The sequence below is a fragment of the Pleuronectes platessa genome, chromosome 16 (genome assembly GCF_947347685.1).
Source record: "Pleuronectes platessa chromosome 16, fPlePla1.1, whole genome shotgun sequence".
NCBI classification, from domain to species: Eukaryota; Metazoa; Chordata; class Actinopteri; order Pleuronectiformes; family Pleuronectidae; genus Pleuronectes; species Pleuronectes platessa.
The window spans coordinates 13,810,601-13,932,113 of NC_070641.1; the positions used below are offsets into that span (position 1 = coordinate 13,810,601).

Below are 121,513 nucleotides of genomic sequence, written 5' to 3' on the forward strand. Positions count from 1 at the left end.
ACTGGTCCCAGCTGCACTTAAACAGAAACCCAGAGCTGCGGACGTAGACACATTCACACACTCCCACTCCCTCACCGATTCCCTCTGAGGCACATAGGGTTAGAGTAATATCCAAAGTGCAGGTGGGACCTTCCTTTTTTTAGTGCGGCTCAACAAAGCAGGGCGAGAGCCTGAGCCAAGTAATGGAGTGATGATCACTGCAGAGATTGAACAATCACAATGGGGAGGCCTGTGGTGGGGGCATTCATGGACTTAGGGAACCTGCACACTAATTGTATCTTATGACTAATTGGTAAATTAGCGAAACCTATTTCAAGGCACCAGGCTTAGCTTTGGGGGACACCCACAGCTCATTATAGACTCATATTCTGGGCAGAGGAGGAGAAAAATAAAGGAAATTATACAATTGCTCAGGTGAGAATGGCAATTAAGCAAGTGCTTAAGAAGAGGAGGAAATGAAGCCTCATACACGCATAATTTACTATACTCTCCTGTGTCTGGCTTTAAATCACAGCCCATCCAAAGCATGTATTTATGGTGGCACGTAGAGGGAACATGCACTTTTTTGTTTGTGTATTTATTTGCATGTATATGTGCGCGTGTGTGTGCATATGAATTACAAATGATGTATGGTTGGAAATGTGTATAATTATGCATAATAACTCGGGTTGATGTGGGTGCACTGCAAGTTTTAATCAATTACTTAAATGCAAATTACAGAAATCTTTAATAATGTCACTGGAAGGTCCATAAACAAGTCGGCTCACCCAGCGCAACCATTACAGACATTCCCTAAGCTTCATTTTTACATAGTAATGTTGCGGTTGTGAACGGATTAGGCCCGATTCTGTGAAGGCGCATTTCTTCTCAGTGGGTAAGTAGATGGCATGAAAGCCCAATGAAGTCCTGGTGGATTTAAGAAAAGGAGGCAAACTTTGCAGAGAGAGAGATACGCTATCTAATGTAATTCATCCGAGAATACTTTTAGTTTGAGGCAAGTAAGCTTCAGAGGAAACAAAGCTTATTTAGACATTAAATCTCAACCAGTCCGCGAAGATAGATCGCTTCATAGATGAGAACAACGGTTCTCTGGTTTCCCATCTTTGAGGGCGAGCGGTTCGTTCTCTCAGATATTGATTTACCTGTCGAAGATCACACAAATTACACTGAACATTTTGTTTCAGGGTAGATTTATTTGTGACGCTCCAGAGTGTACTGCTCCTGAGAAAACTGTGAGCAAAGGTAGTGTCCAAAAATACGCGCAGAAGTATGAGGCTCTCACAGTAAAGCTGTCAGGGAAGTCAAAGTTAGACCTGTTAAGCAGATGGAGTCATCTACATGTATATATATGCTGTTTTCAATCTAAATCGGTGCCTTTAAAACACAAGAAAACACTTGTAAGTGAGGATTCTGGATCATGTCTCAACCTTTTGTCCCGCTCCTATTATTCTTTCACATCCACAGCGAAAGCTCAACACACTATCACTGCATGTTGAGAATTTCTCCACCTGACCCTGTCTCCTCTCGTGCTTTTGATCCATGTCTTCATCACCAGTTGGAGGACGCTCAGGATATTTCCACAAGGACACCATCGATCCCTCCAAAACTCACTCACCCACCCTCCCTAACCAATTTGCCAGCAGTAAAACTAATATTGTCTTTAATCAGATGCAATTAGATCTGCAAGTTAAGATCTCTTCCCAATTAAAACTCATTAGGCCCTTAATGACATTATGGGAGTCTTGAGTAACTGCTGCTTGCATAGGCAGCCATTTTGTCCCAAACAACATTACGAGTCAGTAGCGGCTCACGTGTTCGGCCTGTCAAACTACATAAAACCAAAAGCTCAACACCATATCTGTGAGAATACCTTAAGAGGGAAATGTTTAGGACAGCAGCAGCCAGGATAACTCAGGACACAATGTTAAAAAAGACAAAAGAAATATGAGCAAATCTGTAAATATTAAAATGTTGGGGTGGTTATGATAAACCTAACCCACATATATTTATGGCGTAATTATTTGTGTATGTATAGCATTACTCAGGGAACGTGTTCATTCCGTAACACATCTGTACACAGCAGCAGGAGCAAGGCCAATTTTTTTTATTTTCATTTCTGACCACACAATACAGAACTAAACGGATTAGTGCGTACAAAACTTAATAAAACATAAAATATCCACAGCTGCACCAAATGAAAATACACAAAATAGCTGAATTTCTATTTTATCCAAAATACCCGACATTAAGCGACTGAAAACATTTTTGTTTTTGAATGAACTCAGACGGCGAAAGTGCTGAAGGTATATTGAATTTGTGGGTCTCTTTGTCTGGCTCAAAAGCAGTTAATCATTGATTCATGTGCCTGCTGCTGAAGAGTTTCTCTGAAGCCTTGAGACAGCATTACCTTGAAGTTAATGTGCTAAAGGCACAGACACAGTGAGATAGAAACTCATACTATCTCAATATTGCCTTTGAATGGTCTCTCAGTACGCTGTTTTCCTACGGCACATACAGAAATCTTAATGCATATCATTATGTAATCCTGCCAACTTGAAACTATGCGAGCAGGACTCCACTCTAAATGTACAGTATGTTGGTGATAATACAAGAGTGGCTGCGTGGTGAAAGGGACATTTAGCAGTACAAGGGTTTCAGTCCTGCGGGGCAGGGCCTGCAAAATCCCTGTGTGACACCAATCAGCTGTAATTACCATCGGGGTTTTAGTTTTCCTCCCGCCTCTAATTGGCCTTTGCTGTCAATCAACAAGTGATTTCTGCTCACAATTAAACTAAGGGGAATGATAGAAGCCGTGATGGCGGGATAATTGAAAATAATTGAGCAAATTGCGGATTTGAGAAGTTGGCTTCATCAGCACTGCAGGGGCGGCTTACGAGCATGCGGAGGGAGCAGAGGTGAACGGAGGAAAAAGGCGGATCTTAATGATAATGAACAAAACACCCGCCTCCATTTTGCCTCCTCTCCCTCGAGGATAGATCTGCTTCTCTGAATAATCAGCCCGTGCATGTCTCAATGTCACATGCAAGGGAGAAGATGAGCACTTTTGATCTCTGCACCCTGAGTTTCGGCAGCTATTCAGCAGCCGGAGGGCTTACATCCTGGCCCCCGATCAGGCAAAGTCCCGGCTGCACAGAGGAAGTGTACCTCTGTGCTGCAACTGTGTTTTTAGTCTCTGCATATAATTACCGTAAGTGTGTGAATTTGGCAGCGGGCATGTGTGAACCTGGGACTGAGAGGAGAGGGCGGGCACGCGCCTTCACATTTACGGAGCATTTTTACACGTCAGTCTGATTTAACGACTCTGAAAGTGTCAGGTATAAATATGTAATATCATGGCTAATGCACTTTACACACAAACTTTATTTGAGCTCCAAAGTGCGACTGTGTGCAGCGGCATAAATCAACCTCGGTCGACTAAAATTTCTTCCGTGGGTGGATTTGTGTATCTGATGGAGTAGCAATACTGACGAGCCATTGGGACTAAAGGCAGCCCCTCAGTTTCAGTTGTTTGTCATCTCTTCCTTTTCTTCCTCCTACTCTCCCCATCCTCAAGAGCTGCTTACCTTCCACAGCTTTGGAAAAGAAAAAAAAAAAAAACATCTCGCCTGCAATTTACATTTCCATATGCTGCCAGTGGCGCCAGGGAGAGTGGATAATTGGGTTGAAAGTGGTGACGGTGAGAGCAGGATAGAAAGGGATACAGAGAAGGCCAACTGAAAAAAATGAAAAATACAAGCCATTACAGGATGGTTTTCTCTTTTTTTCCCTTCCCTCGTCATTTTGCTTTGCTGCTCTTAACCACTTGTGTAGCTGAAAAGATTTACCTTGGCCTCCCGTTCTCTCTCACTCGCTCCCTCAGAATCACTCTGTACTTGCCTCCCCCAGAGCCGCGCTCCCGCCCTGCCTCTGCCTCATCCATATTCATCCTGCATCTCTCTCTCTCTCTCTCTCTCTCTCTCTCTCTCTCTCTCTCTCTCTCTCTCTCCCCATCTCTCCCTCTTTCTCTCTCTCACTGTGTCACCCACAGCATGGCGTTAATACACCAATTAGTACTAAGAGCAGATAATGGACTATGTCATAATGCAAAAGGGAAAGAGAGACACGGAGACACCAAAAATCGGAAAAAAGAGCGAGATTGGGAGCCAGCGAGGGAAAGAGAGATGGCAAAAAAAGAGAGAGAGAGAGAGAGAGAGGCCGTCTTTATGGATGTGGTCTCTGAACACGTTGAAATGCAGCGTTTGCTCTGAACATCCATCCAATGGAGAGAACATGATGGGTAGAGCGCTCCGTCGGTCACAGGGTTGCTATATAAAAGCTGAGGTGTTACACCAACGCTTTGCTGGCTCCAAATACAGAAGTCTGTTTGGCTTTGTTGCCCTTTTTAAATCCTTTTCATTGGTTTCTTCCCCTTTCACCAGTGGAAATGCTGCAGAGTTTCCTCTCGGTTCATATCTGTGCCTACAGGCCTTCTACTATGCAGTGGGCATGCATGGAACACCACAAATACTTAATACACCACCAGCGATGGTGCTTCTGTAGTAGTCTGTTTTTATTTTCACATTTTACAACACGTGTCACAAATATGTCTATTATATATAATATCACATAATTATACTGTTAATCTATATCAGTGTTTAAAGGACCAACAACTTTTGAAAAGAGATGCAGGTGTTTGTTTGATTCATTTGGCACATTATACACAAACAAATACACAATGATGATTTCTATGAAACCTGCATTGTTTTAATATTTGACAAATATCAGTCCTTAATTCATCACAATAACTAACTTATTATCAATACTCATTTTAAGCTATTGCACAGATAATCTCATGGAGCTCATTGGAAAATGTGTTCCAGTTTCATTACACGTCTTGCACCCCCCCCAGAGAAACGCGCGATTTTGTGTTAAAGGGAAATCATTTGTCAATCACTGCAAACCAGGAAGGTGCCTCACTGTGAAAACGGGAGCTATTTGCAAATAGGGCAAGGTGTTATGTAAATAGCGGTGCCGCATAAACATGAGCTCTGACTAGGAAAAATTGGCATTAATCAAACATGAGCTAGAACAAATTAAAATGTGCCAGCTGCAAGAGACCGTTCTCTACAGGAAAACAAGAAATGTTCAGGAGCACTGATGCTCTGTTGATAAAATACATCTTATCGTTCAAGGCATCGCTGTGCCGGGAATATAAATGCAACATGGAACACTAGTGAACAAAAAGAATTGTTATTAACAATGACAAGAGTTTTCACAGTCATGGTCGGACCTGAATGAATTTATTCAGTGCGAGATCTTCCCCACACACCAGTACAGAGCCACCACAATGCGACACAGTGGCAGGATCTTATCTGGGTTTGTCTTTTGTATTTTTCCCCATCTCCTGTCTATTTTAACCACTGCATTTATCAACACTTATCTGGATCACTGTATTTGGATGGAAGCGAGTGGAAAAAAAGAAAATATGGTGTGCTGTCTAAAAATTGAGGTCTAATATAGCAATCCCCTGTTTGTTTCTGAGCATGTTTTTACTTGAGAGCCTCAGACAAAACGACCAAACTGAATACTGACGTGAAGCGCTACACGATGTCATCATCAACATTCAAGAAGTTTGAATGTTTAATATGCTCTAATGTCTCTTTTGACCTCCGCACAAAAGGCAGTCAGAAGAACAGAAAACACAAATTGGATGATAATGATGTATGCGAGCGGTGAACCACAATGATATTTATGATAAATATGATATGTTGTTTTTTTTATATCATGCTTATAGATATAATTTATACTGTGTGTGCGTGTATGAATGTGAAAAGGTTTACAGTTAAGCTCTTCTTACGACCTAGGTACAACGGAAACACAAAGGTTTAGCCTGTATTGAGATCCAGCTTTGTTTTGCCAAGTATAGACCATTTATAGATATTTTATTAGCTTTTAGATATTTGGACTTTCGGAGCTATTTCAATTCCTGAAATAGCTCCAGAGGGCCAGTCAAGATCAGTCAAGTTGTCCTATTTTGTAGAGATGTCTACGACGGGTACATGTTGCCGCAGACTCCAACCTGAAATGAGACGGAGGCAGCTGTTTGGTCAGACTCCAATAAAAACCTCCCACTTACAATAAATTAATTTACAGCTTAATACATTGTAGTCTCCAGCTTTTGTTCTAGTGTCATCACACATTTCCTATCTGTCGTTAGCGTTGTTAGCCTTAATCTGGCAACCTGGACGTCTTTATGAAAAGGAAGTAAGGAAAATAATTGTCTCTTATTTGTACCTAACAGCCTAAATACAGTTATATGTATGCGACACACACACACACACATACACACACATACACCCGTGTTTTCAAACATTTTACTTTCCAACATGATATTATTTGTGATGAATAAAACAATCAAGCTGCCGTGTTTGTATAACAAGAGCCCACTGCTTTCTCTTAGTAGGGCAATCAGCACTTAATCATTGGTAGTCACTATTGTTGTTGCTAAGAGACCGGGGTGTGATGAACAACTGCTGAGACTGTGCCGAGTTTGACTTGATGCTGTGAATCTCTCCACATTTGGTTCCTAGTGATCCATTCAGTACAAGAGGGGGATGAAGCTTTTTTGCCTACAGCCCCTCGTGATCACACACAGCTCTGTGACTTTGCCTAAAACACATCTGATCGTGGAGACATAAAGAAAATCCTGATAAAGTGTGTGACTGCCACGGAGCACAAACCACATTATGCTTCGCTGTTTAGTGGCACAATGAGTCATGCGGCCCATGAAGGTCAATTGACTGGACTGGAGAGCAGTATAACAGAGTAGGTACTGTGTGACAGAAGGCTAAGTGGCGAAGGCATGTATATAGCCCATTCAATACTGGCCAATATTAGCTATCATAATACAAACTGACAAAGGGCTTCTTTTCTTTTTTTTTTTAGACGGGAGAGGAAATTTGCAAGCTGCACTCTGGACCCATGCCGTTATTCCATGTGATATGGATAACAGATAATGAAATTGTTTCCCCTGAAAACACACACGAAGGTGCATGGACGTTGATGTCCACTATGTGACAACTGGAGGTTAATGGCAGATTCGATTTCCCTCCCCCCCCCTCCCCCCCGCAAACAGAGGAGTCTAAAAAGCAGTGGATATCATGGTAATGTGAGATACACAGCAGTGTCCACCTTAAGTTGTTATAACATTAGATGTGAGGAGCTACTGGTAATACCAGATCAGGTAAGACTATAGCAGCCCAAAAATATTTGTATTTAATATAGATTGTATATAAAGATTGGTGACATGTGTCCACTTCCTCTCACTGTCCAGGAACAAAGTTAAAATAGCCCAGATACGAATGCTGCCATCTTGCAGTATTGATGTCATTTGGAGGCTGTGTTGTAGCAATTGAGCGATGGAGCAGCAGTAGTGACGTCCTTCTGATACACGTGCTCGACCAATCGCGAGTCAGTTACAGCTGTGAATCATGAAGCTTCACCCCATCAAATGAGTGCATAAAGCCATAAATACATAATTATGATAAGAAGTACCCAAAATGACCGAAACTATCATTCATTTGACATATTTATTTTAAACTCTTTTTTTGGTTCATGTCCCTCCCACTAACATGGAGGTTTGTGACCTATACTGCAGCTAGCCACCGGGGGGCGATCAAGATACTTTGGCTTCACTTTTGGTTAGACGTCATGTTGTCCATCTTTATAATACATTATTTATGAACTCAACTTTTCAATTGTAGGCAAAATTATACATGATCTTTTCTTTCAAAGGTAACGTAGTGATGCTTTAAAGGAAAACAATATCTGCCTGTTATAGATCAAACGTGAATATACGTTAATATACATGAATATGTGCGCATGTAATGTGTGAATGTATCCACTCCATTTACTAAACCTACTTATATGTGTGTATGTGTTGTACTACAAAATATTATCATAATAATGCTGCACAGCGATTCCTTCCGGTGCTGCACGTTCTTATTGTGCAGTGATGGTGACAGGGTAGAAGTATTAAACTGTCCTGTAAATAACATATGATGGAGTGGAATTGCAGGAAATCCAGTTTGTAGCCTCTATGTATTTTCCAATATATATATAATATGATATAATAAACGGCATGTAGATATTCTTGAAGTTCTTATGCAAACCCTCGTGATTCGCCTTACAACTCGATAAAGTAAAGAAAAAGCAATTGACTTGTATATGCGGTGAGAAAGTGAATAATATATTTATCAGGCACAGAATGATATACCATCATCAACCCGCACTGCTACTTTTAACGTATAGTAACACAACTTAAGTGGCTTCAGGTCAGGCTTCTATTTATATCTCCAGCAGAAAACTGCGAGTGAGGAACCTGGCTGCTCACGGTGCATGTGGGCTGTTCGGCAGGCTGAGGAGTAACGTGCACTTTGAATGCCTAAAGTTCCGACTCCAGCTCAAAACTGTTGCCATGTGCCATCCCCTGACTCGCGCTCTCCTCCCGTGGTGCATCGTGTAGCAGCTCCATCATGTTCCACTAAAGGGTTTTAACTTCTTCACAGCCTCGTATCCCTCAGCTTATTTCCCCCTTTTTTATTTTGCTCACCTGTGAATATCCTGGAGAGCCCCTGAACTGCCAATTTACGATTCTCCCCCTGCCCAGTGCAGCACTCAATCTTAGTTTTCAGCAACGTGTCTGTCAGTGGAAGAACCAGAAAAATAATCTTTAGAAAAATCCATCAGTGCCTGCACACATCGGGCGGCAGAGTGTTATCTTATCTGGGTCCTCCTGAGAATCCCTGCTTTGACATTAGACACACATGTTGACTCCAGCACTGTAAAACTAATGAAAAAAAATAATATTAAAACCCCATCGAGATGCATTTAAACTCTGGCCGGTGCACTTAAGTGAGGAATCCACCAGTCTCATAATACACAAGAGTTGTTGTTGTTGGAAGCTTGCATGCAAATGATTCCCACACACTGTTATTACGACTGTGTTCATTAATCCACCGAGCAAACTGCATGAAAGTAGTTGGCTCTTTTTTCGATATTAAATCTTTACTGCTCACTTAAACACACTGTCTGACTCCGAGGTCAGAATGAGGCTAGGATAAGAAATGTGGATATTTAGCAAAAAAAAACGTCTTCCTCTGCGTTTGGGCCTCTCACGCAAACATGAATTTTAAGTCGCTATTATGAGTTTTACAAACGATTTCTTAAAGAGCCGATTTTTGAAAACTCCCATGTGATCATCTAAAGTGGAGCGTTTTTTAAACAATGGCGTCACATCTCACTTCGCGCACACCCCACTGTTGTTTCGTGTTATGAACATGCACCAGAATCAACAACCACAAGCTCACGCAAAACGCTCAGTGAGCATGATTACAACGCTGGTATTTGACTGATGCAGACTTTATCGCCACCTCCTGGCCCGGCATGCTGCTTTGAGTGTTTGTTTTGGGGTTCTCGTCTGGTCAGAGATATCTTTTATTAAAAAGACATGTATTTTGTTTTAAAATCAGATGGAGAAGTATTAGTAAAAAACATATATATATGGATCTATATCTACATATATATCTGCAGTTGTGTACACAACACATGCTACATGGAAAATAACCAAATCTCTTATGACTTATTTTTACTTTTCAACTTCTTAGCGCAGTGAAGTCACAGGAAATTAATGTGGCAGAAGAGCTCCGCTGTGTCTGAATAAAAAAACATGTCTCTAAACAAAGTGACAGAAGTTGAGCTGCTTGAAAACACCCGATACAGACTGGATGGAGTAATGTGTCGCAGTATTGGTGAGATGACAGTCAGTGTGTTAACATGTACAATTTCGATTTTTCCTTCATCCAGGTGCTTCTGGAGAATTGAACCAGATCTCTAAGCTTTGATTTAGCGAGGTGACAACCGATGGTTCCTGAACCCACCTTTTAAAAACCACTTGGGTTTGGCAACTGGAGAAAAGAAACTGCCATGAAGGAGCAATTTAAGTAGTGGGCGGGCAGAAGTAGTGCGTTTTTTTTCTGCGTTAAATCAGCGTTGGTCATAAAAAGTGCCTTGGCCCCGTCTTTAGGACACCGCACTGTATGCGAGAGGCACTGATGGATGCGCCAGGTTGTAGGTATATAGGCCTGATGCAGAACTGCAGTGGCAGAGAACACAGTGAGACTGGTGCTGATGAGAGTGCGCGCTGCCTGCAGACGAGGAGGGAAACTACAGAGCACTGATCCGCTCCGTGCGCCAGGACGCACCGGATCCCCGCAGATGGCCCTGTGCAGACTGGCCTAATTCCGACGGGTTATTTCAAACCGTACAGCTTTTGTTTTTCGCGACAGCATGAGGGACGAGTGGTGCGCAGTTTGAGAAAAAAAAAGAGAGAAAAAAGTGGCGATCCGTTCCTGCGAACAGACAGACAGACATCACCCACCCGAGGAGTCTGATTCGCTTCGCACGTTTTGCGGCGGTGGCTCATTTGCTCACTTGCTCTGCATCGAGCCAGGGACGGACGGACGGACAAGTTGGTTTCCTACTCGTGCTCCGGCACAGTTTCACGTCTCCACTTCGACGCCGCTGCAACTCGCATGTTGTGCTTGTTTCCGAGCAGGACGATGGTTTCGTCGCTGTTATTTATTTTGATGCCCACACGGGCGCATTTTCGTGAGAATCTGCTCTGTCCGTGAGGATTTCCCCTCCACACTCTTATCATATATTTTTTTTAACCCCAGTGGATCTTTTCCCCTCCACCGTTTTTCCCCCCTCCACCACCGTTGGTTTGTCTTTACGATAGCAGGCTATTAATTTTTAATTTCTTATGCCTCCGCACGAAGACGGGACCAGAGAGGAGCAAACGAGTGAGAGCCAGAGGAGGAGAGGAGAAGGAGGCAAGTGAGGAGGGAAGCGAGAATGAATGAGACGCACTGAGCAATCAAGGAGAAGGAGATTGGAGGGATCAAGGTAGGAGCCAAGCAGTTCTCGTGTCATGTGTCCTTAATAAATCTGATTCCAGTGCGAGCTTAATAACATGTAAACACGCACCAGGCACGCAGGCAGCTCCAGTATCCGCCTGCAGCCCGAGGTGCAGCCGCGTAAGCCGATTTATGTATTTACTGATGTTTTATGCTTTGACAGACACGGAGTTGGTGCGTCAACAGCAGCCGCCTCATATTCAGAATGCGTCCTGGATGCGCTAAATCAGTCGTTCTCTCTTTCTTTTTGAAGGGGACTCCTTGTCTTTGGGGCCTATGCATTGCACCGTGGCCTGCACAATAATAGATTTGGACAATTTTAATTACTACCCAGGGAGAGAAATGACTGCAAGTCCTGTAAATGATGGAGGCAAATGCAGGCAGGTGACATTGGAATATACTGAGGCTGATAAAATATCCCCAAATATAAATAAATTCACTCCTGGATTAATAATGTGGTATCAGAAAATCAAATATCCTGCGATGTGGGCTCCATGTGGGATTTTTGGCAAACGCATCCCTCTCACTTTTTCCATCTTCCCCCTCTTGCTCTTAATCTGAAGTTCCCTCCACGAGAGAAATACATTAAGAAGCTCATTGACTATCAGGATAATAAGAGCAAGGTGTAGCAGCTTCAAAGTGAACTACTCAATCCAATTCCCTGTGTGTCAGACTACACTAATACTCTGCCAGTTCGAGTCATTACCTGTAGGCCAGCTGTTCTCAGAGGATTCTGGGGAGACCCTGGAGTTCTTCAGGAATTTGTTTGAGGACGTCCCAAACAAAATGAGATGAAGTTTATTCCCCCTCTTATTAAATCACAATTAAAGAATAGTCCACGAATGTCCATTTTGAGGAGCTCAGATAATAAATTCATAACTTCACTACAAAATATAAAACCTGAAAAAAAATTCCCCTCAATATATTAGATTTAATCTAATGTGACCCTGTAATGTTTCGGGTTTCACAACCTGACAACCGAGGCGCTCTTATTTTATTACATGCTTGACTAATTCCCAATTTAATAATAAGATATCTAATAAAAAAGCACAGACAACCTACGTTGTAGTTATGATAGAGGAAATTAAACCTTTTGTCTTTTTGCGTATTATTATAATAAAATTGAACCTTAGGACGCAGACCAGAAAGACCCTGAAAACAGTTATTTTCGGCCGGTAAGCCTTTTTCCCTCACTCCACCGGGGTGCATTGTGTTTGTCCTGCCAATTCTCGGGGAAAAATTGGCACGTCTACTATTCTGAAGGGGCTGAATGAAATTCAAATTCTTCAGGTGGTAAAACAGCAATATTGCAACTGTCTGATTGCGTTATCTGGGCATTCAAGAAGCCAGACTTGGAATTGGTTTACTGCCAAACCCTCTCCCCGGGAAGACAGAAGGATTTATTTCCCCCTTGTCTGTGTGTCACATCACCATCCGAAAAATTATTCTCGGCTTTCAATTGGTGAATAATAATCATACATTAGCATGGCATGATCGTCGGACTTTTAATAAGTCATTTATCATAATTAGATTCATTTTGGTGTGACTTCGGCATTTTGGGAGGCTCTGTGTAAAACTGTGGTCAGGACTCGGCGGCCATACTATTCTGCTGAAGGTAGTTGTGAAAGAAATGCACAACACAGAACCTGACTGACGCTCCTTTGAAACAGCAGCACGATCATTCACAATATAGAAAACACACATGTGCAACCAACACACGTACAGAAGCACAACAACATACACACATACTATTTTTACGAACAATAGTGCCGTGTTCCCAAAGTGACTATCCTTGTGTTTCCTTTGCCTTTGTGTCCCTCTCTCCTTTGTGTGATATGTATGCAACCCCTGCAGCTCTCTGACAAGGCCGAGCAAATGAATATGTGAACAGAAAAACAAGCAGAAAGAGCACTGATATGAATTTCATGAAATGACCTATGGTGCCTCACGCCCACAGGACAGTTCAATGTATTGCATCTATGCCGGGTGAAAGGATAATGGGGAGAACAACATTCACCAGATGTTTTCGAATGTGCTGAAAGATTTTGGAATCGTGGTAATCTTTCAAAGCTTTTCTCTCAGCGTGGCCATTAGCTGCAGCAGGAGCTACATGTCAGTATTGAAAGCTACATGTCAGTAAAGGATTGTTTAATTTTGACACTCAAAGTATTTTTTGTTCTTAACCTGTGGAGGACACTGACAAATTTAAGCATTGCTTTTAGTAGCAGCGCATTATTCCACAGTTACAATGGGCTTTGGGGTAACAAACAACATCCTTCCAAAGGCAAGAGGAGAAGAAGCTACAGGAATTCACCAAATCCACGATTCAGTCTTGCGGATACATTTTCCTCCAATTTTCTACCTTGTTCTTCAACTCAACAGACGTGTAAAACTATGGTTACTATTGTTAACTTATCAGTTCTGATTTCTAAATGTTTAAAAAAAAAGAAAGAAACAGAAAACCCATTATAGATAACAGAAAAGAGGAGCCATATTTAAGCTGCCTGTCAGTCAAGTCAAGTGGAGGATTTTATGCATTTTTTATGCACAGTGCAATGCAAAATGTCTCTGCAGGGAAAGAGGTGCTCCAGTTAGGTTTTAGAACACGAAACATGCGGGACGATGAATACATGTAGACTTGAACCACACAGCAGATTCTAGAGCACCATTTGATATTCTTCATCTTGTTCTAGGACTTAATATCAAGTAATTTTGCATTTTTTTTAATTGCTACACAACAACATATTCTGCTTATCCAGATGTTTGCTGATTTATTCTTAAAACACAAACACACACACACACACACACACACACACACACACACACACACACACAGCAGGGAATAAGCATCTTTAGTACCATCAGGACAGAACAAAGAAATCTGGCATTGCAATATATTCTGATGATAAACTTAATCTCATGTTTGCCTTTTGATGATGAAATTATCTGATTAGAACTGCAGGCCCTCACCAGCCAGTCTGCCGACCCCTCGCTTGTCATGGTCCACTGAGCAGGGGAATTTATTTTCGAATAATCATCTTCAAAGTCCATATTGATTTATTCAATTTTTTTTGCTGTTTTAATCCGGGCAAAACAAGCTCATTTTCATTTTTTAAAGAAGATTGAATTGTGTCTGGTGGTCTACATTATATATATATATATATATATATTTATTTTAATTTCTTTTTGCTACAGAGCTCAAAATGATTTGTTTTCCAATACTAGTTGCAGCTTTTACAACAACAATTTTGGAGCAGTATTAGAGAGTAATTGCTGACATTTTCGACAGAATCCGATATGCATTGGCAGATTCTATTATCCCAATGGTTGATAGATTTAAACAATCATTCGCATCGAGTGGGTGGCTCTGCATCTTGTATACAGGAAGATAGGTAATCTTTTATGCCCTTTTCAGTTGTGTCAAAATGCTGTGTCTCTGTCTGTGTTATTTATTTATTTTTACCAGTGAGCTGACCTAGAAACAGTTTATTGTCTATTCCCACGTCACTTTTACTCCTTGCCTTCGCAGGCAGGGCTGTTTACCTGGCAGTGGCAGCCCTGTGGTTGTCACCACCCTGATAAGACTTGTCCTGACAGGAAAGCCATTATGATTATAATAACAGTAATTGTGGTTCAGAGTTTAACCACTGTCGACAAAACACACTGGAAATGGTTTTAAACTGCTATTGTTGGACTAATTATTACAATCAAAAATACACTTCCATGTTTTCTAAGGCCGTCCTGTAATGCGTTGGCTGTTTCCTCTCAAACGCGAGATGACATGTTGGGAGCATGACCATGCAATAATGGATCAGGAGCGATAAGTAGGAGAAAAGGAAATGGAACGGAGTGCAATAACAAAGGGGGAGAGGAACACAATGGGCAACGAGCAGGAACGGTCTTTGCTGTCGGATGAAGGTGTGAAAGCAAGCGGCTGTGTGCGTCCATTTTGAAGCTCGTGGCCTCTGTGCCGTGCAGGTCTCTGTGAATGTAGCCGTGCACGCAGCGGGCTGTAACTGCAGGCCCCCGGTCTCCGCTCCATCTGGAGAGAGGCTGGAGGTGTGGGCTCCGAGAAGCCAATCGTGCAATCCTAACCTACCGAACACTAATTCAATTCAATCGCTGCCAGCCTTGAGCATGTGTAGGCGCCAGCATGGAGAGAATGAACGGGAGCAACAAGAGCGCATGAACAGAAAAAAAAATCGATGAGGACTCTTTTTCATAAATGGAGTGGGTGTTAAATTAGCTGGATGGGCCCCGTGTAGCAACACACTGGATTGAGTGCCTGGTGTATTTGGGTTGTGTCTATCGAGTGAGAGACGACTTGGGTGTACAGCAGTGAAAAGGCTCAGCGATGCTCAATCAATGTGACCAATCAGCCTCACCAGCTATTCATTCAATTTTACACAGATTTGTCAGGGGGATGGCGACTCTGAAGTTGGTTGTCGAAGCTGCAGGTCCGCACTTTCAAACGCCGATTCAAACCGCAATTTGTAATGACCTGCTTGGAGTGCCCTTTTGATCCGCACTGATTTTCCTATTCATGCTGTTAAAAGCAACTTCAAATACCCGTTATCGGCCCACTGTGTTTGTCAGTTTTTATTTCTTAACATGTACATAATGGGTTCTCTAGGACCTGTGCCAATACACAATTTGGAAAGCACTTGAGAATAATGATCACAAATCAATATAATCTCACCCTGCTGATTGTCACTTTAAGAAATCAGATGTGGCAGCTCCAGCCAAAGGTGTGTAATGGCAGCGGTGCTCTTAACACTCCGACACCTATTATGAGCCTTGGCACCTACAGCTAACCACACGGTGGGCTGTATGCCGATATATGCCCAATCAGGCATTTTATTCCTGCGGGATAATGCTAAATTGCTTAATTAATATTAAAAAAAAGAGAGGGAAGGGAGGCACAGGAAGAAAAGCCCCAGGCACATTGTTAGAGAGAGAGAAAATGTCCATCATGTCATCTGAGGCTGTTTTCACCAAATGTTCAGACCAAGGCTCCTGATTTTTTTTACATTCTTTACATCTGATCTGGTTAGTTTTTTAGATTCGCATTGTGATTTTGAGAGGGCACCAAAGAACTTCACATGACGTATACCTATATCAAGTCCCAATACGTGAGCCTCGTCTCCGTATACTGGAATTTAATTGCTCTTTAGTTAAACGTGCGTTTGACATCTGCGTGTTGCAGAAAATATTTTCATCTGAATGGAGAAAAAAATAGGAACAGGTTACTTTCATTACCAGTATAATATTATTATGGGTTTGGATTTCGCCGTCAGTACAAATTATGATGAAATATTTTGTCCTCACCTTGTGTGCTACCACGGCTTCACTGGCCGATTTCTTTTTTAAATTATTGAACGGTTAATGAGTCTTCGTACGCTCCCTGCAATTGATCCCTCGAAGTCCGAACCATCCGATACCAAACCAACGTGTGGCTCAATTTGATCCAGACTAAGACCAGCTCCTTTGGTCTGAACCAAAATGCAAAGTCTGAAGGGCCGAGCCAAACCGAAAAGGTGCAAAAGTGGAAATGTTAAACCTTTTTCCTCAGGTAATTGGAAAAGCTTTCCACATCCAATCTGTCAATCTGAAAAAAGGAGTAGCGCTCAGATGAAAAGAAACAGGGATCAACCGACCTAATAGCTTGTCCAATCTAACCTTATGTTTTTCTGATATCTTGACTGAGGGTGCGGATGGGAGCGTTGAATGAGCCCCTCTAATTGGCCTGGCTGGAACACGCAGAGCACGAGGCAGAGCGGTAACGGAAAGAGGAGCCGTCGCTACTCCTCACACCTGGTGCCCTCATTCTGCCGACGTCAATAGTGACACCTTCCTCCTCATTACCTTCAGCTTAGTGTCATTTTCAGACCCTTCATCTGACTCAAGGGTTCCTTTATCAGACCATGATCCACTTTGTGTCACTGACCCCTCACACTCAAGCATCCAATAAAGGAGTTATTATTCAGTATGATGGAAGCTATCAACATGTTTGGCTAGGCGGCAGAATGAGGAGAGACATGTATATAAACAGGAACTCCATATGTGTGCATACGTGTCTGGCCCTGACACGCAGTGATGGTCACCGGAGACTCACCTGAGTCGGCCCACAGAGGACGCCTCTGGTGGGTTTGTATTTGTGTCGGCAGCGCTCCCCTTGGATTACATGGCGTTGGACTTGTGTGAGCATGTTTGTGTGTGTGTGTGTGTGTCCGTGCATTAGCTAGAAAAAGAGGCAACACCAAGAAACAACCCGGGACCGAAAAGAAGCTGTTTGTTTGTTTGTCTGCCAAGATGGGAGTCGGAGGGAAGCAGGTAGCGAGGGAGGAGAGAGAGGGAAGACGGAGGGGATCTGCAGCTCCTTGAGAGAGGAGGTGTGAAAGGGCACGTATATTCATAAACAGCTGCAAAAGCACCCAGAGCAATATACATACTGAAGGTAGATTCCAGATGAGAGGGAAACGGGGGGAGGTGCACCGTGATGGAAAAAGCCCATAAACATGGGGAAGGAAAGAGAGAAAGAGATGGAGAGAGAGAGCATCCGGAGTGGATTAATTAAGGATTATAATTATGTTGGGACTATGCATGTCTCACCTGAGACTGCCCTGTGCCGCTCCTCTCCAATCCTCATGCCCTCTGCTCCTCTGCACACATGGACACACAAACCACAGGAAAATACTACCCACACTCGCGGTATCATGGATTCACCTCGCTGACACTGTGCACAGAAAACCAACGAGCGCTGCAGCACATGAACCTTTCTTGCTGCTGTTTTTTTAGAGACTAAAGTTGATTGAAAAAGATGATTGATTCAACGTTGTTTGGGGTCATTAAAGAGCAGTTTGCCATTTTTTAATTAAAGAGTATCATCGTATAATGTGGATAATAAGACGGCGAATGTGTTACATGATTTTATAGATACGTTTTCCCATTCCCTTTAGCTGTATTTCCTTCTCAACCAACTCCTGAGGGAACTATCCTGCTCTTTAGATGCCATATGTTCCACTATGTTGATCAGCTGATTACTAGCTTCTACTGCTTGTTGTTTCGTGCTGGGTTGGTATATAACAGCAGGTACATGTTTTTTTCACAGTAACAGGCTCTTGCTGTGGCTGGATATGATGGAAGGGGCAGGAAGAGTGAACCAAAACTGTAAAGTTGAAGGATATAAAACCAAAACACTGAGAGAAATGACATTAACATGCTGCTTAGAGCCGAGCGGGAACTGCAGAGTCAGGTGATAATTTTCTATGTGACTGATTTTTAGAATACACAGTCCTCTGTTAATAAAATAATTTATTATAGCAGCATTAAAAAAGCAGAGGTGAATCCTTTATCAGGAGATTTAAGGCAGCGTCCACACTAATGTGTTTTTTTCCCCATATTTAAACAGTTTTATAACAAAACAATTGTTCAGAGTGCATATGACATGACTGTTCATCTACACTAGTGATACACATAAACCTGAAGCAGATTTATTAACCCGCAGTTGCTTAGTTGCAGAAAATACTATGAATGAGGAGGTTCAGCCATGGTGAAAAAGAAGAAAGTTTCCTTTCTTGGACTTCCCAGGAAGTTCAACTGGAACTGAAGTCTGAAGTTAGAAATCAGTTGCATTGAAGATATTGCAACTTGGGCTGCAATTTTCCGCCTGAGAGAAAAACTGACACAGTCTGACCCTAAACCCGACAGGCCTTCTGTTTTTGCTGTCCCAACACGACCTGATCAAGTACATAGCCCAGCCAACACGACTGAACCCGACACAAACCTGTATATCATTTCAAAATATTTTCCCCAATGTCCGACGGGTCCAGACGGGTTACGGCCGGGTATCCATTCCCTATTGCATTCATGGCTGGTTGTCGATTCGTGACAAATAAGTATAATGAGCAAATTTAGCTGACTGCATCGTTGTTTCTCAAAGTCTCATTGTTTCTTGTTCTGGCCGTCCTCACTAGAACACAACGCTTGAGCAGTGTTTTCAATTGTCTCTGTTTTTAGAGTCTAAAAAACTCCAGGTTAGTGTGGACGCCCGACGTAAAAGCAGCACAAGTGTATAAAAATCTCAAGCACATCTTAGTGGACTTACCCTAAATATCCCTGTCGTTTTCAAGACACTTGACAACCGACGACTGTTTTTACCGTACTCAACAAGGGTACATTTGTCCATATGCTCTGGAATAATTCTTTCAGGCACATTGTCTATGGCCTATTTTATCTTTCAATACCAGTGAGACAACAAGATGGCAGAATGATTTCTCGCCTGTCTGGTTTTGGGGACATCTTAGACCTCCCTCAGAGCTGGGACTAATAAATATGAGGCAAGTAAAGCCTGTGGTTCAGGAAAGACCTCAGCAGTAAACTCAGGAGACATTTTTCTTTCCTCTTATGTTACAAAAACAGGATTATGGTTGTTAAGTCCCATTCCATTAAAGCCTCGTGTTTTTACAGTGAAGCTGGTCAACAGCTAGCATCCAGGTGTAGAACAATGTGAAGTAAGGTGCTGCTAAAAATGACAATGCGTGCTCAGCAAACCTTCGGGGGGTATGTGAAGGTTTTTTTTAAACTACAGTGCAGCGCAGCAATTTTTAGCAACTGAGTGTTTTGCTACTTTCAACTGAAACGGGGACAAAGAAGGAAACATTTTGTACAAAGAACTAAATAAAGGACGGGCACCAGGAAGGGCGTTTTCCTGATATAATAAAACACAGTCTGCTGGTCTGTCTGGATATGAATGCACTTATAATTCAATAATGATGACTATCACACCACTTGTGCCGCCATCATGGTATGAACATAAACCACATGTCATACGTCATCTGACCACAGGAGACATTTCCCAGACCACAGCTTAACCTCTGATAGCTCACAGCTCCACCACACACACACACACACACACACACACGACCACACACACACACACACACACACACACACACAGACACACACACACACAATTGCGCACGCACAAACACACACACACACACAATTACGCACACTCATACACGCACCCACACCCACTGTATTTGTTGTGCAGTTAGAGACATGAGGCATTTAGGGAACAGAATGGAAAAGGATTTAATTGAGTCTTTGATCATTATAGAATTACCATGTGCCTGCTTGGCACCCTGGTTATTGTTTCATGGATTAATCATTTTCATTCCACAAATTGTGGAATCCACACAGCAAACCAGCGTGCCGCCTGCCTGACATAGATATGCAGTATTGGAGTATGGGAGTTTTAATGCGTCCGAGGCCTCCAATTGGCTGTAGCCGTCCATGCGACTAGATTTATTTGAAAGATTGGTTTTATTGATTTACTGTATTAATGTGGTGCCAGTTTAATCAGTGTGCTGTAGAACTATGCAGAATTTGACATCTCTGTGAACTCAAAGGAATTGAGTGTGCAATATTGATCTGGTTTTCCACAGTATTTATTCAGCTATTTGTCTAAGAGCTGATTAATTCAGTGTGTACGAAATAATGTAGGTATGTGTTTATGAGGCAGTGTGACTGTTTGTGTGTGTGTTTCTCTCTCTCTCTCTCTGTGTATTTGTGTAACGGGTAATTGCATCTATTATAGACCGAAGGTTTCAACCTTTTATTGTACTAGCAGCATTTACTGTTTATATATTTTCTTAACTGCCCAAGCAAAAGCACACTGCAACTGTATTTTATAAAACGACACATCTGCTGCAGGATCAGCACATGTGTGGACGTTATTGGTGGAGAGAACGAATGCACATGTGAACATGCATGCACATCCAAATGCACACTGCACATGTTAGCACATTATATGCATGCAGTAGCACCATGCTGGCGTGTGTGCAGTGTGTAACCGCAGGAATCGCAGACTATAGTAGGACCGGACTTATGTTCTGCATCGGCATGAGGATTGAGCAGTATCTGTCATCGAGAGCCAGAGGAAGTAGAGTAGTTATCTAATTAGAGCTCACTCAGGATGGATATGAATGCTTTCTGACAGCTGTCTCATCTGATTCTGCTGCCTGTTGAGGAGCATTTGTTTGGAGATGTTTGTTTAGGCTCATTATGGATAAGAGCAGAGGCTTCACACTTCTCTCTCCTCCTATTCACTGCGTAAAGGAGGACCACCGATATTGATATTACACAGAGGAGAATCTCGGCTGTCAGTCGGTTTGCCCCCGTTCACCGAAGAGGTTCTGTTCACAAGACATAGTGTTGTCTGAGCTGTAATCCTACAAGGAGATTTGAGTACACAAGGGTAAAAACAATTGAGTGGATTGACGAGATCATGAGCACAGACAATGATGAGTTTCTTAGGCTTGGCATGTAACTCTAGAGCAGCATACTCCTGAAAGCGATTGTAGATTCAGGGAGTATCTCCAGTGAGAGCAGGGGCAGCACAGTGCTAGAGGGGAACCTCAGTTATTTAATGTAATACAGCAGAAATTATACCTCCTATTCTATGTGTTTATTTAATCATGGAACATGGACCACGGCTCAGGTCATAATTACCATACCAGTTCAAAGAGATGCAAAGGGCACTGATCTGTATTCCACTGACATTTCTGCTGTGCATTATAATACACTGTATATACTGTAGTGAATATGATGAATAGCTAAAGACACTGTTGGGATGATCTTTAGGCTACTTCCATTTGTAGGAAATATGAAAAAAAAAGGAATTTATTATATCATCTCTGCCAAGGACATCATATAAAAAAAGAATTGTCTGCCTACAATTAGCAGGATTACAGAGAAATAACTTGAGGGACTACCATGAAACTTGGCATAAAGATGAGGTATGAGTCAGGAAAGAACACATCAAATTTTAATGTAGAATCGAAGTACGCAGATCCAGAAATGTTTTTTTCAGTTTCTGTACTACGTTCATTACACACACCTCCCCCCACACACACGCATACGCACACAATTGCTCTCATGTGCAATGGAGTCCGAGTGACAGGTACGCAGACCAAGGAACAAAAGACAAGCTGAAACTATGTGGTCTGACTGGAAGGTAACAACTTTATGGACGATGGCGCAAACAAGCAGTAAATGCAGCAAAACACTACGTGAAGGATCTTTTATATTTTTATGAGTGTAAACAAACAGATAAGATATGATTAGCGTTTATTGATGCACACACTGGAGGAATTCAGTTGTTACAGCAGGATGAGGTAGACAAGATAGTACATGGAAATATAATAAATATAAAAAACTAAATAAAAAATGCTGAGGATGTATATTATATACTGTAGATCTTTTGCTGTAGTGGTTTGTATAGAAATGTTATAAAGTACGTGGCACAGGATGATTGTACGAGCAGAGAGAAAAACAGGGGTCATACTGAAACTGCTGCAGGCCCTAATGCAATATGGAGGCCCGCTGAAGTCTAGATAATTAATAGGAAACACCACTTTGACATGACGAGATAGGACATTAGCCTTGACCCTTCGCGGATTGTTGTATGTTTTTAGGATGAGCTGTGCAACATTGTGTTGTTCTACATGTGCGGATGTCTGAAATCTCTTTATGTTCGGAGAACTCGCATGGAAACCCTAACCTTCAGCATTACAGCCCCACTGTACTTTACACTAATGTAATTATGACCAGATTAAGGCAGTACTCAAATTATTGCAGCTGTCATGTAATCATGCTAAATGGATTATCATAGATGAATTAAAGGGAGAATTGAAGAAAGGTTAACCCAATTGTCTGCCCCCATAATCAATGTTTTGCCCGTAGTCTGCCATGTACCTCCATACTGATTACGTTTTGTGATTCTCTGCAAAGCCGCGTTTCTACACAAGAGGCAGCAAGACCAAAACAAAAGCGATGAAACACGTCTTTCTTAGGGCCACCGCAGAGTGGCCTTCATGTTACAACCGACTCGGCAAGTGACAGGCTCTGTGTCACGGGGCTCTGCAAATTCATCATCACAACAAAACATAGACACAAAGTCCCTGCGTTTCTCCTGGTGGCGCTCAAAAGACGCTCCGCTCGGCTACCCGGCATCAAACACGTCTCGTGAACACTGGCTACCGGGCAAATCGACATCCGGCAAAACCGAGATCATGCACTCGCCTTGAGGTGGCGCGGGATTCATTCACATTGTAGAGATTTGAATGTGTCCTCGTGCAAACCGTTTCACACAGATCTACAACTTTTAGGCGCGAGGCTGCGTGTTTGCCTTCACCTTTCCATCAACCTGCTTGTTTCCTTTTCTCTGAACGAATCTGCATTGACCTTTTTCTGTGTCTGCCGCTGTCCCCCTCTAAACATTTCCCCATGCCCTCACGCACTCTATTTGTTCGCTCAACTACCATCTGCAGTTTAGAGACGTGTGCTCAGTGGTTCTGCTAATACACTATGTACCTGTTTACACTCGCCTGCCCCTGCACCCTGCACTGACACGCGTCTGTGTCGTCCTCTGCAAGTGTACTGACGTTTGCCCTACACTCACCTTCTCTCGCCCCCCCCCTATCACTCACCTTATGATGCGAGCAGATATGGATGGAAATACAAACGACCCCCGATGAACCCAGATATTGAGCGGTTTTAAAGCTGGAGGCTTTAGACAATATCCCTTCCTTGCTCTAACACGCCGGAGAAGGAGGGGCTGGGGCTTCTCACTACATCGGGGGTTTTATGGGATTTATGACCCCCGTCCCCGGCAGCTATCTCTCCCTCCACTGGCACGTCTCCCACTGGCTAGAATTAGCAGGCGAGGAAAAACAAACAAATTACAAGGAAACAAACACAACGGCTAATAAGCATGAAGTGAAATGAAGAGAACGTTTTCAGCAGCATGCGGGCGCAGTGAGCGAGTGGGAAGGAAGGGCAGGGTATAATCTTCTCTCCCTTTCCCCTGTCTTCTGTTTTTTTTTGCATTTCCCTCTAATTTCCTCCTGTCCCGCTGTCCCCTCTGCCCCCCTGTGACTCGCCAGTGGGCCTCTCCGAGTAGATCATTCCTGAGCATGGGCAGTGCGAGACAGATGGGCGGATGATGGATCTGACGTGATAGACAGCAGGGTGATGGATGGCTTGCTGGCTGATAAGGGATTAATGCAGTGCTGAGGCCGCTGCAGCACAGCGGATGGCTTAGTGATAGAAAGATAACACTGACGAGCAGATAAACAAGAGAGCGCTAATCCACGCCCCCTTGATGGACAGAAAATCAAAGCGAGGTAAAAGCACCACAGTTGGAGAGTTGGACCTTTATACTCCCAAGGTTTACAGCTTTCATAGGAGGGGGTATAAGTGGGCAGGGGGTGAAATGAGGCTGAGTCTCTCAAGCTGGACTTGGTGTTGGATATATGGGACAAGGGCGGGAGTTTTGGTGATAAGGTGTGGTGGGTGAGGGCTGGTGATATGCTATTTTGAGTAATGGCGAATAGTCCGACTGCGGAGGAGAGATTGGGCTTATTGGAAAATTGGCCGTAGTGGGATGTGATTGGACGATTGGACAGCGGAGAGTGTGCTGTCTGGGGAGTGGAGATAGGAGTGTGTGTCTGTTGGTATTTTTAATGCACTTCCCAGAGCGCAGCAGCCCAACCTTCTGTGTAATGCACGGAAATAAAGGTTCTCGGCCTGTTTGTGATTCGGCCAACTGGCGAGTTGAAAAGGCCTGTCGTGATGAGGGGAAGAGGGGGGAAAAAGAGCAAAGGGAGTGGAGGACGAGCCCAGGGAGAGCTCCTCTGAAAATAGGGAGCAAGTTGGCCATCCCTGCGTTATTATTGAACGCTAAGCTTTGTCTCTGTTCACCGTTTCAGGGGACCCCAGGGGTGCTGGCATTGATCCGGTGTGCTCAGAATGCACTCTGGTGTCACCTATTTAAACACGGAGAGCCGCTAGCCAACAGAGACAAGCCTTTATTTATCAAGCCTCTGATTTCGGCCCTCACGGATGACAACCTGATTAGCACTTAAAGGAGCTCTTAAATCTTTTATTGGAATTGGATGCAATCAATGCAGAGAAAGAGATTGGCATTCTGAGCCTGAGAGAATCATGGAGGAGGAGCAGAGAGGTGAGGTGAGGGACGGTGTCATCCGGGGGGGTTAATGACTGGGAGGGACGGACTGGATGCAAAGTGTTCGACGGAGACAGTGAGGCTGGAAGAGAGAGACAGTGTGTGACCGGGGAACAATGGTTGAGAAGTAGAAGTTGCGAGTGGGAGAGGGCATGTGACCGAGGAGCGGTGGCAGACACTGGAGGACCAGATGAGAGCACTAGTGGCCGGGGACAATGAGCGCATGTGGAATAAGTGGGTGAGAATATTGTGGACAAGTGAAGGCCCGAGCAAATGAACAAATTGCTAAATAAACAAGTGGGCGCCGACCGTGTGTTTGCGCAGACTGCGGGGACGCTGGTGCACATTGTGCGTGTGGGGGCAAATGAATGAGCGAGGCATGATGGAAAAGCCTAAGTGAGTGAGTAATGGGGGTTAGCGATGGGTGTGTTGACAGAAAGTGTCAGCTTTAACCACACTGACCCACGAGTACAGGCTGCATGCACAAGTGACTGAATCGGAGTGCCAGCTTAGACGTGAAGTGACTGTAAAATTGAATGTGAATTTCCCGTTGGATGTGAAATGAATGCAAATGGGAAAAGTAGGTGGATGGCGTTTGCGCATCTATCTCCATGTGTCGGTCTCCTGCCGTTTTTACATCATTTGAGATGAGACCAGGAGATCAGCATCTCTCTCAGTCTCTTTTCGGTCCATAAATGTAGCTACGTTTCATCTTCTGTGGGTTCTATTCTTCAGGGGGTGTCCTCTCTTCTTCCCTCTTGGCATCACCCACATTAAAGTTTGTGTTTTCTTAGAACAGATTAAACAGTTTTAAATAAAAATCTGAACTTTCTTGGCATGCTGTAACTGGGAACAATTTAGTTTCATGTAATAGATGAGTATATTTGTTCTCAAAGAGAGAGGGACCCTAATCGATGCCTGTGCTCGATAAGTGAGGAGCTGATACTAAAGAGCAGCGAGATAATTACCTTCGCCAAGGAGGTTCTGTTTTTGTCTGCAGCGCCTTGTTTGTGTGTCTGTATTACACAAAACCTACTGGGCAGATTTACCACAAAAACTTGGGGGAAGGATGTGGTATGGGTCAGGGGAGAACCCATTAAAGCTAGTAGTTTATTTTTTGCCTCGTTTCCGTTGGGATTCCAGTGGCCGATTATTTCCCAACGCCAAGACGTATGTGTTTGCAAGTGTGTATGTTTCATTGTGTTTATGACGCTGTCCAACACTGGACGTCTTGGAAAAGACCATTGTCCTGCCCTGCAGCCTGTGCTCCCCTCGGATCCTTCTCCCCTCATCTCTGTCAATGACGGCCGCTGCAAAACAATACTGCCGCTGAATTGTCAGGAGAATTATCATGGTGTAAATACACACACATTGTTAACTGCCCTCCCCGTCTCCTCTCCCTTTTGCTGCTCACCTGTCTCTCTCACCCTCTTGTCTGGCATGACTCTATCTCCTGCCCTCTCCACCACCCATGGCTGCAGCATGCTTGTCTGACCCTGTCATAGTCTCCTTCAGGGCCTGTCTCTTGGTGATCAAACTCCATTATTTATGCTGTATCGTGTTGCACCATCAATTCCTGCAACGGAACAATTCGAGACAGATTTCCTTTACTGTCACAAAAGCAGTGAGACTCGGCAGAGGATGGAAATGGGATTAGCCGTAAGTGGAATTTAATTTTCACCGTTGCTGTCTCCGAAGCCTGTCTACCACCCAGACACCATGACGCGCTTTGGTAGTGCTTTCACCATTGTGCGTTTTGTGTGTGTGTGTGTGTGTGTTGGAGAGAGAGAGAGCGAGAGAGAGCGCGAGAGATTATAGCTTCGCTGCACAATGGCGACTCAAGCATTTGTAATGTGATGCACATTTGCAACTGCACTGCTATTCAATTGTGCTGCCACTTTCTCCGGTTTATTTAAGCGTTACATTTAAACTCTAAAGGCTCGCTTATGCTCAACGTTAGATATTTATACAGAAACAGACGGAGCCCTCTGTCCGTACTCCATTTTCATTTCCTCCATATTTTTGCATGTCTTCTGAAAGCTTAACGATAATAATGAAACTTACAAAACATTGCAATACCACTAAATGTCATGGGGAGGCAGTATAGCCACTAGTTTAAGACATTTTTTACGAAACACTTTGCAAATTAGTGAGTAACTAAAATCTATATGATGTTTATGAAGCCCAGACACGGGACAAAAGGTTGCCTTGGCCATTATATTATAGCTACCTCGTCCAATGTCGCCATATTTGTTAGTGTTTGCTCTTGACTCTGCACTGCCCTCTAGTGGATGTTATGGTTTGAAGCCTTGACAGCTGAACTGGACACATGGAAGAATATGGGCAGTGAAGGTTACATCATCTACTTTGATATGTAAAGGCATCACAAATGAGCCAAAAGAAATCAGTCCATTAGTGATTTTTATTTTGTTATGATGACAAAACGTTTGCTCTTATTTCTTTGCCGAACTAGTTAAAAATACATCACATGAATTAATAAATAACAACATCAGCTTGGAATTCTTTGATCTGATATAAATGAGTAAATAGATGATGAATAAATCCTATTGAAATGTGAATCAGTGTGTAAGTATCGGCATCCAAAGACATTCTGTGCTCCAGATGAAACCAGAACCACCTCGGTGAGCACACATTTCCCCCAAAGCCCATCAGTCTAATCAAGTTCCTTAAATTTAAGAGATATCTTTTTTTTTCTTCCCCAATCAAGATCCATGAATTATTCTCTGGGAAAGCTGTGGAAATGGTAACGAAAGCGAAAAGACAAAGTAATGGGTTCTTCCCTGACCCATAACCACATCCTGCCACCAAGTTTTGTCGTAATCCAGTAAGTAGTTTGTCCTGCTCACAAACAAACAAAGCAGCAAACAAGGGTACAGGGGTGAAAACACAACCTCCTCGGTGGAGGTAATGGATGTGGTTTGTTGGTTTCGGCTGCAGCGTCTCCCTGAAACTGTCCTCAGCTATGTACAGTCGGTGTGTCGGTGTGTGTATGATGTGTTGGGACCTTGAGAGTTCATGGTGTGTGTGAGTGTCTCCTGAGTGGTGACCCTTGTTTCTGAGGAACACGCACTCTTTGGTGTTTTTTCCTGATGTCCCGCTCTCTTCTTACTCTCGCTCACTACGAACGTGATCAATTCTCGAATTTATATTTTAAAGGAAATAAGCAATGGATGTTGCACAGGCTGCTGGCCCCGCCCCCACCCTGACAGCCGTAGCCTCCAAGCCAGCCTTTGACTGAAGTCACGACCGGAGTGAAGAGAAAGAAAGAGCAGCGGAGCATGTGGAGGAGAGGAAATAAGTGTTCATTTATCCTGAACACATTATGGGGGTAAATTAGAATACATTCAGCTTTTAGACTCTGCCTTTTTTTATGCAGAATTAATTTCACTAATTATTACTTGAGAGGTAATTATGTCTTGCTGCATGGGTGATCTAGTCTCTTGTCAAGGAAGGCGGCAGTTTGTTGAATGACACGTACGAGTGTTGGGGTGAATGTAATGTGAGGTATAAAGAGCAGCAACCACCGAATGGCTAGACAGGCCACAGGTGTAGGTATCGGCTCAGGGGCAGGTGTGTGTGTGTGTGTGTGTCAGGTGTGTGTGTGTGTATATGTTTGAGTTGCAATTCATGTGCTGTGTTTGCATGCAAGTGGTGGTGTGAAAGGCTCGAGAGATGGAGGTGATTTGTGGGTATTGTATTCCTGTAATCTGCTCAGATCAGATCAACCAGAGCCAATAATGCAAGGCTGAGCCAAATACCACATTGCTCTTTCTTCATCTTTCACTTCTCGTTCTCTCGCTTGGTCTCTCTGTGCCCCCCCCCCCCCCACCACCCTCTCTTTGCCTTTTTTCTTTTCACTGCAGTGGGAGCCAGCTTTGCTGCAGAGGGAAAGATGGAGTAAAGATGGAGCAAGAGCGAGAGAAAGACAGACTAGAAAGAGTCAGGAAGATGGATGGCGAGAAACGGAGATAGGACCGAGAAAGAGATTCGGAGAACAGAGGAGGAGATGCAAGGTGGATGCGACTGAGCAGTAAACGATTACTGCTCTGCCTGTGCGTGCTCCTGGTGGAGCCTGATACCAAATCAAACAGTGCTCTTTCTCTCTATTGACACACAGACGCAGACACACACACAGGCCACAAGCATTTGAGTTTGTTTTTGGCCAGTGCTGGGTGGTGCTTGGCAGAAGAAATTAAGCCTAACAACCGTGGCATCTGTCTCAGCAGCAGGAGAGTCCCGCCTCCCCACCCACACATGACCTGCCCTGCTTTCATTCACTGAGCCGCCTGCTGCCAGCCTCAGGATGGGCCGCTGCCTCTGCCTCTGCCCGCAACCCCCCCCCCCCCCCCCCCCCCCCCCCCTTACCGGGCCTGGCTGCACTGCCAACCGCTCTGTGCCCGCGCCCATGTTTCCCCCCTCGAGCAACAACCAGGAGTCTAGCGATATGGGTGCTTCAAATATTCATAACAGCCACACTGCAACGCGGAGCTCTCTCGTCCCCTCCATTTTGAGAGGCAATAGTCTTGCCGTAGCTGCTGTTAGCCTGAACACTGTTTCTGTGCTGCTCTGAGTCCAACTGCTCCGTGGCCTGTGTGTATTAACAGATTGTGCTATTAGAATTTAGCAGCACTTCGATCTTCAGTGTGGCCTCCCAAATGGTGCACGCAGCTAAATATATACACTCATCTCTTCTCTTTGCTGACATTCCTCCACGCACTTCAAACCCTCCCCCTCACCCAGGGCTGACCACAACCACCAGCGTGCTGAAGGGGCTGTGCAGCTTTACACTATATATGCTGAAGCCCAATCAGAAGAACTGCATGGTGAAGGGTAAACTAGTGCATTGAGAATGGTACTCATTAGAGTGCCAAGGCCCTGCAGTCCACATGAAATCACATTTTATTCACTACATCAGGGTTTTTATCAGGATCTGCACCAAATTGCAGACACTCATAAATATCAGTCCCCGAACCAGTTCCATGAATTATTCTCTGAAAGAATCGATGAAAGTTTTGGAAAGCGCACTGTATCTGCCCCAAGGACCGCCGCAAATTGTAATGGGTTCATACCTGACCCGTACCTCACCCCTCCCCCAAGTTTCATAGTCATATTTAATTTTGTGTAAACCTACTAACAAAGAGACAAACATATACCGATGAACCTCCTTGGCAGGGGGTAAAAAAAGCCCAATGCTGGATAATCCCCCATGTAATGGGCCAGTGCATAATACATACTAAGACTAGGCTCACAGACTGATGTGAGAGGTGGATTCTGGGGAGAGAAGTTCCACTGTGTGTCTCTCAGGAAGCCACAGGCTGGATAAACATTCATGTGGAGCAGCAGCAGATGCCTCCGTCTCCCTCTAATGCCCACTCCTCCTTCCCTCTCCACTCGCATCCTACCACCTCCTCACACCCTACATCTCACACCGCTCACTCCTCTCTGCCTCCTCCAATGAAGACTATACCCCCCGCTTGCTCGACCCTTCCTTTTCAATCTCCCTTTCATTCAACCACCTCCCCTTCCTTAATACACTCCCTATGTTTTCTCTCCTTCTCCGTCCCTATTCCTTTCTTTCCCCCCTTCTCTTCTCCTCATGCGGGCCACCTGCTGGCCCTGGGCCCTTCTGCTTATCCTCCATATTCACTCGTTGTATCTGAAGATTATTTCTCTGGGGGGCATCCAGTGTGTTCTCTCCACCATACCGTGTTATCTAGCTCATCAAGTGTGTTGGAGTGGATCAGGGATGGGTGGGGGTTGAGGCTTCGACGCTCTGGCTTGTGGCAAACAGGTGGCCCATAAGGACGAGCACTAACCACTATATGTGAAAACGCATGGGAGGATGGTAGCGTTTCTATAGCGATCTTTCCTGCACTGACACGGTTTCTAAACAACCAGCCGTTATTTGTTAAGGCGTACCATCAATATCATGAAGTTGTGGAGGTACACAGTGAGCCCACTTAGTGCTGGGGAGCTACAAGATGGATGAGATGGCTGCTGGAACTAATGTGGCAGCTGAGTCTTGAGGCATGAGCTTGAATAATATCTGGCTTTGCCGTTAAGATCTAGAGGTTGTTTCTATGTTTTTATTTTAACCGCATTAGGACTGCCGCAAATTGGCATCGATCATCGCTGGCTGGCTGCCTTTTAATGGCCAGGCCACTGTTTAATGTTCCTGTCGGCGAGTGGTTATCATGTAACCTGTTTCCCCTGTCCCCTGTCCTCGTACCTGCTAAATGGCAAGTCATCTCCCTAAGAGAGAGGGGGAAAGAGAGCGAGTGCAAAAAGGAGTGCGGTGCAGCACTGAGCCCTTATTAAAGCTGTCCTCCAAGGCTGCCCTCTGACTGATTCCCCCTGTAAATCTCCCCTTTAATTGGAGAGGGCACAAGAAGAGAGGTGCCACCTCAATCACAAATGTATTCCGTGTCTCAGAGGTTGGACAGGAGGGAGGCGGGGGAGACGCGCCGCCTGAGAGGTCCTCAGAACGCGTGGGCGGGGGCCAAACAAAAGTCAGAGATATAAACACGATGAGCGAGGTGACATATTTACATGCGCCGGAGAGGTGGGAGGCAGGAGGTGAGAGGATGAAAAGGTAGCACAGTAATGGAGGGAGACGGGTAGAGCGGGGCGCCAAGGGTGAAGCAAGGAGAGGAGGAGAAGGACAATGGGCGAGGAAGAGAAAGTAATGGAGGGAGACAAATAGAAATGGCTGGCAGTGAAAGAAAAAAGGAGCGCGAGTGAGTGTGTGTGTGTGTAAGAAAGTGAGAGGTAGAAGAGAGAGACAGGCTGATTTCCTGAGTGTCCTCTCTTAATGGGGTTGCCATGACAACAGTGTATAAGAGAGTCAGGCTCCAGCACAGAGAGTGTGTGTGTGTGTGTGTATGAATCTATGTGCACGTGCTCTGCCACTCAAGTGATTGATCGTCAGCTATCGGGAGACAATATATACTGCATGATGCCTAAACACCTTTCATAAGGAGGCGGGCAAGACTTTTATTTTCCTTTTAACTGTTTGTTGTGTTGCACGCAATTGCGTGAATGACGGGGGGGGGATGACGAAGGAGGGAGACGTAAGCGAGCATCGTCTCCGGCTGTGTCACTGCCCCTCCCCGGCAGAGCCAAGTGGGGTGTGCAGTGACTGTGGTGTCCTGGCCATGTCCCCTGCGCCACCGGCAGCCATGTTGAATGAGGTTAGGTGATGTCGTGCTGGTCAGGTGACGCTCGGAAGGCCCAGCTGTCACGGAGCAGAGGGAGTCCCACAGGAGCGCCAATCTGTCATCATTATATTAATGACACGCGTAGCACTGCTAGCAATGTCATCTCTTGTGTGTGCCAAAGCTAACGAGCAGCTCCTTAATTGTGAAATTAATTGAAAAACATTTTGATTAGACCACCCTCCCCACCCCGGGCCTCCTCCATCTTCATCAGCTCCCCTTTCACTCCGTGCCGCTATCTTTCGATACCCCTGCTCGTGTCCTTTTTCCTCCCGGGGCCGGGCAGCTCCGACAGTCACGCACTCTTCTCGCTCTCTTGTCTCTGTCTCCTCCTGAATTTGCCTCTCTGACCTTTACCTTCTTTTTCATCTGGGCTGTTTCTCCTTCAACCCTTTTACAACTCGCCGGCACGTTCCCGATCCCACCATTTTCTCCTCCCCTCAACATACTCATTTTCTAACATCTGTCACTCTCCTCTTTCGTTAGGCAAATTACAACTCTTTTATGTGCTGGATCTCCCATCTCATCCTTCACTCCCTCCCCTCCCCTTGTCTTTACCCATCAGGCTCCCCTCTGCGCTGCTGTCTCTCTTGTCTTTTCTCCTCATGTCTCCATTACTGTCTGTTATCTGGTCTTGGTGTATCTGTGTGCCTGTGTTTGTAGGCTTTGGTGGAGTTATAAGGGGGTAGAAGTTATTAAAGTAGCCTTCTGTACCCAGCATTACATTTTTTTACAATGTCTTCACTCCCCCAGAGCTCCTTATAGCCTCAGAGGCTGGTCAGTCTCTCGTCTGTGACTCTCATTCACAGACTCTGTCTCCTTTCCTTCTCAAAGCTCGAGAACCAGAGGGAGAGGGTGATAAGGCTAGTATACATTTCTACTGGTCTTTTATTCTCAAGGCTCTTCTCTCATCTTGGCTCTCCTTCTGCCTCTCTCACTCTCCATTTCTCCCCTGTGTGGACCGAGGTCCAGTTTATCATTCTGCTACAGACTCCTGGCTTTTATGTAATTGTGTGTTCACACATACGTGTGTGCCGTCTTGCTCAAGTCATGATGTTAATTAATTAAATGAAACATTAGGAATGGTGGCTCCCTCTGTGTGCCTGAGGGCGTACTGTATGTGTGAGTGCAAAACACAAGGTGTGAGAGAGTGAGAGGAGGCCGGGATAATGGGAGCGCCAAGGCTCATTAATGTCACCCGTTGCAATAATGATACGGACAAAGAGGAGACATTGATCATCAGCGGACAATCAATGATGGGCCGTATCGATCGGAACAACAGTTTGTCACCATGCAGATCGACGTCCCTGCAGGACACCAGGCTCCCGGGGGGGAGGGTGTAACTGCCTCACCACAGGCGTCTATGTACATTTTAGTTTAAGAAGAAAAAATAGCCACAAACAAATACCGCTCTGATAAGTATCTGTTTTGGTGCATAATTAGGGAAACATAGCTCCTGGTCGATAGGGAGAATAGATTCATGAATTAAATCTTCCTCGGTGAATAATAAGCTCTAAATGTGGGTATTGAGCAGCAACGGCAAATTCTTCACCTCAATAACTAATGCGAGAGAAGGGAAACATTAGAGGATATTTACCGACTCTGTACTAAATCAGACGCCTGCTTGAGACCCGTGAGCCTGCCCTCTTTTCCTGGCTCCCCGTCCCCAGTCCACTCCCGCTTGCCGACCCAGACTGTCTTGGAGAAAAAGCCGACTAGAAGGAGAAAGACGGCAAAGTGACTGCAACACCAGGTGGAGTGTTGCCATAGAAACACAACGTCACAGCTCTTAAGCGCGGATCACACATTTGGTACCATTCCATTCATTGTGATTCCCACATCCGAGGACGGAGCAGGAACGGGTGTGATCAACAGCTTTCTTGAATATTAGAGGGGAGGTGTGAGGCGCTGCTTGGCACCAGGAGGGACGGTTTCGCTCTGAATTTAGAGGGGAGCTCGTTCTGCTGCAATGAGGAACCTGGGGGAAGAGCACGAGAGAGAAAACCTCGCCACACTCACCAGCATGCAGAGTAATACAAAGAGTAATAAGGCGGTGTATATTTCGGCACAGTTGCAAAGCACACTGTAGTAGTTGGTTTCTGATCTGTTACTTCCTGCTATTAAAATCAAACACTAAGTTTATTACAAGTGTTTGTGAAGTGCGGACATAATTACCGTCTAATTCCTCCATTCACACCCTCCCCTTTCCCCCTTTCTTATTTTTCAGTCAAGCGAAAAAAGAGGAGATGCCAATGTTGGACAAGATGTTGAATGTGCTCATCTTCACATGTGTGTGTGTGTGTGTGTGTGTCGGCCCTGAGGCAGATCACCAAACAGCTGTGTGTTAGTGCCAGTGAGTGGACATTTGGTCCACTTGACCCATAATGCTGGCATGCAGGTTGGGTAACGGCGTCCAAGTCCTCTCCTCAAATCCTCAGTCCATCCGTCCATTCGCCGCTCATTGTTCCCGGGGCAGCAGGCGATCCCAGCTAAATACTGATCTGCCTGAATGGGCCCAGGTGCAGCAGGAGGTCTGTCCCACTGCCAAATGTAGTGCTTCTGTTTCCTTTGGGCTCATAACAGGGTTGTGCTGCTCCCTCTTGCTTCTCGAGGGATTGAAAAAGCTGCAGATGCAAGTGTTTGATCAGTCTGCCCACAACGGGAAGCAGGGGAGAGAGTGTGAGACTAAAGCGCCTCAAGAAAACAGAGAGAGATATTGAAACATCAGAGAGGAAGAAAAAAAAAATGTCCGATGAGGATTTTGCAGGATTGGAAAAAAAAGTGATAATGGTAATCTTACTGTTTCAAAAGTGTTGTGCATCTCTGGGGACTCAGCAGAAATGGAGTGGAGGTCTCGTGGTAGGGACGGACACTGCAGCATGCCTACAGCTGTCCTCTGGGAACTGTGTTTGGTGCGGATGTGTGTGCCAGGGGTATCTTTAGAGAGGCTCGCTGCAGGGATCCCTTTGGGAGTGCAGGAAGGGGAGGGGATGGCGGAGTGCTCCGGTTTCATGTCTCAATCAGGAGAGCTTCAGGAGTGCCTCTCGAGGCTCAAGTAGAACCTAACGTCCATTTGTAGTGTATTTAAAAAGGAATGTCTGCACTTAAGGGCTACTTATTGCTTCACGTACAACCAAACAGAGACGGTGAACGTGAGTAGATGCATACAGTATGTAAAAGCGTCGGTGCGTTCAGAGACTGACACATAACACGGCAAACTTCTCTCTCTCTCTGATTCTCTCTCTCTCTCTCTCTCTCTTTGAATACCCTTGCTTTCACATTCACTTTATGTCTCCCAGGACAGTGCTCGGAAATGTTGAAATGGGGCCTAACCCACCAAGCAAAGAGGGAGAGTCGTTTAAGCTAAGTTAAACAAGGGCACTTCGATTTTAAAGGGCCATAATCTTCAAAAAGGGCTGCTTTAAAATCAATTGACAAGACATATAAAAGATAAAGACAGATTGAGAGGAGGGAGGTGGAGTTGTTGGCAGTTAGGTGACTTATTTTCATGAATGAACATTTTAATTGAATGTCATTGACATTTGTTCTGTGGCCGCGCGTCTTGGCTCACGTGCGTTTGTCCACATCTCCGGATGGGAGGGGGGGGGGGGGGGGGGGGGGGGGGGGGGCTGTGTGCATGCATGAATGTGTGCGTGTGTCTGCTAGGCAGCGCAGGTGGGCTGGATCAGTATCCAGAGCTGCACTGAGCCAGTGATTCAGTCTGCACAGTTTGGGCCAGAATCCAATCAGGACAGCCATCTGGTGACCAATCAGGGCCCCGAGCTGTGATGTCACAGCCACGGAGCACTGGGTTCCATGGGAGCCGGGAGAGGTAAATGCCATGAATCACATTGGAGCTCTGTGCTGTCAGAGCTGGGCAGTGGGGCCACGGAGCAGGCTAGCAGGCCGCAGCTATGTGAGCATCAGCACTTTGAATGATGAGGTGTGAGGGGGCAAACTGTGTCGCTGACCGGGATGCTGGGTCACCGACACCAGGCTGTTGTGATTTGTGTGGGCAGCGTTATGTTTGTTCCTCTCCGCCAGAAAGCTGGCACTGTTGGCCTGTATATAAACACCTTTGCTATTCATTGTAGGTAGGTAGCCATATTTCAACAGGGTTCAGTGTGGAAGTAAGAAAGCTTTCCTGCTAGAGCAGTTTATTAGACATATCTTTACAGTAGATGCAGAGAGAGTTGGCACTTCTCTCTTTGTTTCTCTATGTAGATGATGGCATGAGGATGACATAAGCTGTGTCTTAATTCAGGGGCCGCGTCTACGCAGCCGACGTCGTCAACATCCTTCATCGGGTGCGTACCGAAATGAAACCGAAACAGGAGAAGGTCATGTTCTCCTTATTGCATCACAAGCTTGTCCCACCCTCACAGCCGTTGCGTAGCAGCAAAGCTACGGATAAAATGACTGTTTCGGTCGAGTATTTTAATTTCTAAAATAAATTCTTCAGACGTTTTTCGCCTCATTTCTGGAGCCCCCGTTGTTCTGGGGTGGAAGGAGAGATTTGTCATCCGTATTTGCAGGAGCCTTTGTACTGGGACAGTCTAGTTGCACTTACGTGATGCAATCGTTCTTCAAATGCAGCATCCGAACGATGCTTCCCCCGAGTTGATGGCCCGCTGTCCTGCAGCCGGTGTGATGGAAAGTTCTGTTAGGTCGAATTTTCCAAGAATCCTCCTCTGTGTGCCTCTATCATTTTAAACTGTCTGGAGGAGCTCAAGCACAATCTGCAGCACCCTGACCTGGACCTAAAGTGAAACTGTCCCCAGCTTTCACACCGCAAGACGGGGGTGGTTGCAGACAGCTGCGTGACAGAGAGAAGGAAGTTGCAGGAGTCCAGATATCAACACTAAAAGGCCCTCTGCAGGGCATGAGAGGCAAATAGGGACAGGCTGGTGAGAGAGAGTCTCGGTAAAAGTTGACCTTAAAAAGCTTCACAGCACCAGATATTGCTGTAACACTCAGGCCTGTGAATATTTCATCAGCCCTAAAGCGAGTTGTAGAATATAGGCGGCAGACGATGGAGGTACTGCTATAGTAGTGATGCAGTGCTATACTGTGAAGTTTCATATTATGTCTCTGGCTATATAGAAAACGGGGTTTACATTTATATGGTAGCAGAGTCCAAAATAGCCTGCAGTATTAATGCAAATCCCTCACTCGGGATGTACAGTAGCATGGATAGAGGGCGGGGGTGGACTGCTGTGATTACTAAAACCAGTTAAATCCACCCTCCTTCCCTCTGGTGCTTATCTGATCAGTGGAGAAACCAGATAGCCCCTCAGCATGGGATTTAATAACAAACACAGGCTATAAGCCATGTTCAATAGGCATGACAGGGATAAACATCAGTGGGAACACGCAACGCATTGCCAGTCCTGCCTGCATAAGAGGACAGCGGGGGTGAGATGAGTGCAGTGGCTTTACATCACGTACATACGTAAGAAAACAGTGGAGAGCCCTCGAGCTGGACCTCACACGCCGTGCAACAAAGAGGGAGAATACAAAAATTAGGAGGAGATGGAAAGAAAAAGCGAGAGGTGGAGGCAATCATGCAGAGAGAGACAAATCTGAGGGTCTAGCGTGGAGGTGCAGGAGGTGGGAGGTGTGTGTGCATGTGTGTATACTCAGTGTGTGTGTGTGTGTATGTGTGTGCCTGCTCAGCCACACTGGTGACTTCAGGTGTTACCTTCTTAGAGAGAGAGATAATTAGAAATGTTAACACTCACTGGAGCTTGTACTTCTATGAATTCTCAGTTTCTGTCTCTCTCTCATTCGCCATTTCTCCCGTCTGTCATAAATACGAACACACACACACACTCAAATTCTATTATCTCCCTTAGCCTGTGTGTTATGAATGACACACTTAAACTCTGGAATGAATTGGCCATGCAGCAGTGGATCACAATTAACGCCGGCGCCAGCATCTGTAGAAATAATTGTCACAGCTCAATTTTAATGTGCTGATGACCCGTTTTTCCTACTTTTAATAAGAAATGCGTCTTTTAGTTTTTTGGACATGGGGATTATTCTTTTGTTTAGCGAGTTTTTCTCACATTCGGTATTTCATTAAAATACCTAGAGTCAGTCGTTAATTACCACATCCTATGGAAGGAATGCTGAAAAAGGTGAAACGGAACGACTGAGCGGAGATGAATTAACGATGGTAAATAACGGTTGTATTTCATTCCCTTGAAAAGACGTGGAAAACATCTATGTTATAGGCAGTCAGCAAACGCAGCGCGGTTTACTGAAGCAGGAGGAGGACATTGTTGAAATTCTGACAAATGTCTTGGCTCAAGGAAAGAGAGATACCGAGAAAGACATGTTCACTGGAGTGTTTCACTTGGAAAAATGAAAAGTGACAGAAAGCTGACAGAGGGATGACAACCTTGTTTGTCCTTTACTGGATGATCAACATGTGTTACGCGGATATGGGTCCCCAAGGTGGACACGGGCGGCTGATACAGAGTTTTTCCACGCTCCGCTGGTATCCCTCTACCTTTGAATTAGCATCCTCACTCCGCTTACTCAGCTAGCGGCACAAGCTGTGGCGCTGTGTGTGAACGGCGGCGATAATGAAACCGCACACCGTCGACATCATTAAAGATAATCTTGGCTCATTTTGTGCTGGGACACGGAACAACAGGAGGAGCACATTTTTTCCAGCGCAGGGCACATAAACACCTTCCTACTCTAAGTGGATCTCACCATTCGCCACGCCACCGGTGCTTGGTTGGGGGGGATAAAGAAGTGCTATAGGTTGCTCTGCAGGAAACAGATCCCAGGTCAAGGCAAAGGCTTGTCTGAAGGCGTCTCCAGCGTGTGTCTAATTGAGCGCTGTGTAGTTAATTGTTGTGCGTGGGAGGGGAGAAATCAATCCGTTTTCTCACGGCCGTGACTTCAAGGCCCCGGAGTTAGAGATTGGAGCCGGCAGACACACATGCACGCACATGCACATGCACAGCTCTGCCAAGTAGAACCCCAAACCCAATGCCTCGCGAGCACAAACTTGCACATGCAGACCCACAACCTTCCTCTATTGGCACACACGCCTCAGAGGAAGAGGATGTGCATGAGGGGTTATTGAGTCAGGGTAAAGTCAGATCCATCTATCGATCGGCTGCTAGCTGAGAGAGGAGTCAGGAACGTGAGACCTGCACAGGTCAGAGGGCCAAGAGACTGAGGGGATGACAGACGGTAAGAGAGAGTCAGAGCGAGGAGGAGAGAGAGAAACACCCACAGCTTACAGCTAGCACCCCCCCCCCCCCCCCCCCCACACTCCCATCCTCTCTGAATGCAGAGCCAGCGTTCTGCTTTGATGTGGCTATTCACAGAAGCTCTGCTCGGCTTCGTGAACATTAGAACGAGATTTCTTCAATTTGTAACTTGGGTCAGTGCCATATGTCAGATTAATGGGAGAGAAAGAGACTACGAGCGAGTACTGACGGCAGCTAATTGTTATCCTTATCTTTTTATCTGTGTCCGTTGCCATAGATTATTCTATACTTAATGTATAATATATACAATGAATCTACAGTGAGCCACCACATCAATTAACATATAAATGCCTTCCACAAATGTATTTATCTGCATATGCAGATAATCAGCTCATTTGCGTGCATCTTTAAGGCTGTTTCTATTTATTACTGGGTGCTGCTGTCAGTGAATGCATATTTGCATTTTTAATCTATAGCTGTGTGGAAAACATAGTGTTTCCTTCAATGCAACCGCTTTCCCCCACAAAGAGGAAACATCCAGTGCTGGTTTAGGGGGAATTTGCAGCAAGAGTGTCACCTGAATAATTTAACTTTCCTTTCAATGGGATCAGAGCCCCAATTCACTTCTGATCTCATTTGAACCAGCGGTGCTCCCCTCCCATTGGCCGACAGGCGCTGGTGGAACGTCTGAAAGCCCCTCCTTGTTTGGTTGAGAGTTATTTATTTTCACCAAGTCAAAAAACTCACTCCATTATTTATGGGAATGAAGCAAAGTGGGATCTGATGAAGAGATGTGAAAATAGGATGGGAACTGCAGAGGGATGGTGGGAGCACGTGAGGAGCGACACGGAGGCGGTGGGAGGGTTGTGGCGTAGATGGTGTGGTTCGGGAGAGATAAGCAGAGGGGGGGAGGGGCGATAAGGTGGATGAGTACAAACAGTACTATCCTTCACTTGGAAAGCAGAAGCAGGCGCCATGAGATGTCTGTTGATTCATCTCCCTTTATGCGCTTGGTTCCCTTTCTCCGCCGAACCTTTCTACCCGAACAAAGGCAGACGCAGGGAGTGATTCAGAGTGACCAGACGCCCGAGACTCCCGGAACGGAGAGTGGGAGAAAGGTCACATGAAACAGGATGCTCCGTAGAGACCGCGAACTAGAACAGAATGTGTCGACGAACCGATGTACCCAGGCCTCCAGGGGCAGGAGGAGATAGAGAGTATTCAAAGAGAAATAAAGGGTTGGTAGAAGCAGAGCATTTGAAGGCGTGTGCGTCTGTGTGCACATGTCTCAAAGCGCAGTCATTACACCAGTGCACACACTGTTACATGGTTCTCGTCAATGTCAGCTTGGATCGGCTCCAGCCCCCCCGTTCCCCCACGACCATCAGAGGAATGGCGGTATAGAAAATGGATGGATGGACAAACTGTAACACAAAAATATACAGCGAATGCGTCGGATGTTCACATGTTCGTGTTCTCGTGTGTGTGTGTGTGTGTGCGTGTGTAGTTTCAGTCTACAACCGGTGGTGCGGGGCGAGGTGGTCGGCACACACACCCTGCGGATCCCCTCCATGCACTGATGGGTGTTCGCCTGGTGTGGATCCTGGCAAAGCGTTTCCAGCTCTGTGCTGCTGGTAATTAACAGAAGCAGACAGTGGAAAGCAGCACCTGTTACAGCCTGAGTGACGGAGGCCCTGAGCTCTGGGCTGCGTCTCCCACTGCTCCTCTCTAATAATCAGACCACCGCCCGCCCCCTTACAGCCCTCTTTGGGACCTCAGCATGACTGTACTCACTTGTGTGTTTGTGTGACGATGTGTGATGTTCCAAACAGGGGGGAAAGGAGGCGGACTTGGGAGGAGGTGGCGAACAAAGCCGAGGAGATGCTACAGTGATGTCAATAATTGCTCTGGTTACGGTACCTTCACACTTAGCCTGAGGCCGTCTGTGTGGCTCTGAGCATTAATTCCCAACCATGTGCCTGTGCTGAATATTTACCTGTCCTCAGTAATAAACATTTACACAGGCTGCTGTGTGATGAATTGGTCCCATTGTTGTGCTGGAGGACTTGATCTTACTCTTACAGCAGGAACATGACAACAATCTATTTTCACCACCTCTGTTCAGACTTATTTATACAAGCACCAGCTTTTTTTCCCCACTGCACCGATGCAGTTGTTTCAAATTACAGATACAAATGATTTTTTTTTTTAATTTAGCTGAACCAAGTGGCTGCATGTTTGTGTTCACATGTGTTATGGGAGGTTCATAATTAACTGTTAAACCGTGTTTAGCAATTAGTTTAACAGTTGAAATATATTTTAACTGCCAGAGATGTGCTCACTGAGGCTGGGACATTGGTGCCATCTGATCAGATATTCGCACGGTTAACAGACTGCACAAGACCAACACCATGTTGGACATGTTGCTGTTTCTGAATAATAACCAGCAGACAAGCTGTCCACCATGCTGAGGACTGACGCAGGCCTGGCCTCTTTATGAGGGTCGATTATTGTGATCGCCCCCTGAAGTGTTATTCCATGTCCCGCCCGCCTGCCGAGGATGGTAAAACCTCGGATGTTTTAAGGGTCCCTCGTCCCATCAAGGCTGCAGGATTTCTCCTGATTCCGCTGATGGTCAGTGTAACCTTGATGGACAGGTCAATGTGTTTATGAGAGAGAAAGGGAGAGGGAATGGGTGGTGATTGACTTCACACAGCTCACTTTTAGGTTACCAGGAGACCTGTAAAAACAAACGTTTGGAACATTGTGAAGCGGGGCTAGGACAAGTTGGTCTATGGCAGGCTGCCACAGTGTTGTAAACATTTTGTGATGTTTTTACAGAATTGCACTGGTTTATCGTTAATGAGCGTCTGCTATTGGTGAGAAAAAAGCCGAGCATTGACTTCATGCTACTCAGTTATTCCTGAGTAGCCGTGATGACTTTGACTATTCTGCACTGTATGTAGGACAGCATCAGTGGGTCTTCGTATACTGTGTGTTGGTGCAGCGCATATGCGAGTGAGACACAGGAAGACAAAGAGAGGGAGAGATAAGTGAGTGACAGCCATGTTTTAGAATTGGGGCATGTCAGCCCGGCCTGCTGTGTCAGACTCTCCTGATGCCCACTGCCCATCCCAAAGCTGGATAACCTTGGCAGGCAGATTGGGGTCACCACTATCAAATTAGATAAATCACCTACACACACACACACACACACACTTACACACAAAGTTGCACTACACAAATCTTGGAGATGTTTATTCGGGAAGAGAAGACATGTTTGCATCCACATGAACAGGTTGGCAATATGGTGATATTGATAACAATCTTCATAAAAGTCAAATTATTATTTCTTTAATGTTTAAAGACTATCACTAAAAAAAACATCTGAGTAACTCCAGTTACAGACGGTCAAGGAAACTCCACTTTAAAATATGGAGTTTGGTTGAATTGCTTAAATTGCTAAATTGAATTCTCTACTGCCCATCTGTCATGATGAGAGAACGCCCTGGGTGGACACACACACTCATCTGAAGATTAATTTATGTGCACTCACATTAAAAGCTAGAAGCAAGAAGTGCTCAGAATGCAAACTGCTCTATGCATGTGTGATCCATTAATATGTTAGCCAGTGTGAAGCTCTGGTATTAGTGGTTGTGTTCACAAACGGTGCTCCTTTGTCGGAAATCTAAACCTGGAACCCAGAGAATTGATCCAGTATTGACATGGTCCTAAGAATATCACAGATTCAGTAGCTTTTAACAGTAAAAAGCATCAGCTGTCTAGGACTTGTAAGTTCTTACTCCCTTTGAACACATCACAGCATGCCAACACAATATTTTCTAATAATTAAACACATAGCAGACATTTAAAAGAACAGTTTGAACTATTTATCAGCAAATTATATAGATATATATGTCTCAGTTCTGTCTGTGGTCAGTTGCATCCCTTTGGACTGAATCCAAAGTGGTGTCTCCGTGCAAAGCGTAGATCCAAAAAGTGGCAAGATTGTTGAAGTTGAAGATGTGATGGAATAATTAGTCGATGGTGCCACTGACACAAAAGATGGATACTTCCATTGTAAGGGTCTCGGCAATGAGATGAAAAGAATGTCAACCTATTTTTAAATGTCACCGTCTCTTTTTGTTCTGGATCCCTGCTCCACTTTGTGTCACAGATCCAAACTAGGTCAACATCACATGTGGCGCCCCGATGGGCTCCTCTGTGCGGTGAACATGTGGGAGTGTGTGCATTTGGGCGAACATGTGTGCAAGTGCTTCAAGCCGCGATCACCATACACACTGACACCAACACTCACTGAAAGAGGCAGTTCGTGAATCCCAGAGGTAGCTGAACAATTCTCAGCTCAACAACTTCCCCCACGTGTAATTATTGTCTATCGTGCCCAATTAGGAGTGAGCATGCATTATCTGCAAATTATTTAACTCAGTTGCAGGCTCATTATTAAACAGAGCTTTGAAAAGGCGTGAGTGTGACAGCAACTTCTCATGTATCCGTCTGTGTGATGTGCATCTGTAGTTAGTCTTTAGTGTGTGTGCACTCTGCGAAGGCTTGGCTGTGGTGTAGTGTAGCACAGTGTGGCAGGGTTGCCCTGCTGAAGCTTTCAGATTAATAGACACTGATAATAACACACACACAACACACAGCGCCTCTGTCCCTAATGAAGATGGATCTAGCGGAGCCTGGTGGTGCACAGGCACTCGGGGTGGCAGCTTGCCAGTCACAGCAGTGTGACATCTCAATGCAAAGGGCGGGGGGGAGCAAGATTCACCAGAGAGTTCAATTTCATAACATTATCATGTTATATCATAATCCATTGTTGTTGGATCATAAGATTAACGCCAGGGCCGGCAGTTATCACTCTTGTTTTTGAGACTTAATGGTCACAGTGAGTTATTAATTTCCTCCTATTGATTTGCGACGCAAGTCCTGCTGACAAAGTTGACAGCGCAGGTTGACTGATACTGAGTTTATCTAATTTGACTGTGACGTTGTGAAGACGTGAGGAAGAAATGAAGGATGAAGACAATAGCCAAAGTGTAATGGCTAATTCAGCCTTCTGTCGTCTAGGTGTTTTTCCTCCAGTTATCTAAGTTCGAAATTTGATGTTTCTCACCTCTGTTTGGTGCAAGATAGCAATTTCCGGACTGGGCTGATGTACAGCTTTTTGGTGACTGCCACACGTCGAGGTGGTCGGAGGCTTGATCCCTGTAACATATTAGCGGCCATTAGAGTGGAGCTTCGGCCACTGTTTGTGTGACAAGACAGGTGGGCAGTGAGGTCACTTCCTCTGGCAGCTGTGGCGGCCATCACAGAGCAAGCATTGATGGGCGGTGGCGTTGCCTCCTGTTGCATCAGTTGTAATGAACAGTGACAAGCGCTCCACCGCCACAATAAATCACAGGCCACAGTGGAGCCACTGAAGACCAGGGCAGCAGGCTCTGGCTGCTGCGCGGCCTCACTGCTGATGAACAGACAGAGCGGCTGGCTGGCTACAGGGGCGGACCATCTCAATCACTTATTCACAGATACAGCGCCGTTATCACTTACCCTCCTCTGATTAACACGTGCAACTGTCACTCAGGAATAGTGGGCTCTTATTGGCTGCTTTATCTGCACTGAGTGTTTTATTTTTTTTCAGCCACTACTGTTCCGGAAACACATATAGTTAAAGTGTATAGACTCTAGAGATGGGGAGGCGTGTGGGTTGGGGTTTTGTGGAGAGTTGCAGCTGAGGGCTGATGCTGAAGCTGAAAAAAGTGCTACAGGAGTGTCTATTGAATAAAGCGAGTGGGGCTCTCTCTCGTCCCCCCCCCCCCCCCCCCCTCCCTTTACCTCTTTGACAGCCACACTAGCTCTGTTTGATATCCCTCCGCTGTGTTCTGCTGCTCTGCAGATTCCCTTGTCTCATTTGCATTCCCTTAAAGCACACTTCCATTAAAGTCTCCCCCAGTTTTTTGTTTTGTGTGTCTCTTCTCTTATTCCTTCTGTTTCTTCAAATAGGTCTTTTTTTTCCCTGGGTTGCTGTTTTGGAGGGAGCCTTATTCCCTGTTGACTATGCAGCCTATCCCCACTCTCCCGGAGTCAGTAATCAAACACATTGGCCCTAATACACAGGCCATTACAAGAGCTCTGATGTTCCATCTGCACACAGCCGGCACAATGGTGTCATTATATAAACAGCCCTGCTGCTGCAGCCGGCGAGATGCTACCACACCAGGCTTCGGCCTTAACTGACCCACCGCAGTAAATGGAGAAGTGTTGGGATGATCTGACCTGAATGTGCTTGTGTAGTCGCTGCGCACTTAACAACATTATCCATCCTGAATGAAAGCTCCAACAGTGTTAACATTACAGTAGGCTATCAGTTCTCACTATCGCCGAGGCCGTGCAGGGTGTTGTGCATCAGTGCACATGCAATGGACTCAGGTTTTTGCAAAGGAATAATATCTAATGCTATTACGCTGTCTTTGGTAGCAGTAGCCTAACCAAAAAGGATTAGGGAGATTAGTGATAGGCCCAACTGGAAGATAACAATAAAGAGGGGTGGGAGGGCAGCGGTTTATACAGGCTGCTGTCTTTTTTTTTCCCATCGCAGTGACATTGGTTTGATCTTGTTTTGGCAGCTGTCGGGCATACAGAGGTGGGATTGTACAATTTGTGGAAAATTACAACAAAATTGTTTCTGGAGTTATTTGGTTTTGCGACATTAAATATGAAAAGGACTCCTGCTGTTTTGAAATGCATGGATAAAGTTTTGACCAGGCCTCGTCCCTGTTGTCACTTTTAGTTTTCAGACTGAAGCAAACTCTTTTCTCACAATCAGAGTGCTCTGATTCCCCACACACAGTGCAAGAGGAAGCGCGTCCAAATGATCGCCGTGGCTAATTTGAACAATCATCGAGTCCAATTCAACTGTCGTACCTGAGCGTCCTGGAACGTGGATCTGACAGTGAAAGTGTCGTCTCCCGCTCAGCCGAGATCGTTCGCAGATGGTGATTGAAAATGATATTTCATGGTATGTCTGGTACGTTTCGAAAGGAAAAGTCTGATAATTATATTCACTTTGGCGAGTGATTAGTTTTATGGTGGCGAAGAAGTAATTAATGAATTCTATCTCATCCTCAATTATTGTTACACGTCCTTCTATTGCTCCCTCTTGCCCAACTCAAGAGAGTACAAAAGAGTTTCGAGTGTGACAAAGCTTCAGCAGCGATGAGTCAGAGGGAGAATTACTTGGAAGCCCCCAGGCAAAGCATAGGGTTTTGTCATTCTCTGCACTCCCATCAAACTCTAATACTACATGGCTATAGTCCTCACTGAGTCCGGTGACATTTTCCTCTGGAATAAAGTGATACCAAATCCCGAGAGCACCAATGTGGTGGTTTGCACTTTATTCCAGTATGAGCAGATGCCATTTGAACTGAACTTTTACTTGATTACAAACATGTCTCTCAGCCGTTTACATCACTGTCTGATTTCTAAGTGAGCAGTGATTACCATTCACTTCTGCACGCTTGTCAGATGCAAGGAGCCAGTCATTTCCTTCCTTCGCTACTCAACCAGCTATTTGTTGTTGAAGCCTCTGAGGTACAAACATCAATCCTAACAGCATAGGGAAATGCGTCTGCTTCATCTTTACGATGCAAAAACCATCTCTTTGCATGAAGAAACTGGCCGTCATAATTTATTTACTGTCAAATCCTTAAATCAATCACGAGTGTTTTTCCAACCAAATGGATTCGTGCACATCTGTTTTCACAGTGTTTTTTCTCAGCCCAATTTCCCTTCATCATATTCACTTGTTCGTGAAAACATACCTCATTTTCGAAATGTAGTGAAATGCAAATTAGGATGTTAGAAGTTCCCAGATTGGGACTGTGTGTGCCCAAAGCAACGCAGGCAAACATTTTGTCGGGAATGCACTTTCAAAGCTGCAGTTTTTAGTCCAGTCAGTGGTCTGCTTCTGACGCCTTCTGACCATTCAGTATAGATTCACACATCTATACACGCACACCTTGAGTCGACTTCTCATACTTGTGTTTCCCACCTTGATATCAGATTCCCCTCAGTGGGAGAAGGAGCCTGCAGCCGCTCCAGCTCTGAGAGTCGCACCAGCTTTTTCTAATTATGCGGCAAAAACTGTCAACTCTTTGTTCTCCCGCCTTTTGATTATGCTCGGGTAATGTTCCTAAATGCCTCTTTCTTCTGCACAGAAATTATTTGCATGATGGGGGAAACTTGAAAAGCTCTTGTGACAGACATGCACAGCCTTTAACATTACCCCCTACCCTGTATTAACAAAAAAAAGGACATGTGACACCATGTTCTTGATGAGTGCGCCTGCAAAAGCAAACAGATCCTAATGATCCTGGTGATTATCGTAATGATCCAATAGAGGTGGATAATGAGGTTATTTGCTTTGGATCAAGGCAGACTGTAAATGAATAGCTGGAGAAACAGAGGGGAGCAAGATGACAGAGCTGTATACTTAAAGTGTCGCTCAGACAGTCCCATGTCTGTCTCTGGAGTAAATACAACCGAGTGCCATTGGCCCCTGTCTCACACTGTCTCTCCTGCTCGCCCGCGTCACCTTTCCACCAGTGCGGTGAAATTGCTCTCCGTTCTCCCATTCTGTGGTCGCTGGTCTCTTAGGGATATGATGTTCAGCTCTATTAGAGGAGGAACAGTGATGATAATAATGGTGGATTAGATAAGTGCAAAAGGTCAGCCTCTGGCCGCGGGCGTGTAACATCCTCCGAGCAGGGAGACCGTGGAGGGCGAAGACACCCATCTCACACCCTCCGAAGACTCCTAACCTTCTTCTAGCCAGGGGCACACTGACTCATAGACTACGGCAAAAGAAATACATTCCCCTCTGCTTTCTTACTATTCCTTTGCTTTTCCTCGCTGGGCTATTTTCAGCACTTCCCCCCCTCCCACTTTCTCTTATTTATTCTTGTCCTACAGGAAACCATCCATCCCTTACTTCATTTGTTCCTTGCTTCCTTCGCTCCTACTCAGAATGCTTGGTGCCTCCTCTCCTTTTGTTCCTTCATCCCCTCATTCCTTTGTTTCTTCTTGTTTTCCACATTGGCATCCATCCATCCATCCGTCCGTCCATTCATCCTTCATTCAATTCTCTTCTGCCGTCCTAGGTACTGCAGTTGAGTGTTGTGTAATGCAAGCTTTCTTTTTTGTCACAAAATAAAATCAATTTATCCACCCTGCACTTTTCTCTCCTCTCCTCTCTCAACCTGCCCTCCCTCCCCCCTCCCTTTTCCTGCTCTCCCTCCCTGGCCCTCCTCATCTTCAAAACCACAGGAGAGCTATTGTTGAGCCGAACAGACAGGAGCAGAGTCAAAAGAAACAAGAGCAAAGACAGATTTTTCTTATTAAATCCACAAAAGTTGGAGGAATAGACGGAAAGCCAAAGGCCTGTCACTGCACAGGAAGGGATCACGTTTTTGAACATTGATAATACAAAGAGATGGAAGGTGGGGATGGGTTCGGGCGGTTGTATTAGGCCGTTTTAGAGAGAGGGGCAGTCAAGGCCTCTACAGTACCGCATCACGTCTGGTGCTATTTGTTTACTGCTTTTCTACGTTGTCTCACCCGACTCCCCTCCGAGCTTGTGTCCTTTTCTCAGCTGCTGGTCATAGAGGGTGGTAGATAACAAACTCAAATTAAGGCAAAGGCTGGACTTAGTGCAGAGGTTGTAGGTGTGTGTGGGTGTGTGTTGTGCATACTATAGAAATAAACACTGGTGTAAAGTGCTGCCGCTGTGGAGCTGCTTTTTATTCTGCGCTCTCCTTTCGTTTTCTCTCCCTCCCCTTTCCCCCTCTCACTCGTGCTCTTGAGCTTGCTCAACGTCATCCAACATACTAATCCACACAGAGACACCCAGGCAGGTCGGTGGCTGCGGGCCGGGCGTTGCCACTGGGGAGGAGGGTAAATATCAGAGAAGGTCAGGGAGAGGGAGGGGTTGGAGAGGTGGAGGAGAAGCCAAATCAGTGCTGACGACGAGCGGGGGGTAAAGCTACCCAGTCACTCAGTTCCTGCCATCTTGGCTGCCGGGATGAGAGTGTTTGGCCATGCCTGCTTTCTGCCGTGTGTGTTCCAGTGTTAAAATAGGTGGATGAAAACATTTAAAAAGTGGCAACATAAACAGAGTTCTTGCCAATTTAACAGTATCATTCTCAGTAGCTGACTTTTAGTGCATAATGACGATTACACACCCATTGCTCTTGATTGTTGACAAAACATTTTCAACATTTTAAATAGCATATTTTCCAAATATCATGAGAATATCAAATATTATTCTACTGTCGTATGGAAAAATGCTTGATCCACCTTTACTCCAATTTTGTGTGTGTGAGAGATAGAGAGTGAGCTAGAGGAAGTGCATGAATGCTTAATCTATTACATTATGCCCTTCTACAATTTAAGTTAGTAGATCAATCAAATAAAGGGGGTAGACGGTTAAAGAGATCAGAGGAAATCCTCTCAATACCAGCATAAAAAAAAAAGGATACAGAAACACACACACGCAAATACATATAAAATCCACTCTGTCTGTTTCATCTGCAAACTCACCAGGAGAAGTACTCGCACTAACAGCACCATCTCCACTGCTTTCTGTCTCTCTGCCCCTGGAGCGGAGGATCAGGCTTCACTGTCAAAATATCTGAGCTGAAGTTCCACATAGTGATTTATTTCATTAGGCAAATGAGAAGTGTGAGTCCTAAGGCAATGCTGACTGCTTTTCACATCTCGGTGTGTGTGCGTGCGGGCCCCTACGCAAACACACACACACAGACACATAAAGAGGGATATGATTATTTATTTTAGATGTTTAACATTGCTCTGTTAACAGCCCTAAAAACGTGTGTAGCATGTCTGGTTCAATCAAGCGTTCAAACACTGTAGAGTGATGGTAGTGGCAACAGCTGTTGCCATGCCATCCTGCACAAAATGGCCTCAGATCTCCAGGTCTGATCGTTCCCCCTGACCACCACAGGGGGAGCCTCTCCTCTCCTCTCCTCTCCTCTCCTCTCCTCTCCTCCATCCTCCTCCAGTCTCCTGATTCCATACCAGTCATGAACAGCTCAGTTATATTCCTGCAATAAAAACTGAATAAATTAATCAACATGGTCTAATTCAAATGCCACACTGAAAGGGGGAAAACATAATTTCTCTTTTATAGACTTTTTTTTTTTTGGCAGAGAAGTAACGTTCCTCTTTTCTCTCCACCCCCCCTCTGTCTACAGGATCACCCTCAGGGAGGGTGTAAGCTGAGGAAGTGCCCCCCCACTCACCTGTGCCTGTGAGCCGCTCCGCTCTAGCCCTGCCCCCTGCTCAGCCTCCAACATGGCTCTTGCAGTCTGGATCCTCTGTACCTGCGCTGTCGCTTTCAGCAACATCGCTCCATCCTCGCAAGGTATGTGATAAATATTCATACTGTGTGTTGTTTTTGATATGATCACATTAAACTCCTGTCTATCTGCATTTAGTGGTCATCTGTATGTTTAACTGTCTATTTTATACACAGTGCAGCTTGTAACGTTGCACATGTTCACTGTGGCCCGTAAGTGTCCCCACCGGGTTATTGCAAATGAGCATGTAATATTTATATGTTAGCTTCGTGATGAAGCTTCTAAGTCTATTGACTTGCTGACCAGGCGGGAAACGCTGCACTTGATTAACGGAACTGTCTCTACAGGAGGCCCAGAGGTGGAGAGTGTATGTGTGAATGTCAATAAAATTTCTTGTCATCTTGATGTCAGTTGGAGCGTAGCTAGAGTATGAGGGGGGAATCCGTGCATGTAATGGTGCCATATGGGTGACCTCCTTGAATGTGCCACGTACCATACAATTTTTCATTTTATGTGTGTGTGTGTGTGTGCTTGCTGTTGTCAGCCTGGCAGGTGACCTGATTGGGTTGAAGTGACAATGGAGGTTGTGTGTGTGTGTGTGCGTGCGTCCAAACTGTTCTTGTTTTGTTGCAGTTGTTAGCCTTTATGCCTTATTAGTACTGACATCCCTAAAGTTAACATAGTTTAACCAGGTTTTCATCAAAGTCACGTTGTTGATGTGTTTTTATTTGGTGTTTGACCTTGATGATGTACCTGCAGCTTCCTTTTACCATTTCAAGCAACATGCTGTTTTTATGAATTTCAAAGTAAGACCTAAGGTGCTCAATAAAAACATGCTCCAAATCCTAAGTGTGTGTGAAAACCAACACACCTGAGGGTTTTCTGAGGAGCTCACAGAATTGCCAACGTTTACAAAAACTTCAGCCTCTGAAGCAGATCGAGACGTTATTAAAAGAAAACACAGTTTGACAGCTTAAACATTCATTGTAAATCGCTGCCTTTTCCCTAAAGTTATAGAACATTATTTGGTTAACGAATAAAGCGGCAAACTCGCTGAGCTCCCCCCTCTTCCTCCTCTTCTTCACACATGTTTTCTACCGAATGAGCCTTGGTCAATATCGTCCTTTTTATGGCGGTTTTCATCAAGGAAACAAAGCTTTGATCTGCTCCTCCCGGTTAGATCTTCAGCCATTATCTGAATGCAATTTCCCTTTCCTGCAAGTTTTCCAGTGAATCAGGGTGTCACATGTCTTGAAAGTGATGACACCGTATAAAACAAATACAGGTCTCATCTGACCCTGAAGGGAGAAGCTCGCATGCATCACGTCTAAATGGGTTCTGGCCCTGATTCCACCAATTATTTACTGTTTATCGTTTACAAGCACTAATCTTGACTGGTGCACATGTTTTTTTGCTAAAATAACCCAAAAGTTTAGTTGGTATAGAAATGCAGGAAATTTGATTTTAAATGACACATTTTTGTCTAGGTGGTATATCCTCCCAAGTTAACCCTATCTCCCATCTAAAAACATGACTCAGCGCCCGTGCGTGCGCACATCGGAGGATGTGTAGCAGGGAGGGAGCAGGGATCGTATCGGGAGTCAAAGGGCCGAGGAGGCAATGGAGGGACCGTTGGCTGCTGGGTGTCCTGCTTGTGGCCTGCCACACAGGCAGCATCGCACCATCTGTTCGATGCTCTCAGTCAGCTCGGTGCCAACCAGCCGCTGGGTGATGGACAGCTAGGATGATGAGGAGGAGGAGGAAGAGGAGGAGGAGGGGCATTAGAGAGGGAGAGTCGGTGTTGCCACAGGGAGGCGACTAGTGACGAAGCAGGAAGAGTTGAAGAAACTGAAGGAGGGAGGATATAATTAAATTGTGTGTGTGTGTGTATGTGTGTGTGTGTACCTTCATCAGCATTGGTTTTATCAGTCCCTCCATGTAAGCTCCGATTGACCAGATGCGGTTTTAATTTAAGTAGATGCTGTTTTTCTTTTTTTCATCTCTGTTTTAGCTGCTTTCGTAACACTGGCTTTGTGCAGCAAACGTTGTGTTCCATCAGACACCTTTGGCCTCTGGCACTGTGTTGCTTTGTGTGTGTGCGTGTGTGTGTGCCTGTGTGTGTGTCTGTGCTTGAAAATGAGTCTATCCATGTGACCTGACACCGCAGGAGTATTAATGAGGCATTAATAATCAATTGACTGTTATCTGTATTCGCACATGCACAACATTTTGTTTAATTCAATTACTGAAATCCTTTGTATAATGAAACCAGGTCCACAGACGTGACACATGCTCTCAAACACCCCCGCACACCGTTTTTTTTAGCTGCTTATAATTTCTCACAGTTGAATTTTGGCTGAGATGTTTCCTCTGTAATGTGGTGTGACTGGAGAAAGAGGGAAGAGAAGGAGGAAGGAGGAAGTAGAATTTTTAGGATGGGGGCAGAGTTTTGAAGTGACGAGAGCTGCAGAAATCACTCTCGGGCTAATCAGAGCTCATTTGGAAACCTGCAGGATCATCACACATGGCTTCCCAGTCTAATGTGTACCCCTGCGCTTCCTCGGTGTCCCCACTAATCTGCTGTGCTTTAACCTCACTTTACTCCTGGCTGCACACTCTAATATTTAGCCAGAGCACCCGCACATTTATTCTCCTCTGGAAGCAGCCCTTAAATGCAAATGTTCCTAACCAGCATGAGCTTTGTACACACACTCCTTACCTGCTCCGTTCTGTCCGTGTCCCACAGTGAACATTCATCCTTTTTAAATCACTGTTCACTTCGCCTTTTTCTCTTCGCAGTGCTGTGACGGCCTCAAAAGAACGCAATCATTTCATTCATGAATGCGATCTCTTACCAACCTAGGCAAATAATGTCCTATTCACGGCCGTATATACACAACTCCTCCAGTTGCCCGTCCCGGCAGGCTGCCTGACAGACTGACACGCACACCCTGACAAACAGAACAACGTCCCGCTGATTCCACAGAACGCTCGAGAACGTACGACCCAAACGCAGTGATGTTGCTCTGAAAGCCCATTAGGCCTGCTTAATGTGGCAGGCATCGCAGGCAGCTGCGTGGTGATGTCCTGACACGGAGCTTTTATTTAGCACAGCGCACAAGCATCTGCATGTGTGCGCTCTGTATGTGTGGCTGTATTTATGTGCACGAGCAGTGGCAGCCCAGACCATAATAAGGCTATTTGTGGGCTATTTTGGTCTGTAATACATGTGGTGTGTGTGTGTGTGTGTGCACGTAAAGTGTTATGTATGTGTGTGTGTGTGTGCACTGTGTCCACGAGTGCATCTGATTGGCTCTTTCTGTTGATCCGTGTTCTCCTGTCCAGATGGGGCCGTGTGGGCATTTGTTTACGTGCATATGTGACAATCATATCAGGATGCCAGTGCCGACTGACTGGTGGAATCTGTTCACATCTTCCCTGGATTTCAGCCTTTGCTCTCAGATCAGTCGCGTGGAAAGGCCCCTGGTCCTTTAGTGCACACGCAGACGTTTTTATCCGTCTCCCCTCCTCTCCCTGGCTTTTTGTCTTCTCCCCAAGCTATTATTTAAGGATGGTAGACTAGCTGTTTTTACACATCTCCTCCACAAAGTGCTCTAGTCTCTTGACTGTCCTTGGATGGTGACAGAATGTCTGAATGGGGACTGATCTCAACGCAGTATCCTGGTTTTCTGTAATGCAGCGCTGGGCAGTTCTTTTTCATGGCAGGCGACATGAAGAATTCACCAGGCCTTTACAAGCCAGGTGCCTTTTTATGACGGAGCTGACAGTTATTTCGGGTCTAAGTGTTGCTCAACCCCTCAATCTGAAATTCTGAGTGAAGATCTGAAAAATACTTGACCTGAAACCACATCCAATATTGAATATTGTAGAGAGCGGGCGTCGACTTCCAGTCCCTCAATACTGTAATATTAAAATGATCATTTCAAAACTGCGACCTACTCACTAATTCATAAGAATTGATTCTCTGACGGGCTTGTAGCAATAATATTTCGAGAGGAGGCAATAAAGCAGTAGGGCTGCTAACCTCGCTATGATCACTTGGCTTCTCAGAGTGGAATAATTCACTGAACAGCATATTATATTGCTTAATGTGTGTTTTGTAAAGTTAACACTTGCAGCAGATGTGTTGCTACCAGTAAAGATATCTTGTGTTTAACTGTAATGTATACATTTAGAAATATACAGACAAATAAACAAACAACACACCAAAACCATGAGAACCATCTGGTTGTGCACGTGCTTTAATAGACGTGTCAGTCTCATTTTGTCTAAAAATAACCTTTGAATATGTTTTACTGTGTTTTTCTCTGCCAATATGAAATCTACAGCCTTCACTGACACTAATTGCGAGTGGCTCGTGAATATTGCTGCATATCATCTAGATTTTGAAACAAAGAACCCCTGTAAACCCCCTTTCTCCCATGTCTCTCTCTCCCTCTTGTGCATTTTCAAGCTTTTGCAGCATCCCTATATTTGTAGCAGCATCCTGCGCCTCACCGCTCTCACACACCTTCGATTTCCATCCCATCTCTCTGCTTTCTCTCCACTGACAACTCAGCCATTACTCTGTGTCGTGATGTGGACACGAAGCCCCACTTTCTATTGACCCCCTCTTTCTGCGGCGGTCTCCTTGGCCACTTTCTGTTTTTCTCCTGTTTGTTGCCGTCCTCGTTCGGTCCCCGGTGCTGGGGGATGCTGTGTCTTCAAAGCCCTTGGCTGAGAGCAGTAGATCACAGAGAGGACTGTGTGAGTGAAAGGTTAATGGATGGCCTTTGAACATATATCGGGAGTCGGGGGTGGGCGGGAGGAGGTGGAGGAGGAGGGAGAGGCCTGGGCGGAGTGGCGGTGTGTTCTTTCAAATCCCTTTTTGAAGACGATGCACGTGTCTGCGCGTGTATACAAGCCCTGTGCGTGTTTTTGTTTATTCATGTGTTCACAGTGTTTGTGTGTGTGTCACCATTTTGTTTGTGTTTGCTTGTAGTTGTATGCGACAGTGCGCTAGTGTGTGTACATTGATTTGTGTACTGCAAACATGCCCCTATGTAAAGGATTGGGGACTGTGTTCCTGTTTGTGCAGTTGTGTGATAGCTGCGTAACTTTGAGGCTCTTTAGCCGTGAAGGACTGTCTGTGTGTTTGTGTGTGTGTGTGTGTGTGCCTTGTATTCGTATGCATCCAGCGCGACATGTGTGCATTTGCTTCCTTGTGTATTTTGTGGACTGCAGATTGATAATTACCAGCAGAAGCTTACGGCCGGTAGCCAAGGGCAGAGAGAGAGTAGAGCGGGGTTGGGGGGGGGGGGGGGGGTGCAAGGAGAGAGATGGATGAGTGGAGAAGCTGCTAACACTGTGAGCCGTAGTAAAGAAGGAGAAACGAAAAAGAGAAGAGGGGGGAAAACTGGAGGTAAGGGGTCAGGACGAGAGGAGGGGAATGAAGTCAAGGAGGGGATGAGGGGAGGGCGATGGGGTTTCCGGGCTGTTTGAATTGGATGTGGGATCGAGGGATGGTGCGGAGGTGAAAAACAAGAAAACACAAAGAGGGACAGAAACATACAGTGCTCGTTGTGCTGCAAGTAAACAAGATGGCGTGCACGCGGAAGAGGGATTCATCAGCATTTTACAGCCAAATCCATTTTTATAGATTTAATGTGAAGGTACAGGAGCATCATGCAGTACATATACTTGCAAACGTATTGATCAGCTCATAAACATGCACAGTAAATACACACAGACGCACCGTCCACCCGTCCAAACCTTTGGCTCTGTGTATAAGGAGGTTAATTAAGTGTCTAATGCTGCAGCAGTGCTGGGCTCTGACACTCATCTTCCCTAACACGTCTCTGGGTGTGACTCGCAAACGTACACACAAACACACACACACCTAAGTGCCTTCCTGACAGCGCGCCTTACATGGTACTCACCCAGCCCCACCACCCCACTTTATCTCTCACTCTCCCTCCTTTTTCCTATCACTTTCTTCACTTCAGTCTCTCGCCACCGTTCTCACTTTCCTTCTCTGTTTCTCTGCCTGCGCTGCCTTCTCCCCCTCATCCCCGTGGCTGTTTCCCTGCAGCACCTGCAGTTTTACTCTACCACAGTGTTTGTATGAATCTAGGTCTGACTCACTGTCTGCCGGCCTCCCTCGTGTGATGCGTGCTGGAAACGGAGAACAGACCAGGAACCGAGCTGTGCTGGGCCTGTAGCGCAGCTCTCCTCCCTGGGGAGGCCCAGGATATTTTACCCTGGGTGAATCTTCTACTTTTTAGGCAGGTTGAGTTTTGGGCTCTGCCGAGCCCCCACCCTTGTTGCATCGAGGCACTTTTATTGCATAATTAGGCGCCACGGCCAGCAGTGAAGTGGTTTGACAGTATGAGCACGTCTGGGCTCGCCTCCCGCCTCAAGTTTGTGTATGTGTGTGTTGCTCAGCTACTCAGTGGCTTTTCATCCGCCTGTCTTTATCTGCTATGCCTGCTAGTCTCCCCTACCACCACCACACAACAGACTTTGTCAACACACACACACTGAGTTCTCAAGGTTGAGAATGGAAGAGTTTTAGGGCTGGCTTGTGAACGCCTGGAAGAATTTTGGTATGTGCATCATTGCAAACGCGTGAGTATGTGTTGCATGTGGGTGTGTGTGTGTATCCTGCTTCCAGTGGGGGCCCATTTAATTCTCTTCTGAATGATGTAATGTTATGGGCTGTGCTGTAATTCACTTCAGTTAGAGGACTTGGCCGCTGAGGAGAGAGGATGTCTGTGTTGAGCACCGCACAACAATGGGAAGTCCTCTCTCACAAATCTGTTGGCCCGCTCCTTTTATGTCGGTGACCTTGTGCATCCACAAAGAATTGTCGAAGTGGTCGTCTGCCAGCATCTAGTTTGATTTGTTTGTTTCTTAATATTTTTACCCGGTCTCATTCGATTTCTCCATCCCTGTGTTTGAGCTTGACCCGGCTCCATCGCGGTGGATGTGTGTCATTCCGGCGCTGCTCTGTGTGCCGACCATATAGCAGAGCTGGTGACTCTCCATACAGTCGCTCCTCCTCCCGTCTCCTCTGACTCCTTCCCCTGACAGGCTGAGGAGTCAGAGGAGATGAGATAGCATTCTAGGTTTGATGCCATTATTTCAAAATCCGACTCGCCCTGGGGACCCTTCAACTTCTCCTTAACTTTATCATAACAACTGAAACCCTTAACCCTCTTTCTATCTTTCTGTTATCTACCCTTTTCCCTTTCCCCAAAAACGTTTTTATACAAAAGCTCAGTTTTCAAACTAAAACAATCTTGTTCACACAAGTATTTTGGCTCCATATCAGTTCCGTACACAGGAAGACATGCATGTGCCATTTACACAGGAAGTAGCCTGATTAAAACCTGTCTCGTATACACGCAAACATTAAAATGCAGATTTTAATTACGACACAAGTAAAGCTATCATTATAGTTTTCTAACCTCGGACAGCCATTTAAACGTTACAGATCCAGCATCCGTTTGACTCTGAAGGTAAAGTCGGCTCTTGCTTCTCAGACTCAACCAAAATAGTAAAACAAGCCCGCACACGCACACAAACACACACAGTCCCACAGGCTCGCAGCCCCATCCCTTTCCCCCTCATGTTAGGCCTTTAGGTTTGTCTCAGGATGTCACTTTGTCACAGCTCCTCAGCTTGAAGGCTGCCTGGATGTGACAGCTCCGGCCACATCGCCTGTGCTTGTCTGTCGTGACAGGCCATGCTCCAGCGAGTCATTACGCTAACTCAGAGTGCTAAGTGACTCGCTAAGTTACAGCACTAAGCTGATAAAGTACTGGAGAAATTGGTTGTGGACGATTCTGTACGAGAGCGGGATTCCCATCACCGAGGCCTCTCCATTCTGTCCGATGACCGTAAAATGACTTGTTCTCCTTTTCCAGCTTTTTTAAGGACGTAACCTGAAACCCATGAGTGTCAGCTGTCAAAGCTGAATTTGAGGGCATATTGTATGCAGATGTATGCGGGATGCTCTTGATATTCCACTGCTATCTCCGGGTTAAAAGAGGATACTTCTCTATTTGCATTAGTTCCATTCAAAGTTCATTTTAAGGACAATGGTGTAACGAGAATCCTGCCTCATCAGCAGAGTTCCCAGTTTCTCAACTACCAATTCTGCTCAATGAAAATGTTCTCTGTGCTTCAGTGCTATGCTAATAGCATTAGGAGATGACTGCTGGAACAGACAGAGGGGCTAAGAGGGGCTGATCACATTTGTGCCCCCGAAAGAAGTCAGCCAGCTAACAAGTCAGCCTCGGGGCCACAGCGCTCCGAAAGTATAATCTCCTATTGTGACTGAGCTGCAAAGTCAGTGTCACAGTCTCTGGCTCCCTGCAAGGCCGAACCTTCTCACTCAATTATTTCGGAGAAAACACACTGTAGAGCATCAGCCAAGGTCAAATCCTCTGAAACATTGAAATGGAGCTTTTATGTTTGAAAGTACATTTCGGATGATGGAACGTTTTATGGTAACGTTTCATTGAAGAGAGACATCTTTGTCTATACAAGCAGTGAACTTTTCATCTGCACTTTGGTTCGAGAAAAAAACACGTTTTCTGTTAATGTTTCTCAAGTGCAACACTGGATCGTGGCAAACAAATCTGTTTACATGTGTGTGGGCGCAAGAGCGAGAATAGAGACATGCAATAATATTAGCGGAAGAACGAGTGAGTGCAAAGACTTGCATGGCTCTTACAAAATAATGCCCTTGTCAGAGGGTCCAAGCATCTATCCACCCCCAGGCTTTAATTACTGTGTGAGAATAATGAGTCAAATCCAATCAGTCCTCTCTCTTGCTCTTAATTTGTATGGAGTTTCTATTATGAAGCCAACTGCTTCAGACCCTCTGACCAGCTGCCCCGGAGTGACACCATACCCCAGTCTGCTGTGGGTTTGTCTGTGTGCTGTGTGTGTTTATCTTTGTCTGTGTCTGTGGGAGCGATAGATTGCTGTCTCGTGCACAGCACCACATCCATGCAAATCACTTTGTGTAATTATTGAATTGGCTTATATCATTATCGGTATGTGGGACAATTGGTTACCATTACTTGTGGCTGACAGATATTAACACCGTTTTAGAAACCACAGGCAGTGAGTCATAGTTTCACATATATGTCATAGTGAGGGATTAGTGCACCTATACATATGGCTGCTGCTGAGAAATACACTTTTTCATCCAGCTATTACAAGTCTGACAGGCACGGTTAATAGCCACGTGCGCGTGTGTGTGTGTGTGTGTGTGCACGCTTCCAAGTGTGTTTGTTGGCTAAAGAGACCCTGAAACCTTAATGGATTCCTGCAGAGTGAAGGACAATCGTAGCCCATGGTCAGTCCAAGCTTATCCTCTGCTCATCTCATCTCAGCTCAGAGCTAGCTCCAGCTAGGCCTCAGGCCATCTGGCTGACACACAACCATGCACACACACAAACAAACACACACAGACCCACACTCCTTCACACACACACATAGACACTGAATCCCTGAAGTTAAGTGCCACGCTGGTTTGTGAATGCGCCATTCAAAAGAAAAGCACAGTGTAAATCGGTATGTGAGTTGCATCCTGCTGAACTCACAGGATTAATTCCACCTTTTACCTGGAACTTTCCATACACTGCTCGTGTGGGCGTGAAATATGCTACAATATGGCGGAAGCAGATATTAGCAGTGGTGTCAGAAATACAGAAGTTATCGGGGTTGCTGCCACCAATGAAGTGCTCAGGCTCAATAATGTCTGTGCTCAATTATGGCTAAAAATATAATTTAACAGCCGGGCCAGAAAAAGAAACTTCTGAAAAACGATAATGGATTTGGGATATTGATCACATTCAGTGTATATTTGGACTTACCAGGTTTACATAATGGAGATTAAATACACACACTGTAGTTGGTTTTAGCCCTTTCCTCCAGAGCACCTCTGTTTTGATGAACATTTGCTCACTTGGACTAAAGTAATGATGATATACCAAACATTAGCAGAGGCAACAAACTGAAATCAACCACACAAACCTAAGTAAAAGCAATAAAAGGTCCTTTATTGATCAAAAGTATTGCAGAAATCCTCAGTATTTATTCACTTCTGCCAAAACAACCACGTCTTAATTTAACCCACAGCCCAAACAATGTAATCAGCTGCTCTTTGGGCTGTTTCACCCAAAAGCTGAACTTCTCCATTATCACTATTTGCATTAGTGCTCAAACGGCTCTGAACAGCCACAAACGTTTCCCATCTAATGTGTGTTAGAAGTGTAAGGACAAACGTGTGATCCGCCCCCTCTGGTGTGGGCTAATGTTCCTGTTGTGCTGGTCCACAGTGTGAGAAAGAGTGCGATCGCTCCTGGTGGCCCCCTTCAGTTTCACTCTCCTCTTGGCTCACTGTGTGGCTCTAATCGCTGGCCAGCTGTACGCCGCTGTGTACTTACACCGTAGGGTAGTTAAGAGAACAAGCCCACACACTGACACTACGTATTGTAATCCCACTGTGACACCATGCAAGGGAGTGTGTGCTTGACTGTGAATGTGCACACTCGTCTGCCCAGGACTTCCGCGTATGTGCTAATTTGCTCGTGTGGATTTTTTTTTGCATTAGTGCGGGGACTTGTTTGTCTTGCCTCGCCTGCTGTTTGCATCTCTGTGTGCTTTAATTAGTATGCGCTTTTGCATCGAGGCCTTTGTGATTTGGCTCGGGCACTGCATGCTGGCGAGGCATAACAGATTTGAAGTCTGTCAGGCGCTGGTCATTCAGCCTTAATGGCGTTAGTTACACAACTGAACTCAAGTCCCCGCTTCATAAATGGGTGGCATTTAGAAATATGAGCTAGTCCGATGGCAGTGAATCATGTAGCGCACCGCTGCAGAGCATGTCTGGGATGACTGACATTGACATTGACCCAGATGGGCACTCCTCCTGAATGGACAGCAGCTGAAACCTAAGCAGCGCTAGCTCCGAGTCAGGAAGGGGAAACAGCCCTGCTCTGTGGGTTTCAGCGGTGGGGAAGAGGGACTGACTCCGTGCCCTTGTCTGCTGCTGAAGCCGTCTGGCGCAGGGGGAAAATCCTGTGCAGTGGGAGCCTCAGTTTATAAAGAAAGATCTTCCAAATTCCAGCCTGCTTGAGGTAAATCAGGACTGTTCTGATTAGATTTGACAGGGGGCCTATCATCAGCCTAATCGATGCCATGTCCTCTCCACTGAAAATGGAGAGGAGACGTGCTTCTTCAGGACAGCGGACAGTTCCACACCTGCCAGTCTCCAATACCTTAAGGTTTTTTTTGCCCAAAAGAAGTTTTGTCAGTTCAGGACCATGGACAGCAGCTCTCACAGTTGCTGGCAGGAGCCTCGGCTCAGAGAGACACTGGTTGTCCTTCAAATCCACATTCAGCTTCTCTGCCAGATCACTCACTCTCCACTGCTAGTCTGTCTCTGCCTCTACCTGGGCTGTGAAGGAATTTGGCAGCCATTTTGTTATATCTGTGTGTGTTTGTGTGTCTGACGCCGACTTCAGAGACAGTCGGAAATCTATGCAGTTATGGAGAGAGCTGGAGAGACAGCGAGTGTCTCTCAGCGCCTCTTCTTAGCCCTCTTTCATGCCTCTCAGCCTGGCTCAGCGATTAACCCTGAGTACCCTGCTGTCTCTGCTGACCCTTCTCCACAAAGAGCCCTGCTGCTGGCCACAGCAGTACTCTGATATGCCTCTCAGATGGCTGATTAACAGCAGTGGGTGTGCAAATGGTGTTCGCCCCGAAGGTGAAGGTGTACGCAGACATTCATGCTCTCTTTTTTAATTTGCTTGTTCTAAAATTACCTTCTGAATCCTAAGGTACTGATACTTTGAGGTAAAACAGACTAAAAGATGCTCTGGAAGACGATTCATCTCTGGTGTGGGGATGGCGGCGATAAGTTGCTGCCTGGCTGTGTGTGGGAGTTTGTTTGAAACTATCAGTTTGTTTCACAAGTGGTGCAACATCTCACGCAAAAGCCAATTTGTGATATGTGATGATCCCGGGTGAAAGCTGGATAGCCAGGCTGTGCATCAACCGAGCTGGAATATTACCACTGGGCGACGGCCATGTCGATAACAGCTAATTTGTGTTTTACATGAGGACAATAGCAACCACTCGCATTCCACCTGCTCTTGTCAAATACTACACATCATATTTACAATGTGGTTGAGTAATAAAGTGCCTCCTAAAAGTATTAAGGTTCATTGAATTATCAATAACTTTGCCTCCCCTCCTTCTTTCCACTCCAGCACTGAGCCGGTCAATGATGCCCTTCGGCTTGATGCGTCGAGAGCTGGCGTGCGAGGGCTACCCGATCGAGCTGCGCTGCCCTGGAAGTGATGTCATCATGATTGAGACGGCCAACTACGGCCGCACCGATGACAAGATCTGTGACGCGGACCCCTTCCAGATGGAGAACGTGCAGTGCTACCTGCCAGACGCCTTCAAGATAATGTCACAGAGGTAACTATTGATCTGTTTGGACCTTGTGTGTTTGTGTGTGTGTTTGTGGAGAGCCGGTGCCTGTTATTGGCTGAGGAAACCAGATACTATTTCACAACATAATTCGTCCAGAATTTCCTTCTATTTCTTCCTGATGTGAGACATTTTGTGCGGAATACTAAAGTCTGCATCGTTATTCTGTGCAGAACAGAACAACATCTTGGTGCACGGTGGTGTGTTCGATTAGCGTGTACGTGCAGCTTGTGTGTGTGTGTGTGTGTGTGCGAGAGTAAGGGTATGTTTTGGATTGTTGCAGGAGTATTTGTACGGCTTCCTTCAGCCACTCACTATGTTTGTGCTCAGCATCTGCTTCCTCTGAGCTCAGATCAATGGGAGCCCTCTCTCAGCTATCCATCACGCACGTAATGGAGGCACAGGGTGCTAGCTTGAGGAGAGAGCAAGGGAGGGAGGAAGGGGGGGAACGGAGAGAATTGAGGAGGTAAAGGAAGGAAGGAGACTGTTAGAAATGATGAGATGATAGAGTGAGTGCAGCAGAGATTTGAGATATGAGGAGAGGGAGAGGCAGCACGGGGAAGAAATACTAAAAGCTGGATAGAGGATTATGTGATGAGAATAAGAGAGTGTGTGTGTATGTCCTTCCTTCTGTGTGTGTGTGTGTGTTTGTGTTTGTGTGTTTCCCAGAGTGTGCAAACGTGAGAAGGCATGCGGTGATGCGGTTTAGATGTAGGTATTATGTGCATATGAATCTTTTCCCTTTTGCGTGAGGTGTAGAATATTTGCCTTACCCCCCCGTCGTCCTTCCCTGTTCTCTCACCTCTAATTGCTCCCACTCACAATCCCCCAAGAGAGAAGGCTCTTACGTCACTCGCCCTCTCCCGGCCTCTTCCCTCCCTCCCTCACTTCTCTCTATCCTTCATCCTGCTTCTTTTCCAGCTCCCTCCCTCCCTGTCTGTTTCCCACCTCCCCTTGGGTGCAGCTGTCACATGATCTAGTCTAGTGTGAAATTACTCCCTTCCCTACCGTTCTCTTCGTCTTTCAGAGCCTGGAGATGTTTTCTTTTCTTTTTTATCCACTCCTCTTTTTCTTTCATACAATGGCACTTGTTATTTTTTTTTAAGCACTTACTTCCTTCCTTCTCTCTGTTTTCTCCCCTCCTCTCCCAATCTGTCTCCTCTTGCAGGTGTAACAACCGCACTCAGTGTGTGGTGGTAGCAGGGTCGGATGTGTTCCCGGACCCTTGCCCAGGGACCTACAAGTACCTGGAGATCCAGTATGAGTGTGTCCCTTACAGTGAGTACCGAGAACCCCGTCACTCCCTCACATCTCCCCACCCCCCTCACCCCAATCACCGCCCCTCCCATCCCTCCCTTTACCCCCACCTGAACCTCTTGCCTTCGGTCTTCAAACCCTAAAAAAACCACAACAAATGACGTCCACACAATCACTTGCTCTCTCTGGCTTCTTTCTGCAAAAGCAAAACAAAAACAAGACACACAGTCATCCTCGGCCACTCTCTGTCTCTCTCTTCTTTCTCTCCTGTACACTCACACTGCTCAGAGACACACAGATGCACACGCTCACACCGAGCGCTAAACCTTTTTTCTTCATCGACAGAGCGACGCACCCGACGCTGAGAGGGATTTTCACATGGGGGAAGGTGCTCTGATAAGGACTTCACACACACCCACTGCAAACGTGGGGTCAGCCCTTATTGGTGACCACTGCAGTGTAACACACACCGCCCCACACTTACACACCGACTGACCCGGGGGCATGCCTCCACCTTTATCTGGTTCCAAACACCTTTGCTGTCCCTCTGATTTCCAATAAAAATTAAAATTGGGCGCAGTGAGACCGGGAGGCAGGGGACATTGTGTGTGCGCCGCACCTCACAATAGGAATGTTCACACAAACAGCAAAAGGCTTATTTTAGACCACATGACCTGGAGCACCTGCACATTTGAATGTCCCCATGGTAACGTCTGACTTCCTCATGGCACTGCTCAGAGCTGCGTGGAGGTGTGACATATACACACGACTGCGCACACAAACACACACACACACTCACACAGGGGGGCACACGGTTGCTCTCTCTGACTCTTGTGTGTACACACAAAGAAAAGAGCACACTCACACAGGCAAAGGAGCAGACACAGCAAGGATTATATGGTGATGTGTTGATCCTCGCTCATGTGAAAATCTCAGCTCAGTCTCCCCCTCCTCCCTCTCATGTGTTATTACTCTCAGCATTGATCCCCTCACCGTGCAGGAGCACGTGGTTGGAACGGAGGGGCAGTGGTGCTCCCCTCCACCAGGAGGAGGCAGAACTGGGTTGCAGGAAGGGGCATATGAGGGTGTTTGGGGTTGTGGGGGTGGGGCACTGGGGGACGGGGGTCTTCTTGGGGTGCTGGAGCTGTTTAGTTTAGATGGAGTTACGGGAGTATGGGGTGATTCTCTCTGCTTTTTCCTCAGGAGCAGATGTGGCGAGCCACGGGATCGAGTCCACACCAAGCGCTAACCTCCTTCGCTCTCTTCCTCTTCCTCTTCATCCCTTCTCTCGGAGGTCTCTTTCTCACCCTCCCTCTGTTTATTATCTAACAGTCAATATCATCTCTTTTCATCCATCTTAACTCCTCTTTTTCTCTCTCCTGCCTTTCTCTCTCTCTCTCTCACTTCCCGTCTGTACTCTGAGGTCTTTAATCTTCATGCGTTGCCCTGTTTCTCTCATTATTTTTCTATTTTTACACTGTCCATCAATCTGCCACATCTTATCATTCTGTTGTGTCTCCTCTGCTGTCTCTGTTGTTTTTTTTCTTTTACAGATGCGGCGAATATTCAAACGCCCAGCCGCTCTGCTCTGCTGTGGACGCTCAGAGAAACTCAGGGACTTCAGAGCACCTCTTTCAGTCCTCGCCCTTCCTCTGCTCAGTGGTTCTGTGCGCTCAGTTTACCTTTTGAGAGACTGTGTGGAGTCAGGCTGCAGCCGCAGTCACAGATAAGAAGTTAGCTGGGTATCGTGCCTTTGCGGCTTATTCTTTGGTGTGAATCTTTTCTTCACAGCCCTGCAAGTGGCAACAAGTGTTCGTCTCGAGTGTCCTCTTCCTCTGTTAACCGGCCTTTCAGTCAACGTCAGCTGCAGTCGCACTTCCCCTCTCCTGTAGAGTAGTTTGTTAATCCTTTCCTACTCCTGTGCTGTAGCTTGGTGTCCTATATAATATCCATGAAGGGGGGGGTCAAGGTGGCATCGCTTAGTTTTCCTTGTCGTCTTCTCCTCATGCATTCTAACCTTGTCTTTTTCCGTCTGACTGCACGAGGGAGCTTGTTCTCTCTCCACAAGGCAATCAGAAGGGATGATTAAATAGCTGCTGACTTGCATTTTTCCCTCCCGGCGTGCAAAAAAAAAAAGACGGAAAAAAAACAAACTTTGTTGATTGCGTCTGAAGTATGGCCCCGGCTTAGAAAATTGGAAGCTGATCCCCCTATGATGAAAAGTACCACCTGTCTGAGGTGACAAAGAAGAGCCAATTACCCCTGTCCTCTGCCACCCTCCTCCGCTGCACTCATCGCACACGCTCCCATGCACACAGAGATAGAAACAAGTGTTGCGCACACGCGGACGCACACAACCCACTCCGCGGCTGCTCCAAATGTTTGTGCTCGTCTGACAAACTAAATATGACCTGACACATTCAGACTCGGCGCTGCAACCGTTCATCCCCAAACCTAGACACAGTCTCACCGCACGCCACTCAACTCGGCCACTTTTAATTACCAGGAGAGGGGGGGGGGGGGGGGGGCGCATCGCTCTCTTCAGTTCTGCCTCAGCAGAGATTTGTCAAGATTAATTGAATTTGCTGCTGCTAATCGCTCTGGTAATGCCCCATCGTTCACGTCTGGCTGGGAACGCTGGGCACGCTGGCATCAGCCGAGGCCGACGCGCGCTTGTCGTCTCTTGTCTCCACAAAAGGAGGGGGGGGGGGGGAACAAAAGAAAGATGATCTGTAAAGGTTGTCGTGTCGTAGCAGCTGAGGTGGTGTGGCAGCCATGTTGACAGTTGTGTGCGATGTTTACATCTGCGGGGGGGGGTCCTCTATGTGCGTGTCACACAGATGCCATGTTACCAGTCACCTGAAACAGCGAGGTGACAGCTGGAGCCGAGCTGACACACACCACACACACACACACACACACACACAAACCTCCTGTCAGCTGAGCTCAGACAAGGGTCGAGAATGTGCGTGTGTAGCAGCGCGTGGGATCGCCTTGGCAAAATTCAACATCCGCCAACAAGTCAAATCATATCTCATTGAGCCAAAAAGCCCTGCGAGGCCTCAGCGCCACACAGCATTGTTTTTCGCCAGCCGGAACAGAGCAAGACAAAACGGCTCAACTGAACTCGCATTTCACACTGTCACAGTCTGTTTTAGGCTGCTGGATTCCATTAAGACATCACAGATCCGTGCACACAGCAGCAGCATGTACTCCATGCAGAGGAAAGCCAACCCTGCAGTTTGAACATGGATATACGCCATGAAACCCTACCTGTCCACCCCCCCCCCCCCCCCTTCAGGACACCGTGCTACATCATTATTGATCCTTAATGCTACTCACTGGGGCCGTCCCTGTTAGCCATGCCAGAGCCAGTAGACCCAGTGTTGAGCCCCATGCTATTTCATCAGCTGTGATTTATCTTGTTTAATATGCACAGTGCAGGTAGCTGGAGACCTGGCTTTGGAAAGTGCCGGCTCAGGTCGCACACTAGAGATTCTACAGATCCTCTTACGTTTCTACATGTTCTCTTCTTTTACCCTCGTGTTTTTTTTTTCTTTTTTCGAATCTGCCACTGTTTCACTTTATGAAATCGAGCCTTGCTCACAAATGTATTCGGCACTGCTTATTCATTACAAGCCATCGCTTTTTGGACACAAAGCCGCTGGAAATGATAGTTGACTTGTCGGGAAGAGTTTGTCAGTGGAAGGAATAATGGCATTGTAATATGACAAGTTTTCAAGGGAGGAGAGGAAACACTTTGATGTAGCTGAAAATGAAATTCTATTAATATGTATAGGGCCACCATTAGACGTCGGGCTCATAAATGTTTGGTGAATGAGAAGCAGGCGGCTCTGCTCAGGCCGTGGAAAGGGATGACTCCACCGTGAAGAATGTGAAGTGAGAGAAAGAGAAAACAGAGCGCGGGGGGGGGGGGGGGGGGGGTGGGGGGGGGGGGCGGGGGGGGTGGGTGGGGGGGGGGGTTAGGGGGGAGGAGAGAGGACGGAAGAAGATGGAGAGGACGCGCTATCTCTCAGCGGCGCGAAAGAGACTGAGGAGGCTGTGTGTGTGTGTGTGTGTGTGTGTTGTGTGTGTGTGTGTGTGTGTGTGTGTGTGTGTGTGTGTGTTGTGTGTGTGTGTGTGTGGTGTGTGTGTGTGTGTGTGTGTGTGTGTGTGTGTGTGTGTGTGTGTGTGTGTGTGTGTTGCTAGCCGTACTCATTAGTGTGGGAGTAATTGATAGGGTTGTAGAGAGCGCTGAGCAGTGATTAAGGGGAGAGAGGGGCAGTGGCTTATTTCTCAAAAGGGCCCTGAAAGAGAAATGCTGAATGAATCAGACAAACAGCCAAGGTGGCCTTAAACTAACCCCCTGTTTCACTGTGATGACACTTTGATGAGTTTCTGTCTCTCCTCTCTATGTGTGTGTGTGTGTCCTCTAGTTGGTGTGATGATGCTGTGTGTGTCTGTGCTCAGCGTTTATTTTTCAGGACAACCCAAAGCATAAGAAAGGGAGTCAACGGAGGTCGTCCACCTCCCCTGTTTCTTCTTCTCCTTTCCTGCAGCACCAAAGAAGTTCTCTCTCTCTCTTTCTCTCTCGCTGTTCACCTCTTCATGCGGCTTACATTCTCACTGAGTCCATTCACAGCACTACATTAGCAGACCCTCTTTGACGAATGATGCCTCCGACTGGCACGAAGTGGACGAGCTCCACCGTCAGATTCCCTCCGTGCAGAAAAACAAAACCTCAATGTGTTCAAGCTCGGCTGAATCCTGGTCTTCCCATGCACCCCCCTGCAGCTGTTGCAGCGAAGATGAAAGCTCTGGACGCTCTCTGGCCACTCTCTCCCTCCCCTAACCTTGGAGCTAACGATTGCACTCGCGGTTGGTGGCGGGGATGTAATGCTTTCTTGCCCCCTGCCCGGCTTCACAGGCCTCGCTTTCATAGCTTTGCCATGTTTACCCCTCTAGGCCGAAAATGGCCGCCACTCCCCCGGTCTTCGTGGAGGTTGTTTGTCCTCTTTGATCTTGGCATTAGATGATAAATGATCAGTGTGGCTGTTGGTACTAATGCTGCCTCTGCTGCACCGCTGCCAAGATACAAGGCCATCCTCCACACAGACTACTGCTGCTAACTGCTCCTTTTCTCTTTTTATTTGACACGCTTTTTTCTCTCTTTACTGCTCTCTCTCTCCTTCTTTATTTCTCTCTCTCTCTCTCTCTCTCTCACCTTTCCTTCTTTCTTTATGGGCAACCCGACGAGGTGTCGTGACTATTTCACAGCGCTCCCCAGGGGACATCAGACTTCCCGCAACACATACTCAACAATCACGCTCGTAGCAGGGATCCACCAGCCAAGTGCCTTTTGACACGTCTCTTCCCGAGAGACATGACAATCCACTCGCACACCACTTGCGCCTCTGAAGACTCAGGGGGAAAGGCGTCTGCCAGGGCCTGCGATTGGAAAGGGGCGGAGCTGAGATCCCTTCTCGCTCCTCCTCGAGTCCCCAGCTGCCCGTGGACCTCCCCAGACTCCGCAGCTCTAGCAGGCATCGAACGGCGGCACGGATGTCGAGGGAGCCGCGCCTTACCTGCACGTGTCGGCCGAGGCCTCGTTGTGACACAACACACCAACCTATTGATTTGTGTGTGATGAGCCCAGTTGTAAACAACCCCCCCCTCTCCCCCCCGCCATCCATGTCTCCTGGTTACTCTGTGTGTTTCTGAGGCGTTCCACTCCGCCCAGCCCTCCCTTTCCCCTGTTGTTTGTTCTCTCGTCTTTGATGAGCCCGCCTCAGTCAGGCAAGCCGGCAGCTCCCCATTGATTGGACGGTCGATGGGTTGAGTGTTTTTTCTGGCTTCTATAGCGAGCGTCCTGACTCCGTAAATTGAGCAACGCCAAAAGCTCCGCTGTCTTTAGATCGAGGGACCGCTCAAATGTCAACAGAGACCGTACCTGGAGTGAGAGGGGTACAACGATCCCTCTAAGGACAACCAGCCAAAGATAGAGACATCCTCATCACCACCTTTCCATTTACCATCCCCCCATCTCCTCCTCCACCTTTCCCACTCTCTGTCTCTCTCCACAGCTGAAGAGGACCCAGCACAACAATATTCCTCCTCGGTTTCTTCCTCCTACAGGTTCCTGCGGCTGCACTTTTGGCTCGTGGGAGGGATGGGGGAAAGGATGTGGGAATATGAAGGGGTGGAGGTGGGGTCGAGAGTGTGTGGTTGGGGGTGGATTGTGTTGTTTGGGGGATTATTGATAAAGCTGAAATGAAATGGAAATGGATTTAAACCCAGGTCAGGCCATTTTCCCCTCCTCATTTTCCATCTGAGCCATCCTTTCTCTGAGTAGCCAACCATAACACAGACCAGATAACTTGCTTTAAAAAAAAAAAAAAAAAAAACGAGAGAAAGAGAAAGGACAGCGTTTTATTTAATCTCAATTTTCTCTTTTTTCCTGCACCTGTTTTTCTTTCATTCCCTTTACTTTCCCTCTCTCGCTCTCGCTCTCTCTCTCTCTTCCTTACTGTCTTTCTCTTTTCTCTTTCTATCTCCTTCTTTCTCCTTTTTCCGATGCTTGAATAGAAGTGGATCAAAAAGGTAAAGACCACAATGAACATAACAACCACAGCTCGCCCCTTCCTCCTCCTTCTCCTCCTCCTCCTCCCTTGTCTCCCTTCCTCCCCCCATATCCCCTCCTAACCCAGCACCTTGTGTAGTGGCCATGTTTGATGTTGATATCCCTCCCTTTTCTTTCTCGATCTCTAATCGCCTCCTCTGCCCTTATCTTTCTATCTCTCTATGACTTATAACCAAAACCTCTAAAATCCTTCTAGATCTCCTCCTTGGTTCTGATGACACCAGCCTGACCTGCACGCACGCATACACACACACACACACACGCAAACACTTGCACAGACACATAAAAAGGCATCATGGGAGGTCAGTCAAGTATCTATGAGAGATAAACGAGAAATTAACATCATTCTTTTCCTGTGTGAAGTAGCACATCTCAGCCCAAAAGCACAGACACCATATCATCTCATCTCATCGATAGCAATTCTTTTTTTTTTTTTCTCCATCCATTTCAAAACCCCATCTTCTCCACACCGTTGCCTCACACACCTAACAATTACATCTCCCTTTACATCCCTTCAGAGTTGTTCCACTCATTTTTAAATTGCGATTTATTTGTCTCCCCAGATCTAACAAAAACCAAATCCTTCATCTATCCCTCTTTACATCACTCAGCTGCTCCTTCTCTCCATCTTGTATCTCCTCCGCTCCTGTTTTAGTTTTCTCGGGACTGATTCAGACTTTCTTGTTGCTGTGTCCTCAAAGCAGAAGCACTGTGTCGAGATATAACAAAAGTAACTGGCCAAAGTTGCTCTCGGATCATTTTTACAGAATCCCATTTCCAGGTGCTTCGGTGTCCTCCCTCTCATTCTGTCTCTTTTTCAATGAATCACACTTTCATTTACTCTAGCTGTCCCCTTAGCTATCTCTGCTTTTTGTTACTCATCCTCCTTTTCTCTTCTACTCTTCCTCTTGCCTCTCTCTGATTGGTTTATCTCTCAGATCACAACTGGCCCTCACAAGCAGCCGCAGGCTCTTTTTGAGCATCCTTTATTCTACTCTCTCTCCTCTCTTTCAATTTGTCGATGCCACCTCTATTTTCTTTATTGCACATGCACTGTGAACTTGTGCCCCCCCCCCCCCCCCCCCCCCCCCCCCATCCCCCTATACCCGTGCACATCAGCCAGTCCCTCCCCAGTCCCTCATGTGGTTGGTGAGGCTGCGGAGGGGGAGGAGAGGATAGGCGCCCCGGCTCCTTGTAATGACCTCTCCGATGCAGCAGGGCCCCGCCACAAGCACTCCATAAGAGCGCCAATCAGCGTGGCCTGGCACCTCAATCACGAGTTTCTTAAAGAGCAGAGACGGACCTGACCCATTTCAGAGGTCAAGCTGGGACCCATAGCTATTAATGCTATAGCATCCCAATGAGCCTTAACTCCCCCTCTCAGGTCCGCGCCCTCCTCCAACCCACTCCGACTCCCATCAGTCTCAACCTCGGCCATTTCCCCGTCCAGCCCCGTGGCTGGATCCATACATTGGAGGACTTCACTCTTATGGAGGTTGCCATCAAAATGGTTTATGGGCCTCCTTGTCTGTTGTCATGTCCATGGCGTTTCTTTAACATTGATCATTGTGTCACATTTTTCTCCCACCGCAAGCAGCCATTTTAGTTTGCTCTCCCCGCTTGTGGTGGAATAGGAATGAAAAAAACAAAACCCTCCTCCTCATCCTCCCTCCTCCTGGCTCACCCAACTGGTTATACTTATTTACTACTCCTCCTCCCACTAACACTAAAATGAGCACCCCTTACCTGTGTCTGCACCCTGCCCTTACCCACTGTGATCCATCCCTTCACTACTCTTAAACACACTTCACTCTCTGTTAATGGTTAATGCTTCAGACACGTGCATCGTGCGGTGATGACGGTCACAATGTTCAGATCCTGTGCAATGAATGTCCAACACTGTCAGCCTACCTACCTACCTACTGTCAGGGCTATTTTAAGACCATCTCAGCGTCAGCCACCTCTCCTCCTCCCCATGACTCTCAGTTTCTATTCTCACCCTTTTCCGTTGACAGTCGAGGGGAGTAGAAAACCCACATCATCACAATAGCTCCTTTATCACTGCTGACTGAGTGTCCGCCACATCTTTCTCACCCCCAGTCTGTTTGCTTCTGAAGGGAAAGAGGCAAGAAAGGGAAGCAGCAGTAGACCAGTGTGCACGTTCCTGGTGTTTTTAAAGGAGGGCACGGTGCAAGGACAAAACCATTACTCACACAAACTGCTCTCCACCTGTGATTTGGGAAAGTGAGAAGGAATGAGCGAGAAGCCGCTGCATCGTGTGACAGGAAAACACAAAGAATGGCCACTAATGGGGGGGAGAGAGAGAGAGAGAGAGATCGGTCGCTATAGAGACGATGAGTCAGGCAGCATCGCCTCATTAGGAATGACCCACCACACACCAGCACAGTCATGTGACCGAGGCGACGCAGATAGACGCCCTATTCAGTGGCTCGGGGAGATAGAGAAAAGTGGTGGGGATTGACTGTACACGCAGAAGTCATTGCATTTTTAGAGCCAAAGCACAGAGAGGTGAGCAAAGCAGGTGGTCATGAATATAAAACACAGGAGCTGGTTTCAGGGCCGTGATGGAGAGACGGCAACTGGGAGGAGATGGGAGGAGGCAGGGTGGTGGCAGGCTAAGCTAAGACAGTCAGTGCATGGTATGACCTCCTGCAATCTATTGTATCGGCAGCCTGTAGCCTCTGCAGCCATGTCCCTAGCAACTTTCCTGTCACTCAATGTCAGCTTCACTCCGAGGCAGATAGGACTTTGCTTTTGGCCTCAGTGAAGGGTTTTCTCTGGGGTAAATGTTTGGGTTGATAAAGGCGCCGGCTTGACACCTGCCTCTTCCACTGTCTGGACAGTCTGTGTGCATTGTCTGAGCGCTTGTGTGTATCCTAAGGGTGTATGTCTGTATGTATATGTCTGTGCACAGCTCATTGTACTGTATTGTATTTTTTTACTCCCAGGACTTGACCCCCATGTAGTCTAAAAGGAAACGGACACACAATGGGAGCCCCTCCCTTCTCCCTCCGTCTTTCTCTCTTCGTCTCTCTGTCACTATATGTCCCTCCTCAGCAGATTAACTCACTCCTAATTCTCATTTCACAGGAAATAACCTATTTGCTCTGACTCCGCTCCTCTCTCTCTTCTTGATTGCACATAGAGCCCGCTCACATCCTTCTCCACGCTTTCTTCTCTATTTCTGCCTCTCTTACTCTCTGAGCTGCACACACACACACACACACACACACAAACACACACACATGCAAAACACACAAATGGGCTTCTGAATGCACATCAGCATTCCATCAAGAGACTCACTGCACACTTAAAGGCCATTAACTGTCCAGCATTGACGTGGAAGTACCATGTCATGCTCCTTTCTGCCCCCTGCTGCCTGCATGATGCACCTGCCAGTAACAGGTGTGGGATTCAATTAGAGCAGCAGGCTCTCAGCAGTCAGTCCTGTGAACAGGCCATGACTGCGGACTGGCCAATGACTTGGGCCAGCAGAGCTCTCAGATCCCTGTAGTTAAGAAGAAAAAAAAAAAAAGACAACACAAACAACACAAAGACAGCACTTTAGAAACAGCTGCCAACGTTTGGCAGGGGGTATTTAGATCATCAAAGTCGAACATTAACCGTCACCAGGATGCTGTCGCACCAAACATGAGAACACCATGGATTATAGGAGACAACCGAAATGAAAAAGTCTAAATTTAGCCTAAAGCTGTCAGCGCTCACTTTTAATTGCGTTACCAGTCGATCACAAATTGCTGCTCGACACTTATGGGAGATATTTACTGTCAATTCTGGGAAAGCTCTGGCACTTTCATCATTTTGTACAGCAGCCTCGTATTGACAAGTAGCAGCTGACCTGTGCTGAGAAAAGGGATTAAGGAGATAAATAGCCAATTATTACAGCCATATTTCCTCGTATGTGTGGCAGTAATTGGCATGCTGGAGTATGATAGCTACAGCCTGGGTTTTAATCCCAGATAAGGTAAATTTCATTAGCCATCTGGCTAGTTTGTAGGGTAAAGAAGTGTCTGTGCTGCTTAGTGACTTCACTCGAATGATCATGACTACAAGATTTCCATCCGCGCCCAAATAGGAATTAATCTATTAATCTAACAATCTGACATAATCCCAGATGGCTCTTACTCCAGCTAACCTGCTCTTGCCAGACTTGGATAATGCCTAATCTCAAGATTTACGCCTAATGCTTTATGCCTAATTCCTAATACCTCATTCATACTGTGGTCATAATAGCCTATTGTACCATACAGACTCCACTGCTATAGGGTTTGGCTGCTCTGGCTCCCCGCTGCTACAATCACCCCTCACAGTCAGAGGGAGGGAGAGAGAGAGAGGGAGGCCGAGCTAACCAAAAGGCAGAGAGATGCTGGTAAACAGGAAGGCAGTCGGGACGACTGGGGAGCACAGGTCAGAGTTAATGAAGCCCCCTAGGCAGGGTTTGCAGGGCGTGAAGCGTGGCCACGGTTTCTGTTTGGCGTGTGTGTGTATGAGTGTGTGTGAGTGTGTGTGTGTGTGTCCTCACGGCCTGTGTGTGCAGCCTGGAGGCCTTTGATGAGCCCCTTTGACACCGGGCCCACCCAGCGACCAGTTCATTAGAATAAACCAAGGCTCGCTGATCTGCTGTCGACAGGGTTCACATGGGAGAGGAGGGAACAGAGGAGCATGGCGGAGGATGACAGACCGTTAGTCCACGCCGCGCTGCAGTTTCATTGTGATGATGAGGCCAATAGAGTACAGACTGCAACCAATTTAGGACAGGCCTGCAAGGTCGGGCTCGATAATGAACAGAATCACAGTATTTTGGGACGGACACTGTGGAGGACACGGTGTGTGGAGAGAAAATTGTATTGCAGACGACAACTGTTTCGGAGTAATGATAGGTTGTAGTGCATTCTCTGTCTCATACCCTTATGTTGTGGTCAGTCTGGATTTAAGGAGATCCGCCTCCAAAAGCTCTTATATCATCGTCTAACTGCAACCTTTAATTAATGCACGATCGTTATGAATGTCATGGAAGTCCAAATTAATACTACTCACAGTTAAAGCTGGTATCCAATAATATAACTGCTAATAACATGTTCATACAGTATTGAATCATAAATCACTAAAGCTGTATTAACCAAGGTGAGGATGTGCTCTCTTCTGTTTAATAGGTCAAAAGTCATATAGGCTTCGTACAAGTACAAGTGAATAGAGACGAGCTGATTCATGCCATGTCTGCATACTTTGAATTCAACAGCATAACTCGTCGTATATCACCTATATAAATCCCTGCAATACATCACCTTGACATAACACTTAAATGTATTACATAGACTTTACTAACACTTATATAATATGGCTTTCCTTCAATAACCCTCTTTATGGGAAATCACCTCCACTCCAATGAGCCATACCTCTAATTCACAAGTTCTGATTTGCTTTATAATATAATTTCTATATTTTTGATAATATTTTGGGGGGATAAATGACAAAGCTGCATTACATGTCTGCTATTGTACTGAAATAAAATGAAGACGGGTTGGAAGCTAGCGTGTTCTGAGTAATTTAGCGATGTCATTCAGTTGTGAATGACAATACATAAAGTCATCCCAACCGAACAGACGGGGCTTGCATGTTTGTGTTCCTTTGTCCTTTATTCTACTTTGACACAGAGTGTTCCTGGCTTTGTTCATGGGTCAGGGACGCTGCATCGCTTTCTGCATGCTCTTTACTTCTCTATTTACAGTAGCATTGTACTTTTGAGGCAGTGTCCTACCTCTATCGGTTGTTTTTATTTGTCCCCGCTCCGCAGCTTTTCTGCTCTAATAATACCTCGCCCGTTACGGCCTTTTACTTCAAATATTTTGGAGCAAAACCTCCGTTTGTGTGCAATACGCTCGTGCTGCGTCTGGATTGACAGAGATGTCATGTGATTGCGGTGAGATGGAGAATTGGCACGTTGTTAGTCTAGAAGTTGTTCGGCTGTGTGAAAATGCTGCATTTAACCATCGCTCTGAACATAATTCTGCATGTTTCAGTCACCCACGTTCGTATTTGCAAAGCAAACACCTCAGGCGTCCCTGCTTTCGAGTAAGCATTTCGGTTCAACAATGGAGCCTGACAAGCCTCCTCCCCGTGAAGAGTCTGGATCCAGAGTGTTTGTTTATGCCTGAGCGTGATTAGATTCCTATTTGGCTGTCAGTCGCAGTCCCGGTCGGACCCCCGCAGAAAGAACAGGCTAATTCCTGAGTGGCCCGGCGCTACTGATCACCCGCCGCCACTATCAAGAACAGGAGCAATAAGAGGAAGCTGGATTTTCAAAAAATCCTCAAGAAACTGTAACTCCGCCATCTCTCTATTCGGATTCTCCTCCCACCCCAGACTCCATGCAATATTCAAGACAGTTTGAGCCTAGACTTATCCATCACTCTAACAGTCGCAGTGTGCCAGTGTATGGGCTACGCATGTTGGCGTGTGCATGCGTGTCCTCGTACGCTGCGTGTGTGTGTGTCTGTCGTTGCATCCGTGTGTGTTGTATGTCATCCGTGTCCAAAGGCCCCTGCAGCGTCCAATTAGTTCAGAGATGCGTTCAATCATGAGGTGACCAGCAGGTGCCTGGTTCTGTCCCAACCCCACGCCAGAGAGCCACATAAAGAAACTGGCAGTGCAGACATGGGGACTCCTCAGCTGTTTTTATTCTGAAGTGCCTCCAACTCCCTCTCTCTCTTTCTCTCTCTCTCTCTCTCTCTTGCTCTCCGTTGCCGGGTACCCCTGTGATGTCAGAGTGGCGAGGATGCCAGCAGCTCTCCTCATAGATCACCTGGCATGCCCAGTAGTCCCACGGCACTCAGGCAGGGACACACGTCAAACAGCCAATTTACACTCGTCCCCAGTGGATGACCTCCACCTGCCTAACGCAGACATCCAGTGTGTGGGGGTGCTTGGATACTGTAGTGTGTGTGAGGTGTCTTTATCTCTGTCTCACTGTTGTTTTTTGTCTGTGTTGGCTGTATGAGTGTGGGTGTATGGAGCCTTGTTACTGTTGCGGTGGACGCCTGGCCGACCTCACATCTTTACCCCAGGATGCTTTATTTTCTTGGAGGCATCACTCTTGACTGAGAGCCAAATTTGAGTCCTAATAAAACAAGCTCCACAATTACTGTTGAACCACCCAGCAGCATAGCAGAGAGGCAGAGGCCTTTGAAATAAAAAATGCACAATCAAATAAAAAGTAGGCCAAGATGAATCAGATTAGAGACCGCATATAAGCCGTGGCGGCAGCCAGAAATCTCCCATTTATCATATCCAGACGCTTTACGACCACAATGCCGATGTTCTACAAATGAGCTTTTATATGTTCCTCCACTTTAAATCTGATAATGTGCCTCACTTCACTCCCCCCCTCCTCCCCCCTGTCCAATTCTTTCCCTACTCTTTGTTCCCTTTCCAATTCTCAACTTACTCCTATCTACTCACATCTTCTCTCTGTCCCCTCCTCGCCCCTCTCCTGTTCTGTCTCCCATGGTCTTTGGCCTTTCCCTATTTCTTTTTCCTCCCTCCCCTGCCGTTCCCATGATATGTTTCATCTTTACAATGCTTTGTTTTGATTTTCTATATCTTCCCTTGTCCCCCCCCCCCCCCCCCCCTTCTCCTCCTCTCTGCTCCAACACCCCTCCTCTGCTCCAGTCTTTGTGTGCCCGGGGACGCTGCTGCGGGTGCAGGCCGCCAGCTCCCTGCAGGAGGCAGAGCACCAGGCAGGGGCGTGGTGCAAGGACCCGCTGCAGTCTGGGGACCGACTGTACGTCATGCCCTGGACCCCCTACCGCACCGACATGCTGTACGAGTATGCCTCCTGGGAAGACTTCAAACAGAACCGAGCCACCACCACCTACAAGTGAGGGCGCCTCCCACTGTCCCGGATGATCAAATAGCATCTGCTTCCGTATTGATTTATTGTCTTTTGAGGTGGATACGGATGGTGATAACAGAATGGTTCCTCTGTGGTGTCGGCTCCCTCCCCGTGAGCTCGTCTCGTAGGATTGAGTCATGCAGAGTAAATGAATTGACTTGTATTCTAGGATCTCTGCACCGCTCATGTGATTCTCTGTCAACAGGTTGCCCAACAGAGTTGACGGCACAGGGTTTGTGGTGTACGACGGGGCGGTATTTTACAACAAGGAGCGCACCCGAAACATAGTCAAGTACGACTTACGGACGCGCATCAAGAGCGGCGAGGCCATCATCACAAACGCCAACTACCATGACACGTCCCCCTACCGCTGGGGAGGGAAGTCGGACATCGACCTGGCAGTGGATGAGAATGGCCTCTGGGTGATCTACGCCACGGAGTCCAACAACGGGCGACTGGTGGTCAGCCAGGTGGGCGAGCAGCGCTGCACAGACGGGGGATGAGATGTGGATTATAAATGCAGGATTGGATTAAGACACAATCTCATTTAACTTGCCAGATGAGAGGTCATATGTCACTCAGGAAAGACTTACTGTTCAGGTCACATAAGGGCACCTTCAAATGAGATGCACAGATCGTTGACCGGGAAAAAAATGGGTTTGCATAGAAATCAAATTTTAGGACTTATTTCAAATCCCATAATAATAAAAACATAATCCTCTCTAGTGAGGAAAATATTTGTTTTTTTAAATGAGATAGGGACATTTTTTTTCTGTAAGGTTGCCTTCCTCTACATATGCACATTGTCTTAATTTTGGATCTCAGGTCAGAGCACTTCCTCACACAAACTCCAAATGTGAATATTTATATTCTAACACAAGCTGGTTCTTTGTTTCTCAACAAAACAAAACTGCAACCACGTTCCCATTTAAATAGAGTTCGAATTAATGTCTTCTTCCCGGAGACGCATCACATTTATTATCGCTATCTTTGACCTTACAGGGAAATTGTTTTTCAAACTGCACGAGTGAAACTATCCATCTAAACTATCAAAAGCCTGCATGAGCGATGAGACTGTAGCATAACGGAGCGACAAAGTAATAAACAAGAAAGTGATCACTTTCATCATTACAGAATTGTTTGGTTTCTGGGGAGCTTTATTATTTTTCATATTTACTCGGAGAGCGGCAGACATCTGGAGGTCTGTTATGCCTCAACGTACAGTTCGGAGGTATATTACACAGATGCAACATCGCGTAACTACAGGCAGAAAAAAAAAGTCTCTTCTCCGAAGCTGACGGTTTAATTACTTTTTAAATGTTTTTACAAGTGCTTATAAATCTGTGCTGCTGTAAGCTGGTGTAAACATGAGCAGCAGGAGAAATAGTTTGCCAAGTCAGTTCTTTTTCTGAATAATGATATTAGAGACTTTATAGATGCTGAATTTCAACGTATAGTTTTGTTCATCCTGAAATTCATCTCTTTTTTTGTAAACATTAAGCTTATAGTCAGCTTCACACTATAAAGAACTGGAAATGAAAGAATTTCAATAAATCAAATCTAAATATAAGTTTTAATGTCTTGAAGAAATCTACAAAACTAAGTAGAACCGAAAATGTTGAAAAACACCCAAAGTTAAAAAATTCTGATCCAGTTCCCACACCAGAATGTAATGGATTCTTTCCGGACCTATACCACATGCTTCCACCTAGTTTAGTGGTACTCCATCCTGTAGCTTTTGCCTAATCCTGTGAAATAATAAACAAATGCAGAAGAAAACCTCCTTGGCGAAGATAGAAATAGAACAGAATAGAATTCCCCCCAAACCCTCCCAGTGTAATCGTTTGTACTTTAAGCCTCGGCTGACTTCAGATCTCCTCTTCCTCACCAGGTGAACCCTTACACCCTGCGCTTCGAAGGCACGTGGGAGACCAGCTTCGACAAAAGGTTGGCGTCCAACGCCTTCATGGCTTGCGGCGTGCTGTACGCGGTGCGGTCGGTGTACCAGGACGATGACAGTGAGGCGGGCGGCGACCTGGTGTTGTACGCCTACAACACCAACCACGGCCGCGAAGAGCCCGTCAACATCGCCTTCCCCAACCCCTACCAGTACGTCTCCTCCGTGGACTACAACCCGCGGGACAACCAGCTCTACGTCTGGAACAACTACCACGTGCTGCGCTACCCTCTGGAGTTTGGACCCCCAGACCCCACCACAGGTAAGGAGTGGTACTGCAGGCGGCACACAAACTCAGTGCGTGCAAAGGAGTAACTTCTGTGGATATAATCTACAACTCTTAAATGTATTGCATTTGGAAATGTGTGCAGAAATACAATACCCCCCCACAATTCCTTTTTGGGTTGTAGGCTCAAGTGTTAGCTAAGGTCAAGCTGGATTCACCCATCATGTATAAATATGTGATATTTAACAATTGTTCATTGATATTCATAAAAAGTAATAGACACATTTTATAAATTTCCTTGACTTGTGTATCTACATCATCCAAAATGTTTCCAACAATGTTCAAATTCTTTAACGTCAGACAAGTTTGTATTAACATATTATTTTATCATGATTTGTTGCTGAAACCGACATCACAGTTGACCTCCAATTGAGATTATTCTTTTGAAAAGATGTAAATCTCAGTTTGATAGTTGATATATAATGTAATCTCAACCCATCCGCTCTTAACTTAGACACTACAACAAATAGTACGTATGAATTCTACATCAATAGAAATATTCAGTGTACTTTACAGACGTCAGTGTCTTCTTCCTGAAAATGATGTAGCATAGATTATCTATTTTGGAGATCAAAGTTTTATACATTAGGACAAATTCAGTTGTACTTCCAATGACTCTGTTTTTCTTTTTTGTGATTACTTTATATTCATAGAACATGAAATTATGAAGGGGAATCTGGAATGTGATCGTTTAGCTACAAACAAATGTTTCTGCTATATCCGCTGTGCCGAAATACATAATGATGCTTTTCTCTGGACCAGGGACTCACTTCAAACAGCCCAATACAGAAAGTGTTTGTGGCGGTGTCATATCTGACAATTGGATGCCTCGGATGCCAAATCCTTGTATTACCATCCAGCCTTAGTTACAGTAAAGAGCAGCCTCTCAGGTTTGACTGCTGGAGCACTTCATATCAACTTCACCGTGTCACGGATAATGAAAAAGTCTTTCTGAAATGATAAGAGGGAGGATGAAACGAGAACAGCACACTGCAGTTTGGCAGTCCATCGATATAAGAGGGAGGTTTGGATGTACTGTATACCGGAGCCGCATAAAGGCCTGTATGCAGCTCAGATTATGCCCAGAGAGAGAGAGAGAGAGAGAGAGACGAGGCAGAGACAGACTCCGCGTTTGATCAGTCCTTGTACTTGTGATGTGTTGCTTTTATCTTGGCATTAGGTTTGGTTGTTAGCGATGGTGACTCCACTGATACATTTGATCAATTATTTACTTCTGCCTGACTTGTGATGATGCTTTCTCTCCATCGCCTCCCCTGCGTCTCCCCCTTTATCTGGAGAACAGGCTTTGAGAAGCTAAAAAAGAAAAAAAAATGTTTTTGTCACCCCAATTATTATCGGACTAACTTTTGAACTCAACTTGTGAGAGACGTCTTACTCTCACATGCATGTGTCCTTAACTCCTTTGTTCTCCTTCTTTGGCTTTAGGCTTCGCAGTTCTCTAATAAATCCCTTACATCCTCTTATTACTCTCCAAACATCTCTCATTCATTCGTAGCCTCTGACTCTAACCAAGTCTCCTCTTCTCTCTGAATTGCTCTGGGGCTACTTCAGGGCCTTTGACCACCGCCCAAGTGTCCACCACTGTTGCAGCCAGGCCGTTCACCTCCAGCGCCAGCCCCTCCACCGCCCGCCCTGTGGCGCCCACCTCGCGCCCAATCGGCTCCATCAACAAGCACCCGGATCTTCGACCAATCACAGCCACCGTGCCTGTCACCCGCCGGCCGCCACAGCCTCCTCCTCAGGGCCCGGAGCCCCACGTGTGCGAAGCGAAGCGGGTCCGTGGTGTCGACTGGCCCACCACACAGAGAGGAGAGACCGTAGACCGCCCGTGTCCCAAAGGATCTCTAGGTGAGGACGGCTGCATGTGTACATTCAAAAACATGTGTGGACTCTTTCCACTCGATGAAACAAACAAGCATGTTTTTTCAGGTGTGCTCTCCCTGTTTGTGTGTGCGGTACATCTCTCTGCATGTACCCAAGCGATCAGCATGTTTGTGCTTTTTCTTCCTCCTCTGACTGTGCCTGTTGGTCCCACCAGCAGGCACAGTCCCCGTGGACTCGCAGATGAAAGCCAGTCCTCCTCGAACGAAAGGCTCATCTCCCACAGAAACAGAGCTGATTGAAAATGGCGAATAATGAAATGAAAGGCTAGACAACACAGGGTTCACCTCCCTTCATGCTCGCTTCTATACCTCTAAACATTGCAGCCATCAAAAAGCAATCTTTAGTCACGGGGGAAGAAAAAAAAAAAGACGGCATCTTCCTCTTCGCTGCCTTTCAATGGTTCTGTGTGTTCTCTCCCTGAGAACGGCAGTTACATCAAATTAGCAGCCGGCTTAATTGCCACATTTTGGCAGAGCTCTCAAACCCAATCTGTGGTCGATGGAGGAGAGTATAGACAAAAGTGGGAGGGGGGGGGATCAGTGGGAGAGAGAGAGAAACTGGGTATGAAATGCAACGGGTCTGCTCTGATCCGTATACAACTGTGAGGTGTTATTAGTTTGTTTTTCTTCTGCTTCTATCGCTCTCTCCCCCTCTCTCTGTGGTCTCGTTTCTCCTCTTTTCTCTGCCTCGTCTTTGTGACTTCACGTGGTTTTGTTTTGCGTTAGCGGCAGCGGATAGACCCCTCTGTCGCTTTATCCCTGCTCAGTGTCCTTTCTCTGAACCCTCCTAACTAAACAGAGAAACCGAGCTGGAAACGAGGGCTGGTGGAAGGTGCCTCCCTGCAGGGGTTTTTGTTTGACAGCGAAGGATCATTCCTGAAGTCTTTGTTGTGCACGGAGTAAATGTAACATGTGTTTATGTTCCTTTTTTAAGTTCCTCCTTTTACAACATGAAAGCCTGTTTCCGCCCGTGCCATCGTCTTCCTCCTTTGCTCTTCCCTTCCTTCCCCACTGCCCTACCCTCCATTTATTTAACCTTTTCCTCTTCTGGCCCATTTTCTCTCAGCCTTTTTACTCCGTCTCCTCCCTCCTTCTTCCCTCTCATCTTCAAACACTAAGACTATTGCATTTTTAAAATTCATTTGATTCCATTATTTCCTGGGTGAAAAAAAAAATCTTCTTTGTTCTCATCTCTCGACTGTTCATTTTCTTCTGTAATTGCAGACTCCTAACACTTATTATCTCTCCATTATTCCCCCCGCCCGTCCTTCTCCACGCTTCTGCTCCCTGCACTCCTCTCCAGGTATCGCTTCGTTCCAGTGCTTGGCGGAGCAGGTCATGTGGAATCCGCGGGGGCCTGACCTGAGTAACTGCACCTCCCCGTGGGTCAACCAGGTGGCCCAGAAGGTGAGACCTGCAGCCGTACCCCCTGGCCATTGGTCTGTCCCTCTCCAGTGCCCCACTGCCCCGGCCATCCTCCCTGTCCACCTACACACACACATTAACATATCTCCAAGGCTGGCCTGATTAAAATACAGACTCATTTCAACTGGCTCTCCATTACAAGGCATCTGTTCTTAATACTTAATTAACTCTCCTTTTTTTTCACTGATTTACATTAATTACAGCTAGGTTCAATTATTTTTTATGATTCAGGCGTCACAGCTTATAAGTTCTCTCTCTCTCATGCTTCAGTTTCTCTATTTTAGTCTCATACTGTGTTATGCCTCTGCAGTAAATAAACATCATGATCTGTGTTATAATATACACTGTAGTACTCTGCTAAACCCGTACTTTTATCAGTGATTAGATTTCAGCGAGATCCATATAAATGTGTATTTACACTAAAGGGAAATTAAAATGAATGTGAGTACATTTCTGCAGGAGAAAAGTCAAAAAGTCCAAAAAGGTTTAGAGTGTAGAGGAATGGTAAGCATCATCACATTGGAAAAGTAACATCATTATAAGAATCCATTATTAATCCATTGCTCAGGGTTTTGATTTGCAAGTGAAAACTGTTTTAGGGAGAGTTAAAAAAAAATACAATTTGGTCCATACAAGGTCCATCATAGATGTGCTTGTTTCAGAGAGGGTCTGGGGAGATAGGATTACAGCACAAACAATGTACACACTTTTCTTAACAGTTAGTGTTTTACTGCAGCTTTGAATGGGACTCAACTCATCAAAGCGGATCAGTTACATCATTACCTCCCACTATTAGGTAATGGTTTCATCTGCAGTTGATGGTTTGTTAGTTAGTTAGTTAGCAGGAACTACGCAAAAACAACTCAAACTGATTTCCTGGAATTTCTGTAACCAGCAAACTAGATGAGGGGGCTGATCCAAGACTGTTTTTGCCACTTTCTTTAACATGGTGAGATTGGTTGTGTTGTTACGAGCAAATGGCGCATGCGGCCCATCAACATTTAAAAAGCGAGAAAAGAGAGGCATTATTACTCAGAGAATAATTAATGGATCTTGGTAAAAAAACATATTTTCGGGACTGGTATTTACGAGTGTGTGCTATTTTTTGCAGATCCAAATAAAAATGGGGATCTAGTGGATTGAAGTATGCTGAGTTCTCATCGTACTGTTTGTTAACACGTGCACGTTCCATGTGCAGATAAAGAGCGGTGAGAACGCTGCCAACATTGCCGGAGAGCTGGTGAACCACACGCGGGGTCGGATCCAGGCCGGAGACGTCAGCTCGTCCGTGCGACTCATCGAGCAGCTGCTGGACATACTGGACGCCCAGCTTCAGGCCCTGAGGCCTGGAAACAAAGAGTCGGCTGGACGGAACTACAACAAGGTACGAGTCTAAACACAAGAATCACTCAAGCCCTGCAGGCTGTTTAATTCGATCGTTACAAAAGAAGGCCGGGGTTAATGCGAATTCACCCCCTCTAGTGCACATGCAAGGACGAGTGAGTTTTTAATTTACAGTTTCTGTGTTTAGCGGTTTCATTCCAGCCTCTGTTTTGTCCCTTCCAGTTCCAGAAGCGAGAGCGGACCTGTCGGGCCTACATCCAGGTACCTGTTCTCTTTTATCTGCCTGCTTTACATGCCTGTGGAGGAGGACTGCTCCCTGACTTAAAATAATACGGGAAGATAAATCCTTGAGTCGACCAGGCTTGTAGATGAGATTCCTTTGGCTCAGTGCTCTGTGTTATGATTTATATTTCCTTTGGAATCATCACTTATGGGATTTCTGGTTTGGTGCAACTCCCGTACAGTATTTAAACTCTGGTGTAGTATTTCCCAGGGCAGCGAAAAGTTGATTTGTAGTTTTTTCCTATTGCTCGTGGTGTACACAGCTTTGAATTGTTGGTTAAGCTTGTGTGGAAATCAACTTTCTGTGACAACACCGTAGCTTTTGTTTCAGCGCGATCGAGCCTCAAAGTGTAACCTTGTGTTGAACAATAAGTTACAATCTATGTGGGTCTGAGAAAATGCAATTTGACGATAGTACGAGAGGCATCGGTTCGTGTTACTCCACCCCTCTGTGCCTTTTCAATATTTGTGCAATATCTCTGGTTCTGAGAAGGGCTGTAATCTAATATCATGAAAAGGCCTTGTGTATGCTTCCCTGTAATGATGAAATGCGGCACTCTGCAGCACACGGTCTTTCGTGTCTTGACCTGTCTGCAGCGCACTGTAATACGACGCCGCATCTTCTGATCTCTGCTGGATGAAGCAAAGGCTGCTGCGTAGTATGTAACTCGACCATTATTTTTTGTCAGTCGTTGCAAGCTAGCGCAGGGTGTTGCTCACCCAACCCCTCCCCCCCCGGACTGATCAGAGGATAAACCCCCAAACATCCTCCATCTTTGTCTCCAGTGGCAGCGGCGGCTTCTGATGCCGGATTCATTTTGCTACCGGCGACGCTCTTTATTCCGTCCAGCAGTCGATCCTTCATTTTGAGAGGCCTGAGCAAGAGAATTACATGATTCATCAGGCAGGCTACTCCAATAAATTGGATAGCTGATACAACCATCAAAATTGCCATTAAATGAATTGTAAGTGTGAAATAGAAGGGTAATACGTCTGTAATAAATCTAGTGCAGGAGAGTGGTGAGTTTCTAGGAAATTGCAGATGGATGGCGGGGACTTTGTACTTTGAGGTGCTCTACTCACACGCTCACAATACACAAAATGAATAATTATCAAGTAACAGGTAATAAACAGCGCAGGAACTAACGGATAATTTCTCACTGAAGGCTAATTACTGTCTAATAGCACTTCCTGAGAAGAGACTGTTAATGGACCAGTGTCTAATAATTAGTTACTAGATATCTGTGAATCTGCGCACTAATCACTTTCTTAAGGGACTGTTCTGTGTCATTTAGTACAGTCAGCATTGTGCACTAATTGGCAAAAACCAATGAGTAATCATTACTGCCTTATTACCCTATTACGAACGTATTACTCTTGTGTGCAGTTGTGTATCATGGTAAATGGTTGCTCTCAATACTTCACGATTAATGAATTTTAACTGGGAATGAGATTGAGTCTCAAATTGGCTAACGGCTAAAAGATATTTCTAAAGATGAAAACAGATTGCAATATTTCATTTATATAAAAAAAAAAAAATATTGGTTCATGAAAAATTGTTGGTTTATGGAAAAAAAGAGAAAGTAATGTGTCTTAAATATCCACTGTGACCACATATAGGATGTCCATTAACTATCAGTTATTTCTTGGTTCCTTCTATTACTTGTTCCCGGATGCGTACTTTGCTGTAGTATTGTCAGTGACAGTAACAAGTGTCCTCTTCTCGACAGGCGGTGGTGCAGACAGTGGACAACCTACTGCGTCCCGAGGCCCTGGAGTCGTGGCAGGACATGAACAGCACAGAGCAGGCGCACACTGCCACCATGCTCCTGGACGTCCTGGAGAAAGGAGCGTTCCTGCTGGCCAACAACATGTACGGGAATCGCTTTACCGATCGAACGCCCAGCATTGGTAAGAAAATCAGGAAGAATGAGAGTTAAATGTGGTGGATGTAATCGGATTAACGGTCTCTAGGCTGTGTGTTTGGGACTTGTTCATGTCGTTTTTTCCGTGTGCTGTGTTTTCCACCACCAGACCTCGAGGTGCACGTTCTGAACACGGAGATGGACCTGCAGGACTTGTCCTTTCCACAGAACTACGCCAGCGACAGCACCATCAAGCTCTCAGCCTCCACGATCAAACAGTGCAGCCGCAACGGTCAGCATCCCTCACGCCCCCCTGCCCCCCCCCCCCCCCCCCCCCCGTCCTCACCCCGGCGACTAAACTGAGAAACTGCCCCGTCCCGTGCAGCCCACTCTCTCATGTTGGCATTTGCATTTTCATGGAAGCCTAAAACAATCTGCGTGCACTTGACTAAGTTAGTGGCTCATAATAATAGGCTAATCAGATTAACAAAAGCGCTGAGACAATTTCTTTTTCCTGATGGTTTCTTAACAGCGGTCTTAATAGAATAGCTGGGGAGGCGTGTAGATTACAATCGGCCCCAGTCTGACAGAGCAATCTCAGCACTCCCTCTCCTCCCCATTCCATCCGCTCGCTCCGTTTCTCCGCCATCTTATCCCCCTCTCTCATCTCTCTTGTATCTCCCCCCCACACACACACACACACTTACACGCACACCCACCCTCCCCCCTCGTCCTCCCCCCCCTTCCTCCTGCCGTGGCCCCTCATCCCCTACCCCTCTCTCTTCTGCTCTGTCTCCACTCGGCTCTGCAGTGGGAACGAGATTAGAATGATTGAAACAAACGCACATGAAATATTCATATGGAATAATAAGAGATCTGTGAATGCTTGAGGGATGAATGTTCCATTGCCCTCCACATTAAATCTCTCTCTCTTCCACCAGTCAAAATGAAACGGTCCTTACCATCATTCTAACCTTCACTAACTCTCTCTCTCTGTCTCCCTCTTGCTCGCCCTGTCACTCCCCACTCTCTATCTCTGTCACTCTTGCTGCCATTACCATATTATTCCCCCATTTCTGTATCTGCTCTTTTTTCTCCCCCCCCCCGTTCCTCCCCCTCTATCTATGTTACCCTTTTCATATATGAAATCGGCTTCCTTTTCTTTCCACTCTTGTTCTCACATTCTCTCTCTTTCATCCCCCCTCCTCCATATGCAGGACAAGTCAAGGTGGTGTTCATCCTCTATAAAAACTTGGGATCCTTCCTGTCCACTGAGAATGCCACCGTGAAAATGGAGATGGAGGGGCCAGGCCACGATAAGAGGCGGCTGGCGGTCAACTCCCACGTAATCGCGGCCTCAATCAACAAAGAGTCCAACAAAGTGTTCCTCACGGAGCCGGTGGTCTACACCCTCAAACATCTGGAGGTGACGTGCTTCAGCTTTTATCGTGCTAAATTTACCTCCTCACACACACACACACACGTTTCCCATCAACCCCCACTGTCTTTTCTTTCCCCCCTTCAGATGGAGAATTATTACACTCCAAACTGCTCCTTCTGGAACTACTCGGAGCGCTCCATGACGGGGCAGTGGTCGTCGCAGGGCTGCCGGCTGCTGGACTCCAACAGCACGCACACCACCTGCTCCTGCAGCCACCTCACCAACTTCGCCGTGCTCATGGCGCACCACGAGCCCGACGTGAGTAAACAAGGGCGTGGCAGACGCGCGGTTTAAAATGGAAGCCGGGTAATTTATGCAGACGTTCAGTCGGGCGAGTAGTAGCGTTCGCCTTCTCTCTCTCTCTCTCTGTCACACGGACGCACACGCGTGCACATTAATGTACCCTCTCAAGGCTGACAAGCTCTTTGTTTTGAATTTTCTCTCTCCCTTCTTTCCCTCTGACGGGAAGGCGCACGCTTACAAATTCATGTCCCGCTACTTCTAGCTGACATTCACATGAATTTGAGTGTCATGTATTTTTCTTTTTTTTCCGGATGTCTTGTCTCTTGTCTCTACACTTTAGCTCCTTGCATATATTTACAAAATATGAAATAAAGCAATTTTGCTCTTTTTCTGCCCCTCCCCCTCTTCTGTCTATCTATCCCCCTATTGTTTCTTCCTTCCACTGTTGTCCCGTCCATCTTCATCCTCCTCCTCTACCTCCTCCTCCCATCCTGCTGTCAATCCAACACTTTGTCCTCTATTTTTACCTCTGATTCATTTTTTTAATTCTTTTATCTGCCCCCCTTCCCCCATTTTCCCCCTCCCACTCCCCCCCTACACTCTCAAACACTCCACTTTCATTCACCTGACTCTCTCCGGACCTCAGTACCAGGGGCGCATGCATGAGCTGATCCTGTTTGTGATCACCTGGGTGGGGATCGTCATCTCCCTGGTGTGTCTGGCCATCTGCATCTCCACCTTCTGCTTCCTGCGGGGCCTGCAGACCGACCGCAACACCATCCACAAGAACCTCTGCATCAACCTCTTCATCGCCGAGCTGCTCTTCCTCATCGGCATCGACAAGACGGACTACCACGTGAGTTCTTTGCCACGTGTTCGTCTGATACCTGCCAAGGATGTTCGATTTATTAATGGGGTTTTGTCCGATTTCTCTCTGAAAGGAAACGTATCACTCGGTTTCAGTGCTTTACAGCAGAACGTCCTTTTCTTTAAAACTCCATTAACACAATATTAGGTTTGTTTTTCATAGATTCCAACCTGAAAATGTGATTTGAAAGCATACAGCACAACTCAACTATTCACTTTTAATGAAAGGTGACTATGAAACTGCCGTTAGATTTCTCTGTAAAACATTCACCGCACTAAGTGATGAATAACCGCTCAATAATACATGGAGCCAGGCACCCAGGGGACAGCTTTTCATTTTTCCCCTCTGTAAATTTCCAAAACTACAACCAGATTCAGATTCTGCTCTGTCCCCTTTCTGTTTCTCACTCAGTTAGAGGCCTTGATAATAACTGTTCCTCCCTCTTCAACTTGATATTTCCGTTCCTCATCCTCTCCCCTCCTCTCTGCTCTCTCCCTGGCTGCTTCCCCTCAGATCGCCTGTCCCATCTTTGCTGGCCTTCTGCATTTCTTCTTCTTGGCTGCCTTCTCCTGGATGTGTCTGGAGGGTGTGCAGCTCTATCTCATGCTGGTGGAGGTCTTTGAGAGCGACTACTCCCGCAAAAAGTACTACTACCTGTTCGGCTACTGCTTCCCCGCACTGGTGGTGGGCATCTCGGCGGCCATAGACTACAGGAGCTATGGGACCAAGAAAGCGTACGTGTGAACTCGGGCCTTTTGCACCTGCAGATTGAGAAGTAGGATTATGCTATTCCCCCCGCTGGAAATGTAATATGCAGTGCTGTGTAAACGGCTCTTGCACCTCCCCGCGGACCGGCTTTTCTGAACGCACTTAGCCAAAGCCTGATGATTAGCCCTCATATGATAATCCGCAGAGACAGGGAAATGGTGCCTTTGTGTGTGTGTGTGTGTGAGAGTCTGTGTGTGTGCATGCACGTCTGTGTTATGTGTGTGTTTGTTCGTAAGCTGAGCTGCGTGTAACACTCTCCTCTCCTCTGTGTCACTCCAGATGCTGGCTGCGAGTGGATAACTACTTCATCTGGAGCTTCATTGGACCCGTCTCCTTTGTTATTATGGTATTTGCTCTTCTTTCAGACAGTATTACTCCCCCCTCCTCCGCTCTCGATATCACGCAGTTAAACCAAACATGTTTTGCCATGCTCGATTTGTGAGGTTATTAATGGTGTTTTTTTTTGGCAGCAGACGGCAAAGTTCACCGAGTATTCATGTGATTCTCCAAATCTTCTGTCCCTAGCTCAACCTCATTTTCCTCATAATCACTTTACACAAGATGGTTCGCAACTCCTCAGCACTCAAACCTGACTCCAGCCGCCTGGATAACATTAAGTGAGTTCAAGTTATTCAGTGAGAGTCATAAAACTAGTGTTATTAATGTTTTTTTAGCTTGAAAAATAACTGCATGCTTTAAAAAAAACCTCACTGTCTGCCTCTGCTCAGGTTAATTGTGTGCTAACATTTCTTCGTCCACGTCCATCAGGTCATGGGCTCTGGGGGCCATTGCTCTGCTCTTCCTCCTGGGCCTGACGTGGGCCTTTGGTCTCCTCTTCATCAACGAGAACACGGTGATCATGGCGTACCTCTTCACCACCTTCAACGCCTTCCAGGGCATGTTCATCTTTATCTTCCACTGTGCCCTGCAGAAGAAGGTAACGATACAACTAGTGTTGGATGGATGGATGGATAGTAGGTGGGTGGATGAATGGATGGATGGGTGTTCAGATTGAATGTCATTAAATAGCTTTTGCTGTAACTGTGCGATAAAAGCCTCGGCTGCTCCACATTGTGTCCAGCCTCTTGAAACTAAGTGTATGTGTTTACGAGAGGCTTTACAACCTGCCACTGTTGTTGACTTTTTATTTTTTTTATTTTTGTACAGGTCCATAAGGAGTACAGCAAGTGTCTGCGTCACTCCTACTGCTGTAGCCGCACCTCCACCACCAGCTCCCACGGCTCCCTGAAGAACTCGGGCCTGCGTGCCAACAACCGCTACTACAGCGGCAGCCAAGCTCGCCACGCAGCGGCCCACAGACAGGTGCAGGCAGCACAGACTCACACAAAATGACACAAAGCAATACACACTCAGTCCGGGCACATTTGGTTTTGTCCTTATTAAAATCGTATTTCTTGAGATCGAATGAAAAGTAAGCCTGAGTGTGCACCAATGATCTTACTTGATTAGATTTCAGATTTTCCTAATTCATTTTTCTTGAATCAAATGGTTTTATCTATCTATCTATCATCCATCCATCTCTCCTTCCATATATTTATTTTGTTTGTTTAAAAGTTTTTTAAAAAGTCTGTTGTGTAAGTTGAGTGAGTTTATCTGTCAGGAGTTTGATTGCCGATCAATAGCAATGACTCCATTACTTTGCACAGCACTTGAATTTAATTACTTAACTTTCAGTCCACAGTCATGTTGTTTTCTCCAGTGACAGAGCGGAGAGCAGCGAGTGAAGCATCACTGCTGCTCTACAATTTACTCTCAATGACACAGCAGTATTTAAGTGTGTTATATGTGATAATATTTGATGTGTTCATTACATGGTTCGGTTGAAAATCTGGTCTGATCAGGCAGTTTACTCTCCCGGAGTGTTACCATCCATTAGTGGCAGACACTGTGCTTTACAGGGTAGATGACTCATTAATAAAATAATAAACTATATGTCTGTTGAAGGCCATGAGCAAAATAAAGGCAGGAAGTACTGTCCATGCTGGTGTTTGTGTAGAGGCACAGACACATGATGGAGTCCTGACCAGACACAGATTTGAAATGGAAAGATAAACCAACTTATAATTTATAAGACATTAACTGAAAACATATTAAGGGTTTTGAGGTGTGTTAGTCAGTATTAGTGGGTCGGCAGGTGGATTAATGATGAGTGTAAAACATGGTGCACGAGGGATGGAGAGAGAGAAACTACATGACATAAACTGGAGAAACGCTGATTTTAAGCAGAAAGATATTAAACTAATTTACAGACAACAACTCATATCATATAAAAGCTGAGACCTGATCCAGTCATTCCCTCTGGCACCATCTTTTCTTCGGCTGGTTTTTACACCATACAACACTTCTCATTCATTCATCATATTAACACTCATCCACCTGCCGACACACTGATACTGCCTAACACGCCTCACAGCCACAATATCTCATAATTAACTTATAAAAAAACTTCCTGTTTAAAGTCTGTGTTTATCCCATTTATATCATGGCTCATGAGCCGGGTCACGACATCAGTTATTTTCTCACAAATGAACAAACAAATTTTTCCCACAATTCAATGAGACGCTCGCAAATTACAATTGCACCAGCGATCATGTCTCACACATCTCGGGTTTATTATCACCTCTCGTGACATGACATCGCTGCGTGCCCCCTTCATCTGACATGTTTGTCTATTGTTCTTTGTGGATTAGAGCGAGCCCCACAGTTCTGATTACAGCAGCCCCACTGAGTTACAAAGTCTACCCGCCGTGTTTCTATATTTAACTTGCTTTCTGTTTCCCTGCCGCTCACTGCGCTCTGCTCCCTCTTCCAGAGTCGCATCCGCAGGATGTGGAACGACACGGTTCGGAAGCAGACAGAATCTTCTTTCATGGCGGGAGATATCAACAGCACCCCGACACTCAACCGCGGTGAGGCCTCGCCTTATTTCTGCTCTGCTTCCTCTTCGGCAACTTCTACACACTCACACTCACCCCAAAATCCTGACGTGCCTGTTGTGTGTAGGGTAGTGTGTGTAGTGAACGAGACACAGCTGAGCAAAAACAACTCATGAGAGGAGAGTGGACAGATTAAAGCAAAGCACGGCGTCATTATTCACTGTTAAATGTGTGTAAATGACAGAATGAAGGATAATGAAAAACATGCTCACATACGGGTTTATAAGGTTAATTAATGGTTCAGATTGCCTTACAGCCAAATGGAAGTTAGTAGCAACAATAGCTTAATTTGGTTTGAGGCTGCTTGATGGATGGTGGGTTTCAGTTTGCTAACTCCTGCTACTGTAATTAAGCAGATCTAAGTGCATCTACAATTTTAAGAATTTAAAAATAATGATGAGTTATAAGAAAGAGGCGGTGGAGCCATTTAACCATATCTAAGATCACATGTGTTACAGGCTATAATTATTTTTCACTCGCTGCCTTTTTGATAAAATAGTGTTTATCTCGTCTCTCATTTTATATTATGTCTTCAATTTTTAAATTGCGATAATGACAAAGAGGTGTCATGATGTCTTTACATTTGTTGAATTTCTATACAAGACTTTTTTATCCTTTTTCCAATAATATAGGTTTGGTTTGTACTTCGTAAGAAAGATGTTATTATATATATATATACAAGCATAGTTTCTACACAAAATACACAGAAATATTTCTTTTGCCTGACCAAATATCACCTAATTGCTGTGGCTGTGACCATAATTATAGCAAAATATTATAATATAAGTGCCAGCCCTAGTTTAAATTCTTAGACTTCTGTTCCTGCATTGAATCGATCTCATCCAAACAAACATCCATATTTTCTCAGCCAGAAAGCAGTGACGCATGCAGCCGGCTCTTATAGTGCTCCGTGCATTGTGGGCACCAGGCATTATTTGAAACCTGCTGAACTTTCAAAACGTGTGTGTAGTCACTGATTGTGTTATTCTCAGCAACTGGTGGCATCCCCGCCGCCGCCATCAGTGACACGGGGGCGATGGAGGTCGGCTCGGGTTTCCGGTTTCAGGGGTGGGCGTTGATGATGACACAGAGGCAGCAGCTAAATCAGCCATCGCTCTCTATGCTAATTTCATCCATTTGGTTTTTAATGAACTGATTAGCGTGTGAGCGAACAGGGGGTAATTATTCTAATTGAGGAGAGTGACAGAAGCAAGGCAAGGGGTGAGGAATAGTGGTGCAGTGAGTGAGCTGAATGGATGAGGTGTTTGTATTTGCGTGTGGGTTGTGTGTGTGTGTGGCGGGGCTGTCGGGTCGGGTTGGGTGTCGGGGGGGGGGGGGGGCTTTTTCGTCACGATAGAGCAATCACCGGGCCTGAAGGAGACACACAATGTGGATCGTTCCATGTTGCGCTGTCAAACAAACTCTTCGGAACAACTGTGCCGTGACGCCTTCATTTTCTGTGCCTCCGAGAAAAAGTTTGCCAGTTCACAGAAAGTGGGAGAGGAAGGGGAGGGAGTAGGGGGAGGGAGGTAGGGAGGAGAGGAGAGGAGAGGAGAAGAGAGACATAGAGAGGAGCGCTATCATGGAGGAGTAATTAAAGAGGCTGAATATGGAGGAGAAACACTGCGTCGTTATCACTTGCATCGCGGATCTCTTTGATTTCTCCACTTTACTTCTTCATGAACTGCAAATCTCTTCCTGATAATGGTAATGTGTCCACAAGACATGGAGTGTATGCACACACACAAACACACACACATAGACCTACACACACACACACACACACACACACACACACACACGGCCTCCCATGATTCCCCTTGCCCTACTTTTTCTCTTCCACTTCAAGCTAGTTCCTTTAATTTCCTACAGGATATTCCTATGAGATACAGACAGGCTGCTAATCCCAACTAATTTGGTGGTGTTTGAAAAAATTCTGGCAGGAGGAACTGATGAAATGTGGTTGAGTCAAGACACAGCAGGGCGAGCCAGAGAATGGAGGGAGAGGGGTTTGTGCCGGCGTGCCAGAGAGACGGACAGGGGGAAGTGCAGGAGGATGGAAAATGACAAATAAAGAGCTGTGCCTGAGCGCGTATTTCATTTTTTTTTCTTTTCGCGAATTCCCTGCTCCCTCGCTGGGTGATGAACGGTAGGCGTGAGACCTGAAGGTTGCACTTTGCCTTGGACCACTCTCCGTCATGCTGTCCTATTTTTAATTTCATGGCATTTCTATTCGACTTGCCTCAGGCTGGAGCCATACATGGGCATTATACAACATTCCCAGTGTGCCATTTCTTTGAATTATATTTGTCTTGTGGTGGCATTCACATTTCCCTGTGAAATTAACTGTGTTTCAATGGCTGCACCCCTAGACTACATAATGGCACGCATTACTGTTCTCCCCCCGTCTGACTACAATGTCAGGAGCCGGTGGGGTGGGGGGGGGGGGGGTGGGGGGGAACTGCATGGCAATGCTCCACACAGTACCCTTCCCTTGCAATTGTTTTTTTACTCAAAGGTTACAATCAGCAGGCATAAACATTGCACTATAAAGCATCAGCATAACAAAAATAACCCCATTTGTATAAACAGTAAATATTTCTGTGATTCCAGATGTTATTACTGGAGTCTGGAAATGTGAGTTTCTGAATATTACACCTATTGTGTGCAGCGTTCCTGCGCGTGCTTGCTTTGCATACACCTGAGGCAAAGATAAGAGCTTGTTTATGATTATATTCATCGTTTATTTTTATTCTTTATGTTTGTGTCTTGCAGCAACCATGGGCAACCACCTCCTGACAAACCCAGTGTTACAGACTCGCACTGGTACCTCTCCTTACAACACTCTGCTGGCTGAGAGCTTCACCCCGCCCTCACCTGGTGTCTTCAACTCGACCGGTTAGCTCCTCGTAAACACTCCAGTGTGTGCGTGCATGTCCTGCCAGCACACCAGTGTGAATGCAGTGTGCTCTCCCCTAGCTGTCCTTCTGTCTGTTATTCTGTCAGTAGTCTGACATGGTGTACACACACTCTCTTCTGCATTTGTGTGTGTGTGTGTGTGTGTGTGTGTGTGTGCGTGTGCGTGTGTGTGTGTGTGACAGAGACAGCCGTGTGTGTGTGTTGTTATTTCAGCCCGTGGAGCTGTCAGACAGATTCACGAGCCTCAGCAGAGCAGTGCCAAACACTGCCTATAGCCTAACCGGCCATCTGGTTAGATCTCAAATCTTCATGAGAACAGCCACAAATTGATTAGAAGTTTAGCTACAGTTGTGGCTGCCAGAAATCTTGAAGACGGTTTTCATGTTCCTGGGCAGGAGAAGTAGTCGGCTCAAATCAGGACAGCCACAGAAAGGGATCAGACAGCTCAGTGGCCAGGGACGGTCCATCTGGATGTAGGTCGAGTCAGAGTGCTCCCTGTATGTGTGTATGTGGAGAGTGGGGCTATTTAAACAGCCTGATAGCTGTTTTATAACATTCTGCATCCCCATTGCATTCTTTGGATGTCTATAATTGCTGCATTAGACATATTTTGGTAATTGCTCCATGACGGTACCAATATTTACTGGGTACGGGGGAGCCACGGCTGTGTGCGGCTGATCTCTGGCTCTGCGTGTGTGCCCCCGCAGAGTATCTGGCCTGGTCTCTGAGGACTGAAATTTAAGGCAGCGTTTCTGCTAAATATTTTAAATCCTCTCCGCACAATACGTCAAGCCTGATGGCCACGGGCCTGGCAGCCGGGACATTTTTAGAAGAGAGTGGGAGAGGAAGCAGGGAGAGCACTTCATTAGAATGTCTAATTACCCACACCACCAACGAATAAGAGCGTTGATTAAAGTCACGCTGCACATTGAATTTTAAAAACCGAACATGCCTCTCGCTGTTTGGGTGGCTGTGGCTTTGCCGTGCGACGGTGATGTTGCAGCACAACAAAATGTCTTGCTAAATAAATTCTGGCAAAATAAACATTACCGCTGCTGTACAAGGTTTTGAATGAATTATGTATGCGTCTAGGTATCACTGACAGTAGTAAATATATATCCTGTATCCTGAGTATTTTCTGTGGCTTGGATGTAATGTTGGAGGAATATGGTGTCAGAAAAATCAGAAGTAAGTCTGCATAAATCAAAGTTAATGTGAGCATGTGTTTGCCTTTGGGAGTTTGGAGGTTGGATGTGAAAGAAAGACACAGAGAAAAGAAAGGTGGCGAATGGACAAGGATATTTTTTTTTATTCTGTTAATGGTTCCGCTTTAAAAGAGATACATTAAGTTAATGTTGCCCCATTAAAGAACACTTACTTATCTTTCCTTTTATTCACTCCACATGCCTTTCTCTGGGATGCACAGGAACCTTTCGTGATCCAAGTAAGTACAAATCATTGCCAGATTCACCAAGTTACATTTTACTATTAGGTATTTATTCTCTTTCTCTTACTGGCATGTACATGTGTCTGTACAACAATTACAAAACCCTCTGTCTGCTGTTTCTCTTCTTTGGGTACAGAGAGCACATTATCCAAGGCCCGTGACCCCTGTGGGATGGAAACCCTGCCCTTGAATGGTAACTTCAACAACAGCTACTCCCTGCGCAGTGGCCCAGGGGGTGGAGGCGGTGGCAGCTGTGACTTCCTAGGCGGTGGTGTAGACAGTCCGCCGCCCCTCCTCAATCCCCGCGGCTCCGAGGGCCTGGGCGGTGGAGGCATCCGACGAAACCTCTCCGACGCGGCAGCCTTCGAGAAAATGATCATCTCGGAGCTCGTGCATAACAACCTGCGGGGTGGTGTCGGAGGCGGGAGCGGAGGAGGTGGAGGTGACGTAGGGGACAGAATGTGTGGCAGCCTGGCCAGGGGACGTCCTCACGGTGGGGTCGGTCGAGGCACAGTCGTAGCCGGGACAGAGTTGTCTATGAGCATGGATGAAGACGAGGACTTCATGAGAGACGGGCGGCAGCGCACCCCGCAGGACGTGGAGCTACTTTATAAAGCTCTGGAGGAACCCCTGCTGTTGCAGCGCGCCCAGTCGGTCCTCTACCAGAGCGACCCAGAGGAGTCAGAGAGCTACACGGCCGACCTCACCGAGAGCCTGGGCCACAGCGGTCACAGTGGCCAGAGTGCTGGCGGTCAGGGGGGCAGCAGAGCGCCAGACTCCCCTGCCCGTGACTCCCTGTACACCAGCATCACCAACCTGCGAGACTCACCCTACCCCGACAGCAGCCCGGAGCCCCTGGAGGTGGCGTCCCGCTCAGCTCAGCCCCCCGAGGAGCTGTACTACTCCTCCGGGAGGCCTGCCCTGGGCTCTCGTGGGGCCCCCATGCAGACCTTCTACCAGGTCCCAGCCCGGAGACCCAGTGGGGAGGGGCACCAGGCTCAGGAGCTTGGCCACAATGAGGGAGACGGACAGATGCAGCTGGTCACCAGCCTGTGACTGAAACCTGGGAGAGGAAGTTGGGGACTATTGTGATGGCCGGAGCCGCCTCCCAGCTCGCCTCGTGCTTGCATCTCTCCACTTTCTGCTTGTTTGGTTGCCTTTCTTTCTCTTGACATTTATTTAACTAACAGAGTGACCTTCAGGGGAAGTCGTGGCTGACTCTGCAGAAGCAGCCTTTGTCTTTAACCCTCCTCTGTCTTATGGAGATGAGTGATGGCTGTGTTTCCACTAAGCATTCATAAGCTCTCTCCAAACCCAGTCCTCCCCTGGTCTTTTGGTACCCTAAGGCCAAGTCCAGCACTCTGAATGTACCCATCCACCCCCTTTACCTTCAGATATTTCAAAATTTTAAAACTTTGTTAAAGTTTTTTTTATGTAATATCAACTCAGACCTGCCTCCGGAGATGGGAATATCATTTTATATTGTATCTAGTTTCCCTTTCTTACCATCCATAGGTCTTTTTGGAGTCATTATTTGATAGGAGTAGTTAACTGTGGAGACTGGGAATATAGTACACTATTATAACCTAAAAATGTCTCACAGAAAGCTCTTCATTGTTGCCAAAAATATCTTTTATTGAGCCAAAACAGAAACTAGAACGCTCACAAGGCAAGCACGCACACACAAACACATGCAGACACACACACACACTCACACACACTCATCCAGAAGTGCTCATTACTGAACATCAAAAGTGAAAACAGTACTCCGTCTAGGTAAAAGGGAGCAAGAGCTTTCGTCCCAGGCTGGCAGTGGGAGTTGATTCAGTGTTGCCTTCATCTTGTCCTGCGATGAATCGACGACGGTGGACAGAAGTGGAGTAGAGGCCGAGACGGAGCCTGAGGAGGCGTGGCCCCGCCCTCCCAGAGCAGGAGAGCCCGCCCCCTATATAGACTGGCCGGTCCTCTCCACCGTGCTCTCTGGTTGTTTGCCCGGGGCATTCAAAAAGTCAAGTGACTGCCTTGCTATTGTTTTAAAGAGAGTATTCAATTTGTTGACTTGAGGTCTGCATCCTCCGGGGGCTGACTGGTTGCCCCCCCCCCCCCCCCCCCCCCCCCCCTACTTTGCTGTTAGAGCCTAGACAGTCGAAGTGGACTTGTTTCCTGTGTGTAACTGCGACAACCCCAAGACTGTAAACGTCGCGACGCACCGGCCGACCAATTGGTATAACCGTGTACATAGGAGCCACACATGAATTAACTTTATTCCTGCTATGTAAATAGAGACACCAGATGATCAAAAGCAACAAAAAGTAACAAATACTATGAAAAATGACTTCTTGTACTGCAACAGCCGAAAGAAAAAAATAAAATGTTTTGGAGTTTGTGACCTGAATGATGCACTCTCTCTCTCTCTCTCTCCCCTGTTGCCCGATCACTGTCAGCACTGTGCCATTTAGTGAAATTCCTTATTGATCCAGTGGAGAGAAAAAGGCAGAGAGAGAGATTATAAGGTGGAGTACTTTTTTATTTATTCAAAAACAAAACGGAATAAAAAAAAAAAAATGGGACAGTTTTTATGTAATATGATCCATAACATGTTATTAATGTTTGACCTTTGACATTACCAGGGTAGAATTTGCCGAAGGGGGCGTGGGGCGAGCGAGATAGACGTTAAATGTCATACTGTCCCTCGCAAGAAATGGTGAAGCATTGTGGGTTAACAACAGCATCCATAAAGTGGTTTGGTTTGTTCTTGTATTATTTTGGGGATATAACCAGTTAAACACTTTTAATAACATGGGTTTAGCATGTTTGTTTTGCTATCAGAGAATATTGCATTTTGCCGTTTCATAGAGATATTTTCAGCATTACTCCAGAGCCTGATGTGACAAATCATTCATGTCCTGTCTGTGTGTGTGTGTGTGTGTGTGAATGCACACATATGAGTATGAAAGCTGCCATTACTTTCCCCCGCCTCAAATGGAAGCTGCTCTCGACAAGTTGATCGGGTTCGAAGAGGACAGAGAAACAATCCAAGCGCCTGAGGAGACATGAGATCTCCATATACCATGAAAATGACAACACGGTTGACCGATGGGCAGGAACGTGTTCTCAATACGGCACCTTTATGCCAGCGATGCGTTTGAGAGATTCGCTGTCAAGAGAGAGCCACTCATGAAGCCACTTTCCTCCAGCTGAAATCGGTCTGACCTTTACACGACTGGGAGTTTGCCTTCCTCTACGCAGTTATTTGTTATGGTTTATCAGGTTTTATGTATGTTTTTGGAAGATTTAGTCACATTGATTTATTCATGGCGTTATTTCTTTTTATTTTTTTACTTTTTTGATCTCCCTCATAAACCTGCAGCAAATGAGCGAGTGTGGCGTCTGTCTGTGTGTGTGTGTGTGTGTGTGTGTGGGCGGACGTGAGCAGAAAATAGATGCATCCTCTGCAGTGTGACATTTGGCTAGGGCCCGACTGTCCCACTTCTAAGAGAACCCCAAGGACAGCTTTTAGCTGTGGCTCCGGGGGCTGAAAGAGAGCGGGTCAAAAGCACATAAGGGAGAGAGATTACAAGGATTTGTAACCATTTGCTCTCAAATCATTTGTGTGACATTATATGGGCTGCATAGTGCAACGCAGTCCAGAACTAAGGCCCCACTGTTATCACAGGAGCCATAGAGGGAACATGTGCAATACTGGTTTGATGGTGTATGACTGGGAGGTGCAGCGGAACCTGTGAGTGTGCAAATGAATAAAGACAGTATGCACATGTCTTCCGTTCCTGAAGCACGGGTCTCTCGGCTCAGGTGTCCGGACGCCGCACTCGCTTGGTCAACAGAGGACAACTGAATATATATTAACAAGCAGGACTGAAGAGACAAAAACGATTCACTCCAGGGTGGAAGTGTTAATGGGAAAAACAAGACGGCCATCCTCTTTCTCCTCATCACCATCATCATTAGCTATACATCCCTCCCTCATTGCATTTTGACATAATGTGCTGATGCTGATCTCCAGTGCTCAGCTGGGACCGGCCCCTGGGAGAAACCCTGTTTAGACTAGAATATGCGTCACCTGGGGCCTGCTCCCTTTTTCTTTTCTTTCTTTTTTTCACTACCTCCCAGGCCTCCACCAGCCCCCCCACACACACACATCGCATCCACATTTTAATATCAATCTCAATGGACGCCATTAGTGCAGCACTTCTTTTAGAGCGTTAATTTGTTTTGTCAAAAGCTTTGTTTACCCCGGATTAATATCTCAATAAACAGAGGAGTGCTGCACTGTGGTAAATGATAGTGATTATACAGTAGAAGGTCTGGGGGCCCACGCTGGCGGACGGGAGGCTCACATCGCGGGAGTTCCTCCACCATTCAAAGCCCTCTGATTACAATAATAACACCGTGGGTACTAATTTACCGCAGTGAACTCGCCCTCTCTCTCTCTCTCTCTCTCTCTCTCTCCTGCTCTCTCTTCTATTTCTGTCTGCAGATGTTTAATTCCCCCGCTGGAGGCAAGCCTGACATGCCCGTGGATCAGTGGTTAGGCGGGAAGTTGTTTAAAAGGTGGGACGCCCAACCTTTGACACGGTGCCGTCTCACCCCTGCAGCTTAGTGTCAGCGGAGAGGGAGCCGTGGCGTCGTTCAGCCTATCATTAGACAGCCGAGCTCCCAGCAGGCCGACGGTCCGCTCGCTCGCGGTTGACCCCTGCACACAACTTGTATTATTTCCAGCGATTTCTGTGGCCTACATATCGCAGGGTTGGTCGGGGGGAGGTGGGGACGCTGTTCAACGGCAGCGGGAAAAGCGGAGGGTCATTATTTCTGCAAAGACAGGTCCAAGAGGGGACAGAGCGGAGACAACATCAGCAGAGATGTCACAGATGTCACAAAATCCTAGCCAGGGGCGGGGGGGAGAAGCGGGATGGCTGTGCCGGGCTGGATCTGGAAACAAGGAGAGGACTTTCTGCTAGAGAGGTTTAGAATCACTGCCGCTGCCTCTCAAGCTCCCTCATAGTATTAAAAAAAATCTGCCTGTAGAGGAGGAAAGATGACGGACCTGATTCGAGGCTCAGTTAACAATCACAATGAATTTGATTATGAAGAGATTTTAAAAGGCAAACAATAAAGTGGTGCTATCTTAATATCATTCTCTTGGAACGTGTGTCCACATGACTAATGCTAATAGAGTAGTTTTAAGAATATATGAGGCTACGGCACAAACTCAGCGATGAGGATTGTGCCGTTTCTCCTTTGTCTATGAATGTCAATGGGGAGCTGTGCCAGAAAGTCAGGCCGGCAGCCATCTTGATGCAGACCCCAAGGTCCAAATACCAACACATCCTTCTACACACAGACACGTTTGTTAGGCGACAAGTCTTCAGTCAGGTTCGATAGTTTTATACACCGAAGTGGAGAAAGGCGTGATTCAGCTTTTCACACGTGTCCACATGCAGCGGGAGCAAACTGATTCTGCAGACAGGGCGCTTTCTTCTCTACTTCTTCCTTTATCTCCGCTGGGTGCACCGTCTCTGAGGGAGCAGCTGAAATGTGCTCGTCCATGGCTGCAGCAGTCTCAAACCGGTGATCATCTACAGAGCTGGCAGAAAAACAACCGCCCCATCACAGCCTGTGTCTGTCATAGGGCCATATGGAGTTCAACATTTCGCACCATTTACAGAGCTGTCTGTGATTTTTTTTTTTCTATGAAATGGATCAATTATCATGTACCACTGAGACATTTGTATACTGAGGTTGATAACATCCCTTGATTATGTTTCTGTTTAATTTATGCAATGGTGTTAATTAGACGATTTTTTTCTTTTTTTCTCATGGTCATTGCTTTGACAGCTGTCCGGGCCAAAGGGGACGATTTTCTGTGAGTGTTTGCATCATCGCAGGTCAGAGCGACCTTGTATCCGCACATATTAATAAAAAAAACTATTACAAATATGCGGCGCTCTTGCTTGAGGATTTCTCTGGGAACATCTTGAAGGGACTCAGCTGGCGTGGAGTCGGTGCAGTGCATCATTTCTTGAGTGTGCATGTGCCGACGTGGTGAAAGCACCGAGAAATTATTAATGTTTTGCTGTTCCATATACTTCAATATACCTTCATGAGTCAAAACTGGAAATGAAAAGACGTTTCCCCCGACCACTATAAAGCAGCGGTGATGTTTTATTCAGGCGCCATCCTTCAGGTTAGGACAGCATTGTGTTGCTCACCTGTTTGTGCCATGAGGAGCAGGGGGACTGCAGCCGAGCGGCACAGACCCCTTCCTCAGTCAACTTCCATGTGACCTGGTGGTTGGGATGATGATGATTCTGTCAAACACTGGCCTGTGCCCCAAAGTGATGACAAGAGATGCAGGAGGGGAGGGGGAAGGGGGGTTGGGGGGGGGCAAGCTGTCAGTTTAGAAGGCAAAACCCAGTGTCCCACCACTCTAAGTGTTTGGAAAGGGACCAATGAGAGCCTTGCGTACCGGGGAGGATGTGAAGACCGGCCCCGTACCAATCATCAGGAAGTGCGGCTCTGCTCCACCACAGTAACGCTGAGTCAGTGACGCTCTCATCCGTCTCGTACGTATGTGTATGTACATGCAGAGCCGTGGGCCCCCTTGCTCGGCTTGATTCAGCTCAACAAAGCATCAGTCAAGGTTAATTAATCATACGGTGTGATGTGATCCCCGATGTAATCTTTTAATAACTGCAGTGTGAGTGCAGCTTACTGACTTCTGAAGGGAACACTGTTTGTGCTTGCAGCTGTCTGTTAAGCAGCAGCGCACAACGGCCGGTGACCATTAGTACACTCCGGAGTGAGCGCAAAGATTGTGTTCAGCTCCAGATTAGTTATTGATAACGCACCTAAGTGTCTGTGTTATTGTGGCTTCCCTCTAAGCCTCCTTATCCCCGATGTGGTGGGATCGCTGGTGGGCCCTCATCGAGTTCTGTTTCCTCGACTGCTCCTAATCCCGTCCACAATGCACCGTGATTGGAAACTAATTAGCTGATATCTAATTATTATGTGCATCTGAGCAGAGGGCATTCATTTATAATCGCAGGCTTCCCTGAAGCTTTGCCTCTACCTTTTACCCGTGTTATTTATGTCATATACTGTACGCTGCACATGCATGATGACATGTGATTGCACACCCCTCCTCCTACCCATCCGTTCATCTGCCCACTCGTGTCCCCTCAGTGAAACTCCCTGAGAGAGGAGGCTCTGAGCCTTGACCGTTCAACCACCCTCATCTCGGCGGCCCAGTTACACTTTCACACACTGACATGGCAAACACGGGCAACAAAGCCTCTAACCCCTGACACACTTCCTGGCACTCAGTCCATCTGAGAGGCAGAAGTGGGGCATTTCCAAGGTCACTGCACATTTAGGAAAGCTTAAAAATAGAAATCAGACATTGACAAACCGAGACGCACAGCGAATCTCGGCAGATCCCCAGAGATGGAGGAGAGAGATGTATTAAATTCAGCCTGAGCCTCCGTGTGCTTGTGTGATACTTTAATTACTGCCATACATCAAGCCACAGGGGCAACAAATCTTTTAAGCACTGCGACGTACGGTGCACAACACTCAAATTACCAAGTGATGTGTAATGTAGCCACTGTTCTTTTATTGGTTGATTAATAAATCAGAGCACTTTAGCAGCACCAACACACACACACACACACGCTGATTACACAGAAGAACCACGCAGTAGTCAATCAGCTGTCATATAATATAATATTTACTTAATATACTGAGTCGTGATTTATTACAAAGCATGTTTAGTTCTGGCCACATGGTTTGATCATGAAACTACAGAATGTAAAGAAACTATATGCATTTTGTAAATGCTGGTACAATTGAGAAAGCTTTTGCAGTCTGGAATAATAATGCATTTGGATTATTTAACATAAGTAGGTGTGATGACGTTGCTCAGTGTTGTAGGACTGTGCGACTAATTACTGCCCCCATGTGGTTCTTAGATGATACTCCAAGTGCTGTGTTGCCTTCAGTTATTCAGAAACCAAAGTAAAACAAAAGGGCCATAAAATCAGTGTTAAGTTCATGACAAGATGGCATATTTTCATTACATATAATGCCACTATTACATAATAAAACAGATCAATTCAAAGGCTAAATCAATGCTATCGTGTATATAGGAAATAAGAGTAAAATACAGAATCATAATCAGATGACTAATCACAAATACAAGCACGGTAATTAGTACAGAAAAAACAATATACTAAGCAAATTAAAAAAGCAAATCAGGTTATATAACAAATAAAATAGCAGAAAACCACCTTATTATGTTATTATTTCATTTCATTGAGCTGATAAAAACAAAAAACCAAACCAAAACAAACTGTCCTATGTAATGTATAATGTTTGAAACACCTATTAGAATATAGAATACGTCGTACAATATTTATTTATATTGCACTCCATGCAATAAGAATGAATGAAGTAATCTCACAGGTGTGTCTTGAGATCATTTTCTGACATGGTCCGCCCATCCACTTGGCGGATCAAGTATTAAATAAACTGACTATTAAGCTTTTATTATCAATAAATGTATTATTGCCATACGGAGTTGTGCTTTAGGTCCTACTGCGCCTCAATGTACAACTCAGAGTAATTTAGACGTCACAGTTTTCCATCAGGATTGTCAAAGTTTTCTTCAAGGTAAAACTTCTGTGATCAGAATGATGAGCTGACGTTATAATGACTCAACACTGCGCACGGCAGGCTCATCTGAAAGGAAATGTCAGAAAATGCACCCAAAACGGATAAAAGTGAGAAAACTTCTATAGTATATATATATATATATATAATATAATTATTATTATTATTAATAATATTATTATTATAACTATTATATGTACTACTGATAAAAGCAGTAGCTGTTGTTGTATCTATCAATAATCTCCAAAGTTCTTCACCCTGGGCTTTGACTCCACGTCAGGTTCCTGCAGGACACCAAAAATAAATGTTATAATAAAACAACACAAAAGAAGCATTTAGTAGAAAACTAGTAATAAAGATAATAAAACATTTATAGAAAGCCATCTACTCACAGGTGTAGCAGAGCACCTGCTGACATGGTCTTGGCCTTGGCCGCCCCTGTTCACCAGAGGTTCGGCTTCAGCTTTCTTGTCAGAATCGGGGATGTCCAGTCTAGAGACAGAAACAACAGGGAATAGAGATATCACCTTCCGCACAATAATATCTGCTCTATTCTCACTCCAAGCAGACTTCAGACAAGTTCTGACGTCCAGACCGGTCATTCCGGTTTTAGGGTGAGACGATTCATGAAGTCACCTCTAACAGCAGCGGCACACAAAACAAAGCAAGCTACGAGTGAGAATGGAAATCAGAAACAACAGATTTTTCTTGGGGCCTGTTAAGAGGGCAGAGTGACGCAGTCCACTGTGCATTTCCCTGAACCTGGAGAAGAATTCATGGCCATTATGAGCTCAAGGACGAGTGTGAGTACTTCACCTTCCTGTCACTGGATTAGCTGTGTTTTATTATTATTAGTTGTACGGCATGCTTTTTTTTTATTAAATCACTTTCTGTATGTTTATTTTTCACTAATTAGTTATGAATATAAATAGGTGCTGCTTATTTTCAACCCTGCATATCTATAGTTTCTCCTTTTTCTAGTTTTCTTCTTTCTTTCATGTTATCTCTTTATTAACACAGCTGACACATCATGTGGTGTTGCTGTAAAATAATTATATTTGATCATTAGAAATAAATATCCAATATGCAAAGGCACATTTTCAAATAGATTCGCTGACAAGTCTCATATATTTTGTGCGAAATTTGAAGAATTCCCAAAATTCCTTCACCTTGTTGCAGAAAAGTATACGTCAAAATGTTAACCACAGATCTTACCTCACATCTCCACTGCTCCCGCCTGGATCATCTCTCATGTTCCTGACACTGTCATAAACAATAGTCGTTACTAAGTCATACTGAGAATTGATGATAAACAAACTGACAATCCGCAAGATGCCCGAAAAATCACCTGTTCATGTCTCCATGATGAGAGGCTATGTCGACGTCAGGGATGTTTAGGTGTCCACTGAAAAACAAATACCAGTTAAGGTTGGAACCAAATCTCATGAGCTATCAGTCTAGTTAAAGGGACGTTTCAGCTTAATCGTCCAAACAAAAAAGGCTAAAGGCTCAAGAGAAAGTGGACCGCTCTCATTCTCACTTTGCAGTCGGCTGGAATTCCTTGTTTGCCATTATGTGGTCCGGACTGTTGGTACCGTCACACCGAGGATGAATTCTAAGGAGACAAACAGCTTTTAGCAGATTACACTCTAGATTTCCTATTTTTAGGGTTTTGAGAAACAAGAGGTCAATGTGGATATGGACATCATTACCCCCTCCAAGGAGGTTATGTTTTCATCCCTGTCGGATTGTTTGAGTGAAAGCAAGATCATAGAAAAAACAGCTGAGCGGACTATCACGATTCTTACTTTTACAATAATACTTTTGCTACAGATCCATTAATTTGTATCACTTTCTTTAACATCGCCATATCAAACGTGTTTCAATATTTTTTACTGTTTCCCAGTAAAAAATTCATGGATCTCAATGACAAAAAAAACAATCAGGCCCATTTAGAGAGCTGATATCGGTTGAAGTGGTCAGTTTGTTGATTCTTGGCGGAGGAATGTGCTCCACCGAGTTCCACTCAAGTTGTTATAAAGACCACTAACTTGACAACATGCACAGATCCACGAGGGCTGTCTTGCGCCACCCCATTTTCACCACTGCCAGATGGATGAGTGGCATCGACCTTCTCCAGGCTCCAGTCCCAAAGAAAAGAAGTTAGAAGAAGAGAAAAGATTTTCAGTGGACGTGTTCAACATCCCAGACCTGTGCCGACAGTAGTTTCTGAATGATGGCTTACCTTATACCATTTTGGTGATTCCCAGTAGGTAAGATCTCTTGCATTTCTATTACGCTGAGGGGTCTGAGAGGAACAGTCACACATACAGTAACAGTCGGTAAAAGAGAAAGTTAACTGTTACCACACAGCAGCTCTACTTCAGTTGCAGGAAGAACAGTTTTACCACTGATCACATGACTGGATGTGCACTGAGGAGGATTTAACTCATTGTAACTGAAGTAACTGTGTTAGCTCAAAAGAACAGGTGCAGTTGAAAAGTATGTGAAGAGTAACTCTGACCTAGTTTCTGCTGGCATTGACCTCTCTGCCTCCGTGGAGAACCGCTGTTTGAGAGCATTGCAAGGCCATAGGAAGCTGACAAATACAAACATTTGTGACACCAGGCAAGACACTTGGTAAGTAAATGTTTGAATGACATGAACAGTTGATTATTTATTTTTTTACAGACTGAAACCAAACTTACCTCATTTTCTTTTTCCAAGACAAATAGAAGTATAAAAGGACCCCAATGATTACAAAGAACACAATCAAAGCTCCAACTGCTGTGGGGAGAACCAACAAAATAAAATCATCAAATATTCATTTGAGATATTTACAGCAAAGTGGAAAACAGAAAACTTGTGATGCACTGGAATACTTGCAGGCAATCCACACATGGATAGCAGTCTTGTTCTCTGATGTTGGAAGATCTGGTTTCGCAGTATTATCTGTTTAAGGGTTGAGATACTTTGACGTATTATGCATATATGATATATTAATATATGTAGGCAGTCATATATGGATATGATCAGTGGTGTAAGATCAGAGTAAATCAGTATCAAAATAAAGTTACACTTATATATGACAACTCATTGCTTACAAGTAGTTTTGAAGTCAACAACAGAAAATGTTTTGAAGCACTGGAATACTTACTCTGAAACTGTATGTTATTGACTTGGCTCCCTGGTGTTACAGGATTGCCTGTTGTTGGAAGAACAGGTTTGGAAGTCCCCTCTGTTTAAGGGATGAGATACTTATACATACTGTGCATATATAAATATACTTATGTATTCATATATTATCGGTGGTTAAAGATCAGAGTAAATCAATAGTAAAGTAAAGTTATACTTCTATACGACATCTCATTTCTTACCAGAAGTGGTAAAGTTCCACCAGTGCTCACTCACAACCTGATCCGTGAAAACAAAAGCAAAAGTAGAACACACTGATTGAGAAACATATTCCACATTACACAAGAGTTAAATCTAATTCTTTTTTTGAATGAATTCACATTCATATATTCACATATACCGCACAAAGAGGGGAAACTCACATCATCAAGTGTTACAAATTTTATCACGAGATCTCTGCATGTCCTGGTAATAACTGAATTGTTGTCCAGCCGGACAACTTCAGGCAAAAACTTAGGTTGTTCTCCATTTTCCCAAGAAGCAATCGTAGTCTGTTGGGAAGTAAGAAACAGACAAACTTTGACCCACATCAGCGGAACTTTCTATTTCCTGTTTCGTTCCACTTCCTCCTCGCCCACGCTATATGAAATGAAGCCCTTTTCAGCACATGTATAACAAATCACTTCATGATTTAAATCTAAGTACCTCTCCTCGAAGAATGTAAATCTCAGCTCCAGCCGTAAGATTGAATGTGAACTTGTAACCATCATGTGATTGAATGTCCGAGCACAATACAGGTATGTCTGTAACAACTGTGAGAAAACAGAAAACACGACATATCATGAAGAAAGTCAACATTTCGACATCCTCCCAGTGTTCTATCACTTACCTATTGCGCTGGCACAGAGTCGTACTATTAGAGCAGCTTGCAATGTCCGGGAGAGAGTCATTTTGTCGAAGAACTAGCAGGAAAGAAAACGCCTTGTGTGGAAGTTCCCTCTAAAGTTTTCAAGGAAGTACTGAGTACAGCTGTCATCTGACAACTCAGTGTCGCAATGTATCATGGGATTTGGTGTCAATAGATGTTTTCTTCATTTATATTCTATCAATATACAGTATAGAAAACCTGTAGTGTAGATTACATTTTTTATTGCAGTCACATACCTCCAAATAAACCTGAACATATAGTGGCATGATTCCATATAACATTCTACGCATTTTCCTTTCTTAAGGAAAGTCCCGAACCCGTCATCCATCAGAGTACTTTCCTCAGTTTCTCTGGCTACACCTGACTCGTCCAACCAGTCAAACAATGGCACTGAGTAGAGCTCAATCCTCTGTCAATGCCCAACAGTCGGCTTATGAACTTAAACGTCACTAGATCTGGATTTTAACTTGGATGAACACCAAATTTCACATCCTCGTGAATATCAGTCCCCTAAAATTGGCTGAAATTGTTTTCTTAAAATCAAGATCCATGAATTAATCCCAGAAGATTCAAGAAAGATGTTGAAAAATGTGCCAAATCTTGCAATGTTAAAGAAAGTGAAAAAATTATAATTAAACCCCCTGATCAAAATCATCCCATCATTTTATGTTTGTTTCCCTTTTTTTCTCATTGTCCACCCCTATACACAATGTCATGGAAATCAGTTAAATAGTTAAGAAAGTTGATAAACTCTAATCAGAACGCACATGATAACACAACTTCCTTGACAGTGGTACTGTTCTTGATCAAGTCATTTCTCAACAACTAAACCTTTTACAGACTCTGTAGTTGAAATACTGTGTGTTTTACAAATATGTGAAATGCTCTTGTACACTAACTAGGCACTTTATTAGGAACACCATAATATTACTCTCTGCTTCTCAGTTTTTGTCCTGATTTGTCGTGATGGGATACGTTTTGGAGTGAACATCCCTGGAGCTCAGCAGTTTCTCAAATAGTAAAATCCTTTGACGTTGGACAATCCTGCCACAGTCAAAGTGCTCAGTGAGTGTAGTATGCGTCCTGAACACAAGGGGAGGCCCTCGTCCTGTGGGTCAGAGACGCACATTGAGCAGATAGCCCTGACCTCTCTAAAGAGAAACAACATCACTGAAGGGTTTTCATTTCATTCAAGATGAAGCTAATATAGATCAGGGCAAGGTTCCAACAGGCTCTCTGGAAAATACACACAGCCATACACACAGCCATATGTGTTTGTGGGAAGTTGTGTCTACTACTCAGGTGGATGCATTTGTATTTATTCATATCCTCCTATTATCTTAAGAGACGGCTCATGGGATGGAACGATCTCCCAACTTATTCTGACCATGAGAGAAAAGAGGAAGAACAAACCCCTCTTAGTCCTCAAAGGGGCCTCTGTCTATACACACACACACACACACACACACACACAAACAAACACACACACACACACACACACACACACACACACACACACACACACACACACGCACACATATACACACACACACACACAGAGTGCAAAGATAAAGCAGAAGCTGCCATGGTGCAGCACGCTTCATTTACACTGCATCTTCTCTGGTCCACCGAGAAAACACAGACCGTACTCTGTGTCACTCAATATGGGCCCCTGCTCTCTATCTCCTCAACCCCGACTACTTCCCTTCCTCCACCTCTCTGTCCCTCTCTCCTCTGCCCTTCCCTGTCTCTCTCTCTCTCACATTGCACAAGTTCACCAGCTTAGAAAGTGTGCTTCCACAATTGTCACAATTATCACAATGGCTTGAATATGGGAATAGATAAATGTGGCATTGGAGCCAGGCACCTCATTTGGTGTGACTAACCAGTTTAACATGGCGTCGTTGGTGAATACAATATCGCTCCATGGCTGGAGCCTTAATGAATACAGAGGAAGTGGACTCGTCCAATCATCTGATGTATTTTCCACAGATATCAAGTGACAGGGGGGAGGCCTGGATATCCGACCGTCCCTCTCCATATCCACAGAGTCCCTGCATAAACAGAGGAGAGCAGTGATGACGCAGAGCAGGCTGAAAACACACACAGAGCCAGGAACATGCGTGTCCCACGGCCCACACTCCCACAAACACTGCATGTACTTGGACAGTCTGGATGGAGGACCGAATTCCAAACAGTGCAAACAGGACTTTTAGGGTAAATAATTACAATTCTGTTGCTTTGGCGTCTTCTCCTCAACCGTTTGCTTCTTGCCCCGTTCATAATGTGACAGTAAAAGAAGATTATTCTATGAACAGAGGAAGGAAGGGTACAGTTTGTCCAGTTCACTGTACAATGATATAACATTTAAGGCAAAACCGGGGTCTAGCATCCAGGGTTTGTGAGTTGTAGAGTCAAAGCTGAGCAAAAGCAACACCCCAAGAATCCTGAGTGGCTCTGACACAATAGTGCTGGCTGCTCAGTGCTTGGCTTGACTTGGCATATCACTGCACAACCTTTTCAAAATACACCCAGCAGAGAGTCGACTGCAACCAAAACACAATACTCCGGCCAGACGTGACTCCTTTTGAGAAAACACTATCGTGTTCACACCATGAAAACGTCTATTTGGACTTTCTCTACAGATTGAACACATCTTCCAGTTATATTATGAATGCAGAGAGAACAACATTGTGGTGTATTCTTCCGTATCCCAACCGTTGAAGTGATTGAACTGTGGCTGGGAAAGGCATCGAGTCACTAGGGGTGCTTTCAAGTGAACGGTAATAAGCACAATCCCTCACTCTGAGTGCAAGACCGAAGGAGAGGTGAGTTTGGAGAACGGAAAAATCGTGCTGGGACTGTTACGGGCTCTTTAGTCCGTCCTGTCGGCTTGAAACCCCAACTGGCACAGGTTGGATGTCACAAAGGGACACACACACACACACACACACACACACACACACACACACACACACTGCCAGCACAGGAAGCACACCAACACCAACATACACTAACATTTCCATTCATATAGAGAGAGCTATGTACACAGTAATCTCACACCTCTGAGTTTGACCTAGCTCACACACACAGTATATGCATCATGTGTGCTCTGCAGTACACTAACATTTTCATGCCCAAAAAATGAACAACTAATAAAATCTGAAACTAGAATGGCACCTGGAGGTAAAGCAGGTTGTCCACTCACCAGAAGGTCGGCTGTTTGATTCCAGTCTCCCTCAATTCCCAGGTAAAAGTTTTGAGCAACACACTGAACCCCAAATCGGCGTGTGAGTGATGTATGATAGATAAAGTGCTGTACATAGATGTGAATGTGTGTGTGAATAGGCCAATGGTAAAAAAATCTGTGCTGTAAAATCATCAAGATCCTAAAGTGCAATATAAATATAGACCGATTATCATACAGACTGAGAATGAATCTACATAAAAAAACTAGATCTGAATTCTTATTTGGCTCTTCACCAAATTCAACTCGCTCATAAATATCAGCCGCCTAAACATGCCTGATTCTTTTTTCATCAAGATCCTGAAATGTTTTTTTGAGAAATGATCCAAAATGTTGAAAACGATTTTAAATATAAAAGAAAGAGAAAGAGAAAGAATAATCTGATTCTTTGGGCCATGCCCCACCCCTCCACAAAATGTCTTTGAAATCGATTGGGTCGTTTTTGCATAATCTTGCTAAAAACAGGCACAGATGAAAACATAACCTCCGCGGGGGGGGGGCATAAATGAAAGAATATTCTTAATGAGAGCTTGGAGTGGAAGCGTCATGGGAATACTTTAATATATGAGGTCACGGGGCCTCACACAATACACTGCACACTCCCACACCATTCTACACCTCTTGCACAAATATCAAAGCCCCCTCCATGGCCAACCAGCTCTCCCCCTCATTTCCAAAACCACAGGCCCCCTTCACAGGGCCTGGGCACAGCAACCTGATCCTGCTGAGAAAGTCTTATAAAAGGAAGCAAATCAAACAAAGCAAATCAAACACACCTCTCCAAGTCCAAAGTGGCGAACGTGACAGATCTGATGGATCAACCACAGCCTCGGGGCCTATCACAGTTTTAATATAAAGGCTCTGAGGGGACCACATCTTTGACACGAGGCCATAACATACAAACACTGCACAGCGTAACGCACGGCAGTTCTTCTCCGTCTGCCGCTGAGACACATGTTGCGCAATCTCACCGAGCGACTTGGACAGCACCTATTAATCTGTTTTCCAGCTCAATCTCCTGAGAGGGATCTCTGTCAGAAAACCAACCTCTCCGTTTGAAGCATGGCCTCCAGTTAAACTTGTTCAACTCCTGCCTCCCTCTGTATACTTCACTCCCCTTTTCACTCTGTTTTCTCTCCCACTTTCCCCCTCACTTCATTTTTCTTCCCCTGTCATCTCTTCCTCGCTCCCGACGCTCGCTTTACTCTCGTTCACCATTGTTTTTCGCCCCTCTGTTTCTTTTCTTTTCTCTCTTCAACACCCCCCCCCCCCCCCTCCCTTGTGATCCGTCGCTGGCACAGGTCTCAGTGCTTGGCTGGGCGAACCCAGGGCGAGCGGGTCTTGTTACAGCGGCCCAGGCCCCTCCGATAAAGCCCTTCATTGTGAAGAATAATCCCAGAGAAACAATCAGGATTTTTATATCGTGCCCTCTGTTATTTCTTTAGCCTCATGCGTAAATATACACACAGCATGTAATGCATCTACACACACACAGTACAATTTGACTCTCTCTTTCACACACACACACACACACACACAAACACACACACACTCACACACACAACCATTTGTTCTGACACACAAACAAGCACATGCACAAGCACAAGCACTGGCATGCACCACACACTAAGTGGATTCATGTGAAAGTATGCAAGACATTCACATAAAATCTTTGGTTAATTTAGTTTCCAAGCTGCTTTGCACATATTGTTTCCTGTCGTTCACAGCAGAATCTAAGTAGGTGAGAGAGGGACAGGTATTTGTCGAAAGGGAGTTGCTGCACCGCTGCAAAATGTCAGTTAAGTCAGCATGTCTATCACTGTCGTGTTTTGTTAAGGCAGCCCTCCCCTAGCTGTTAACACTTGACTAAGGTCTATTGTTGAATAAACACTGCCTTGTGTTTGGTTGAGCTGCGGCTCAGCGAGGTGATCACCGGAAAATATGTGGAAAACAAAAAAATGGAGACGAGCGTGGAGAAAGGAAGAGAGCCAGGAGAGTAGCCTCTGTTGTAACTGGGAAGTGATGGGAAAAGGCAAAGGGGAAACTTAAAGAATTAACAACAGACATTTAGTTCTCCTGGTCCACAGCCAACATTTTACAGATTCCTCTTTGGCCCCATGTCCCATTCTTCCACCAAGTTTCATGGGAATCTCTTCAGTGTTTTGGGTGTAATATTGCATAAGACCAAAAAAAACAACAAAAAAAACATGCAAGGGGTGAAATATCTGAGAGGCCGAGGCAAATATCTGCTGTGAAAAACTGTATGTGACTGTTTGACTCCGTTATCTCACTGTTCTGTGCACTGCCAGCTCCAAGATGATGACAACTCGATCACTTGAAACAAGTTTATACCTTGAATTCATTAAGAATAATGACGGAAGCTGATTGTCTCTGTAAACACATTTAACACTTTGAGACTTCATCGTCGACTTGTGGAGCCTTTTTCCTTTTTGCAGGATGTGAGCTCCAGCTGCAGACAGCTGGGCGCTGTCGAGACAGGTATGGACACCTCTGCGGTTCCTGGCCTGGGATTGCCTCCCCTGTCACGGCCATCATTCCTCTTCCTCGAAACAGGAGGTTTCCTTCACCGGCTCTTCCACTGTCGCCATCGTCTGTCACCACGACGGGAGGGAGAATGATAATTACAAGACAGAGGCAGCAATAACTCACCCCCACGAGGTTAACGCTAATAACAATGGTCGCCGGCAGCTGTAACTGTCAGACTGAGACTGTTCAGCAATTACACCAAATGAGGGTAAACAATCCATCATAAAAGCTGCTGTGGTCCACCTGTTACACAATGGCAACAGGAAAAGGATCAAATACTAAAAGACCAATGCTAAAAAAGAAAAAGGACGTGCATAGTCAAAAAGAATAATAAGTTATCAATGTTATTAAAGTTAATATTTGCTACTTACTGCAGTGTAGTTAATGCAACACATCTGCCAATTACACAAGCTCAAGGGATGATAGTGGATCAGCACTACATACACAAATTACTCTCGAGCTCAGCTCATTTATAAGCAGGAATTAGAGGAATATTTATCAGGCATCTGCTGCGTGCATACTCATGAATCTATTGGCACAAGGCTATCATTATATATACATGATGAAACTGTAGATCAAATGATACATACACAGATGTTCAGGTGCAGAGAGAAAGAGAGACTTGCACTTTATTGATCTGGTTCCTGCACATTTCACTGTCTCTGTGATGTGCAGCAGTGATCTGAGCGTGACCCCCGCAGCTAAGGTGCTTTAAGTCTATGTGTCCTTCCAGCTGGTTCCTGGGGAGGACTGTAATTAGGAGCAATACACTAATCACTGCTGTTACTATCACACAATTAAGACACACGCACACACACGCACACACACACACACACACACACACACACACGCACACACATTTGTCTTCTATCTTAGTGAGGACACTCATTGACATAACACATTCCCAAGCCCCTTACCCGACCCTGAACCATCCAAACTAAATGCCTAACCCTAACCTAAACCTAAGTCTAACCATAAAAATAAGTCTTAACCCTCAGACAGCCCTTAACCCCCCCCCCCACCCCCCTCCCCATTGAAAAACTGAGGACCGGTCAAAAATGTCCTCACTCTGTAAAGTGTATTCTTAAAATGGTCCTAACAAAGATATAAAGTACAGGAACACACACACACACACACACACACAGTCATTATAGTATTAGTACATAATACTTGCACACAACATAATAAGGTGCTCTCATTCTCCCACATACACCATAATTATCCTTCATAATCTCATTTGGGCTCTCCCACATAAACTGACATTATATTTCCACACACATATACACACACTTTTCTCACATAAACTCACTCTATAACCGTGTCATGCATCTAAGACATACATTGTGTGTCCGCACACACACACACACACGCACACACACACACACACACACACACACATACCATTATACTAATTCACAGTATCCTTCTTTCCCATTCTCTGCTGTTCTCTTACACAATCTTTATATTCAAACCCACTAACAATAATCTCCTTTTGTGAATAATAACAACCATTGTTTCTCAGACACACAACTATACTGCCGCGCAATAAAGAACCGCAAATGTTGCGGTGGGTAAAATGTGTAATGATGATGCAATGTGAAAAGGGAAGGAGTGATTCATGGTCTAAACAACCTCCTCGACAGACACACAGATGTGTGTACAGGTGTTTGCGAGCTCATACGCAAACACATTAAACAGCACAAACATGTAGTGGGCAGACCGATTCTCCAGTGAGGTCACTGATTGCCTCGGCGTGAGGCCTGAAGTCGGCTGCACAGATTCTACTTTCATTCAAAACCTTCACGCTGTTTGCTTAGGTGATGAATGGGCTGTTTTCATGATCCCCTGCTTGTATTAACATGGGCTGAGTGTCATGTCACTGTTGCGTTACCACAACGGCAGAGTGTGCGTGCTGCAGGAGACTTGTTGACCTTGGGACCCGGGATCGTCCGCCCACCTCCCAACTGCAGCCGTCATCGACACCTCAAACATCCTGACAGTTGTTTTTATTCCCACTATCTTCTTCTACATTCCAGTCGACCATCTGCAGGCCCGAGAGCTATGAAACAAACATGAACACAAACCTACAAAGACAAACACACACAGACACACACTCTCGAAATCTCCGATCTGTCAGACCGCACAATATAAACAGAGTGCTTTGGTATCTCTATCGACAACGTGTCTTGTCTGGGTGCTGGTAGATAGGTTTGTTTTATTGAAGAATGTTATGTCAAAGTGAAACCCACTTGATTATGATTCTGAGGCAAATCTTTACCCATCCAGTTTTTTATTGTTGTGCACGTAAGGGCCTTTTAAATGTGTTTGCCTCTGGTGTGTTTTACGGGTGACACAGAGCGGCAGGCAGCACGAAAAGATTGTCTGGGATCGTCTCCTCCTCAGCAAAGAGGAGCGGTGGGTAGCAAAGGTCACCCTAACCCTGAAACGTTTCAGCGTGACACCAAAGTAAACAGAACGCACACTATGGCGCCATGTCTTATCTGGGATCCCTTCATTGTTTTGTGCTTTCGCAACACCTCCTCGGCCTTGTTAAGACCAAACTGTGACCTCTGAGTTAGTCAAGCGAGGGCTTATGAATATGTCTCCTCCTCCATTATCTCCAAGTCACGATGGGCTGTCTGCTAAAGGGACATTTGAGTATCAACAAACTTAGGAAAGATAATCAAAATAACTTGTGCCCAGAGGAAATGTTTGGCTCTGAGAAATAGGATTATGGGAAACTAGGTTCTTAGAAAATCTTGTGTGTCTGGTTTCGACCAATTGGTGCAACTGGAAATGATGTAAGTGTAAGTAACAGGCACATTTCTAAATAGAATTTTTCTTTTCATCACGATCCATTCATTATTTCCTGGAAAATATCAATATATTCTAATTCTTAAATATATCCCTGGATCCAGCCCCTCAACAGCAATAGCCTTCTACCAATTTCCGTGGGAATTTGGTCGTTTGGTTGCTTACGACCAGACAAACGGTGAGAACGTGTCTCTCGTGCTGTGTCCCTACGTATGGTCGGAAGAGTCCTCATGGTGCACCACATAGCTGCGTCTTGATTTGCTGAATGATGCTATCCTCATCAGATAACAAAATGACACTGTCCTCATCAGATAGCGTGAGTACTATCTACACGTCCACATGGGCTGGACTGGAAAAATGTGGTATACGAGGAGACAGAGAAACATCTCTCGTCTACACAAACAAGCGGCGCGGCTTCTAAATTTGGCCGTGACTTGGACCCTTCTGTATCCGACGGTGCTTCCTCACCAGTTCTTTGGGGATCAGTTTCGGAAGGTGATGTCCTGGCTCGCTCTCCTGGCACATCCTGGTCCCTGACAAGCAGAGAGGGGGGGCGGGGGGGAAGTGCATACATTCAGGGCCGGGTCTAGGCAGGGGCAAGAGGGGGCCTGGCCCCCTCAAATAAATGTTGTGCCCCCTCAAACTAAATAGGGTTAGGGTTAGGGTTAGGCACAATGCCCCCTCAAGATTTGTGGCTGCCCCCTCATACATGCCTGTCTAGACCCGGCCCTGCATACATTTGACTAACCAGGAACATGCAAACTAGTGCTTCTCATAGACTCACATCAGGAGACAACTTTGCCGTCCTGTAAGGGCTGCAGCCTGTGCATTCACCGACTGTCATTACTATGGGAGATTTAGAAGTATGCAGAGCAGTGGGGCTGGGGGAGCAGGCCTGAACTTGAGCATTCTATAGAGCCCATTAATCCTTTTTAATTCTATTAAGAACTGGACTACAGCTGGATAAGAGGCCAGCCGAGTGTCAGAGACTACGTCTGTAATGCCTTGGAGACTCATAGTGTAAAGCTCTTACTTAACAGAGATTCACGTGCAAGAGTTTCCTTTTCCTCTTCAATTTTGAATTTATTCACAGCCTTCCTTTGCTTTTACTTGGGTTCCATCAGAGCTGTGGAAAGACGCCTCACGAGGGACTGAACCGGGGCAGAGTTTCTTAAAAGGAATTTGCTTGGACGGGATGTTTCGGATGTTATCGGAGCTAGACAAAAAAAAA

At 45.7% G+C, this 121,513-nt stretch overlaps 1 protein-coding gene across 1 annotated transcript; it reads left to right on the forward strand.

Moving 5' to 3' along the window:
* The first annotated feature begins 50,866 nt into the window (after positions 1-50,866).
* adgrl1a (adhesion G protein-coupled receptor L1a) lies at positions 50,867-99,979 on the forward strand. The gene is made up of 25 exons (XM_053443242.1): positions 50,867-50,936; positions 63,162-63,375; positions 64,556-64,665; positions 71,230-71,244; positions 78,995-79,202; positions 79,423-79,687; positions 81,109-81,436; positions 83,033-83,329; positions 84,668-84,771; positions 85,988-86,173; positions 86,356-86,394; positions 88,146-88,326; positions 88,450-88,572; positions 89,498-89,706; positions 89,806-89,979; positions 90,611-90,820; positions 91,346-91,566; positions 91,880-91,946; positions 92,126-92,217; positions 92,369-92,537; positions 92,768-92,923; positions 94,434-94,530; positions 97,333-97,455; positions 98,903-98,920; positions 99,060-99,979. The coding sequence occupies exons 1-25, from the start codon at positions 50,867-50,869 to the stop codon at positions 99,977-99,979; spliced, it is 4,596 nt and encodes a 1,531-aa protein (XP_053299217.1).
* Positions 99,980-121,513: the final 21,534 nt, after the last annotated feature.

Coding starts and splice junctions, on each gene's coding strand:
- adgrl1a (XM_053443242.1), top strand. CDS start 50,867: ATGGCTCTTGCAGTCTGGATCCTCTGTACCTGCGCTGTCGCTTTCAGC. Junction 88,327..88,449: donor CGATCGAACGCCCAGCATTG/GTAAGAAAATCA, acceptor TTCCACCACCAG/ACCTCGAGGTGCACGTTCTG. Junction 92,924..94,433: donor ACGCAGCGGCCCACAGACAG/GTGCAGGCAGCA, acceptor TCCCTCTTCCAG/AGTCGCATCCGCAGGATGTG.